The sequence below is a fragment of the Schistosoma mansoni genome, assembly GCF_000237925.1.
Source record: "Schistosoma mansoni, WGS project CABG00000000 data, supercontig 0080, strain Puerto Rico, whole genome shotgun sequence".
Classification (NCBI taxonomy): domain Eukaryota; kingdom Metazoa; phylum Platyhelminthes; class Trematoda; order Strigeidida; family Schistosomatidae; genus Schistosoma; species Schistosoma mansoni.
Window position 1 is genome coordinate 354,601 of NW_017386030.1, and position 144,179 is coordinate 498,779.

General features: G+C 36.4%; 3 protein-coding genes and 1 non-coding gene across 4 annotated transcripts; 1 reads left to right on the forward strand and 3 right to left on the reverse strand.

The window, feature by feature from the left end:
* Positions 1 to 5,284: 5,284 nt before the first annotated feature.
* Positions 5,285 to 68,418, reverse strand: Smp_133320 (ccr4-not transcription complex, putative; the record flags this gene model as incomplete). Its single annotated transcript, XM_018790493.1, has 32 exons — positions 5,285 to 5,495; positions 7,212 to 7,990; positions 8,115 to 8,601; positions 8,758 to 8,885; positions 9,537 to 9,911; positions 10,085 to 10,533; positions 13,465 to 13,813; positions 14,937 to 15,083; positions 15,225 to 15,928; positions 18,606 to 18,786; positions 19,852 to 20,178; positions 21,298 to 21,741; positions 21,908 to 21,979; positions 23,193 to 23,271; positions 23,400 to 23,531; positions 23,647 to 23,876; positions 26,503 to 26,688; positions 27,865 to 27,935; positions 29,291 to 29,424; positions 39,791 to 39,960; positions 41,726 to 42,340; positions 47,368 to 47,475; positions 48,715 to 48,844; positions 54,013 to 54,293; positions 56,960 to 57,057; positions 58,289 to 58,515; positions 60,117 to 60,423; positions 62,242 to 62,472; positions 65,252 to 65,441; positions 66,756 to 66,854; positions 66,895 to 66,999; positions 68,314 to 68,418. 32 exons carry the CDS (start codon positions 68,416 to 68,418, stop codon positions 5,285 to 5,287), a joined length of 8,151 nt encoding a protein of 2,716 aa, XP_018646224.1.
* Smp_190900 (hypothetical protein) lies at positions 16,324 to 16,740 on the reverse strand (the record flags this gene model as incomplete). Its single annotated transcript, XM_018790494.1, has 1 exon — positions 16,324 to 16,740. A coding segment is annotated over one exon (417 nt), but the record flags the coding sequence as incomplete, so codon positions are not given.
* Positions 68,419 to 76,263: 7,845 nt separating the features above from the next.
* Smp_133330 (hypothetical protein) lies at positions 76,264 to 101,051 on the forward strand (the record flags this gene model as incomplete). The annotated part of the gene is given in 10 exon segments (XM_018790495.1): positions 76,264 to 76,336; positions 78,751 to 78,922; positions 80,949 to 81,283; positions 94,622 to 94,815; positions 95,530 to 95,713; positions 98,671 to 99,420; positions 99,535 to 99,655; positions 99,962 to 100,647; positions 100,782 to 100,834; positions 100,839 to 101,051. Coding segments are annotated over 10 exon segments (2,781 nt in total).
* Smp_tRNA_00136_Pseudo_TTG.1.1 lies at positions 85,025 to 85,091 on the reverse strand. Its single transcript has one exon. It is a non-coding gene (tRNA).
* Positions 101,052 to 144,179: the final 43,128 nt, after the last annotated feature.

Here is a 144,179-nt window from a genome sequence, read left to right on the forward strand (position 1 = left end):
TGTAAGTAATTTCGTTATATGGCCTCATTTACAACATCAACACTAACTACAAGATCATTAAATAGTTTGTGTCTTCTTCCTACTGCCTTCTATGATGTTTCTAAATAGTATTAAACTACATGTAAATTTGGATGGTTTCATGCAAATGAAAAGCTACGAAAAATAAAGTGAATCCATTTTGTTTTAACTAACTGATCTCAACTCATATCATTCTGAATTACTATTAATTTGTATTCAACTAGTTTGTTATATAATCAATGAATTGTTTTTGGTTCAATGATCTGATGATCTAGAATCTTCTCTCACATATTGTATTCATTTACAACATCTTTCAATATCATTACTCGACTATGATGATACATATTGAATTTTTATCAAAAAGGAGTTTTTCTGGATATTATAGTAATTTAACAGTTGAATCCATGAGTTAGTTGAAGCTAAACAACCATGGAAAATCTGTAAACACTTAATGGCCATTTCGTACTGGTATGGGACTCTTCAGAAGTGCATATTCACAGTCCCACCTCGCGAGATTCGAACACAGGATCTATCGGTCTCACGTGCGGACGTTTAACGTTTAGACTACTGAGCCGGCATCCAGTGATGTCAATGTCTAACTTCAACCAATCCACAAAATTGCACCACCGTCTACCATTATTTTCAGTGAGTTACTATCTCACAACAGACCTGATTGAACTCCACTGGTCACGGCTTCTCATTAAAACTCCAGGAAATACCTCTTGGAGTCCCATACTACCAATAGTATCAGTAATGATAAGGAAGATTAGGCATCGAAGATACTACTCGAGAACAAAACGTATATCAGTGGATTACATACAAAAAATTATAGGGAATGTAAAACCTCAGGATTTGGGAGAAGGTGATGAACAGAAGCACCTGCACCATTGCAAACGATTTTGAGCCATGATACTCAGTCTCTAACCATTGGTTATTATAATCATAATGATTCCAACGAAGTAGTCTACACCTACCTACATGGCTCAGCTTAGTAGTCAGTGTCATCATGCACTAATACCACGTCTTGACCGCCCCTAACTTCCTTTCAACCTACTCCTACACCGAAAAAAACACCGTCCATCGATGTGAGCGCTGGTTGGGCATACATAACATAATATCTCAACCCCTCAATTGATGAAGGTTTACTACCACATGATGTAAGTCAATCCCTAAGTAATATTTTACATTTAGATGGAGGCAACCGCATCCTGAACATGCTTGCATTGTTACTCAAGTTGGTTAAAAGACTCTGCATTTATCACAAACTGATATCAGATGTAACACAAAGATAATGAATCATACATTTATCTTCTCTGTTTTCTAATTAGTTAAAAATGGGTTAATATTTCAAGTTCTTTCGGTGGCTTAGTACAGCTTTACCGATTCTACACTAAATTTGAAATTACCGCCTAATGATATCTGAAAGAAAAGTTTGATAAGTTACAAATAATCATAATGAGATCTGATTACGCAATTCAATGAAGTGAGTCTAATCAGTTTAAAATCAATAAATCAAAGTTGAATAGATTACGCAATCAGGATCAAGATATTGATTGTTGTGAAAACAAAAAAAGCTTAATCATTCAATCATATTTATTTGTATAGATAGGTCAACACGCACCCCATGCAAAAGCCAATAACTCACTATGTGAAGTGTAATAAACTGTTCATCGTAAACTTGCACAGTCCGGTACAGAAAGATTTTAGCCTTAAGTAACAGATATACTAATGAATATAAATTATATTCAAACCAATGATAGATTAAGTGACTAGATCCTTATATCTCAACTCCGAATGAACACATGAATCATTTGTGTTTTGAATAATATAAACTATGAATACGTTATGTCTACAAAAACTATGTCATAGGTGTATTCTAAGTCAACAAGTGAGCCTCCCGGTAAAAGTTCAGCTCCTGGAGATTGAGATGATGAAAGTGTTATCTCTGAAAGCATGTCAACGACAAAGTTAAACAAGAATGGAGAGAGCGGACAGCCCTGACAAACACCACTTGAGGTAATCAATTCTGATGACAGTTTGTCATAAGATCCAACTCGACCAGTTGTATTCGAGTAGAGAGCTTTTGAGGTTAATGTACTTTTTCGGTACTCCTTTCAGTGACAAACACTGCCATAGAACCTCACGATCAACAGAGTCAAACACCGCCTTAAGGTCAAGAAATACTACGATTGTCGGACGTCTGAATGTATGTCTATGTTCTAGGACCTGACGTAGAGTGAATATCTGGTCTATACAACCACGTCCAGGTCGAAAAACCAGCCTGGTTTTCTTTAGTCTGCTCTTCATGAGCTTTGATTAGGCGTCCAAGTATTATTGAGATAAAAACGAGTAAGAGAATGACACAAATTCTACCTTGAAAAAAGGAATAATAAAGGAAAGTAGCCGTTAGAAAACAGTCTACTTTACAAAATGATCCAATGTATCTATTTCAATCCATGTGTTATCACTAGCACCCACCTCCGGTTTAAACAAATGGTAAACCTCAAAATTATACACTTAGCTCTATACTATAAGAATATGAACTTTATTTTGAAAGAACAGTGTTGTTGGGACTCACAGATAGTAAACATAACAATTCTCCCCCCTACCCAATTGTTTATTATATATAAATAACAATGGTCACTTATTTTTTCTTCTAGAAAACAAAATTATATATATATTTATTTATATGAATGAGGTCAATAATTAAATTTTACAAAGAGGAGTGGGTATCAAATAGATAGTATTTTGTTTCCGGGCGGGGTGGAGATGAGGGGGGGAGGGGAAGTACTTTAAAATCCGAAATCGAAAGAAAACAATATATGTATAAACACAATATCATCATCATGATCATCATCATCTCTATCACAAACACAAACACAAACCGAAGAAGAAGAAGAAGAAGAAAATCAAAAGTACAAAAAATGAAGGTAAACATCATGTTAACAAGAATGAAATTACACAATCAATGATATTGAATGTGAAAGGATAGATAATTAACTAATGATTAGATACACATGTTAATTGATTTGAACAAACAGTTAAAAGACGAAGAACAAGAAGAACAAGAAGGAGAAGAAGAAGAAAAAGAAGAAAGTACAGATAAAATGATAATTTATTCACACAAATACACATACATACATACATACATACATAGTGTGTTATCATCATTCTAATGATGATTAATTAAACTGAACCTTGAGCGGTTCCCGATGATAATAAAGCATAACGTAGATTTGATGAAACCACACTAGAAGTTGTACAAATATCAGAAGAATTTACATTGGGAATTTGAAAATTTGGTATACAACTACGAGCAACAATAGTTACAATTCTGTTAGAGAGAGAGAGAGGGAAAAAAAGGAGATGAAGTGTTAAACTATTCATTCCATATAAACTGATGAAAAAACAAATGAGTCACTTTCTTCTATAGATACTACTAAATGAAATAACTTTTCATAAATGAGAATAAGTAATACACTCTCCTCCTTCAGGAGATTTATACAATTGTGCTAACCACAAATAACCATTATCGTATAATGAACAAGACGTTTTATATGAGATAGAGAAGGATAGTATGAAAGGAAACGGTATAGTAAATCAGTACTCTTAGCAATGTGTATATATATATCAAATGTTTTGATTCAGATCATAAATTGATCAATGTTAGGTCGTCATCATCATCATTGTCTAATGCAGAATATATCAACTTTCAAAGTACACCTCTTTATTAGTGGCTCTCTAGGTAGTAGTAATAATAAAAATAAACAGCGGTTGTGGCGATGGCGGTGGCGCCGATGTACAGATCTATCAAACAACATGATTTATATATATATATATATATATATATATATGACTCTCCTTATATCATGTTGTTATCTTATGATTTCATCTCTCTAATTATTAGAAGACTTTCTCAATGAGGACTTTATAGGGGATAAAGAACCCTCTTTTTTAATATTTGGATGAGTATGATTCTAATATCAACGATGAATCTTCAACTAGTATCACTAAGCTCTTATACATGTTTGATTACTTCTCCAATAAAGTTTTTTAAATATTTGACGGTTGAAATGTTTCTAAGTCTTATAGCTACATCGGATTATAGAATTACTACTATTATAAAGAGTTCGATGTATATAAAATGAAGTAGTTAACTAATCTGTAGTAAGGACATGATTGAAGTTTCAATCGTCTCATGACCTTATTTTATACACAAAATGATTCTGGCTAGACAGACATATAATGTGAATTTGTCATTAAACCTCACATATTTTTGGGGGGGTTTGAATGTTTAACCAGAAAGGTGGTACATCAGATAGTCGGAAGAAACATTGGAATGATTCAAGTTTCAATTTGTATAAAATGTTATTGAGAACAGTTTATCAGATAGATCATTCTAGTAGCAATGAGATTGAGAAAAATGTAATCGATCATTGATTACATCAATTACCTTAAGAACTTTCGCCAAGATATCAACACATCTCTCGCTCTCTAAATCACTAAAATAGCCAATATGACGTTATAGACTAGTTCTATCGTATCATTTACATACTTTTAGCCTTTGATGGAGTTTTGTTCTCTGAACTGCACGGTTTGGTAATGGGTCTTTCATCGTTCTTCTGAACGACATCATCAGCACAAACTTCAGGTAGAAGTGAAGTGTTCAAAATTTCTCCACATGTGGTTCACAGCTTATCCTGTACACCTCGATGTTCCATTGATTCTTGTTGACTTTAAATCTGTCATTGTTTACTTCTTTGTTTCGGTTGTATCTCCCAATAGGAGAAATTCAAACACTTCACTTTTACCTGAAGTTTGTGCTGACGATATCGTTCAGAAGAACGATGAAAGATCCACGACCAAGCCGTCCAGCTCAGAGAACAAATTCCATTAGGGTCATCCACGTGAGTTATAAATCTTCTCCACCATAAATTTATCTCAGCAAAAAAAATAGTTTCGCCGATTTTTGACATGAACGACAGATGACATAGATATGTTATTCTAAAAAGTTTCACAATGTCATTCGATCGATCCTTTTTTCCTTCTTCTTATCTAGATATTATTAATAACAACTGCTAGGAAATTCCACAATAGGACGAAACGGCCACCCATTGCTTCCAGGTTTACCCTAGTGATCTAGCTTCAATTGATTCACACTTTCAACTATGAAAAACACAACTCTCTGAAGAAATTAAAACTTGTTGCTGAACTTTAACAAACAAACAAACCAAACAAAAAAACACACGAGAAAAATACGAGATTTTTAAAAAACATACGCTTCAATTTCTGGATTACATCGTGCAAATTCATGTTCCCAAAATCGATAAGCTGGATTACGTAATAATTCTGCACTAGTCATTAATAAACCCCATGGATGTGGACGATTTACAATTAGTCTTTCCATTAGTACACGACTTATTTGTTCTTTAACTTGTTCTTTAGATTGTTCAGAGAATAAATATAATATTGTATAACTGAAATAATATGTATGCGAATTAGGATAACGTAATTGATTTGCCATACAATTAAGTAAGAGATAACGACCTGATAAGGAAAATTTTAGAAGAAAAAAAAACAAAAAGAAGAGGATAATCAATTCAATGTGACATGTATCATTTCGAATGGGCATTTTTCTATTGAGATGAATGAAATATTCATTTTATATTTTTCAACAGTATCCATGTCTATTTGATCGACTAGATATTGATATTTAAGGTAAGCAGTCAGTCATACTCATAATACAGCCCCTCAGGTGTATGGGGGGGGGGCGGACAGTCCTAGTTGCGAAAATATCATTCTTTTTAGAGTTTAGTTCATATCTCTTTAAGGGAATAAACAACACAGTTTTCTGTATACTGATGATGATGATGATGATAAAATAATGGGTAAATTCTGATTAGCTTAAAAGAATATTCTGGTCAGTTTGATCACTGATACAAGGTACAAGTATTTATGGATATCTTATGTTGTCTACATAAGATATTCAATATTCATTGACCGGATACAATCAGCAACAACCTACTGTGGGAGAGGACAAACCAGCTTCCAGTTGAAGAGGAAATTAGGAAAAGACGTTGGAAGTGGATAGGACATACATTAAGGAAATCGCCAAACTGCATCACGAGGCAGTCCCATGGTAGCCGGTGACCAACGATTGATTCATACACCGTTTGTTCCCTCACGATACATGACATTAACGTGACCAAACCTGTTTTTGATTGATCATGCCTAATATTCTTGCTTTGTACTTTTGCACTATTTAAACTAGGATTAATTTTGATTTGGGTATTTATTCTTTGAAGAAGTAACTTATATTGAGTCATGAAACGTCAGAAAATCTAAAAAAAAAATTACTCATTGGGATATTGAGAATATGAGTCAATTGAAGCTAGACCATCATGGAAAACCTGGATGCACTGGACGACCGTTTCGTCCTATTGTGGGACTTCTCAGCAGTGTGCATCCATGACCTCGCCTCGCGAGATTCGAACCCAGGACCTACCAGTCTCGGCCGTCTAGTGGTTCCAGGTTTTCCTTGGTGGTCTAGCTTCAATTGACCCATGCTTTCAACTATGAAAATACTAAATCTCCACAAAACCCCTTCTGATTATTACAAATATAATACTTTTATACACTAAGAGTTTTGCTTGAGAAGAAAAAATGAAGAAAAAAAAGTATAAAGGAACTGAAGGAGTGAATGCATTTCTACATTTGTGACCAGTTTTAAGTCATACTACTCAACCGTTTTAACGACTGATCGTAGTTATCGTGTAGACATCTCGATCAGATAGTCTACACGTATCAACATATCTTAGACTAACAGTTAAGCATAAAAACCAATGCTACCCATTTTTTGGTTTGTTCACTTTCGACTTATTCTTACTACAGCTGATATTGTACATCAAGGTAAACGGTGGTTGGGCATACGTAATGCATGTCTCTTAACCATTTCAGTCAGTGAAGGTTCCATTGGTATGGTTCAAATATAAGATATTAAGGTTCTGGAAACTCTTGATACATCTATGACTCAAAACCAATGAATGGAAAAACGAAAGTAACTTTTATGACTATCCACAACTAGAACTGACTTTAGAGTGAATCAACCAATTGAAAACAAACATTCAGTAACAATAAAAACAATAGAGATTAATCAATTAATGAATAACAAACCTAAATCAATAATAACACACATACCTTCATTGTCAAGATTTAAAACTAGACTTTGTATAATATCCATTTGTGGAGTATGAGCAATAGTGCTCATATTCAATGGCATACCTTTTTCGCGTAAGTTACGAATAGCAGTAATACAAACGTATAATGTTAAATTTGTCATTAATTCAATATTATAATGCATACTATCGGCTAGACCAAATGTAGCTAATTGTTGAGTAGCGCGTACACCCCATAATAAAGCAGCCAATGCTGCACCAGAACCACCACTGACGACAGAGTTGGGTATATTCATTGTTGTTCGTGAAGTTGTAGTATTGCTTGCAGATGATAAGGATATCTCATTGTTATTGTCCGAAACTGCTGCCGAGGACGACGACATATTACCACTATTCTCCCAAGATTCTGTTGTCCCAGATTTCCCAGATGTTTTGTTTACAGCCTGTGTGGAAGTGGAACTAGGTGGAAAATGATCGTCAATAGGCTTGTCTTCATTCTTTACTGAAGAACCTGGACCAACATCATTAGCAGCTAAAGCAACTGCGTATGCTGCTAGGGCTTGTTGATGTCTAGCTTGTTGTTGAGGATTATAGGAAAACTGAAGAGGTGGTATGGGCGGAATGATATCATCAGCACGTCTTAACATTGTAACTAATTCACTAAGTAGTTTAACAGGTGCTCGAGTGGTTAGATATGCATCGAGCTCACATCTCATCGGCTCTGGCAGTCGTGAGCCAGCTTCCATACAATAACCAGTAGGATCTTCAAGAGAAGCTAATTGATCAACTGGAGGAGCCTATTGAATAAGAAATAACAGACAGAAAATTACATATGGTATAAACACATGGAGGTTTAAATTGTCAAAACACTAAAACCAGAAAAATAATTTTACAGGTTCATATAACTGAATTCTTTCTTACTTGTAATGGGTCCGCTGAGGGTATGCCTCGTTTAGGTAGTGCAGATAAAATTATATTACGCATTTGAATAGAATTAGATGGAACAACATCACAAAACAATGCATAGTAATCAGAAACAAATTCAGGGAAATCATGAATTAACACCAGCAACAGCCGTAATGTAGCTTTATATAAACACTGGATTGGTTTTGGCATAAGAGCATTTTGAAGGAAATAACCTAGAAATTTCAATAAATCTGCTAACAATTGTGCATACATTGCTTGATACGCCGCTCGAAGTTTTGGAGGACCAGGAGCCGATAGGATACATCCAACAAACCAACGATGGGTTAACATTTCCAACCAAGAAAATACAAATGCAGTAGCTTTTTCCGGTCTTAAACAATGCAATAAATGACAGAAGATAAGAGGAAGTTGTTGTTGAAAAGTCAATGGACCCAATGATTTTATTGAAGAGATGGGAATTCGAGGTTCACCACCACCAACACTGTCGGCATGTTTACCTGCACAAGCTTTATCCATCTCAGCATTCTGATGAACATCTGAATTCGCATTCTCAACACATCCTTCATCCGCATTGCCATCTGATCTTGGAGATGCGCCTACAGTAAACTGTGCTGCTGAAGGCATTGATAATGAGGACTGCAATTCAACAAATAGGATAACTAGGAGACGTTCAAAAGGCATAGGGTGGAATAAATCACGTCGTACTTCGTGCTCTTGAAGTAGCGTACCAGCGATAAGACCAAGGACCTTGTTTAATAATGCAACCTATACCAACAAAATGGGCAAAAACTCTTTAGTGACAAAAATGCAGAAAGCTAAAAGTTAAAATAGTAATTATATTAATGTTTACGTTTCTGATCGACAGATAGATGAACATTATGTTACTTCATGGGATGGAAAACCTACTACTCCTGGGCTAGTGATTTTTGTCTCTTTTGAGCATTCAGAGGTATACGTTAATAATTCGGTCTTGTAATAAGCTACCATTGTTCAATCATGGTAGGTATCATTGTACATCACACCAATCAACATTCTTTATTTTCGTTTTATCGACCAAGAATTGACTTATCATATCACTAAAATCCTACTTTATATACACAAATAATGCTATACTTTCTCTTTCTCTTCATATGCGTGTGTGGAGATACAAGTGAAAGGTATTATTAACTAGTGATGAAACCGTAATACTACTGCCACTACTTGTGCATCAAGTATAACATCGTCGGTAAGTATTGCCTTAAACTGACAGACATATTAGCGTTAGATTAACAGGATGGTTTGTCCAATGCAGAGACATATTTCGGATGTACGATTGTCGACTTGAATGTTGTTACTACAAATTTAACGTAAATTAACTTGTTTGAGAGGAAAGATTACTAGCATAAAATATAGGTAATTTAAGTTATGAGAGCTTACCTTAGCATTGGGGTATTCACCTTGAGGTGTTTCACCTAATTGATTAATTAATATACTAACTAGACGAGCATAAGCATCTAGTTCAACGTAAGCTGCAACACGATTAATCGCCGGATTCGAACTAAAACTTGGTCCCCCTCCTACTCCATTAGGAACTTGGGGTTGTTGTTGTTGTTCTTCCAACTTCAATTGTTTCAAGGCTCGCTCAATCACGAAAATTGTGGCTAAGCGTAAGAAACGAGTTGAATTATTAATATTTGGCAAGACACCGATTTGTGTGAGTTGACTAAGAAGTGCATCTATTGTAGCAGGATCACGTTGTTTAGGACTTTGATAGATTTCAACCCAATTACGCATAATCAACTCAACTTTTTCCTGTAAAGATCACAGAAATAAACAATTTGTTCGTTAGAATTCACAACAAAGATCAGGATTGGCGATTTCTTACTTCCAAAATTAGAAGTATTCCACTTGGAAACATGTAACCACAAGTCACATCAGTTTGTCATATGAAAAAAATAGAATCTCATTTCTACACAACTACTCACCTGTAGATTAGGCGGATCGTCAAATTCATGAGCTTGACTACATCCAGCATACAATGCTCCAATAGTACAAGATGGATTGTTGAACAATGGAGATTGTTCCATAAGTCCCAAATCCAATAAACCTCGGACACGTGCACAAGCTAAACGTAACCGTAAACCCAATGGATCGGTTAATGATGCTGATAGGTTAGTGTTATTAAGAAATGTTACACGATTTCTTAAAGCTTCTAAAGTAGACCATAAATCATATTCATTCAATACAGTAAACTCGCGTTTTGTTGAAAATGACACTGAAGTAGGACCTCCAACACCACCAACCGGATAGTTCACATTTACTCCAGAAACACTAACGTTAACAGATGAGGAGCCAGAATTAGCACCGTTAATACTGGAACCCACGGCAGTGCAAGGAATAGTCGATGATGAATTGGCACGAGCATAACTAGCAGCTGCTGCTGCTGCTGCTCCTAACGACGTGCCATTAGGACAAGGCAGTACAAAATGATCTAATAAATCAATAACAAAAGTGACTGCGCCTGGATGACCTTTGGCTACTTCTTGAGCTAAATAAGTATCGACCTTTCGGAAAAAAAGAAAACGGAGACAATGGAAAGAATTTTTTTTAAAAAGAAACAACATTAATTGTTTTATCAATACAATTAACAAGATCATTGAAAACCTGAAAGCAAGTGAGGGATCGTTGCGTCCTAGTATGGGACCTCCGATAACGGACATCTGTGATCCTGAAGGTGGAAGTTGAACTCAAGACCTTCAGTTTCTCAAGCAAACGCTTAACTTCTAAAACAATGAGTCAACAATGTTAATGTGTAAATTCATTCAATCCACGATATTGCGCGACTATCCTTCATACTCTACACGGATTAGCTCCACTGGTCAAAACTTCTCCCTAGAACTCTGAGAATTTCCTCTCGAAACTAGTCACTAGTGAGTACATAATAATTGTAAGTATAGTGTTCTCAACTAACAATACGTTGGACAATAAATCAATAAAATATCAATCAATCAATCAAAATTAAACGAACAAAAGAGAAAAAATATACTTGAGAGAAATAGATGACATGAACTCGAAGAAATTCAGCGAACGCTTCCCAATTCCATTTGACTGAAACAAGACGATTATCATGACCAGCAGGGATTTGACTGTTATTATTTTCAGTAAACTAGAAAATTAAAAAAGAGGTTATACTAAAAGTAACGATAGTACATAAACTTATAACACAGAATTTTTTTTAATTTGATGAGAAATCGACTCACATAGCTGAAGCATAGAGATTTAATAAGGTAAAGTCTGTACGGATGAACAGTGAGCTTGATTGTATTTTTATTTGAGTTATTATTGATCGACTCAGAGTTTATGACAGTGTCATCAGAATTGTTAACATCAGTTGGTAATCGTCAGGATTCCCCACTATCCCTCTTTTGTTAGTTTCATCATAGATGTTCTTCGAGAAACAACACTATCTTCACTTGATCTTTCGGAGGTCGATCTCCTATCAGGTAGTTCTCTTACCGACTAACAATACATAGAAGATATGGTTCTGTTCGGTGTACACGCTAACATGCAATCTTTTGACCTAATTGAGTAACAGTGCCAAGATATTTGCGATGAGTTTCTCTGTCTTTAAGTGCGAAATGTTACCTCAGAACTGTTCTACATCAACTCCTAAACTACTGTTAGGTAAAAAAAGTAGTTGATAATGGTTCACATGTCGCGGAAGTCCCATCAGCTCTGATGGGCTGGTGTCATTTTAAGTCATCTATAGCGTAGAAGAGATGTCAATCTGTAAAGGTGTGAAAACTGTGCACCAACACCGCTTTGTAAACTTAAAATATGGTGTATGAAATCAGAAGACATGAGTGAACTGAAAACTTGATTTTGAATGTCTTCCAAACATTGTTTGCATTTCGTGAAACGACTGAGTGAAGAATGTTGACGGGTTAGGTACAGGGTATTAGGCATAGGTGGCAATTAGGTTTATAAAACTGTGAATCTTCAATGATCGAGGTGGTTGGAACGAGTGTTACGCCTAACAACCGCAAACCTCAACGGGCGATGTTTGGTGACATAAGGGTAGGTTGTAAGGAGATTACAAATGGCAAGACTAGGATGTGGAGTCAGTCTATGAAGCCATTGAGTATTGGTCCAATGCAGGTTAATAGATGAGAACTAGCGGAAGCTGAGGTCAACAGAATAACCGCGATAAATGGTGACTTTGGATGACATGATTCTGAATAGCTCAAAACGGTGTACATGGATGTATTCCTCACCTCCCCTTAGGTCTTCGATTCAAGTATTTCGTCATACATACCATTCTACTCTGTTCAAACCAAATTCTCAATGTTTAATCATATTATTATTGCTGACAGATCCTGCGTCCGAATCTCGAGAGGATAGATCGTGGATGTGCACTGTTGAGGAGTCCCACAATAGGACGAAACGGCCGTCCAGTGCTTCCAGGTATTCCACGGTGATCTAGCTTCAATTGACTAATGATTTCAACTATAAAATTATTACTAAAACATTATTTCGATCTCTTTTTCTATACATACTGTTAAATTCATCTCGTCGTTCTAATGCTGTATGAGGACTTGGACTAATGCACATTTGCGTCAAGCACTAAGTTGATTATGACTACCTGACTATTTCAATAATGTCTAGAATTTTTAGACCCATGTTAGTACTCATTAGTCGAGTTTACATATGTAGCAGGTTCTACATTCTGTTTGACTGACTGACTATGAAGAGACAACTCTAAAAAGTTATGAAAGATCCGATCGCAGGTTGCTCAGAAGCACTCACTGACGAGATTTAACCTGCAAACACACGTTTGACAGCTCTGAGATTTCGGAACGATAAATAAATTGACACTTTATCAGTTCAATATATATTTTTAATAGATTTTTTAACTGTAGGGGGAACAGAACTATAGATTAGTCTATGAATAATTTACAGCCGGAAGAATTTTGTGCATATGCTCTTAAACTCGAAATTTGAACAAAAAAAACTCAACGTACCTGCTTCCAACTACCTCCTCCCACTGTCCAAGTACTAGTGGCAGTGGTGTCCACCATATCATCTAATGATGAGGTCTTAGTCTCAGTAGAAGCGATATTCAAGTCTAGTTCTTGATTTTGCAAATCATCAGCGGCATTTCCGCTACTGCTTGATAATGTCGTGACACCTGGATTGACACCACCACCACCGGAAACATTTCCACCGTCTAAATGAATCCATGTGTGAGTAACCTGTGAGAGAACCATACAAATAAAAGCGATAAAGAGTGATGAAATGAGGATGAAAGTGGGGACTAATATAGCACAAAACAATCCGATCACAGAGTAGTTAGTTCATAGATAACATACCTGTCGAGTAACCCATGCATATCCAAACGGAGTTTGTTCTAAAGATAACATGTGTCGAAGAGTGAGCATATGAGCCTCTTTTAAATGTTCCATTGTTTCTAAACCACGTGGTTGATCACGCCAAAAACTAGGTCGATAATGCTCCAGGAAACTTCGTACCATAACTGTAATAATATTGTTGGCAACATTTGGGTCACGACTTGTTTTAGCTAGGTGAACAGCATCAATTAAACAACGTAGAGATTGGCACATTGGATCATTGGCAGGACGTAATCGACCAGAAATAGCTATTAAATGACGTTCAATCTGTCCACTTATTTTGTCAAACAAACCAGATAGTGGGGCCTTTATAAAGTAAAATGACAAATACGGGAAAATAAATGTAGATAATAGCAGGATTCTCTTTTGAGGATTATAAACTTGAAAAGAGAAAAATCGACTCCATGACAAGTAGTGAGATGGATGCTATGTATGACTCATTAACTATCTGAAAGCAACATGTATTCATTTTCATCATATAACAAAGGTGTACACGGATATAAATAGGTTTCTCAGGGTTAAGTGGATACAAAGAAATTGTACACAATAGTGGAGCCGAAAGATTATTCTTTAATTACTGAACATAGAGCAGTACACTAGGTCGTCTTCGTACATTCCAGTCACGATGTGTTGAAGTGTATCAATAATTTATACCGAATCACTGACTAAAAGTCAGGATAGTAGATACCAGTAGAGTAGCAAACCCAAAGATAGAAAACGCAATGATAGACTATTATGTAATCGCGAGAATTTGCGGTTAGCGAAGCTGTTGCGGTTTTTGAACATGATCTATTATAGTAGACGGAAAAAATTCGAAGCGACAATCGTGAATAATTTCACTGAACTTCAACCAATTTTTATCTCCTTATGAATTATTAACAACTTTAGTGGGAACCTTTATATAATCTTCATTCTCAAAGAAGCTCAGATGTAGTAATTTACTTTGTACTGACTTATGGATGTATAACAGGCTGGTGAAGATAAACTACAGGTGCACACATACGCTGTCAATACGATTAGATCGATCAGGTATGATGAGACCACTGAATGAGAGGGTTGTTAAAGGCCAAATAAGTATAGAAAATAGAAATCAGGTAGATGTATGCTAAATTCTACGTTGTTTGAGAAAGATTGGAGGATTTCTTATCTTCCCTACATAATACAAAGAACAAATGATCTCATATTACTCAAATGCGATGGAAAATACATGACATTTCAAGCTCACTTGAAAGTTAGCTGATGGTTGACTGGCTGGAGTTGGATAACCTTGTGGTTTCAGAAATGACCCACTAGCAGTGCATATTGCAGGAGTAGTCTGTCGTTGAACGATACCAGTAGAAGAAAGTTGTTGTTTCTGTGATGCAGATAGCTGAAGATATGCAGCCATTGATGCTGCGGAATTTACAGTAGATGGAGAAATGTTTTGAACTGCAGTTAGTGGGTTCAAAGACACAGGAAGTAAGATGGATGATGAAGGCGTATTCACCATGGCTCCAGATGAGCTCGGGGCAAAGCCAGGAATAACGCGACCGAATTCTTCATAGACTGACATTTCTGTGGCAGTTGGACCGCCAGCCTAGAGAAAAAAAATATTTGAATGTTATACAACTAGATTAATGAAAATTTGGAAATGCATAGATTAGTTTGATTACAAAGAAAATATAATTAGAAAAATTTATGTAACACAAAAGTAGTGATATAATTAACAACAACGTACTGTAAGACGTAGTGATTCAGGCATATTAGATTGTTGTGATGCTAATTGGCTCACAGCCTGTTCCATGAAACGTATAGGACCAAGTTCAGTACGAAGTTTTATATCCGCTTCTAATTTTTTCTCAACATCTTTCACAGCTTTCTCAGCTACTGATTTTTGCATATACGCTAAACAAACATGCATACTTTTGCCAACAACTAAATAAGCCAATTGTTGTACAGCTTCTTTTTCTTGTACGGTGGCAGATTGAACTTCAGTAAGGATGATATTCTTTAAGCTTGTCACAAGTGACATGCCTAAAGCTTCTCTTGCAGTAATTAATGACATTCCAGCGGCAAGATGTCGAATCATTTGACAAGCTGCATACAACATACGTGAAGGATCTGGATCCAATGCAAAATCTTTTCGGACAATAGCGACAACAGTTGTAACTGTGATACGTGCACAACGTTCGAATACTGGAGTGGTTAATTCATTGATTGCGCGTAGAACAGCAGGTTCAATTAACCCACGTAGTCGAGGATTAGCTTGAAGCAATGCAAATGCGGCAGTAATTCCATTTGAATTAGTACCACCATTTCGACTATTGATTGCGGCATTTGTTAATAATTCATCAAGATTTAAACAAGCACGAATACTTCGAATGTTCACGTCTTCGTAGCGTAGCAAATGTCCAGTGAATAACGTACTACCACCAGTTAAATCTGCATCTACATTCCATGGAATAAAAAAAATCAAACAATTCAACATCTTTGAAATGGTCATGAACATGAAGATAATAATCTTGTTTGCAACTTAACTCATTTACCAGGTACAAATTCATGTGCTCTGAGCAAAAATTTAGATATGAAGGACTGGTGATACTATCCAGCTGGTTAAACTAAAGTAAATGAAGTTGGGTTCAAACATGAGACTTAGTAACTAAAAGTCGAATGCCATTACTCTACACAACACAAAGAAAGGTATATATTTTTCAGTTTTCTGATAATAGTCAGTGACTGGGAATGAAGATGGTAGATGGTAGTTTAATGTTTCACAATGAAATAGTTACTTTGTTATAAAAACTAACGTCCTAAATCAAAGTAAAAAGACTTAAGTCTTATTTCAATGAGTTTGAAGCAATAAACATATTCGATATGATAACAAACTTACTTAATCCACCACTGGTAATATTATTCGATTGTGTAACATTAGGTTGATTATGAATAGGTAAAATATTTTGAAGGGTCTGTGGTTGATGTGACTGTTGTTGATGAGATTGTGGTGGTGGTGGTTGAAAAGCCGCCATTGCAGTATTCAATTGTTGTTGATGTTGCTGTAATGCTAATGCAGAAGAAGTAGAAGATGGAGAAGAAGAAGGACCAGTTCCAGAAAGAGCAGGGCCAAACTGTTGCTGTTTTTTGATAGCAGCTACAGCAGCAGCAATTGCAGCGGCTGTTTGACGAGTTTGATTAGAACAATTATTAGAACTAGTAGAAGAGTTTTGAATTAAATTAGTTATATCTAAACCAGGGGTCTAAAATAATAGAAAAAAGACAAGTTGGGACTTGTTTATCAACAGAATAAATAAATCACATCTTATTATCGATAGTTATACCTAAAAAAGAAAAAGCACAACCACTTTCCTAACCGTTGAATCGTAAACTTGCTAAGGGTGTAAAAGAACCACAATTTTAATCTGTCCACTGCTATTTCTTATTACAAGAAATAATCACTTATTTCATACTCTTCAGTTTTAATAACGATACTTCAACTAATAATGCTAATTGATGGTAAGTACAGAACAAAATTAATCTCTGCAAGCTTTCCTAGTAAATATTAAAGATTTCCTAAGGGGAAAAAGTGATAACTTGGAAATGAGTTATAAAAACTGCCAGTGTGCAGCAAAATCTGATTCAAAGCCTCCACACATGGGGTTGCTGGGTAGCAAGAGCAACCTTGTTAGATAATTATGGCGGGCTGCGAAGATCTTACTAATTCACCACTATTATGCTGTACTTGAATTACTCGGAGTTTATTCTTCGAGGCTATAAAAATCGGGACGGGCTGTCCGATGTATATCCTTATGTAAATGAATTGCATAAATCTCAGTTTGTGAAGTTTATGTACGTAGGCATTTGCAAAGGGAACGTAAGCTGAAAAAAATATCTGTCTCATGTAGAACAAAACTAGGGGCCTAATCTTTCAGGTCGAAGATATAATAAAAAGATATGACAGCAAATACTAGAGAAAGGTGAACATTAACTGTCCCTGAGACTGTCAATGCCTATGTGTATGTCATGAGGAGCATGGATGAAAGTCTTTGTACCTGTGGTACGCATGTGATGCGTAGGAGATAGTCAGTTGTGGCAAATACGTTCGAAGGGATTACTGATCATCTACCATCCTAGGTGGGTGACTATACTTATATGTAAGCAATGGAATGGATGAGTGAAAACTTGTGTTACCGGTGCGTATGTAGACTATATTTGCCCCTGGTCCAACACCCACGTGCAAAGACGTGGATGTTTCAATAATTTACCTACGAAATCACATCCACGTGGTGGATTCCTGAGTCACAGAAAGAGGACTTCTAATCCAGATAAGCCCTATGGGCTTTATCGAGTGTTGCTTCATCACACTCAAACAGCTGGAACAGTGCGCCACCGTCACATATACACATAACATTCAGACGAAAATGACTAAATCACGGAGAGTCCATCTAGGGGAGTTAGAAAACTCTGATTCCAAACCAATAGTGAACATGAGCTCCAGTATTCTGAGGTAACAAATGGCGTATGACCCAGTTGTTGGTCAACGGCTACCATGTGACTGCATTTCCTTAGGTTTCTCACTGCCTTGTGGATCAGATCTTTAGGTCAAAGGCTCCGTGTGTGGCCCCCTAACAAAACCACCTGCTTGAGTTTGGTCACCTGGGCAGTATCCCAGCTTTTACACAAGTCAAATGATTTATGTGGTGCATATCTATTTGGGGGCTTTTGGAACCAATGTTTGTGTGTTTAAATAAATATATAAATAAAAGTAAGAATAAACAATTGAGTTGAGAACTAATGTCAAACTATAAAAGGTAACGTTATTAGCATACTGAATAGACTGATTGTTGTGTTGATATGCAATCGGTCGGAGAAATCTGTTGTTGATGTTTATGAAACAAAGCAAGCATGTTGGACAGCTGTTTCTGTTGTTCAGATGACGGTAAATTCGAGCCGGTGGTAGTAGCTCCAGCAGAAAAAGTAGTCACTGTTGTTGTTGCTGCCACCGCCACAGTTGTTATAACCGAAAAGTCAGGAGTAGTAAATGAAGAACAAATACCGGGATAAAATGATGAATCTATAGTGGTTATTACAGGTGCACTAGTAATATTTGATACTATAATTTGACCAGGTGTATTCATAGATCCAATGGTAGTAGTGGTAGTAGTAGTCGTAGTGATAGTGCCTGTAGTAGTTGCAACGAAACACAGTTCAATATCTAAATTAGATGAGTGTGTTAGGTCTCGAAGGAAATTTGCAGATGGTATATCATTGAGATTTAGGTCAAATGCACGATAAAGGATTTCAATCTAGAAAAACACAAATAGAGAATAATAACGTTATGATATTATAATGGCTTATGAAGATATTTTCTTCTTTATAGTTAGTTAACATCATGAAATGATCTTCAGGAAACAACCACTAAGATATTGATCCCTCGTGGTGGAGTAATGGTTGGGCACTGTTGAGGAATCCCATACTAAGACGAAACAGATATCTAAGGTTTCCTAATTTTCAGTAGTTATTTAAGTTATATTATCACGTGATGTAAACTATGAAATTATGATACAAATTCTACTAGTTCGAAGTGAAATGAAAAGTTTCGCTTACGTATATCTACGGAGACACAATATTCTACAAGCCAATTAAAACTATGCTTATAGATAGTAAGAATAAAAGCAAATAAATTCTTGGAAATATACACTAATCCTGTAGTGACTGCTACTCATGTTTGTAGATATAAGCAATATGTAACACCAATAGGTAGTGAAATGTCTGAGAGCAGGTTTATAAGATTGAAATAAAGAGAAGAGAGAAGGAAACTGAAAACAATCAAGATAACAACAGGAATAAGAGCATAATGAAGCTTGTAACAGACAATTCACGCGTGATTATAAGTAGAGATGGATAGTGGCTAGCAGTGGAATCCAGGATGCGCGTTTCGTCCTATTTGGGGCTCGTCAGCTGCGTGGTTGTTCATTAAACAATAAATTGGTCTCTCTCACCTGTGTTCGTTCATTACAACCAACAAGTGTATACAAACCCTAAAATTAAATATATTTTACTCTTTTATGATTGAATTCTAAAAATAGTAATATACCCTAACTTCGATGTAGGTTTGTTCTCTGAGCGGGACGGTTTGGTCGTGGAGCTTTCATCGTCCTTCTGAACGACATCATCAGCACATACCCTAATTTATTTACAAATGAGTTGATTGAGAACCTTTTTTAACTTTTCAAGCACAGTAAAAGCTTATAATGTAAAATAAGTCAAAGTGGATAGCTTATTATAAACGTTTAATACAACAATTCACCCATATAGGGAAAAAAAATCATAGATTTGGGATCTGAAATAAAACAAATACTGTTTCTTACTTCAAAACGTAACCAATCTTTTACATTATCCATATCATATAATTCACGTAAAACTTTTAATATTGCCATAGTCCATGGATTAGGTGGACGAAATACTAAACTTTCAGTTGCACCTCGAACTACTCGAGCAACAAATGGAACAACGTATTGAGTAGGAATAGGACCTTTATAATAAGCTTCATATATAAGATCTTTAATATTTAAATCATCATGTAGAACTGGTTTATTACGTGCCAATGTGATTAAACCAAGAAAACTGCCAAAATTCTTCAAGGTACTACGTGCTTGCATATCATCTTTGTCCAAACGCATATTACGTAGAATAAACTAATTGGGATAAAGATAAAAGAATGACAATAAAACAATATGTGCATGAAGTTACTCAATAAAGAGAAACCTACCTAAGCTTAGGTGTATCAAGTAAGCATAGTGAATATTGAAAAATATCGTCATGAGATTACTTAGACATTAAAATGGATAATCACAGATAGACAGTCTTAATTTGAGGACTGAATATTGTAATCAGTATCATGTTGAATAGCTTGCATTCACATACATATTGCAGAATCGATGAAATATTTGATTTATATTTACCTTTGCTAACCGACGCCACTAGATAGGCCTTGAAAGAAACATTGAACGCAGTAAATCTGCGTCTAAACTACAATAGTAGCCCTCCGATATGAAAGATAAATTGTCAAAACTGACCACTTAAATATGGATACACCAATTTACCTGCCCTTGTAAAGCTAAGTATGTAGGTCGCTCGTCAAGGCTACTATTCCTTTGTTGAAATCAGGGGCATCTCCCTGTATGGTTCAGTAAAGGTGAAAATAAGTCAATTACTTCATTGGCTCAGTAATATTAGGCTCATTAATTGCCAAGTGTGTAAAGAGTTATATTGAACTGTCGTATACATTTCGACTACGAAAGATCATCATCTGACAAAACACTAACAGGCAGCATTATGATTTAACAGAAAGGTGAGATAAGTAGTGATACGATCAATCACCTGAACAAGGACTCAAACAATGTAGTTTCGGGACTTGGAATTGTGATGATAAATGGAGAGTTAAATGGTTTAATTATTAAACCAGACAATAATTGAAATTATATACAATTCTCATGAAAATAATGTGCACTCTAAAGAGTCAGTTTCATATTTTCTTCAATAAACTAACTAATTGTGTGCACAGATTTGTGTAATAAGAATAATTAATATATGCACAATTTTTATCTATAAAGTCACATAAGAACAAATTGAGAATTCAAGTTTAAGTTACATGTGACTCATTTGTTATATGAACTATATATCTATAATCCCACAACGAAACTAACCATGATCAGTCATAAACTATTGAAGACAACAATCAATGAAGGAGACAACATAGAGACCAAAAACTTAAGCTGTAGTAACGCACACGCACGCACACATACGATACTTACCTTGATATGTCTGATAAGTTCGTACATAACTTTAGGTCTAACATTTGGTACTCTTTCTTGAATATGATCAAGTACCAAAGCGAAGAGATCGTGAAATGTTTGTTCAACCGGGATACGTTTACTGACAAGATAAAAGGCAAACCATGGTATAAGTCGATCTTCTGATAACAATGTGGCTAATTCATTTGATTTTTCTTTAGCATTCACTTTTGATACATTATTAAATAAGAAGTAGACACGATCGGAAATGCTTTCCTCTGGTGCATCAGGTGCCTTGATGCATGATGATGTATCAGCAGCAACACCACCGCTGCCGACAATATTTGAAGTAGGCATGGTTAAATTTAAGCTAGTCGATGGTGTCAACGAATCAGCAAGCTGATAATGTGAAGCAATCAATTGGTTTGAAGAACCACCTCCATTACTCCCGGTAGTTGTCAAATTCTGTGCATTCGTGTAAATCATAAGAGAAAGGAAAACAGATAGTAAGCGGTTTATGAAGATACAAGATATTCCTATTACAAAAGCAATAGAGACAAACAGTATGAAACTAATTTTCATTAAAATCATAATGATATAAAAAACAAAGTGTCATGGTAGAAAAAATTACCTTCGACAAGGATGCAGTAGTTTGTTGGGATAATGCGTAATTCTTGACGGCTAATTCAGAGTTTAAAATGTACTATGTTAAAAACAAAAAAACAGACAAAATATGTAATAAGATTATAGCATTTGTTGAAAAATAATAAGGATTATTTAAAATACATAGATAGTGGTTGTAGCGGACTTCAGAGTGTATATTTCGTCATATTCTGAGAATGAATAGTTGGACATACATACAGTCCAATATCTGATGTTAACCCAATAACTTTCGCTTTAGACACCTAGAACATTATTGCCTAAGCCTAGATAACGATGACTAACAGGATGAATATGTCCCAGCAAAGACTAATCGAAATTTAGTGCCCCCTTAATATCAACGAGATAATCCAAACGTTCAGTACTAATAATTTGAAAAGTTAATTCTCAAATGTTTACTTCTTTTGATGTTCTTGTTTCTTCGGAATATTTGAGTATGAGGAAAATTGCACTAGCTTGATTTGACCAAATTTACACAAATCATTTTTATAGGATACTTTCAATTTCTAATATGAACAGTGATCTTGAGTGCTGTTAGAGGTATGAGGGCAGTTATCACTTCCCGGTTTCCCACACCGTGGAAGGGTTCTTCTAGGGGTACCTGAAAAGGAAATTGGGTCAGAAGTGGTCTTAATGACCGGAGAGCGTGACCGTAGTGCTCAAGGGACAATTGCTTGAGGTCGGTCACATACGACCTTTTTGTGTTAGCTCCGTTCTTCAAAGGACCTTACCTCCGGAGACGGATATCCGTGGGATAAGGCGAGGTGTGCATTTTTAGGGTCGACATTTTCTAACCCCAGCCCTCCTTGTGGGAAGGCAGCATCGCTGTTATGCTGGTTGTCTGAAGGAAACACCTTACTGCTGTCACACCTCTGTACAGTCAGCAGTGCAACTTCGCCTTCGGACCTTGGGTTTGCTGCTTTTAGTCTTACCGCTCTTCAACCGACCTGTCTAGCGTGGTAGGACCTTTAGAAACGATTGTTCAAGCCAGTATAGCTCGATTGGTTCTAATATGAACGATGGACGTTAATCAACTAAATTAAATTATTGAATCTTTTTTCAATGGTTGAAGGTTTACAAAGTTTGGATATAGTTCAAGTGAAAAGACAAATAATAACAAGCATGAAACTAAAGTTACCAACTTAGTTAAATCTAGTTCAATTGTCCTTATTCACAGGAAAATGGTGTTTCATATGCAAATGAGATATTTAAAAAATTCACAAGGAAAGAATCAGTATAAAGTACACAATTCTTACTCCTTGAAGGTCATGTGGAAACGCTTTGAAGACTGGACAACTGGCTAAACAATTTGGAAGATTAGAAAAGTGCACAAACCTGGAAGATGAAGTAAACAGAGAAAAGATCAAGTGTAAGGTTTATATATATATATATATATATATATATATATATATATAGTTAGTAAATATAGAGGCCAATATAAAGACCAATAAAACAGTGCTTACGTGTTTTTAGCCTTCATTAGAATATGAATCATAGCACGAAACAACGTTGAATCCATATGTGTCTCTGGTGGTAGAGTGAATAATCGAGCTAACACGGAACGCCATAGCATTGAAAGAGCTCTCATAGAAAAGCTGTAAACAAATATATAAATGAGTTATTACTAAGACTTCACTGTACAATCAAAGCGCATTTTTAATCTCACAATTATTATCATTATTATTATTATTATTAATTGGATAAACTTACAGATGTGTACTAGCGGCAAGAACACTACCATACAAGTCAGCAAATAAAGGTAGCATCGTTTCAGGATAATCTTGTAAATGACGTGAAACTTCATCAGCTAACATACGTAAAATTCCATCTAATAGTTTACGTTGAGAAGGTGTACCTTGAGTTGCAAAATCGTATAGAGTTTTAAACATTTCATCAGGTGGATTAATACCCTCCAATAGTTTTTGAAAGAATGTATTAGCCTGAAAAACAACAAAATAGATAAGTACATATGAGAATGAAATGAGATAAATCAAAGGAAATGGGAGAGAGAGAAAAGAAAAAAGAAACAATATATCCTCTATCATCTTATTTATTTATCAAAGTCAGATTTTTTTTTTCAAGGAATCTTAATTTTTCCTCACATATCAGTGTGTATGTTAGTCAGTCAGCTAAAACGTAGGACCAGGCACATTTATGCATCGGTCAAAGTTGCCATACTTCGTTAGCACAACATGATGAACACTGGATTCACAGAAGTAGTTAATTTAGTCGTGGTAGTAGATAAAGGAAAGGTTGTATATAAGGATATAGTATAGAAAGGAAGAAAGTTATGAAGCAATTTTACCCTTAAGGTTTAAGGGAAGATAAAGAGTGTATACACCTACACCATTGTGATCGATTTTGAGTCATGTCACCTAGAGTCTCCAACCATTGGTTACGATAGTCACGCGGGTCCCAACCAGGTATGTATGTGTGTATGTACTTTAAGTTAGACGACGACCTTTAAATAAATTTGTTACTAAATATTTATGTGTATCGTAAGGAAATACAAGTATAATGACGACGATAATAATAATAATAACAACAACAACAGATGACCTGATCTTAAGAACGTATTGACATGTTTCCATGGGATTTATAATCAGGTGTAGCATATATGTACATATGGGCATACAAAATGAACTATCATTAAATCAAGCGCCAACCACGGTAACACAGCTGATCTACACTGATCAGAACACTCATTCCTTGAAGTTATGTACCAAAATGATAGGTTGGACAGTAATAAAACTAGAAGCAAAAAAGATCTAAGGCATAAAGGTGAATTCATACTATTTATTTATTTATTTAAACATAAAAACTGGTACAAGGAAGTACCAAATATATATGTGCCACACTAGTCATTCGATTTGTGTGAAGGTTTGAATACTGCCAGGACGCCTAAGCCGAATCAGGATTCATACTGTCAACAGCCTGAAATGAGATGAGAGTAGGATACTTCACTCACAATCAGTATTTCCAGCAACACTGCCTTCTCAGAATGCAAGGAAGAGGTTAGACAACATTGGCCTTCACTTCACCTTACCCCAAGGATTTCCGGTATCCAAAGTAAAGACTAAAACATGAAAAACTACTCGCAGAAAAGTCGTATGTCATTGAACCTTAGGAGTTATCTTTTAAGTTGCGTAGTCACGCACTCACATCATCAATTTCTATGCTAGTATCGAATATCCTCCTCAACTAGTTCAAACAGAAATATCCTTAAACAGTACGGGTAACTGGAAAGTAGAAATGGTCATGTGAGTTGGACAGACATCACTCCGTTTAAGCATGGGGTTTTAAAAGGTATTCAGTTAACACGCTTTAGTACCAAATTGTTTTATTCCGTATAAATTTAGACAAAACAAATATGATCACTGTAGAATACGGTTGATGAAAGGAATCAAAATCAACGGAGACATGATAATAGTGAACCGACGAGTGGTTAAGCAACGCAAATAAATATTAATGTTAACTAAATCACAATGTAAGAAATAGACTGGTTTACAAAGTAGTCCTATGATGTATTGATGCACAAATTTGCATACATTGCAAATCGGAATAATATTTATTATGTAAAGGGTGATATCATGATACCATCTATCTTAATGGAACTTACTGATTAAGGGTAGAGTGTACTGGATTGGTAAAATAGTAAAATGTAGTAATCAATGAATTCTTTACACTGCCACAGCTGTATTATTATTAATAATAATAATAATAACTCAAGGAAGTTGTATGAGCATAAATGATCAATTGAAGTAACTACTGTAAAGTGGTGATTGGATGTAGTTGACTAGAAACCCTAGATCTAGGCTTTTTGCTATTTAGTACTCGTTAGCAAGGTGTATTCGCAACCTTGGGGGAACTGTTGGTTCCTGAGGGATTAAATCTCGTGTTATCCAGCTTCACAATTAGAAACGTTATCACTAAGCTATTCGACCGCGAGCGACATAATACAGGACTGAGATTTACTTACAATTGATTGAAAACTGAATAGTGACCATGTCAAGTCAAGATCCACGATTTCCTGTAGACGACTTCCAACCACCACCTGACAGCACAATATAATGAATGCAGTGTCAATCTAATTAGGTTGGTGACTACATTATAGATTGATTTATGGTCAGTTCATTTCAACTGGTCGATAAAACCCAATCAACACTAAGGACTCGACATACATGGCACTGGTCACTGATCAATTAATTTTGAAGTCACCGACATTAGGGCGATATTCAAAGTGTATGTATACACAGTGAGACGTCTTCAGAGTCGTTTTACAGACCATATATTTATTTACTATTAAAGGTAATTACGAATGTATCGGAATAATGATATTCGTAGACAGTATGTGTATTACATATCTGAGTACACTCGTAATGTGTTATACTTGAGCAGTGCATTTCAAACTGTTTGATCAACAGTAGTTTGCACAATCGAATAATATCACCTAATCCCACCTAGGCAACCAGGGTAGTAGTATACCCAGTTTTTAAAGAAACTGGAAGTGTGACACTCAAAGAAGACTAAAGAAATCTGTAAAGAACAAATTACTGAATAACTCACCTCTGCTTCAGCTTCTTTGCTTAATTGAATTTTTATAGGTTCATTGACAAATGACAATTCCATAGGTGGATGTTCCATTGGAATAGAAATATTGAAATTATTATTTAATGCTTGTTGCATATGAGTATCTACTGTCATAGATGGACCGACTATACCAGAAGCTTGTGCTTTACGTCGGGCTGCAAGCTACAACATAGAACAAAATGAACAGAATGAATCTTGTGTTTTTTTTAGGGAGATTTGGATCAGTTTTTTTAATAAATTAATTTTAGAATAGAGATTTGCTTAGTTCAAATGCATGATAAATTATGATAAACGGACATTAGATTCAGATATACACAACAAGTGGATACACGATGAAGATCAAGTTGAGTAGAATATCACTAATATATATATATATATATATATATATATATATATATATATATATGCATATATGGAAGTAAAGGAATAGGAAAAATGAGTTAAGGATAGCGGTACACAGCCGCAGTCAATTCGCAGATGAAAGAAATTCAAAAGTGCAGCAGTGAAGGAAAATCTCATTCCCATTGCTATTTGACTGGTCTTCCCTGTCTCCCACATTGTCCGGACGTTCCATGTACCTATAAAGAGTGTTGCTCTTGATGGCGAGACTGTGGAAAAGGTGAAAACATTCACGTACATGGAAAGCATCATTGATAAGCAAGGAGGATCGGATGCAGATGTACAGGCGAGGATTGGCAAAGTAAGGACAGCATTCCTACAATTGAAAAACATATGCAACTCAAAACAACTGTCAACTAATTTCAAAGTGAGAATCCTCAATACGAACGTTAAAACAGTCAGTTCTACTGTACGGAGCTGAAATGTGGAGAAATACTAAATCCATCGTCAAGAAGGTACAAGTATTTTAAACAGTTGTCTACGCAAAAAACTCAGCATTCACTGGCCGGATACTATCAGCAAACAGCGTTTTATGGGAGAGGACAAACCAGCTACTAGGTGAACAGGAAATTAGGAAAAGACGTTGGAAGTGGATAGGACATACATTACATGCATTACAAGGCAATCCCTAACTTGGAATGGTGAAGGGAAGCGGAAAAGAGGAAGGCCAAAGAACACATTACGTCGGGAAATAGAAGCAGATATGAAAAGGATGAATTTTAACTGGAAAGAACTGGAAAGGAAGGCTCAGGACAGAGTTGGATGGAGAATGCTGGTGAGCGGCCTATGCTCCTCCACGAGGAGTAACAGGCGTAAGTAAGTGAGGGAAAATATCTCACAAGATGACAATTACGGCAATATGTCCATACAAGAAGTAGGACAACATTAGAATTTTAACATAGATATGTATACACACATATTTGAATGCAATTAACTAACCTGTAAAGTTAAGGGATTAGTAACATGTTGCATGACGCCGGGATTAAGTTTAGTGTTATTCAATGTAGTAACTAAAAGTGAAAATAATAATAATAATAAAGAACTAATAACTCAGGAAGGGATGATAAACTTAAATTGTAACGTCTGAACGACATATGCTTTCAGATACTTTTAAATAGAAATAATCGAATAGTAGCTAGATACCATAGATACGATTGAGAGTTAATCTATAAAGTATTTTATATATCTCTTCTTAAGATTTACTGATTACAGTCGAAAACAAAAATACTGGCAGATAGATTCAGGTTAAACCGAAGTGTCTAGAAAACACTTTCAGGAATAAGTTTCTATCTTAAATTCCATGTTAATATTTGAATATATTATTAATTAGCTACGATATTCAATCCAGCGTTCTATATAACAAGGTGACGGTAGAGCACAGAAACAAAAGTCAATACAGTTTCCAGATTACTGAAGAAAAATCGATTACGATAGTAATGAGAGGGACTAAACCAATATGTCATGACACATGACGGAACATGAAGTCACTGGCTATTGGTCTGAGCCAAGATGTTACATACACATTATTTAGTTAAACTTAGCCTAACAACTACGACCAGTGATTGGAAAGGTTAATTAACACGGCACGGAATCAGACACAATGGAGCAGATGCATTGGATCTATATCTTCCTTCAAGATCTAAGGTTTCAGTATTCATCCAAACATATTACCTATATTCCATCTTCTCGAATCACATTGGCAATGCTTGGACTGTCTTACAATTATTTCGACTTTTTTGTTATTCTACTTATTAATTTAACCTCGTCATACTAGTGTGGTATGGAAATCTGAGGTAACTCATATTTATACTAAGCTGAATATTGATTATGACTGATCAACTGATAGTAGTGATTATTTCTGCTTTTAGCTCTAACGAATCACGAATACATTTCTCGATTTATTTATTCTTTATTTAAACACATAAATATTGGTACAAGAAAGCACCAGATACATATGCGCCTCACAAATCTCATTTGATTTGTGTGAGGGATGTGATACTGCCCAGGTGCCCAGATTGAAGCAGGTGGTTTTCTTAGGGGGCCACACTCCGAGCCTTTGAACTAGAGGTCTAACCCACAAGGCAGTGGAACATCGTGAGGAGATGCAGTCCCATGGTAGCCGGTGACCAACGATTGATTCATGCGATAGTTATCTTCATATACCCATTCGATTTATTTAGAGCCTTATAGAAAGGTATGAGCAAATTGAAATGAAACACTATTAATCTACCGTAAAAAACATGTTCAAATGCTTCATAATGTACAAAATAGCCATGATTAATAACACGTTTGGAAAGAACAATCATTAAATGAAATTCATAATAAAAACATAAGTTATGGAAGTTGCAGCTACCAACTAACTTACCATTGGCAAGATTACGTGAAACACCAGTATTTGTATCAACATTTGAAGCAAATTTATTAGAAGTGGATAAACCAGAAATAGCAGATAAATTAGCAGTTGTTGGAAATCGAAGATTATTTGCAGAAATAGTAGAACTTGACGCCTAATATGAAAAATAAACCAACAAATAATAAACACATTGTTAGCACTAAACATTAGCATTGTAATAATAAATATATTTTGAACAGAAGGGGTTTTTTGTGGAGATTTAGTATTTTCATAGTTAAATGCGTGAGTCAATTGAAGCTAGACCACCAGGGAAAACCTGGAAGCACTGGACGGCTGTTTCGTCCTATTGTGGAACTCCTCAGAAGTGTGCATCCATGATCCCGTACTCGCGAGATTCGAACCCAGGAATTACCAGTCTCGCACCAGTGTACTTAACCGATAGACCACTGAGCCGGCATCCGATGGTGTTAATGTCTAACTTCAACCAATCGACGATTTTGAGCAACCGTTCACCAATTGTCTTCAGTGAGTTGATATCTCACAACAGACGTGGTTTGAACTTCACTGGTCACTGCTTCTCACGCATTCAACTATTTAATATTTTGAAAATTCAAGTGGACCTGCCGTTCAGTTACAGATTATGTGGGTTATAACCGGTCTACATTCAAAGAATGAACAGACTGTGCTACATTTAACTTGAATGTATGCCCTGTTTCTATTTTCAACTATACAATGTTCTTCCGATTGGAATGTTCTTGTTAATTACTTTAGTTATTATTCATTCTTTCATCCTCTTCAAAATGTTATCTCGCATATTTTGTATGATATATTTTCTTTTCTAGTGCTCTGTTGTATCAGATTTTGTATGATTAAATAGATAAAGAAATACATAGATATAAGTTGCTAATAAAAGGGGGGAATATGAAAAATATAGACCTATTCACATATGAACAATATTGTGTTATGATTGAGTCTTTCACGAAATTCTTATCTTTATAAAAGGGTTAAATAAAACAGCTTGGTATTATCATCATCTAAACACCACCATATGCAGATCATTTCTCTTTTCTCGACATTTGCTTAAACAAGAAAAATTTTTTTTTTCGAATAAAAATTTCTAACATATTTTCTTCATGATTTGATACCATATTTATCCATTTTGTTTGAATAAAGTGAAAATGAACAACTTAGAATGCAACGAGAGTCAGTCAGTCAGTCACAACGTAGAACTTCGTACGTAAGTACGTACATCAGTTCGAGTTGCTACACCACATTAACACAGAGATGCAGTTCTCGATTCAAATCCCATAGTGGTAGAAGTAGTAAGACTATAAGTATTATGTGAAAGATTAGGGTTTGAAGATGTTATTGAAGGAGTATAATCCAGTGAAATAAATTTGGAAAGAAAAAAAGGATACAGACATGAAGAATCCAGATTAGAATTTGATAGAACATAAAGAGTGGATGCACCTGAGCCATTGCAAACGATTTTGAGCCATGTCATTCAAGGTCTGAATACGACGAGAAGAAAAGGTGGAATATACAATTGAAAAGAAAAAAATCAATATAATCACTTACTCTAGTCGTTAATAAATGCGATTGAGTTGGCCCTGCAGGACTTGATTTCATAGCCGATCCACTATTGACAGATGATGTTGATGATGTAGACTGATTACAAGTACGATTGAGTGCTACAAGAAAGCATAATTGTTTTTAATGATTAACTAAAATCTTACCTGAATTGATTACTAGCTGTAAAAGAGCGTTAAGTGATTGATGTACTTCAATTAGAATTGGACGAGAAACAAGACACGAACCGGATCTATTCATATAATGAACATAGAAAACCATGAAACATGATTTGGGTTGAATGCAAATTTGGAAGATGTTAATGTAAAATAAAAAGATATAATTTCATAAATTAGTTTTTATCTTGCATCAAATATCACACATATTCTGCTCAAAGATATTTGTTTAGGATAAATTGAAAAAAGCTCTGATCGAACTGATTGCATTTCAACCTACATTGTTAAATACTGTTTATCCTTATTTTAATATCTCTTTTATCGACTTGTTTAGTCACGTACTAGAAAGGAAGGACTTGTCTAATCAGTATGTAAATGATCATAAATTGTAATTACTTCCCTATTGATATATACAGTAAATAAATATGATAGAATATTGACCTTAACATATTTCTCCAGTCGAAATGGTTTGTTGGGTATGTTACAAGCATACAAAAACAGGAAGTAGATAAAATAGATGTACTGGATACGCTACATTATTTATTGGGAATATGAACTGACACAATAAACTGACTACAGCAAAGAATGTTCAAGTTAACTTTAATTCTGGGACTGATGAATAATTATATGTTGATAACTTCCATTAGGAATGATGGGAAGAGGTACAAAATTTGCTTAGAATACATCAACCCAATATTCATTATAAAAGGAAATGAGGATAAGTTCTCTTTGATATAAAAAATAAAGGGACACACAAAAGAGATATATGTTATCGGGACGATGATATTCACAATCGATAGATCACAAATGAGAACGAATTCATGTTTATGTAATTAGAACCTATTCTGAGTTTACAACTAAGGTTTATCACAGTTTACTTCCTGCATGAAAAAACCAGATCCACATAATAATAATCCCCTCAATATTCTAAGCCAGAGGCCAATCACCTAGGCTTTGCAATAAGAATGAAATAAAATTATGAACATTGCTTAAATCTTTATATATATCACAAAAGATCTGTTTAGTGTATACATAAAAACCTATTTGTTAACTGTTATGAACGCATAAGAAATCTCCTGAGATAACACAGTATGGTTCAGAATGATGAACAACATCACAACACAGGAAATTTTAGTCACTGAAATCCTTGACCTTGATACTAATTACCTACATACGACAACATACATAAGCGAACCATATTTTTTTCAGTTAATCTTCGTCAGGCTTTGCTCTAATATACAATAATATTTATATGTATATATGGAATTATTAAACCAATCAAGACGATTAATGAGTTAGCGAAAGAATCTAAAAATTGGTATTTTATATCTGATCTACTTAACAAAGATGTTTCTATGAAATATGAACATAAGGCTTGGTAACAGCAATAATTTAGTTTGAATTATTTAGTTAAATAAACTAAGTTTTCCTATTTGTTGAGGTATATGACTGGATATACCTACAATTTGAAGTTTAGTGACAAAAGATTAGAGAAAATTCAAAACACAATCGATAAAGTCCTATATATACTACGAGGTGACATTAAGGAGAGAAACTAGAAACCAGCCAACCACTAGTCAAAAATAACTACTACTATGAATCCGGTGTTTATCTTGTTGTGCTAATGAGGTATGGCAACTTGGACCGATGCATATGTGTGCCTGGTCCTACGTTGCAGCTGACTGACTGAGTCAAAGATATGTATCTTAGAAATAATCAATAAACTTTATAAGTATTAATTTCAAGGTTGTAGTTGATAGTTTCAAATAAATTGAGCATCGGGGTAAAAACTTAATGATAAAAATATTCTTAAATATATCCTGAGTGCAAAAATCGTAATTCTGACGTTTCGTGACTTACATTGAGTCACGAAACTAATGCTGTTCCATAAGCACAGCAATTAAAACAGATCATTGACTTGAAAAAACAAAGACCGTGTATCCTAATTCATAAGTTTAGTAAACTTGATGAGTCATGGCTAATAAAAAATGGCATAATCCGATCAATTCAAATGGTAAATTTTTGTGTAAGCTAAGAAAAAGTGAATAATAGGCTAATCAGAAAACAAAGTTGGCAACGAATGTTGGATGAGGAGGAAGACTGAAATAAAACAACAATGGCAATAAATTTGTAACAAAATCGAAATCTATGACAATGTAAATCAATTTGTTCTATTCTGTGGTTATTAGGTTGAAATTTTGCATATCAATATTCAATGTACACAGTCAAAACGAACAATTTGAATAGAAAACATGCAAATATACAATTATTCTAGATAATAGACTATACGTTTAGATAGGACATTTTTGTCAGTTTATAAATGTTGTTAGTTTTAAGAAAAGAAACTAACTATACAGGGGAAACGTTCACTTTTACATTAGCTTTATAGATTAATATTACGTAAATAGTACTAAAAACATTCGATCAAGTGGACTGACGAATTATGTTTAACTAGATATTTTTATACATAATACTGAGGGTAAGGAAAACTATTATAAAGGTCATAATATCATCACAAACTACCAGGGTTTTTAGTCAGTTATGGGTAGCATAACCCTAGATATTTTAGTCAGATGTTACAGTGAACAACGTAAATTACCAGCAGGAACCTAACTTTAAGTTTACTTAAGATATAAGTATTAGGAAGGTTGTAGGAATTGATCAAAGGAAAATGTTTATAGAACAGGACAAAAACTCTACTGAAACTAACCATCAACAGTAAAGAATGGCTGAAGACATCACAAGCCTGAGAATAATGAATAATCAAGTAAGGTATTGAGTGATTCTGGAAATTTTAGTATAGCTCATCTATTTAGTTACGGATTCAGAAAAGTATCGATCAGTGACAGTATACAGAACTTGGCAATATCATCGACCGTATTACTACTTTAATCCCTGAATATGTTCCTCATGCTATGATAATAGAAATAGCAACTACACAGGTCGGAAAACATCTGAGATACTGTGAAAACATTGCGACTAATCACCTCCTTTTTGATTTTTTTTTCTTTCAATGGAATAACTGTGAATGCTAACAATATGTACTCACGTGGTATTTCAAAAAGTTATTAGGATGTAAAATACTGAAGAACTCAGACAGAAGCACTAGAGTTATTGCAATATTCTGATTCTTGTCTATCATCTGAGGAAATAACGAGAAACATATATTTTGAACTCGGATTATTATTAGTTCTACATACCATATTCAATTCACCTAGCTGTAAAAAAGTTAACGCCGTGCTTGTTGACTAGGTGGCTTAATTATCACATATTTACAGTAAATAGTTTATTATGGTCTTTTTATTATCACTTATGACTTTACACTCTCCTTCATATGGTTTCATTTCCACCATATAAATACAAATCGATCTTCACTAAGATATTATTTCTTCCTGTTTATCTATGTCGCTTTGAACTAAACTTTGGTGATTACGGTAACACTTTATAATAGCACTACTAGAGTAAATATGTTGTATATGGTGACAGCAAAACTAGTGGCGAACTTTAACTATTGAATCCCGATAGGAGAATGTGGAATACTAATTGCAATTTGAATGTACACAAACGAAGTATCTGCCGAATCATTGGGCAGTTCGTGATGAAAACTGTACACAACCAAAATCTACAACTGAATACAACTATTACTACCAAACAGGTCACCGAAGGGATCTTTGTTTGCCTATTTTCATTCACTCGTAACTCTACGTTAAAACTACAGTGTAAGGACGAACAAATCATCCATGTACTTACAGAGCAGTCTTGAATCGTAGCTAGTGCCAAAAACCTAAGACTTGTTCCATATGGACCGTAAAGCTAACTCCAATGCTTAATTCCCAGACCTATTTCAGCATAATAAGTGGTTAAGATTTTGCCGTCGTCTGCATGATGTAGTTCTATTAGTCCACCTATAGATTTTACGCTAATCTTAATTGATTTGAAAATTACAGAAGTGGAACTATTATTTTTACTTCCTACTTGTTTTTAGCAATTATTCTGTGAAAAAACAATGGAGAATATTCAACTGAGGCAAACATGGATTAGGACCCGCGACTGACGCAGTGGAAGATTAACGTGGAAAGAAAAGAAAGAACTCCAGTGTTTAGTATAATTGTGTTGACTTGATCATTTTAAAACCACAAAACATGTGCTGAGAAAGTAACTAACTCCAAGGATGAGATTATTCCAATTTAAAACCGCTCAACCAACTTATCAACCTAGACATGAACGGTAGTAGCACACACAGTGAGGTCCTTGATCAATCACTACATTTACTCATTTATGAGTTAAGAAAGGAATTCAATATGAGTCTGTAGATGAATCTTTAAAACGGTTTTCATTAAAATGTGAATTGAAATGAACAATAACATAAGACTAAATTATTCACCTTGTAATTTAATCGACTCCACATAGACTAGAAAATTTATATTCCGTAAGTTAAAAAATAATAAATCCACTAGAATATATCCGAAATCACAAATAATTGTTTTTCGAAATAATGGTAATAATAATAATAATAATCCACAGAGATCAAATCTATATCCGTCGTGAGACTACATAACGAACGAGCAAACGAACGAAATGAAGGAAGATACTATGACATCTGACCAGGGTCAACCCAAATCAAAAATATAAATACAACTAATTAACCAATCGAAATTTACAACAAAGGGGTGATTATCTCAACATCATACGATATATATATATATAGCTAACTAAATACGATGGATCACGTGTGTAGACACATCAAGGTCATCTAGGAGAAACTATAACAGACAAATAGATATACCATTATTATATAGAATCGGCAACAAAGAAGTGAAAGCTTATTGGTTAAAATTTGGTTAGTCGTATTATTTCATTGGCAAGTTTAACCAATCAAATAAGAGAAGAATGGACAACGAATTAAAAAATTTTATGAGAGGGCAGAGAGAATTTTTATCGATCGAGTTATTATTATTGCTATCACGTATATTTTGATGATCTCTCACTATCCACCCATTAATATTGAGGACTAACTAATATATATGACAATTAATCAATAAAATAGATCAAGTTGATTAATGGATAGATAGATAGATAGATGGATGGGTGGCAAATTTGCCATTTTAGTAATAATAGTAGTGAATGGATATTCCTTATTATTATTATTATTATCAGAAAGGGTTTTGTGGAGATTTAATATTTCATAGTTGACTCACGCTCTTAACTATCATCATATGCTGACTAGTGACTGACTTTGAGAGGTAAATCCTGGAGTTCTAGTGAGAAGCAGCGACCAGTGGAGTTCAAACCACGTCTGTTGTGAGATATCAACTCACTGAAGACAATTGGTGAACGGTTGCTCAAAATCGTCGATTGGTTGAAGTTAGACATTAACACCATCGGATGCCGGCCCAGTGGTCGATCGATTAAGTGCTCTGACGCGAGACTGGTAATTCCTGGGTTCGAATCTCGCGAGTACGGGATCATGGATGCGCACTGCCACTGAGGAGTTCCATAATAGGATGAAACGGCTGTCCAGTGTTTCCAGGTTTTCCATGGTGGTCTAGCTTCAATTGACTCGCTTTCAAATAGGATATTCCTTATATAATTATTCTTTGTTTTCGAAAATCTCATACATTCAATATGTGTCACAATCACTGGTCTCAGTTTGTTAGTAAGACATTTCTAGTTAGTAATAGTTCACAATCTTATGATAACAGGTAAATTGAATCAAAGTAACAAATGAGAAATTTAACCATTTAACGATTTACAATAAGTGAGCACGTTGAAAATGCATTTCAGCAGCTCATAATTCAATCTGTTTAATAACACTCTCTAATGCTTTGAATTGAAATCAAACTGAGACAATGATCTATAAATAAACATATATCTTCAGTGACGGTTTAGAAGAGATACTAACAATACAATGACAAATGGGAGTAAATTATCGATAGTTGTAACAAATGTTCTTCAATTTTAGATATGCTGCTCTTGCTTTACCGATCCGTGACTTCACATCTACATCAGATCCACCGTGCTCATCAATGATGCTGCCCAGATATGCAAAGGTTTTTACATCCTCCAAAGTTTCTCCGTCAAGTGTGATTCGATTGATGCATGTCGTGTGGTATCGAAGAGTATTGCTTTTTCCCTAGTGTAGGTTGAGATCTACTGCTGCTACACTGGATCGTCTTCTGAATTTGTTGTTGCGTGTGCGATAGAAGAGCTAGATTATCCGAGAAGTCTACACCGTCCAGCTGCATCCTAGCTGTCCTGTGCTTCCCCTTCCAGATGTTGACATCTTCATACTCCAATCGATCACCAGGAGAAAGAGAAAGGGTGAGAGTAAGCAACCTTGTCTGACACCGGTCTTTATTTCAAACGAGTCAATGAGTTGTCCTCCATGCACGATTTTGCAGCAATATATATATTAGCGCAATACGTTTCAAACAATCTCATCACACATATACCCGTAAATGACCTGGAACGGCCGAGAGCGGAGGGTCCACTCTCCCTCTCCAAATGCGTTCATATGGCCACGCATATATATCTGGTGCCCCTTTGTACCAATATTTATTTGTCTAAATAAATAAATAAGTAGTCGAACGAGTCGACAACTTCACTTATCTTCGAAGTCTGATCAGCCCTAATGGGTTGGTGTCTGACGAAATCTCAGCACGGATTCAGAAAGCTCGTTTGGCTTTTGCCAAATGACGTCACCTATGGTGAAGGCGAGATATCCCTCTATCAATTAGAGGACGACTATACTGAGCAGCAGTTCGTTCTATTTTATTTCACAACTGTGGAACGTGGCCGTTAAGGGCAGAGGATACTCGTAAGTTACCAGTGTTTGATCACAGATGTCTTAGAAATATCGCTCGTATCTGCTGGTATCACTGGGTAAGTAATAGTGAGATTAGACACAGGGTATTAGAGAATGATAGTAAATCAGTTAATGAGGTTGTGAATCTTCATCAATTGTGAGATGGTTGGATCATGTGTTACGTATACCTGAACACCGATTACCACGATGCACAATGCTGACAAGTGTTGGGGATGGTTGGAAGAGAGTTAGGGGCGGCCGAACCAATACGTGGCATCAGTCCTTGAAGTCACTAACTTCTGATTTGAACCATGTTGGTAGATACAGACTACTTGATTGGGATCTGTGTGACTATCGTGACCAATAGTTGGAGAATTTCACTGACATGGCTCAGAATCGATCACAATGGCATAGGTGTATACACTCTTTATCTTCTCTTAAACTGTGAGATTAAAATTACTTTATACCTTTTTTTTCTACGAAGTAATTCTTTCTTCCGATATCGTATCCTTATATGTAATCTTTTTTTGTTCATACATTACCACCATTGAAGTAAATACTTCTATAAATTTGGTGTTCATCTTGTTGTGCTAACGAGGTATGGCAACTTGGACTGATGCATATGTGTGCTTGATCCTACGTTGTAACTGACTGATTAACAAATCTTATGTAAACTATCTATGTTTAAATTTACACAATTTATTCAACAGTAATAAACATATTATACTTCAAAAGAGAGCACATTATTGATTTAAACAAAAATCACCATTCATATAAACACAATTCTAAGGTAAATTCATCAGTGGTGTGTAAATGTAACAAGAGATATACAATGAAAATTGTAAATAAAACATAATGAAATAGTTTCTATTTGATAATGATGATGATAATAATAAACATTTCGAAATGAGTTAAATAAATAATTATTTCAATCAATGAGAATATGATGCAATACTACATAATCACGGGGAACTAATATTGCATGGTGGAAGAAATGAATTGAGATAGAAGACATGCTTATATCATATTATCATCAACGAGTATATAGCCTCTGACAGGGAAGTCCTACTCATTACCTTCTCGTGGCATTAGTATTGTTTACGAAATTAAGAGGACGAAAAGCGAATGCAAGGCGCTTTAATCGGGCCGGTTGATACGGAGAGTCCACTTAGGGGAGTTGGAAAACCCTCATTCCAAACCAATGGTACACATAGGCTCCAGTATCCTGAGGGAACAAATAGCGTATGAGTCAATCGTTGGTCACCGCCTACCATGGAACTACATCTCTTTACTATGCTCCATTGCCTTGTGGATCTGATCATTAGGTCAAAGGCTTCGGGTGTGGCCCCCTAAGAAAACCATCTGCTTCAGTTTGGGCACCCATGCATTATCCCAGCATATGTATTTGGTGCCCCTTTGTACCAGTATTTATATGTTCAAATAAATAAATATATCATCATCAACATGGAGCCAGACGTTTCTTTAAGTTGCCATATCATATTGATATGACAAGATGAATAATAGTAGTGATAGTGACTAAAATTAAACTTTAAGAATTTGCTTCACAAAAACATAATGTAAGATGTAATGTATAATTCTTATATTGTACATACACATATGAAGCGCCGACAGTGACAATTATAAAACTGATGTTGCAGATAATCCACACACACACACCAGTGCTGTTTGAACTAGTTGAATACAGTAGCACTCGAAGTGGCCAATATCAATGGCCTGGTGATGAGGCGCATTCAGTGTTCACAAATCCAATCACAACAACTGGCTCCGCCTATTATGATTCTTTTTAAATAAGGGATTTAATATTACGACTAGCCTTTACAGTATAAGATGTAGCTTAAACCTAATGCACGGTTGTTCAGTTATTGTTCTAACTAGCTATAATACAAAAGAAATGAAATTGTACATTAAGAATACATTGTAAGTATTAGTTAGAAAACCTACCTAAGAGCTGCTTGTGCTGATTGTATAATATGAGTTAATAAACTAAGTGAAGGTGTACGAAGTTCCATAGGTAATGCTAATTTATTACGTAAGATGAAAGTTGTGTTAGCGGTTACATGTGATGAATAATGTGCACGTAAATAATCAACAACACCCATTGCAAATGAATCCTGTAATTAGCAATAATTAAAAGAAAAAAAGAGATTGTTGTAAATATGTGATAAGTAATTTAAGAAATAAATTTTTTGGTTAAAAATGAGTTCCTCCGCGGGGCTACTGCCGGTCCCAAGCCCGGGTAAAGGAGGAGGGTTGGGCATGGGGTTAGCGACCTCATCCCGTAGAAAACCAACTCGCTAAAGAAACACTAACCAAAAAAAATGCTGGTCGGCGGCCTATGCTCCATTGGGAGTAACAGGCACATCATCATCATCAAAAATGAGTTCATATGGTAACTTAAAATATGTACATAACATAGTTTTGTTTGGTGAAGACGTCTTCCGAACGCATTGAGCAACAATACAAGCATGTTTGGGATGAGGTTCTCTCTCTCTTCAGACCAGGTTAACCTTTAAATGCCATTTAAAACATTGAAGCAAAGTACTATGCTGATATTATTACACATTTGCGTAACTTCAAACTGAACCTCATCTGCATTGCTTTCGACAAAATCGCTCTGACTTCCTTTAATGACTTGCTTTCAGTTGAAAGTAGTGACCCTAATTCATGTGATAATAAGCAGAGATGGATGGCGGCTAGTGGTGGAATCCAGGATGTACATTTCGTCCTATTCTGAACTATTCAGCTCGGTGCACCTATATCCCAGAGATGATGTTCACTCCATGTCCTGGATTCCAGTGATAGACACCACCCCATTCTCTGCTTATAATGTTTGTGAATTGAGGCAATATCGAGGCAATCTGCACAGGATGCATATATATCAAATGAAGTCCTAAACATAAATGAGAAGATCCGAACAACCTTTATAAAAATGAATCATATGGTAACAGTTTTCTTCCACCTCTAGGTCAATGATGTAGGGATATATACGACTCCCATGACTGACTGACTACAATACCACAGAAAGCCCGGACAAAAAATGAATCATACACTTTATTGTGTCATGAGTCGCTTATTTATATGATGTTCACGTAGCTACCACACACTTAAGTGATCTAAATAGAAAGTTATCTGGATAGAAAAAGTGTTCAATAACAATCATGTGAGCAGATTTGTAAACCAGTGAGGTCAACACTTAATCCTATAATATAACACCGATAAAAAAGACAGATAATTAACGTCTTAGTGAATTACAACGAACATAATGGAGAGTAGAACAAACTGCTAGCGAGACGAGATATTTGCTAATAAGGGATAGGAGAAAATACTGAATAAATGCAATAAGTCATACACCAGTCAGTCAGTCAGTTAGTAGTAATCAATGGAGAATCTGGTATAAATGTGTGTTGGTCCAAGTTCCCATATTACACTATCATAAACAGATAAGGTCAGCAAAATGTATGACAAAAGAGAATGAAAATAATATGATAGTAATCTCAAAACATTGCGAACATGTTTTGAAGCGACAAACTGGAAAGATATGATGTATAAAGCAATACTAGAGTTGAAGATCTAGAGAAAAGAAGAAAAATGGATGGATGATTTGTACCACTATGATCGATTTTCAGCTATATCACCCAACGTCTTGAATTAATGATAAAGATCGTCGTGCAGACCTAAACCATATATAGTCTATATCTATCAAAGCAACACAGGCTACTACCACATATAAAGATCTTCAAGTCGTCATATAAAGACAAAGAACACCTACATCTCATAAATTCTTTCAATTGTTAGTATTCTTCTAAGTAAAGGATTAAAAAAAATATTCTAAAACATCATTAGACACAATCTACCATTTAACTAATCATCACCTACCGCTGTTACTTTATCATGAAAATGTTCAGTAAACCATTGTGATAAAAATGATTTGATTGAATTTTGTATAGATACTAATGAAGCAGATACACTAGTTGTTGTCTCTGATCCAGTAATCATTTGTGAACTATTCATAGTTGTTGTTTTATTATTTGAATGAATTACATTTGCCATACATACAATTAAAACTAAAGTTAAATCAATTGCATGATTAGGTGGTAATAATAAATGAATAGGTAAATGATCAGTTGTAGTAATCATTTTATCATTCATAGAATCTGATAGATTGTTTAAACTATTATCATGTAATAATGAAATATTGATTGGATGTAATAGATTGGTAACAGCAATTGATAAACATTCAGTTGTACCTAATAGGATAGGTAAGACAGTACATTCATGTGTATTAGAATCATGAATACTGATTAATAATTCAATGAATTGTGAAAAGTTTGCTGATACATGATGATTGTCAGAAACCTGAGTAGGTAATGGTAATGTACTGGGTTCCAATGATCCATCAGACATCATCATCAATTGAGCTGTATATTCTATACATGAAGCTATGAATAAATGACGTTGTTGTTGTAAATCTGTACCAGTGAGTAGATTTGACTAAAGAAAATAATAATAATGAAAGAAGGGAAAGATATGAAATCTAAAGACTGAATTTAAAAAAAACATGATATGAGTAGTACACTTACCACATCTACATATATGATTTGCAACATAGAACCTACCACAAGTGTATATCAGTTCAAGTTGTTATACTATATCAACACAACAAAATGAAATTATCAAGAAGTATACCAGAGTAGTAGAAGTAGTTTAATTAAATATGGATCCCTCGAATTCGGTTGCCTTAGGATATTTTCCAACTCAATCCTACACCAGACACCACATGTACTTCCAGCCGATAAATTCTAAATAGTAGGACAAAATACACATTCTGGTTTCTACTGCTAGATGATGTTATGGAGCTTTACTTTGTAGGTCATCAACATTGATAATCCATGTCGAATGGTTGGGAGCCTGTTTCATGTGAAGCGCTTCGAATTCACTAGTAGCGAACGAAACAAAAACTTGTGACCAGAGACCGATAAGTTAGCTATTCTGACGCGACCTAGACTCAGCTAACTAGAGTAAGAAGTCCAAGTTGGAAGCGGGGAAAATATATTCCGTAGCAGCCAGAAGCACAGCAATCATAAGGGGGAAAAATCAAACTTATATATACAGCAATGAATTGTCCTTGGGCAGTATTACAAAATAACACACTCAAAGAAACAATGGACCAATAGCGTTAAGATATTTTACAAGAGGGAAATTCGACCCAAAGGTGAAAAGAGCGCTTTTGGAGCGAAAACAATGAAATTCAAATTTTCAAAATTACGAAATTAAGCCATTTACCGAGTAAGTTCTGGGTATTTGACATCCCCAACAGAGCCTACTCGAGTTAGACGAGAATGTTATGACCAAAAGCAGTTAGCACCTAACATGGATTAATCTTTCGACGTATTAAAGTAACATGGATGCTTTGAAGACTGTACAACACAAAAGACATTATTACGGAAATATATTAGCAAGAATAAGTACAACTGACAGTTCAACCACTATCTCATGGGCGATTCCATGGAGTAAAATTAACTGATGAGTATTGGTTATCGTTGATAAGGGATCAATGATGTGTTCAATATTCAATGACCCAAATCCAAGATGATTAAACTACAACTCAATGACATATCATTGACCCCTATAACTTAATGAACTATCTCATGTTTAAATGAATAAGTAATTTGATTGACGTCTACAATAAATTATTTATTTATTTATTTAAACACATAAATATTGGTACAAGGAAGCACCAGATAAATATGCGCCACACAAATCTCATTTGATTTGTGTGAGGGCTGTGATAATGCACAGGTACCCAAACTGAAACAGGTGGTTTCCTTAGGGGGGCACACACCGAGCCTTTGACCTGAAGGTCTAGTCCACAAGGCAGTGGAGCATCGTAAGGAGATGCAGTCTCATGGTAGCCGGTGACCAACGATTGATTCATACGCCGTTTGTTCCCTCAGGATACTGGAGCCCATGTGTACCATTGGTTTGGAATCAGGGTTTTCCAACTCCTCCAGGTGAAGTTTCCGTGTCCACCAAACCGGTTAAAGCACCGGACATTTGCTTTTCGTCCTTTCAATTTTGTAAAGAACACCCCCGCCACGAGTAGGCAGTGAGTAGAACTTCCCTGGTAGAGGCTATAATAAGAGTTCATAACATCAACGTTAAAACGGAACAAATAGATAACACACTTCATTCCATTTACTCAACCTAGTCCATTAAAGATGTTCATCACATAGATATACATATATCAGCATATTTTTAGTCAACCTTTAAATAAAATCACATAAGTTCATCAATAAACTTTTGTTTGTTTGATTTCTCTCTCTTCCTTTATGTTTCTCTGTGTCTCTCTCTTTTAGACAAACCACAAGTGGAAGTGAAAAATAAAAACAAACTATACAACAATGAAGACTATAGAGTGAGTGAGTGAGTGAGAGAGAAAGAGAGAAAGAAAAAGACAGAAAGAAAGAATTTTCAGACAAATAAAATTAGTCAACATAAATAACCTTGATGAGTCAGTTTATGTTTAGTCTCTTCTTTCATTAACGACAAAAACAAAGATAAACAATATTATATTAGATATTAAAACACCATTGGATGCCAGCTTAATGGTCTAGTGGTTAAGTACTTGCGTGCGAAACTGATAGGTCCTAGGGTTCGAATCTCGTGAGGCGCGATCGTGGATGAGCACTGCCACTGAGGAGTCCCATATTAGGACGAAACAGTTGTCCAGTGCTTCCAGTCAATTGAAGCTGGATCATTATGAAAAACCTGGAAGAATTGGATGGCCGTTTCGTCTTAAGATAATTACTTTTTTATTAACTCTGAGCTATAGTTAAAGCGTAAAACGAAACTTGTATGAATCTAGTCTACACTATGAGTACATTATACAAATGTATATATTTAATTGTGAACAATCATTTATTTTGTTCTTTATACTTTATGGTCTACTAACCGATCCGGCACCCAAATACCCTGGTACGGCGGCGAGTAGTAGTAAGAATCAGCTCTCCCTTTCGAAATGCTTTCACATGGCGACGCGTATATAGCCTCTAACAGGCAAGTCATACTCACTAACTTCTCGTGGTATTACTGTTGTTTACGAAATTGAGAGGACGAAAAGCAAATGTCCGGAGCTTTAACCCGGTTGGTGGACACGGAAAGTCCACCTAAGGGAGTTGGAAAACCCTCATTTTAAACCAATGGTGCACATGGGCTGGCTCCAGTATCCTGAGGGAACAAATGGCGTATGGATCAATTGTTGGTCACCAGCTACTATGTGACTGTATCTCCTCACGATGCTCTATTGCCTTATGAATCAGATCTTTAGATCAAAGGCTCCGGGTGTGGCCCCTTTAACAAAACTACCTCCTTCAGTTTGGGCACCCGAGGAGTATCATAGCCCTCACATAAACCAAATGAGATTTGTGCAGTGCATATATATATAATACCATACAAATAAACTAATTACAAGATAAAATATCTCGTGGTTATATACATATTACGTAATCAAAAATTTAATGTGTAAATAAGTAGATTAGTAGCAGTGCGCACACACACACACACAATATAAAAAATACTCAACTTAATCTACATGGCAACATTATAGATTATACATTATAATGAATGAAATCGAGGTATACATATAGATTAATTCTTTTCTTTCTTAATGAAATAGAATCTATTCATGTCACGTTCCAAAAGGATATTCAATTTGTCATTCATTATGATGGTTGTATTGATGATATAGAAATCAATAAATTTTATTTGTTGAATATTATAGTGAAATAATTGGGGGGGGGTATGTGTTTGAATGATAATTTTAATATTCTACTTATAAGTAAGATAATAATAATAATCATGATTTATTACATAACTAATGTATAGAAATAGTCTTTGTAATGTTTGTTTGTTTTTTTAAGTAGAATGTGGTGTGGTCTACTTATATCCATATATAAGTAGTAGTATGGCGATGGTCAGATATAGAATATATTTTGGCAGAAGATCGATAAGGAAAGAACAGAAATGAAGCGCTATCGGTAAGAAAATGCATGAACAATGAAATCAGAGAAGATGAACTGATATTTACAGAAGGAATAGTGAAGATTGAGACAATTGATTGTTATTTTACAAATTAACTGTTCACTACTGTATTGTCCCCTACTCGTGTTCTTGTTCATTACAGAACGACGATGTGTTATATAGAATATAAGCTAAACAAAACTAAACTATTGAAATATTGGAAAAGAGTATAAACATGAAACATGATGGTAAGCAAAGATGGATAGTGGCTAGCAGTGGAATCCAGTTTGAAGCGCGTTTCGTCCTATTTGGGACTCGTCAACTGGGTGTACCTGAATCTCAGAGTTGATGTTCACTCTGGTACTCGAACCCAGTACCTTTCGCTTCAAACGCCATCGCGTTATACACTCGGCCACTTAGTCCTGATAGCCACTTGCTTGTGCAATGGGGTGAAGTTGAAATTCACTTAGTATGAAACATGATGATTTATTGTTAAGCATGATGAAGGGCCTCTCTTAAATCATGACAATTAATTAATAGACTTTTTTTGGAAACAGTCAGAGAAAATAAAAAGACAGGAAATCAAATAAAAAGTAACTGGGACTATGAGATTTCACGATCTGTACGACAGAACAAACTAGACTTCCTGAATATGTTTATAACAGCAGAATGGATCCAATAATTTCAAAAAAAAGTGATGGATAGTCATTGAAAGGGAATCTAAAATTTGGAGCGGGAAATAAATGGTTCAACAAACCTCTAAAACAGGCTTTAATTAAAGACTTTAGCTACTATTTGTGTAAGAGGCCAAATGATAGACTCTAACAGTGAAACCATCTGACAAACAAATCCTAGAACAAAGTAAAAATAGCGGTAATCTAGTTGTCTCCTGAGGAAAAGACGAATTTTCAAGATGAGAACAAAAAACACTCTTCTAAAAATCCAAAGTACGTTTCTTATGTTGTCAGTGTTCTCACTGAAGATGATGTTTTTTCATCTCATACTTTTAGAGATTGTATTACATTCAATTCGGATGACTATGTGGGGATTCTGAAGATCATAACCAAACATTGATTGGATAGTGTGCTTTATGGGATAAGGAATAAATAGTTGGCACCAAGATTAAAAGACCGATAATTTGTTGAAAAACATTTGGAAATGATTGAGTAAAAAGCTTTGCTTTATCAGTCCCGATGTTTATCCTCCTTCTGACTGTAAACCGTATTATGTTTTAGACACAATAGAGAGCGAATCGTGCGCAATATGAAAACCTGGTTGGTTGATAGAATTAAGGCGTTTCGAAGTTTTTTCCGGGACTACTATAGAAGCCACATGTACCAGATTAATGAGACAAATGGAGCCAGTGATGTGAATCCAATCAAAGGGAACGTATCATCACAACCACGAACAACATTACTACTTAATAATTATATATATAATGTTCACTTATTAGTAGTATTTACAAGTAGTAAATAACGATTCTTATTAATTAAACATACCTTTCCACCATTCCATGCAGTTTGAAGAAGAATTTGTGAATTTATCCGAGTTGTTAAAAAATAAACAAATGCATGACCAAGCATTACATTACGTAACGTACCAATATTCTGATCGATAAAACAAAATGATAGAAATGTTTAAAAGAAATAAGAATGAGTTACAGTCAAAATTATAAGGAACAAACGTTGGTCCTAACCCAGGGAAAACTAATAACAGGAACACTAGAGAAAGATACAAATGGATAATATTGGTAGTAACATTCTTGATCTATATTCGACGATTCGGGAGAGTTGATAGAGGTAAATAATGCCCTCAAATGAATAAATCAATACTGATGACAACCTTGTAATGTCTTAATAGACTTAACTAGCTGATGATGCTCATGAAAGATGCTCCACATACATCAACTCAATAGCTGATCTATCAACAGTATTACATCCGTCAAAGTCTGAGCATAATGAGGTATATTTTATTTCTTTAGATAATTATTATCTTCTTTCTTGTTAAGCTCATATTGGGTTGAAGCGTAACATTCAAACATGAAAGTTTGTAGGCGGCGGGTGTCATCCATATTGCTCGATTGATCGTACAAGTCCTACAACCACGTTAACGTAAAAACAAGACGCACAAACAGTGCTAACACTTTTTAAAATGTCATAAAACATCCATATAGTTAAAAATCTAAGAAAATATTTATCAATTTAACACAATACGACTTTTCTAGACATAATCTAATTTCGGAAGAACTGGACGGCCGTTTCGTCCTATTATGGGACTCCTCAGCAGTACGCATCCACGATCCCACACTCGCGAGATTCGAGACTGGTAGGTTTTGAGTTCGAATCTCGCGAGTGCGGGATCGTGGATGCGCACTGCTGAGGAGTCCCATAATCTAATCTGACAAATATGGATGGAATTAATATTATTTGTTAAGATTTGAATTATCCAGTTTTTAATATTGAAAACTAGATTTTAACCATTTGAAGTCAGGGATGCTAGATTCAAGTCTCAATAAGAACATCAACACTGGGACAAAGCTATGCTTATCTGATTAGTTTATAAACAGCATGAAAGGTGTACCCCGGGGATTCAATTCATTTATTCTATAAATAAATAAAATTTAATTCTGTGTAACTCCATATTGATTTTTTAGATTCATAAAGTAGAACAATGAATTTCTATACATCTCTAATTATATGCTCTAAACACAGTTAATCAGAATAGTGATGAGATAGTGACTTATTTTTGTTAATTTATTTAATCTACTCATTTCAAATTTAAGTAGTTAACAGAAATTAACACGAATTGTAATTGACAGAATATATATACAATCATAAGTGGCTTACTGTTTCAAGTAATGTAGCAGTCAAAATGTCTGGATATAGAAAAAATACTTGTTTAAATAATTTATATACATCAGAGTATAAACCTTTGTCAGATAGATTCAATAATGCTTGAACATAATCAATGTTCTTCCTGTAAAGAATATTAAAATGCAAAGAAAATTTGATAAACAATTCATTTGAGAAATGCATTTCATTTTGACCATAAACCTATGATGTGTACATGTATGAATTTACAAAAAGTGAATATTAACATTTAACTAATGAATAGTTTGACAGAACAAATCTCATTATACCATAACACAGAGGTATAATTGTCGATTATGTTACCATTATAGAGTCAAATAAACATTATGAAGGGGCACCAGATATATATGCACCACACAAATCTCATTTGGTTTGTGTGAGGGCTGTGATATTGCCCAGGTGCCTAAACTGAAACAGATGGTTTTCTTAGGGGGCCACACCCGGAGCCTTTGATCTAAAGATCTGATACACAAGGCAGTGGAGCATCGTGAGGAGATACAGTTTCATGGTAGCCGGTGACCAACGATTGATTCACACGCCATTTGTTCCCTCAGGATACTGGAGCCTATGTGCACCATTGGTTTGGAATGAGGGTTTTCCAACCCCCCTAGGTGTACTTTCCGTGTCCATCAACCCAGTTAAAGCGCCGGGTCCATAAATAGACTGATCATCATATTGACATTATTTCTTCGCTAAAATTCTTTTCAAGTCCTTAATAACTTCCAATTGAAATCAAAAGATATTGATTTGAAACAAACAAACAAAAAGTTGATTGATTATGAATTGGTGAGTTCTATTATGTAATGACCTGATTCTATCGATCAAATGTCTTGTGACAATAATGAATGTTATTAAGGTAATCTTTATTCTTAATAAGGTTAAATATATAAACTTAATTCAATTCATTGATAATACATATGATCAATGAATGAACTGTTTTGGTGAAGTTATACAGATTAAATATTCTTAATAAAATATGTAATAGATTTATTCATTATTACTACTGGTCAAAGTAATTGTAACTAAGTGACCGCTAAATCTTTCACAAAAGTATACGTCAAGCATTAAAGAGATAAAAGTTTAAATTAGAGTTGACATTAACACCGTTGGATGCTGGTTCAGTGGTCTAGAGGTTAATCGTTTACTCGCGAAACCGATAGGTTCTGGGTTCGAATCCCGAGAGCGGATTCGTGGATGCGTATTGCTGAGGAGTCTCATATTAAGACAGATTGGTCATCCATTGTTCCCACGTTTTCCATGATGGTCTAGCTTTAATTGACTTATGAATTCAACTATTAAATGACTAGAATCTAAACAAAACCCTTTTCTGATAAATTAGAATCATTAATCTAGTTAATTAGTATGATATCACTGTTGCTATGAAAATGGTCAACATTAATACTTCAAAGTTTGAAAAAGAAAATCTCCAATGATATTGTTGTGCATCAACAATTTGATTATTTTCACAGTTGAAATCATCACGAGTCAATCTAAGCTAAATCATCATTGAAAACCTGGAAGCATTGGACGGCCATTTCATCCTAGTATGGGACTACTTAACAATCTGCATTTACTATCCTGTAAGCGGAACTCGATTATTACTTATTCCTTTTTTTAAAATCAAAGATGACCTGTTCAAATTGAAAACTTATGTCCTTTACTGTAACACCTTCGTAGAGGAGACAGAAGAAGACTCTAATGATAACAATAATAATACTAATGCAGTTTTTAGTGATGTTTCACTCTTTCACTAAATTAAATAGTTCAAAAGGGATTTTTGTGGAGATTTAGTATTTTCATAGTTGAAAGCGTAAGTCCATTGAAGCTAGACCACCAGAGAAAACCTGATTGGAGTTAGACATAAACATCATCGGATGCCGGCTCAGTGGTCTATCGGTTAAGTGCTTTGGCGCGAGACTGGTAGGTCCTGGGTTCGAATCTCGTGAGGCGGGATCATGAATGCGCACTGCCATTGAGGAGTCCCACAATAGAACGAAACGGCCGTCCAGTGCTTCCAGGTTTTCCATGGTTGTCTAGCTTTAATTGACTCACTCCCTTAAACCTTGAGATTAAAATTGCTTCATAACTTTCTTCCTTTCTGTACTATATCCTTATATACAACCTATAATTTATATACTACTACCACCAATAAATTAACTACTATGAATCCTGTGTTCATCTTGTTGTGCTAACGAGGTATGGCAACTTGGACCGATGCATATATGTGCCTGGTCCTACGTTGTAACTGACTGACTGACACGCTTTCAACTATTAAACAGTTCAATTGAAGAGGTTTCATTGTCATTCTGGACAACATTGTTTGCTTATGATAAACATAAACTGTATTTTATAACAGTGAAATATATTGGTGATGTGTAGGTGAGAATGATAATGATTGGTTATCTGCTTAGTCAGCCACGTAGATAGTGCGACAAGTTTCAGATGTCTTATTATTGATTGATTATCCATTTGTTGTTGAATTGTGTTGGGTTTTGCTGTGGAAATATGATTACGTTCTAGTCAGGCTAATCATGTGTTCTTGATTTGAGGTGTGTGTTGAAGTCTTGTAGAATAGACACTAGAAAAGAATCTAGTGTAGATATTCGTCTAAGGTGTATTGTATTTAACCCTGACAAAAAATGACCTTGTTAATATAATCTATAAATAGTAATGGTGATCACATGATACAATCAATAAAACAACTTAACATTGTATTCTAGTTTCATACACTAACTCACACACACGCACACACGTGACTGATCAATACACATATACAACGATTAGAGTTAATCAAACAAATGCACATACATGTGCACGCAAAGACTGTTGTTCCATTTTTTTTTGGTGTTAGACAAATAAAACAGATGATTGTTTGTGTATAGTTGTTGCCAAGATCATGTATCAATTGCATGTAATAGATAAACATTGTCAAATCAGTGTCGATGTTTGCTTGTTTTTTTTTCTATAGGATTTAGTCATTACTGATCATTGATGTGTTTTCAATTCACTTTTATACAGAGATGTAATTGAACATGGAAATAGTACTTGATTTGAATAGTCGAGTTTAAATTCTATATTTTTTTAAAGATTAGAGATATACTACTATCTATCTAAATGAATAAACTGAAATAAATGAAGTTGGATTTAAAATTTATAACTAAAATGTTTTTACTAACTAAAGATAAAGAATGAATACATCTTTATTCTATAATAATCAATTGTAAGACGCCATGGAAAATCTGGACGACCGTTTTGTCCCATTGTGGGACTCCGTTGGATGCCAGTTCAGTGGTCTATCGGTTAAATGCTTTGGCGCGAGACTGCTAGGTCCTGGGTTTGAATCTCGCAAGGCGGGATCGTGGATGAGCACTGCTGAAGAGTCCCACAATAGGACGAAACGGTCGTCCAATGCTTCCAGGTTTTGCATGGTGGTCTAGCTTCAATCGACTCATGATCTCAATTATAAAATTACTAAAATCTCCACAAAACCCTCTTCTGAAAACATGTTTATAACAATATTATTGACACAGACGTGTAATATGAGACAGTAAATATTTGCATATAAAAGAATGGTTTCCTTCTTGTTACTGGATGTGATGGCCAAATCAAAATGTGAGATTAGATCATAAAGTCATTTACTATTAGACTGAGCCGTGTAGATAGATGGAGATCATAAAATTCTCTGGTACGGCCGAGAGTGATGAGAATCAACTCTCCCTTTCCAAATGCTCTCATATGGCCACATGCATACAACCATCGCCAGGGAAGTCCTAATCACTGACTGCTTGCGGCTCTGGTGTTCTTTACGAAATTGAAAGGACGAAAAGAGAATGCAAAGCGCTTTAACCGGGTTGGTGGATACTGTGAGTCTACCTAGGGGAGTTGGAAAACCCTCATTACAAACCAATGGTGCACATGGGCTCCAGTATCCTGAAGCAACAAATGGCTTACTGGCTACTATGGGACTGCATCTCCTTACGTTGCTCACTGCCTTGTGGATTAGACCTTTAGGTCAAAGGCTCCGGGTGTGGCCCCCTAAGAAAACCACCTGCTTCGGTTTTGGCATCCGGGAAGTATCTCAGCCTTCACACAAAACGAACGATTTATGTGGCTCATATCTGTTTCCTGCCTCTTTGTACCAATATTTATGTGTTTAAATAAACGTAGATATAGATTAGCTGACTGGAGTCAGAGAGATGATATCGTAAACAGTCTTTAGTACAAATTTTAAGTGAGATAGCTTAGAATTGATGACAATGATGCAAGTGCATTCATTCTTTGTCATCGCTTCTGTTCATTCGTTTATTGATTGCCTTTTAATTATTTGTTACATGAATTCATATTTTACTGTGAAATTACACTTTCCAAGTTTAATCTTTTTGATTATCGCTAAAACTATTAATGTTTATGCTATTCTAGCATCTTGTTATATTGATGTGGAATGACACATTGAATCAATGTGAATATGTGTGCTAGATTCTCAGTCAGTCAGTCAGTTAGTCACAAGGTAGAACTTCGTACGTACATAAATCAGTTCGAGTTGCCATACCACATCAGCACAGAGATGTAGTTTTCGATTCAAATGCCATAGTGGCAGAAGTAGTAATGCTAGTAGTAGTAGTAGTGCTAGATCTCTAAATTGCAAATGATTAACTGCACATGGTTGAGACCTGTTTCTTTCAACATACATTTCTTTAGAGTATTTTTAAACTGTCAGGTGTTAAGCTTGAATTAATTGTAAGATAAGAAGTTATTCTCATCATAGACTTGATGATATAACTATCTACTGATATATAGACGAAAGGCATTACGAAACAAAATTACACAAACCACATATTATATAATCAATGTATCTATTGTGACTTCTAAAATGTTTGAGTAAAGTTGAAGATTGTAAATATTTACTCTGTCTGTCGAAATGTTATCATACAACCGTGTATTTAAAAGCGTTTCAACCGAGTTACTCGATACGGAGATTCCACATAGATGAGTCAGACAATTTCAACTTCTAACTAATGGTACCATCCATGACCGAAATAAGGTAAGATCTTATACTAGTCATCTATGCTACCTTGGGATTACATTTCTTGACACCATTTCACTGTCTGATAGATTACATGCATAAGTAAAAGACTCGCGAAGTCCTGGTCCCTTAAAAAAAACCAGTCACCGTTTTCGGCAGTTGATCGGTCCCCAAATGCCCTGGTACGACTAAGAGTGAAGAGAGAGGATATAAATAATGAATAAAATGTAGAATTAAGATTCATCACTTACCATAATTGTACATTTATCTGTTCATCTTCATTAAATGATATTTGTAACATACTGATATCCACACAACGATGTGGCCAATCATCAAGACAAATTATATCAGGATATATAGAACAATATTGAAGTAAACTTAATTGACCAATTGAATGTATCCATGAATGATAGAAATAATCAGCTGATATATGAAACTGATTATTATTATTATTCAAAACAAACTGTTTAAATAAATGGAAAGACTGACGACTTGTTATCATAAATTCTGAACAATCTAATTCATTTAAAATCTGAAAAATGGAATTTGAAAAAAACAATCGTGGATACGTGTTAACATTAGAGATAAATAGTAGGAATAACAATAATTAAAAAAACACATGAAGAAATACTCTTCCTTTCAATGCCACCGAATGCCCTGGTACGGCCGAGAGTGAGGAGAGTACGCTCTCCCTCTCCAAATGCTCTTACACGGCCACAAGTATATAGCCTCTGACAGGGAAGTCCTACTCACTACCTTCTCGTGGCACCGGTGTTGTTTACGAAATCGAGAGGACGAAAAGCGAATACCCGGCGCTTTAATTGGGTTGGTGGACACGGAAAGTCCACCTAGGGGAGTTGGTAAACCCTCATTCTAAACTAATGGTGAACATGGACTCCAGTTTCCTGGGAGAACAAATGGCGTATGAACCAGTTGTTGGTCATCGGCTACCAGGCGACTGCATCTCCTCACGATGCTCCACTTGTGGTGTGGTCTACTTATATCCATATAAGTAGTATATGGTGTTGGTCAGACATAGAATGTATTTTGTCAGAAGACAGATGAGCAAAGAACTGAAATGAAGCGCAATCGTTTGGAAAATGCATGAGCAATGGAATTAGAGAAGAAACAGTGAAGATTAAAACAATTGGTTGTTAATTTGCAAATTGACTGTTCATTGTTTGGTTATCAGAATTTACTGAGATAGTCTGTAATCTTTGCTTAAATACATTCGATTGTACCCAGCCATGTTCTGTTCACTACACACTGACTTGTGGATCAGATTTTTAGGTCAAAGGCTCCGGGTGTGGCCCCCTAACAAAACCACCTCCTTCAGTTTGGGCATCTGAACAATATTACAGCCCTCACACAAAACAAATGAGATTTGTGAGGCGCATATGTATCTGGTGCTTTCTTGTACCAATATTTATGTGTTTAAAGAAATAAATAAAAGCTTCCTTTCAATCGATTTCCAACCGATGTATGAGGTTGGAGAGATTTTTGAATTTTATTGAGACCACAAACCAATGTAAGTTAGACAACTATTGAAAACTGGAAGTCATCGACGGCTATCTTGTATTAGTATGCGACTAATCAGTAGAATTGTGCAGTACTGGATCCCGGTTCATTGGTATAGAGGTTAGTCGGTAATGCCCGAAACTGAAGGCCCTCGGTTCGATTACCGGTCCCAAAACTGTAGATGCGCACTGATGAGGAGTCCCATGTTAGTACTGAACAACCGTCCAGTATTGCAAAGTCTTTGAAATTCGTTTAGATTAGATCACTTCGTGATGACAATCATTTCATGATAAAAAAGAACTAATCTCCAGCAGATAATTCAACTTGGCAATGTTGTTGTGATGAAAAACAGATTATATATTCATTTGGTTGTTGGCGACTAATTTCGCGAGGTGATTATTACCAGAGTTCTAATGAAAAGCTATGACTAGTGGAGTTCAATCATATCAGGAATAAAATTATGAGTGTTGACAATGCAATATCGTGAATTGATTTTAGTTAAAATAGTAAACCACTAGATATTAGCTTAGTCCTCCAAAGGTGATGAGCTTGCTGTAAAGTCTAAAGCTTCTGAGTTTCATACCTGATAAACTTGTGGATACAGACTGCTGATGATGAGTCACATACTAGAAAAAATGGCTATCATTCTGCTTCTTGATTTTCAAAGATGGTCTAACTAAAGTCAATTCGTGATGTAAATTACAAAGCTAAATGTTCTCTGCAAGCCTCTGTACTAAAATATATTTAGTGCAACTGTTGTACACAGGAAATTGGTTGATAACATAGTGTACATGGTGTAATTTATTTGATATTTAAAAACTACTTAGTTGGAATACCAAGTCCATCTAGGATGCAGATTGAATCTTAACAGTGAAGAATACCACGTATTCCAATTAACAATGTGGATTTTTTTCCATGTATTAAGTAGAAAGTTGCGAACACCGAATTTCCCGGTGCTAACATCATTAGTCAATAGGGGCATATCAATGTAATCGAATTCTACTTACACATATATCTTTAAGAATTTGTATACTGACGTGAGATATAGGTAGCGTGCATAGAAACGCTAAAAATAAAATTGTAAATCCTCCTGTTCAATAACAATGGTTAAACGCTACTTACCTATGTTTATCAGTAGTAACTAACACAAAGTAAACAAATTTCCACAAGTGCCGAATAACTCATCATCTTTGCGTATAATGTGTTTCGACTAAGTCGAGATCAGCCATATCAAGTGATTTAAAATACACAATCATCTACTAAAGTAACAAAATAGGCAATCGAAGCAGATAGGACGAACGAACAAATCTGGAACGACGTAATGATTGAAAGCCAAATGCTTCAACCATCATTGAGTAAGTTAATCTTCATCATAGCCTCATAGTGTTTTAGCCAATTGTGTAGTTTCATCATGAGAACAGTCTTATTCAATCATAACACAGAATACAAATCTTGTATATACAATCAATAACTTTTAATGTTATTAATTTTTATCGAAACCGGGTTTGAACCAAACTATATGAGAGGGGCTAATAAAGTAATAATAAATCCAAAGCTAGTCAAATCGAAGAAGACAATGCATTGGAGCACATACCAAGAAACTGTGCATCATATAAAGTCAACAAGGTTCTACACACACACACACGGTGTATACAGTGAAAATCAATTACTATCACTTACTATGGTTAATTGTAAATTTGGATTTAATTCATATAGAATAGTGAAAAAATTGTCTATATTCCATGACGATGACACTGATGACAAGGTAGTTAATTCATCTAGATATTGTAAAAACATTTAAGAAATGCAAAAAAAAATGAAAAAAGAATTAAGGACAATGAAGTCTCACGATCATAGTAACAATGAACTCAGTGCGTGGTTAAACAGCTTTTCTATTCAAATATACCTGAATGATTTTTTTCTGTACAGAGAAGGATAGAGAAGAAGTAATAAACTAGAGTAGTGGAAAAAAGTACTTGTGATAGTAAATACACAAGAAGGACTGAAAGAAAAAATATGTACAAAGTGATTTATGAGCATAGGGTATTAGGGAATGATGATAAATCAGTTGATGAAGTCATGAAACTTCATCAACTGAGATGGTTAGGCCACGTGTTTTGTATGCCTGAATACCGATTACCACAACGCGCAATGCTGACTAGTAATTCGGGGGATGGTTGGAAGAGAGTTAGGGGCAGCCAAACCAAAACGTGGCATCAGTCAACAAAGTCACTAACTTCTAGTCTGAGCCATGTTGGTAGATGCAGACTACTCAGTTGGGGTCCGCGTGACTATCGTAACCAATGGTTGGAAACTCTAGGTGACATGACTCAGAATCGATCACAATGGCGTAGGTGAATACACTCTTTATCTTCCCTTAAACCTTGAGATTAAAATTGTTTCATAACTTTCTTCCTTCCTATACTATATTCTTATATACAATCTTTCTTTTATATATTACCACCACTAAACTAACTAATTCTATGAGTTCGGTGTTCATCTTGTTGTGCTAACGAGGTATAGCAACTTGGACCGATGCATAAATGTGCCTGGTCCTACGTTGTAGCTGAATGACAGAGAGTACTATCCAGTTAAATCGCTAGACGCTTAATGCACAGTGGATTACACAAATAATTAACAAGTAATGAATTCCGTATTCTTCTGCTTTGAGGAGGCTATTGTCATCTAGTATTCTCTTGACTTTACCTTCAGCAAACAGAAAGTAGGATCCCAGCACACAATAAAATAAAATGTAACACTTTATCATATATATACATTCCATTTTAATTCTTGTTCTGGTGTGGGAAGAGTCGAATGGTGTATTATGTTCAAGGAATAACAGACGGTAGGATATAATGGTACACAATATACAGATAACGATATCAGTCAGTCAGCTACAACGTAGGACCAAGAACATATATTCATCGGTCCAAGTAGCCATACCTCGTTAGATGACGATATGGAAACTGTTTTTTAAAAAAAAGAGCAAAATTTACATCAATCACTCACCTGATTGTTTATCTTCAGAATCACATCGTTCATCATTATCATCATAATGGAATATTGCATTATTGTAAAATGTAATATTATCATAATTATCATTCAAGTTACTATTCTTTATTATATTCAATTGTCCATCAGTAGTTCGAAGAAATAAACATAAACACTTTGCAATAGCTATCGGATTCAATTCATCCACATCAAAACTAGACAATACTGAACGTGTTGACTCTAGACTATAAAAAAAGAAGAAATTTAAACTACACTTTCGGCGATTTATTGACAATATTTTTTAAGAAAAGCTTATTAAAACTGTTTGGTAATCAGAAAACAACATGAGATAAGGACATGTACAAACTGGTTCTAAGTGGTTGAAGGTTGTCGACAAGACCACCTTGAAACAAGGTTTCATGCTAAGGGGTACTTATCGGGCTTGAAAACCCTAATCATAGCGTTTCAGACTATGCAACTGAGTGACCTGGATTTGAATCCAACGGAGAGGATTAATCCTCTTAGGATTACATATTGAAGAATGTCAACTTGATTGAAATTTAGGTTGAACAAGCTTGTTTCCTGTTTACTACTTTCAACCACCTAATATCAGAATTTGGCGAACAGAATGTCGAGCCACCTAGACTAGTGATCATATTATTACTTAATCAACAGAATTCGAAGAGTATTAAAGAGGACTAAACAAATATGATATTGGTCAAACTACTACTTAAGGATAGATCAATAAATACTGATTCATACATCATTATTTTATTTGTTTAAACGCATAAATATTGGTACAAGGAAGCACCAGATACATATGCACCTCACAAATCTCATTTGATTTGTGTGAGGACTGTGATACTGCCCAGGTGCCTAAACTGAAACAGGTGGTTTTCTTAGGGGGCCACACTCCGAGCCTTTGACCTAAAGGTCTGATCCACAAGGCAGTGGAGCATCGTGAGGAGATGAAGTCCCATGGTAGCCGGTGACCAATGATTGGTTCATGCGCCATTTGTTCCTTCACGATACTGGAGCCCATGTGCACCATTGGTTTGGAATCAGGGACTTCCAACTCCCTTAGGTGGACCCTCCGTGTCCACCAAGACATCGGTGATCAAACACTGTTAACTTACGAGTATCCTCTACCATTAACGGTCACGTTCCGCAGATTTGAAACAAAATAGAACGAACTGCTGCTCAGTATACTCGTCCCTTAATTGATAGACGGATATCTCGCCTTTACCATAGGTGACGTCATTTGGCAAAAGCTAAACGAGCTTTCTGAATCCTTGCAGAAATTTCGTCAGACACCAACCCATTATGGCTGATCAGACTTCCAAGATAAGTGAAGTTGTCGACGCGTCCGACTACTTCACTCCCTATCCTTAATTCAGGTGTTGACGCAGGCCAGTCCTGAAGCATGACAAATAACATGATTTCTTTGGAAAAATCAATAAATAACTTGAATGACAAAGTATGTGTTTGTTGTTTTTACTCCCGATACTCCCATTCATCATTCCATCAAATAATAAAAGAGATACTGCGTTCGAGTCCCAGAGTAAACATCAACTCTGAGATGTAGGTACATCCAGCTGACGAGTCCCGAATAGGATGAAACACGCGTCAAACTGGATTCCACTGCTAGCCACTATCCATCTCTGCTTACAATGCTTGTGATTTCAGGCTATATCGAGGCAATACGCACAGTATGCACATATGCCAATTAGAGACTGACCAGTTGCAGTCCTAACACATCGATGGGAAGATTCAAACAAACAATACTAAGTGAATTTAAGAGAGATAAATATTTTTTGGACAAAAAAACATAAAACAAATGAATTACGTTTTTGTACACTCATAGCCCAATTCTTCTAAAAGATCCGCAATCAGATATGGATTATTTGATGACGATGATGATGACAGTCCACAACCACATATTGAAGATTTTGTGAAAACCGATGATGTTGTTGTTGTTGTTAATCCATTATTCACTGTAGAATTAGTTTTATTAGGGGAACAAAGTTGACCGATAACTTTATTTGGATTGTTTAGATTTAATTCCAACTGACAGGTTTTCACAAATGGATAACCGACAATATCTGGATATAATAAGGTGTTGAGCACCAATGACAAGCGACTACGTGAATATTCTATAAAGAAAAGAGTAAATGAATGGACACAGGTCATTTTTCTAACAAATAGGAAAGAAAAAACAGGCATATACTTAACAATCAAGTGGAGCTTAATCGGTCAGCTACAACGTAGGACCAGGCACATTTATGCATCGGTCAAAGTTGCCATACCTCGTTAGCACAACAAGATGAACACCGGATTCATAGAAGTAGTTAATTTAGTCGTGGTAGTGGATAAAGGAATGGTTGTATATAAGGATATAGTATAGGAAGGAAGAAAGATATGAAGCAATTTTAATCTCATAGTTTAAGGAAAGAATAAGAGTGTATACACCTATGCCATTGTGATCGATTCTGAGCCATGTCACCTAGAGTCTCCAACCATTGGTCACGATAGTCACGCGGACTAACTATTAAGTGGAGCTTAATAGTTAAAAGTATAGTTCTTAAACTAATCAATTAAATTTTCGTCTAAATAGGTTAGCAATTCACGAAGTATATATAAGTTAGATTAAGCAGGTCGATATGGGAAGACACATTGATAAAATATAACCAGGATAGATGTCCATTCGTCAACCAAACGGTGAGTATACTTAGCAGCTCTCCTCTCCTTATTACTCTATAGTTGTGAAAAGTAGTCCGAGAAAACAGAAATGAATAGAGTGCAGGTTTTAGATCATAGGTATCTTTAAAGCATCACTCACCCTTCGTGAAACGACCAAGTGAGAAACGGTGAGTTTAGGTATAGAGCAATAGGAAATATAGTTGAGATCATGAGTCAATTGAAGCTAGACCACCATGGAAAACCTGAAAGCACTGGAAGGCCGTTTCGTCCTATTGCGAGACTCTTCAGCAGTGAGCATCCACGATCCCGCCTTGCGAGGCTCAAACCCAGGACCTACGAGTCTCGCGCGCGAGCACTAAACCGATAGACCACTGAGCCGGCATCCAACTGTGTTAATGTATAACTTCAACCAATCCACGAAATTGAGCAACCATTCACTAATGTCTTCAGTGAGATGATAGCTCCTACAATAGGACGAAACAGCCGTCCAGTGCTTCCAGGTTTTCCATGGTGGTCTAGCTTCAATTGACTCATGATCTTAATTATATAAAATTATTAAAATCTCCACAAAACCCCCTTCTAATAGGAAATAGTTGGAAATCGGTTTATGACTGACAACCAAGCTATTCAATATTCATCAAGATAGTTTGATACATATTAACTAAATATCCACACAGGTTATACAGTTTGACGTAGACAAATTAAGTAATTACTGCTTACAATCATTTCATTTTTGATGACTTTGGTAGAAATCAGTACACCAGCAATGCGTCAGAAAGATGTGAAATAAACTTTAAATATGCTTATGTGTTTGATAAAAGAGATATGTACGACTCTATATGTGATCCGAGTTCTCCCCCTAAACAAGCTACGTTGATTGAGCAATTTACGCTGATTTGACAATATTGGTGTGAGTTAAAAGTAGTATACGTCAAAGGAACTGATATTTGTATTGTACAAACTATACAAGCTCCTCAAATTGCATTTAATCAGTAGGCAATCGGTGTTTATAAGATGAGAATAACAAGATAGAAATAACATAATAGCAATGATAAAAAGGAAAACTAAACTTTAGGAACATGATTTAATAAGAGAGTGAAAAGGTATGTATGGAGGAATACTCGAACTTAGAGAAAATAAAGAGTGAATGCATCTGTGCTATTGTAGACGACTGTAAGCCATGAAAATGCTACCAAAAGAAAATCACCACCAATAACACATCCCCAAGTAAATAAAAATGAATGCAGATAATGATAATAACAATAATATACCTTTGCGTAAAGAATCAATAAAATTGAGTAGTATATTATCTGAAAGGCCATAATGTTCAACATCCTCGTATAGATGACTCAAGATGAAATGTAATAAATATGTACTGATCTCATGTAAACTTCCAGTATTTAAAGGTTGTTCTTGAACAGGTTTTGATGTAGAAGTATTTGTTGTTTGTGACTCTGCATTGGATTGAAGATATTTTAACGAAGTTCCACTTGTAGCTTGAACTAAAATTAATTTGACAATAGAAACAACGTTAAGGTATAATTTGAACAAAACAATAATAAGAATGCTTGTCATGGAACAATTTTTACACAAGCTAATTAGAATTAGAATAGGGAATTTGTGAAGATTGTCTAATGTTCGTAATTTACATCACAGACTGATCTTGATTAGGTAACCTTTGAGTTGTAGTATGAGACTCTCCAGCAGTGTGCACCCATGACTCAACCATAGAGGATTGAACCTCACCCTCTGTTTAGCGCACGAATACAACTCCATCGTACACTCAACCCGTATCTCATCAATTTGTGATATTGCGCGATTATCTCCTATTGCCTACAGTGGACAACCGTCACACAGGTGAAATAGTTGAGTTGCATTAGCCACGGATTTTCAGTAGAACAGTAATAATAATGATAAATTCATTTTAGGGGTAATAGTAGTAAAAAATGCAGTTACCAGTGATAATTCTCGGAAGTTGAGCCTAAGATTTGAAGATTATGGAATTATCACGACCAAACTGTTTGTTTCACACAAAACGTAAAGATTTTAAGAAAATCCTATCCGAGCTACCCATAAACTGGTTAGAGGATGAAGGACAGACTTCTCATTTCATTATTAAGACATTGAGAAACCGAATGTTTACTTACAATCCATACTAGTTTATTTTAAGTCAAGTGAATAAAATTATCTATCCGAAAACAGCAATGACCTTATTTACCTATTTGAGCACATAAAAGTTGGTATAAGTGGATACCAAATACATATGCGCCACACAATAACAATGAAAATGTGAAGAGGCAAATAATGTAGTGTGCATAATAAAGGAAGAACAACAACGAATGGAATTTGTGTATGAGAGTGAAATGGCAATAATGGGAGCAGTTCAGTTAGCAAAAATACAACCAGGAAGAATCCTTCTAGTTAAATAAGTTACGTTCACTTCTATAAAGAAAGCAAAAGAAAGTCGTGAAGAAGCAACAGAACCCAGTCCTGTACATATTTCTTTCATACCACAACATGTCATACACTGACCACCTCTCCGCTTTTTCTAACCAGTCCCAGTGTTGGCAATAATGCACGATGTGGAATTCTCTGGGACGACATTCGAAGAACATGTACAAGCCACCGAAGTCGATGTTTCAAGATAGTAACACTAATTGAATTATCGTTGCTGCGCCCAAACACACGATGCCGAACCTGTGCATTACTAACATGGTGTTGCCATCGGATGTCAGTTATGCTTTGGAGACAACGATGATCGAACACAGAGAGTCGTCTAACATCCTTAACTCGGAGTGGTCAGGTTTCACAAGCATAGAGGGAAATTGCTCTCACTGACGCGTTGTAGATCCGATCTTTTACAGCCAGACTAACATCACGAAGGCGCCAAAAATGGCCCAGATTGGTGTAAGCCGCTCTGGCTTTTACTATACGTGAATTGATCTCATCACTCAAGCCACCACCAGCACTTATGTAGCTAACTAGATACATAAACTTCTCGACTACTTCTATCTGCTCATTATCCAGGGTGAGTACAGGATTAGAATCCTGCCAGTCTTGTAGGAGTACTTTGCACTTCGAAGGTGTATGTATGTATGCCGTTACTCTGCCTGAGGTGTTTGTATACAGGGCCTTTAAGATGTTAATAAACTTCTTAGGCACACCCTTCTTCAATAGACAATCCCAGAGAACAGTCCTGTCCAACGAATCGAAGGCGGCCCTGATATCAAGAAACCCTATAATTGTTGGTCTGTGATAAGTATAACGGTGTTCGAACATTTGGCGGAGGGTGAAGATATGATCAATACATTATCAACCAGACTGAAAACCAGCCTGCTCTTTGAGAGTCAATCTTTCTCGGGTCTTGAACAATCTACGAAGCCAATAGTTTGAACGCGATCGGAAGCAGAAATATTCCTCGATAGTTGTTACACGAATGACGTGAACCCTTTTTAAACGTAGGGACAACTATTGACCCATTTCATGATTTCGGAACACCCTAATTGCCAGACCTTTGTAAACAACTCAGTCAGTTCCTTAGCCAGAAAGTCACCGCCATCTTTGAAAAGGGCCGGAAGTAAGTCATCTAAACTTGATTTTGGGCACTTCAAAAGTTGGAGTCCTTTGCTGAATTCCACCTCGTTAGGTGGATCAGTTGTCAAAGACCATGATGGGCAGGACAGTTTAATAGATGTTACCGGGGCAGCAGACCAGTTAAACTTCTCCTCGATAAACTTTGCCCATGGTCCAAGACATCGGTAGATATTAGTGATTGGCATCTCGTCATCTTCACAGATTGCATCACTCACATCAGACTTCTTGTTGGCAGTGTCTCGGATGAGCTGAAAGAGCTTCTGGTAGTTATTAGATGCAGCTGCTGCTTCCAACTCATTATCACGTTTCGACCGCCAGGCTTCTCGGTCCTTACGCAAGCTTTGAAGTTTCATTGCGCAACAGCCCTCGTTTGTGGTCAAACTCACGGTTATTAGGAGTAGACTGATGGACTTCAATGAGTTGTAAGGAGCCTGAAAAATCCCAGTGCTTATAAGCGGGATGTTTCGTGAAACAGCAAGGGATTTTACTCGCCATTTTTATGGCGTCATGAAATTGCAACCAATACTCATCCATACTTTTCGGTGGGCTGGTAGATAGCCTTGAAGCGAGCTCGGTTTGATATTTAGTTGCAACAGAAGCTGCAACCAATATGCTGACATCGATTAGTTTAAGATGATGAATTTGTCGGCCACTGAAACGCAAGGTAAGGTTAGCGCAATGACTTACCATCATACACAGCAAGATGTGTAGCTACCAATTCTGGTAGTTTCTGATGAACCCATTGTTTTGCATGAGCACTAAGCTGTGGATCATTCGAATGCGTAAGTGAAAGACCAAGAACCACCTCTTGGAAACGATTAAGTGTTGAAATTTGAGTAATTTGAGAAAATAGTCTTGTCGACAATGATCTATTGTTCTGTGTATGAAGAAGTAAGATAAAGAAGTAAGTGGAACAAACTTTTAAGATATTAGAAATGATAATATATTGTAAAATCCTAATGAGTAGAAAAGTGAATTTCTGACTTTTAGCAACCTAGTGTAATTTGGTTCTGTGAAGAACAAATAACCAGATAAAATTAACGCATATTTAAAAAAGCCTACATAATGCTTAGTTTACATGAAACTATTAAGTCACTTTGATAGTGGAACTTAAAAGCTTTTCAGGTATTTTATTTACAAGGTACAATCGATGATGAACGGCTTTGGTGCAACGTATCAACTACAAGAGTGCGGATTTCAAGTCCTATCTTAACAAAACAGATGAGAAAAGGGAGTCGTCAGAAAATAACTAGGTTGAAATGGTAGATAAATTTTTTGTTATTGTCGTCTAATAAGATAGAGTATGTCGCTTAATCTCCCACCAGCTAGTAATTACTATTCATCAGCTTTAGCATCTACACTTTCCAAGGGGGAACTTTGATAGTGAGCACATTTAAACTGGTAAAATGATGCATACAGTGATGATCGATAGAAGATGTACAATAAGACAAGATAATTGTCGGACAACTGACTGGAAACTATTAATGAATGTCTTACTAAACTCTTCACGGTGTACCGTTTTTGACTCAAAAATCGACAACGTACTCCCCACAAAGAACTATTTTCAGTTAATTCTGAATAGAGTAGGACCTGACATCAAACAAGGTTCCTAAACCTTACGTCAAGACACTAGAAACATGAGTGAAAACAGGAATATAAATGACTATATCAATGAAAAGCTAAACCATGATCATAGACTGGGATATTTTGAATTGTTTCTAAAATCTATCTACGACTTCCTGTTATAACGGAGACAGTTAAAAAAACATTCAAACTATTTGTTAGTGTTCGTATAATCTCGATGTGGATATTTGAGACTGATTTTTCATCAGCCTTTTTTGACGCATGTGCATTCAAAGAGGATGGCTCAACGTTACCCTTCTATTAGTTGTTAGACTGATTAAAACTTAGTGGAATAGTACAAGTCTCTATTAATAAACATTATACCCGTTGAACAAGTTAGTAGCCATCTGAATTTAGTAGCCTAGTAGATATTACGTCCGTTTTTGGAGCAAAAGTTACCGGCTCCGAGTCTTATGGTGAACTTTAACACAGATCCAGGTACATCCAACTGACGAGCATCAAAGAAGAAGTGAGCGTCCCGGACTCTAGTGCTAGCCACAATTCAATCTGTTGCAAACTGATAATCCAAACGTGAAACAGAAAAATATGCATATAAGCTCCAGCCTACCTTGTGTGTTGGTAGAGGATTTTCTATAGAATAGCAAACAAGTGACACGAAATTCGACTTTGACAATAACTTGTTGAGTTCTTGACTGAAATACTGGGCCTATTACGAAGTATTTAGTGTTACAAAAGAAGTAACAAACCTGATAAATGTCTTTTGGGGATTTACTTTCATTTAAACAATTAACAGAAGAGAATAAACAGCGTACAAAGTGGCGTTCTGTTTCCAATGTGTGAAGTTTAATTATCTGAAACAGGAAAAATATCTTTGAAATTTAAACTATAGCTAAATTATAACGGGTTCAAAAAGCCGCAAATACGTTGATTCCTGGGTTTAAAAAGTTGTTGTGTGTCAAAAGGCTGGCTAAACTAAACTTATTTTTCTCATCATGCATAATGACTAAAGGTGATAACCAGCCCCCGAATTACTTGGTGGTAACTTTACATCTGATATATACTCACTTTTCTAGCTTCCTAGAACAGATCTACGAGGACACTCTGGAAAAGTGCATAAGCCCAGAACCAATAACTCACCAACTGACTACAAACCTTGCCATTGAATCACCAACCAGTAGTGCACTTAACTTCACGACAAGACCAGAACTCCATATGTAGATGCATTTAACAGAAAGCTGGATCGGCAGAGACCTTCATCATCAGGACTAACACAGGTCACCTAACATTAATTTCTTTCCAAAACGACTACTGGACTGATGCATTTACGTAGGTGCGGACTACGTGGTCAGAGTCCGCGTAATCACCGTAACCGATGGTCGGAAACTGGGTGAAATGCATAGAAATCGTCTGCAGTGTTGAAGTTGCTCCGATCCTTTGTTTTCCATTTGATTTTAAGCTATTAAACCCTTAACAAGTCATTTTATTCCACTAACTTATGTTTTCCCGGATTGTATCTTCTACACCTAATCTCTCCTATTACTACTATGAAATTTTGGGCTGACAATTTCATCTTGACGTTCTAATGGGGTATGAGAACTTGGACTTATGTACACATATGTTAGGTTCTATGTTCTGTTTGAATGACTGCAACCGGATTTTCTTGATAATTTTAGTTGAATTGTGTAACATGGATTAGTTTTACTACAGTTTGTAACAAATTGACATTACACAACTTCCAAGCCTGCACTGATAATTGGCTCCAGAGAATTCCTGTAACTTCATGTTACATAATTGTTGAATATGAATAGCTGATTTGCTTGATAGACACATGTTAACAACTATGTACAAGAACTGTCACAGACAAAAATCCGCAACGATAAAAACAGATTAACTGTAAACATTCATACCCAAAATTCTCTGATAAACTAGTACGTAACCAGACACTTATTGTAGTTAATATTACATCTACTTCTTGAGACTTCATAGCTTGCTATTACTTATTTTCTTCAATAAACCTTCATTACTACCACTAATGATTCCTACGAAGTAGAATATGGGAATCTTTAAATCTTAAACTGTGCTATAACACTTCGTACACATCGATCCAAAACAATGACCAGAAATTAACAATTGTCATATTGTAACACGAAGATTCCTGGACATACCTGATTAATCTCTGATTGGTTTGTCTTGTGATTCTTTTTGTTTCGAAAATAAACCAAAGACTCTATTTGAGAGAAGACTGTTGATATTAAGCTAGGAGACAACATTTCCCAACACAAGCATATTTAGACCTGTCTGAGAACAAGTGTCGGTCTTCAATATACAATATCAAGACGAAGTCAACCGTCCCGTAACACCAAACAGCCAACTGTGGCGGTTGATTTAAGCATGTCACAACGATTATTGAAATAGAAATCAATATTTTGATTGGTTAAATAACCTTCCTCATTTCAGTGCTGAGTGACAATTATAAATTTAGAAGGATAAACCCAGCAGCTTGGTTGTCATAATCAACGTGTGTCAAGCGGACGATTGTAAGTTTGTATTTCAGACTCTTCGAAGTGAGTTCGGAATGTCGATGATTGAATATTTTGTTTCTTTGCGAAATAATTGTCGGTTTAAGTAAAGATTTTTTCATGTCGTTGCCTTCTAGCATATCTCTTATTAAAAAATGACAGGTGAATACCACATGGATTATTGTTCAAATGCTTCAAATGGTTTCGGACGGAATAGAAGAAGCTTCCGCTTAACAAGCTTCCGTATCTAGCAGCAGTGGATCACCAATACCTCCAAGCAGGACCCTAAGTGTATTATTAATAAAAAGGAAAGAGAAAAGGGAAGGAGTGGAATCAAAAAAATGTCGACTCAGCAAACAATTCATTTTCTTTTATAAGAGGAAAACATTTGACAACAAAAAGCATTAGCACAAGCCTCAGATTAAGACAATCTTAAAAACGAAACAAGAAGCAGATAGTTTAACTTGCTACAACAATCTTGTTTTGCACCTGGAGCGGTAAATAAGGTCCTAAAATAGGCTGTGCTGTGGGCCTTTGACACTTGGGTGGACATTCCTTCTCTGAGCTGGATGGATTGGTCGCGAAGTTTTCATTGTTCTTCTGAACAATATCAACAGAATCTTCAGGCGGAGGTTAGGTATTTGAGTTTATCCCTATATGACTAACAGTTTGTCCTTTAGAGCACGATCTTGCTTGATTATCGTTGGTCTATATTAGCCTAAACTATTTCACATGAAGTCTGTGGTACGACTTTGCAGTGTAGTCCGTCCTATGAATTTCGGGTGGCGTTGGCGATCTTGCCCGTTACACTTTAGTGTTAAGGCAGGTTTCATAAGATACTCCTGTCCAGACTGTGGGACACCTTATCAGAGAAGTTGATTTATGGTGACGAATTCCATTCAACCGATTGCTCAATGAGGATTCTCAGAGCGACGATTTGGTCGATGGATGACCGATCATCAGGAAATACGGTTTTTATGCTATTGAAGTTGGATGTCTACTGAATATTCCATCTGCTTTGGGGACAATCCGTTGAAAGTGTTTAGTGGTACCGATAGTAGGGCGATGATTCTGTGGTTTTTATATTTACTCACATTTCCTTTCTTTGGTGTCTTGATGAGATATTCTTCTTTCCAGTCTGTCTGTGGCACTTGTTCTTCCTCCCGAATCCTCCTGAGTAGAACATAATATGTTTGCAGTTACTTCCATGTCTGACTTCAGTGCTTCAATTGGCATATTGTCAGTTCCCAATGCTTTCCCATTCTTGATTCGTCTGATCACCATCATGATATCTCCCATTGTTTGTGGAGTTACAACTATAGGAAAGCCTGTATTTGTGCTGATTCGATGTCTGGTGGGTTCAGTGGAGCTGGCCTATTCAAGAGCTCCTTGAAGTGCTCAATCCAACTGTTCCTCTATTCTTGAATTTCAGTGACTGGCTCGCCTACTTTTCCCTCGAACGGTCTCTGGTTCACTGTAGTTCCCTGCCAGTTTCTGATTTTGTCATATAGTTGTTTCATATTTCTTTCTCTCCTGGTTGTCACGTCTTCCATTGTCCTTCTGGATTTCCTATAGATGCAAAAGTGACCGATCTACTTCTCCGTAGTGTGGTTCCATGAGATCCATATAGCTGTGTGTAGGCGTCTGTGTGGGGTCATTGTGTCACCTATGGCCAAGTTGTTGAATGCATATACGTTTGCGAATCTTTCTCCAATGTCGTTTCTCTTTCTCAGTCTATGTCGTCCCATGATATCTTCACACCCAGTGTTCTCAATTCCGACTTCGGCGTTTAGGTCTCCATTCAGGATGGATGACTGATTGCAGCCTCTCATAGAACTTATCTTTATTGTCGTCGTTGCTATCATTGGTGGTGCACAACACTGGATAACATTCACTGTGACCTATTCCTTTGTTTTGAAAGATGATTTGACGATCATAGGTCCGTGAGACTCTCATCCTATAAGTGCTCTACGTGCTTGTATGGACAGCATCAGAACAACTCCCTGAGTATGTAGGGCGATTTTCTCTTCGTGACCAGAGTACAGCAACATCTCTCCTGAATGTAATCATTTCTGTCAAGATTGGGTCCAATGGTTCTCACTAATTCTGATAAACGTCAACTTCTATCTCTTCGTTTCAGTTTCCAGTCTCCCACGTTGTCTAGACATTCCATGTACGTATAAAAATTGTTGCTCTGGTTGTTAGTAGGAGCATCGGCCTCGTGACTTACGAAGAATAACGGCTCTCACCATGAGGTATCATAAGTCCTCCTTTTATTCCGAGGGCAGGATTTAAATGGTTTAATTTGTTGATTCATTCCGGTTAGAGTTGTTTTGGCAGGTTTATTTTCTACGGGATGGGGTTGCTGACTCCATGCCCAACCCTCCTCCTTTACGCGGTTTCGGAACCGGCCGTAACTCTAAAAGAGCTACTGGCGGAGTTTGTAGTGATCATATGTAGTTAATACTGATAAAAATGTAGTGATGAAAATAAATAACTGCGACGGTTTGTATCATTAAAAATTAAGAGAAATTTCGTTGTCTATTGTAGTAGACCATAAAGATCTAGAATTCATAAGATGTGATGGCTCTGGGCGTACGAGTAACTCTGAGGTCGTCGCTGTCAAAGAATTACGGGTCTTATGGATTATCCTATAGCCATTTCATCACTTTGACGAAGAAATATTTGGGATGGTATACCCGCCTTTTATGAGGTCGCATTTTGAATGTGTGGTTCGAGCAGAGAATCCTTGTCCCATGTTTGAAGCCGATATGCTAGAACAAGTGCAATGGAGAGGAACCAAGATGGTGCAAGTTTTCTCTGACCTGGCTTATGAAAACAGGTTGAGAAGCCTCAACCCATTTTCATTGCATTACCTCACGTTACGGAATAATTTGATATCGGCTTGCCGTGAGCTGAACGATGGTCTTGGTATTAATGTCTCATATTTTCCATCCAACTAGGATCGATTATCTGAGAGCAGATTCTGAAAAATTTCAATAACTGAGATCAAATCTTTTACGTCTGGGGTACCGTTCCTGGCATCACTAGAATTCTCTACACAATAACCCATAATGTCAGCACTTTCAGGTGATACATAAAGATTGATTGGATCTCCACGGAACTACAAATTGCAAAGATAAATATTGGTTGACTGAACTCATATCATTACTGCTAGGGACTAAAGACTGATCGTCGTGTCAAAAGGATTTTGCTCATAATTCAAAGGCTTTCTAACACTGCTATACTAGGGAGCAAGAGCAAGACTTAAAGTTTGGGAAATTTCATGCGTCATTGTACATTCACGCACATGCCAAACATTAACCACAACAGTGTGTGTATATAGACCAGTATGACCATCGCATTTATTCACTTCTAAACTTGACCTTCCCCCCTCATGACCTGTTTACGTAAATAAGAGTGGAAATGTAGCCTAATCTATGCAAATTTGGGTGTCAGAAGATATAAAGTCTATTTGTCAGCATGACATGACTTATAGATGGAGCAGAGGCTAACTAATATACGACTGTGACAAAAAGCAAGGAGGTGGTCCAAAAAAGAACCGAACATAATCAGAAACGTTTGCTCCTGCGCAGATTCCGAAGTAAAGGAGAGAACTTTCAACATAGTAATGTTCGGATGGACTAGTTGTAATTTAGAGTGAGTGGTCTTTACGAGAACCAAAAAATAGAGAACAACTTTGTCGTGTGCTCAGTCTCTCTTTGACTCAGTTTAGTTTATTACCAACAACTTTGCTAGCTTAAGCTGTTGTGTGGAAAAAATTCAGGGCGACAATACTACCAACATATGAAGTGTCTCAAAACGTAGGATTGGCGGCGTAGTGCTGTGAGGAATTTAAATGAAATAAGGGTACCAAGAAATAATATAATGCAAGCCTCAGAACCACCATGTCTTTAGATGTGTCACTTTACTGACTGTTCTAAGCTGGTTTACTATGTCGTAGTATATGGTTGTCATGAAGGCTTTTGCTAAGGGTGAAAAATTAAAACCACTGGCCACTGTTTCATCATATCGAGTTACTTGCGTTTACTCACACATGTTGACCTTCGTTGGAGCTTAAAAGCTGACACGCTCGTGGCAGATTAAAAGACAATGTGGGAGTTACAGAAAGTTGACTGAGATTTTTGGTGACAACTTTGTTATTTTCTAAATTTCATGGACAGCCTTTGGTGACCGATATTCTTATAAAAGACCGAGGATAGATAGACAGACATTATAGGAAGTCAAAATATCCTATTTCACTGATTAACAGAAGTGGACGTTAAAGATCTATCCCACAGTGATCAGTTTACTTTGTGCAAATTGTGATTCAGAATATTAAAATCATTAACTTTGAATGGACAATTCATTGACAATGTAACAGGCAGGTCTAATCAAAGGCCACTTGACCCTTTAATTATCTCTTCTTACACAAATTGCTTCAATTAATATTTTGGAAACATAAATTCCTGGTAAACAGTTCTACCAGTTGTGTTCATAGACATGCTAAGACTGCAGTTCGACGGTTTAGGAGATCGACTTGTAAAGCCTTCAGCTCTTGGAAGGAAACCGCAATGATAAATTATTAAGGAGATCTATAATCTCAGGTGTTACACGCAATGGTTTTGGGCTGTTAGTGTTTTATCAAAATACAACCATTTTTGTTAGGGTTAACATAATGTTTTATTCCTGTGGTGATTTGCAGGCTTTATGATTGTAGTTGGGGCAACTATCCAATACTACTGAAGCTATTTTCCCATTGATGCTATTTCTTAGACTTATGTTAGTAATCTTACGTTAAGTTCACCACTCTACAGAGACAACAAACCACATGAGAATTGAGACACTTACTCCACGACCAAAACGGTTGAGGCTTGATAAAAAAGAATGATACATGATAAAAAGTAATGATGATAAGGTTATATGTGTATTAAGATACTTAACATTTTCTTGTCACTCTTTTGAAATCAGAAAGACGTTTATGATATGCTTTACCCTAGCCTATATTTCATTGGTTTGGTCCCGTCCCACATCGTCTCATACCACTTCACACTGCACTTATTTTCTGTAATTTATCCGTATTTTTTTAATGAAAGATCATTTCAATGACGATAGTTTGTTTGAGTCCCACCTACTGACTAAAAGTACCTTGATTCGTTTCTCTGTAAACGATTGATCATCAAGGTGGTTATCGTCACAGTTATCAATTCAATAGACTCTTATCCTGTGCCAGATATTAAAACAAACCTCTCTGTATAATTATGGTCCAGGTCGGTATTAGTACATTTATCTATGGTATTAGAATAATGGATTGATTCCACGATTGCAGATTTGAAAATATCACCACACATCTCCAAACATATATAAAGCTCATTAAACCTGTCAGCAATGCATCAAAATACGACCTATGGCCAGAAAAACGTTTTTATGGTAACTACTGTTATATCACAAAAGCACTGGGGAGCGAGAGGCAAGTCCGAAGTCGAGAAAACTGGTGAGGCAGATCTCACTGCATGCAAAGGTCTTCTCAAACTGTTGGGGAAATGATAATGTACTATAACCTTCTTTTAAGTAACACAGACTGACTATCCAACTACAGAGGGGGCAACAGTCATAGCTATGATGCTCACAGAAGACTGCAGCATGAATCACCTGTGTAGCTATTTTCCAGCATTAAAAATAATGATGATAGATTTCCAACAAGCGTCAATCGGTGACATTATAGAACCAGAAGAACTGTGGTCAAAATTGCACATAAAGTATAGGAGCTAAATTGCGGTGTGAACTTGAGGTCAGAGATCCGGTGCTCGCCTGAGATTAAAGACCGAAGATGGTGGTGGACAGCTCATTTCCAGGCGAGTCTGAAGGAATTATGCTAATAAAATAGGGAAGTGGTGGTGATGCTAAATCCTCAAATAAACGTATGATAAAGGTAATGAATACCGATTAAAATGAATTTCCGTCACATCAAATTATTCAGTGACAACTGTTCATTCAGTGAAAAAGTCTCAGCTCGTAAATTTTAATAATCATAATCGATTGAATTAGATGTATTTTCAAGATATGATAAGTTGAAGTCATCGCTAATATGCTACGGTTATTAAACTGGTCTTTTTAATCTAGTTAGTGGGTCGAGAAAGAAAATGATAGAAGTAGTCATGTCCTCTGTCTCCTAAAGTTGGTGTTACCAAATATTATTCTAGCATATAAACATTTCCTTTAATAGACATAATAACCGGACGTAACATTTTTCGTCAGTAAATATGGTTAAATCTGAATACAAATATAAGAACTATTAAATAAAACAAGTCAAGTCGTAAAAAGATAATAACCGGAAACGTTTAAACTAGACTATTTCATTAAATTTAAAAGTTCTAGCAACTAAAAACCGGCTTCCAACATTTGAATACAAATCTCCTGTATGTATAAGTTGATTGAATATCGGACAAAATGGTATACAAGAACTTTTACTGAATAAATAGTATGTGAAATGTCTGAATAAAGTAATGGTACTCTCCTGTTTAGAAATTGTGGATGGTTCCATACACAGCAAAGAAGTATATGGATCTGAAGATACGTTAGAAATTTCATCAAGTAATAAACATTTGTGACAAAAAAAACATCCAACGTCGTTGATACGAACAATGGTTGTTCTTTAATTGTTCGAAACAAATTAGTAACATATGACACCGGAAAAACGCCTTTCCAATATACATCACGATCATTCATGGAAATGTGAGCGGACTGGAATATTGATAATCTTCGGATACTTGTCCAATCTAGTGGACTAACTATTTCATAATGAAAATGTCTAATTATCAGTTATATGTAAGGTTTTAAAAGCAGATCAGCGGTGAGACTATAGTTTATAAATGAGCCAGTCAGAAGCGTTTCGGGGATTTCAAAGTCATGACGCCAATATCAGTACCTGATGCTAACACACGACCGGTTTTTAGTAACCCTTTATCTGACTCCAGTGAAATCGGACAAATAATCGTTATTGAATGATCGCTATCGAAATATATATGTTGCCTATCCTCGTATATTTCATCTATTTAAATCGCGTTAAAGAATAACGAAATTAAACTAATCAAATACGAGAAAGGATTTTCGAATATATATATATATATATATATATTGACACAATCAAAAGGTCGATATATGTTACATCTAGCTTCTTACTAGAGTATGTTCGCTTAGTTATTTTCTGTAGTAAACCAGTCAGCGGTAGTGGAAGTATTTAAGAGGATTAGTCTCGGTTTTACTCCCCAATAATTTCTACCACTAATGTTTTCGCTCCTCATATTCAGGTAGAATATGACAGCTATCGTACCTTCCTGGTACCAATAACTCTCTCCTACATCTCAGGTCGATATTAGAGATGAAAGGTAGTCTACAACTTCCGTCTACTCAAGACTCTAGTTTGACGGTCATGTGACAGTTGTTCCTGTACATAAAGTTCGTTGAACATCACTGTCCGCAATGTTCCAAGGTAGCGCTACGGTACTATTTGAAAAAGCCTATGGAGTTCGTCGCTTATCTGGATTTTATATTTTATAAATTTCTGCTCACGCAGCAGAACAACATACTTTGGTTATGTTGCACCTGAGGATTGTGTCTATTGCGGTAATTTTATTTTTAACTGCTACCAGACAGGATGATGACATTGGTAAGTCCAATTGACCCCGTATTTTTCAACTTTCAAACAATTCAATGTCTTGCTATATTTATTCGCAAGCAGTTTCTTATAATGTGATGCAGCAGCAGTTAACCACCTCTCAACAGCATCATGAGCAACAGAAATCTAATGTTTCTTACAAGATCATCACTTGGTTTTTTACCCTTAAATTTAAAATAGATGTGACTTATTCCTTGTAAACGACAAAACCAAATTTAGAGTAACAGATCGCGGATTGGTTGGATGTTTGTAGAATAGTATTTATTCTGCATTATAATTACAGATATACTTGAATAGTCTATTATGTTGACAATGTAAAATAAAAATTGCTTGATGTCATTTGCTCTTTATTGAATACTGTTGAGCACTGACGTGTTTGTACAAGTTAATATTTTGGGTTCCACAAGTAAATGGTCAGGAATCAATCCTTAGTTTGAAACTGGTAAGGGCTGCAAGTCCATCTAAGTAGCTTAGTCTATATTATTCAGCAAAAGTTATTCAACGTGCGATTCCCTATTTCAAGGCGTATTTGTGTCGCCTTTTGCTATCACTAGCACTGTACATCTGGGACTTTCTTATTCTTCCCGACCAAGTAAGTTTTTGATTTAGAGTTGGCCACTGTCAGTAGTTGTCGCTAATATTAATTTCAGATAAGCTTACGATCAACGTATCTCAACCACTTAATACTGAGGTGTCATTCCGTGTGAAAAACGGCAACTCTGATTGAAATCCTAATTCTTCACATTAATTCACAACCCTACTTCGGCCCTAAGGTCTAGATTAATGCTTATGTGCTGTTTTTAAGCATTGGTAAAATCTGTATGGATGATTATATCAAGGGAGGTGTTCTACTCCCCCTGGTCTCAGTCTAATTTGTCGCTCTTGTAAACTACTATTTAGCTAACATGGTCTCTTGATCACTTCATGTCTGACTAGTGCTGGAGAACTGTCAACCCAGAACAGTCAAAGAGCCTTCCGCTTGTTGGTGAAGATATTCATCAAATCTCACCTTGCTGACAGGTCTCAAAATACAGAAATACATATGGGTTCAACTAGTCGTGTTTTCTCACTTAAAGGAGATGTTTAACTCCATTGACTGGCATGTTTCGCGCCTTTTTTTTACTGAAAATCAGCAAAGAAATTCGTATACTTACTAAAGACCCTTAATTCACATGCTATTAGTCAAGTCAGAGATTGTGGTATTCACTTCATCATACCACTTCCTATTTCTACCTAGCTATGCTTAATGTTCTTTTTAGATGTGAATTTCTTTATTAGACTTTTCAAACACTGATCCCACATGTATTCCAAGTAAAATATCGCCCAGTCTTTCAGAGCTATTATAATGCTCAACTGTTTGCCGTTTACTACTGCATGACTTGGTAAACATGGTTTTTGAAAATTAATTCTATACTTCGGATGCTAGTATTTGACCATAAATGTTTCCAAAGCACCACTCGAATATAGTGTAACTGTTACGTTAGTAATGTTAAAATGTGGTTTGTGTTGCTAATTAATACTTATTTTCTATTTTCATCCAAATCTTGGTTTGTGTTTTTTTCAGCTTTTAATTATTCGGTCTCATTTGCTTCCTCAAATACAGAATTTCTGATGTTTGAATTTGATGTTAAGTAGCTAAGACTTATCGCCAGAAGGCTCTGGATCTAGATTTCATACAATCTCAAGGGGACTGGTGCTTCACATGGAGTTCGGACTCGCGTGACCAAGCTTCACAGACTGAGATATTATCACTGAATTATTCAGGTCAAAAAAGACCTCTAGGATTGAGATGCTTATACTAACCGATTATTGAGTAATAAACAATATTGTTTGTCTTGTTTTTGTACTGATCAGATCCTCTTGATTAAGTTGCAGTGTGATTATTATTCTATGTAACTCAACATACCGTAGCCTGTTTTGATGTGAGGCGGTTGCAGGTATTTTCCTCGCAAATTCAAACTTCAGTTCTTTAAATGTTGGCATCTGTTAGCATGTGAGACACTTGGAATCTTGAGGGATCTAATGCTCGTTGTGGAATTCGAACTCAGTCAAACTGCAGTTGGTAGTTTTTAATCCTGTCTTTTTCATCTCACTGATTTCCCTAACTACGCTAACATGTGTGGCAACTTAGAAATACTCAGTAGTGCCAGTTCTTATGTTGATGTTGACTGACTAAAGATTCAAGCTAGTAACCCACTAATTAAAATATGAGTGCCTTAACTAACAGCATCATATATTCACTTTCAGTCAATTAACTATCAGATGATACGCCGAAATGGAATAATGTTTAATCGTCACTTTTTCATCTTTAACTATTCAATATTTGTGTTATTCTAATTAGATACTGTTTGTTATAAAAATGATAGAGAAAAGCATAAAAATGGTATCTTTCTTACTGATTTTAGGTTACTTCTGGCATTTAAGTGATATTCATTGTGATTTAAAATATGTAAATAAATCATGTAATCTTCCATATGGTAATTATTCTTGTGATTCTTCATTCAAACTTGCTTTAAATGCAATCAATTCAACTAGAATGTTATTTGCTAAAACACCGGATTTTGTTATTTGGAGCGGGTAAGTCCTTTTTTCTATGTTGGTTATACAATTCTTATATTCTGACTATTATTTGTTTATGATATTGATATTTATTCTTATGAAAATTATTTTTTGTATTGAGTGCCGCCGACTGAAGTTCAATGCAAGAAATTGTACTATCGGTCTTTTTTTATACGACTCCTTAAGAGCTTTTCCCAACTTCAGTTTATCGGATACATATTTCGATTAATTACAGGTGTCGTATGATCAAAGCATATTATTATTATTATTATTATTATTATTATTAATGGCCTTATTCAATATATGTTTGGTAGAATATAGAATTCTCAGCACAAAGTGTTTCAATAAGTTTAACATAAGTGAATACGATAACGGTATACATATATACATAAACTAGGTAAACAAACTACCTGAGATTAAGTGAAATGTTTTTTTCCAATACAATTAGAATCTGCAGAGTTTGTGTTTTGGTATAATTTCATACGAATCACTTAAAAACACTTCGTACGCTATACAGAAGAACGTAGTTTGGTCTAATCGAATAAATTTTGTTTCTTTTATTCTACATTCAAACCGAATATTGGTATTTCGATTGTTACAACCACTTTATACCTATTGATATATGAGTAGATCGGTGTATAATGCTTAGGATCAACTAAATAAACAGACAGATTTAGTTCATGGTATCATTGATTGACTGAACTAGAGTCTGTCAGAAACTGAATACTAATTGATAGCAATCTTCAAGTATAGTGTAATGTACTGTTTCGATTAAGAGCTAATGAATGTGTTATGTAGAACGTATTAGATAATCTTACTTATGTGAGATCGTGTCGATCTCAACCAGAGACCGAAGAAAAATCAAAAGACGTGGATTTCTCTACTATAGAACTATCTTCCTGAACTTTATTTAAGTAAGAAAACGAAATCCATGTATTTCCTATTTGGTCTGTAAATAAATTTCGTGTCTCAAACAAAATGGTGGTTTGTTTCTTGAACTGTAAATGTTGGTCCTAATTTTTTGAACCATTATATCTTTTACTATTCACTTCTAATTCTTGTTCTGATTTCTAAGAAATCAATTGAAGCAGTGTCCAAGGTATACTACTAGGCAGTAGAATCATAATAAGATTCATTTAATTTTGCTTTATGTACCATTTAAACTTTCTATTATTGCTCGTATCATTAATCTTGATCTTATCACTTCTTCTCTTGTGAAGTCTAACACCTTGGATTGTTATGTAAATTTATATCAAGTCTGGTTATTGAAAAGTCGGCGTCAGTCAGTGAGTCAACCACAACGTAGGACCAGGCATATTTATGCATCGGTCCGAGTTGCCATACCTCGTTAGCACAACAAGATGAACACCGGATTCATAGAAATAGTTAATTTAGTGGTGGTAATATATAAAAGAAAGGTTGTATATAAGGATATAGTATAGGAAGGAAGACAGATATGAAGCAATTTTAATCTCATAGTTTAAGAGAAGATAAAGAGTGTATACACCTATGCCATTGTGATCGATTCTGAGCCATGTCACCCAAAGTCTCCAACCATTGGTTACGTTAGTCACACGGACCTCAACCAAGTAGTCTGCATCTACCAACATGGCTCAGACTAGAAGTTAGTGACTTTGTTGACTGATGCCACGTTTTGGTTTGGCTGCCCCTAACTCTCTTCCAACCATCCCCCGAATTACTAGTCAGCATTGCGCGTTGTGGTAATCGGTGTTCAGGCATACGTAACACGTGGCCTAACCATCTCAGTCGATGAAGATTCATGACCTCATCAACTGATTAACCATCATTCCCTAATACCCTGTGTCTAACCTCACTAAAACAATTAAACCTGTCTGTGAAAACCCTATAGTATCTGATACATTTCCCACCATATATTCTGTTGTTTTCAATGATTCTGAAATTGACTATAACTCAATTTAAAAAAAACGTTTTTCTTGTAACACTTTAAAAGTAACCAAAGTTTGTGGTTATTTTCATATCAGAAATCGCTTTTTCTTCATTTTCTGATTTATTTCCTCCTTAGTGATAATGGACCACATGATGACAGTTTGACATCCGATCAACTTTTGAATGGTATCCGGTTAATAAGTAAAGCATTGAAACAATCATTTCCAGTGGATGAAGTTTATATTCTACCTGTATTAGGTAATCATGATGTTGTGCCTGCAAATAATATGGAAATTACACCACAAAGTCGTTCACGTTTTGACTGGTGTCACAAACTTGGTAATGATAAAGATTTATGGGGTGAATGGATTAATCACCGACAAAAGAAACATTCATCATCATCACGTCCTTCTTTCTCTTCCTTCACATCAGAAAATTCGTCGGACTTTCCAATGTCTAATTTCTCACAAAGTAAGTTTTAATTTATTAAATTATATCAGTGAATACTGTTCATTATCTGAGTTAGCGGTAGACTGGAGAAGAGTTAAGAATAGGGTAAAGATAAACAAAAACATTACTCCACAGTATTATCGACTGTTGAAGTGAGTCATGTTACCGGGTGTAAACTTCCTTAGTGAGGTTCATACGATTATCGTGGCAAGTTGTTTGAGATGCTGAATAACATGACTTAGAAAATATCCCATGATCTCAGATGGATTCACTTTCAGTCTTGTAATATTTACACTCTCTATTCTGCAAGTTCATTCCTTCTTGAATCATATTATCTATGCTTAATGCCTACTACAGCCACTGACATTTGTCTTGCTAATTTTATCTGGTTGTGATTGCTATTTCTAGTTGGTGTTTTTTTAGCAAGGTTGTTTTCTACGGGATGGGGTTGCTTACCGCACGCCCAATCCTCCTCCTTTATCCGGCTTGGGACTGGCAGTAACTATAGAAGAGCTATAGGCAGAGTTATTAATTCATTAGATATCTCTCAACAACAGGTTCCAAGCCTTACAAGATCTACTGGAAGAAGATGAAACCTTAACCTTCATATCGAGAATTGTAACTCATTGTCTATACTTGTTAAATGGCTTACTGCTTAGTGCGTTGTTTTTAAAGTGATAAATTAATTTGAACTTGATTATTAAAGTAGGAGTAGGTTGGAAGAAGGCTAGGAGCAGCCAGACCAAAACGTGGCACAAATCCATGAAGTCACTGACAATTGGACTGAGCCATGTTGGTAGGTGTAGACTACCTGGTTGGGATTCGCGAGATGATAGCAATCGATGGTTAGAGACCTTGAATGACATGGCTCAAAATCGTTTGCAATGGCGAAGGTGCATCCACTATTTGTGTTCTACCAAATTCTAATCTTCTGAATTCTTCATGTCTCTATCTTTTTTCTCTTTCCAAAATTATTTCATTGGATTATACTTCTTGAATAGCATCTTCAAACCCTAATCTTTCACATTATTGCTTATACTCTTACCACTCCTACCACTATGGGATTTGATACGACAACTGCATCTCTGTACTAACGTGGTATAGCAACTCGAACTGACGTACGTACGTACGAAGTTCTAAGTTGTGACTGACTGACTGATTAAAGCGACTTCTTATAGTTTATGTACTTCACTCAGCTTTTTTCTTGTTTGATTTAAAAAATTTATTCGTTCGATATGTTTTTTTAATTATTTAATATCGAACTCAAAGTGTATGTTTCGTTGCTTGTTTATTTACTCATTTGTTTATTTGAACACACAAATATTGGTACAAATAGGCACTGAATACATATGCACCACACAAGTCACTTAATTTCTGTATGCACTGTGATACTGCCTAGGTGGTCAGACCAAAACAGGTGGTTTTCTTAGTCACACCTGGAGTCTTCGACATAAAGGTCTAATCCATCAGACAGTGAAGCGACGTAAGGAGATGCAGTCCCATGGTAGTCGGTGACCAACAATGGGTTCATCTACCATTTCCCCCGTCAGTATCTTGGTGCCCATGTGCATCATTAGTTAGTTTGGAATTAGGGTTTTTCCAATTGCCGTATATGAATCCTCCATATCCACCCACCAAGTTGGTTAAAGTGTGGAACATCTACTTTTCGTCCTCTCAGTTTGGTAAAGAAATACCTCGACCACGAGAAGGCTGTGAGTAGGACTTTTGTGTGACAGTGTCTGTACACACGTGTCCGTTTGAGAGAATTTCGGGAAGGGAGAGTGTTAGAACTATTGAATTTCAATTGATCGGTTGAACTTTCAAATCCTGTCCCCTATCTTCTCTTTGAGCTTTCATAATTAAAGTGTATAACCTAAAGGAGAAACATTATGAAATCATACTTGATAACTAGGCTATAAATCATATCTTCAGTTAAAATCGATAACTCCTTATCATTGGTGCCACAGTGACGTGGTGGTTGGACTTTCATAATGTGATGACTTAATCGAGCTGTATTGATTGAAACATTCGTTAATTTAGATCCTACAGCGACAGTCAGTTCTGTTGGGCAGCAATAAGGCTAAAGTCACCTGAAGTTCGAGAGCGAAGCTGTGCTGCCGACTGTATAAGCGTGTGACGACAGTAATGTGTTTCCCTCATACAGTCAGCGTCTGCGGAGATACTCTCTCTCACAATGGAAGGGAATCGAAAATGGTACATTTGCTTCACAGATTTCTGTTACCGGCGGTAAGACCTTCAAATTACGGGGCCAATACAACAATAATTATTCACTATAGTGTTATGTCCCACTGTCCACAAGTAGTTGTCACTTTACCTCTGTAGTCACGCTCTTAGGATGTTAAAACCACTACTAAACCAGTTTGTTTTTCAGGCGCCTTAAGAAAAAATATCTTAAAACAGTATATCTGATTGAGGATTGACAGCCACCTTCATATCTTTAAAAACATTCGTTGAAATCAAATTCCATATTAACCTACACTTAGAAAATGAACTATAAATTGTAATTAAAACAAGAATATCACATCTCTCTTATGAATATTGTACTGTATTTATGATTAATGGTTTTGTTAAGGTTCACATTAGAAATAATTTGATTTCGGATTGTTTATTTATTTATTTAAACACATAAATATTGGTACAAAAAAGCACCAGATATATATGCGCCACACAAATCTTATTTGATTTGTGTGAGGGCTGGGATATTGCCCAGGTGCCCAGACTGAAGCAGGTGGTTTACTTAGGAGGCCACACCCGGAGCCTTTGAGCTGAAGATCTGATCCACAAGGTAGTGGAGCATCGTAAGGAGATGCAGTTCCATGGTAGACGGTGACCAACGATTGATTCATACGCCATTTGTTCCCTCAGGATACTGGAGCCCATATGCACCATTGGTTTGGAATGAGGGTTTTCCAACTCCCCTAGATAGACTCGCCGTGTCCACCAACCCGGTCAAAAGCGCCGGACATTCACTTTTCGTCCTCTCAATTTCGTAAACAACAGTAATGCCACTGTGAGAAGGCAATGAGTAGGACTTCCCTGTCAGAGGCTATATATTCGCGTGGCTATATGAGAGTATTTCGAGAGGGATAGCGTACTCTTCCCACTCTCGGCCATACCAAGGCATTTGGAGGCATTAAACTATCTAATATTATCCAAGACTTGGAAGTCACAGATTCTATCTGATATACAATTGTGGATATCATATTATGAGTATAAGTTATAAACTAGAATAAAATCAACATCTACTACTCCTTGACTTCACAACCATTTTTTTTTTCAATTCATGTTAGTCTTTTAATGTACAACATTTAATATAAAAAAACTCCCTTGAACTAATATAATTTGATCATAAATAAATAACCGTTTGTTGTCAGCTATATATGTATGTAGTTGTATTAAAATGTGATCATCTTGTGATAACCGATTTTTTAATATAGAAAATGAACTTTATCCAACTTTTATTGATATATATATCTATCTCATAATGAATTAATCATATGACTAGTCACAATAAAAGTACTAATCTAATACAAAAATGATAAGGGAGATAGCAACAGCAGATTAAAAAAAAGAAGAAATGGTTTTCTATTTTTCTTTCCTTTTAAATGTTTTTTTTTTAAAAACTAATATATGTATGGTAAGCAAAGATGGATAGTGGCTAGCAGCGGAATCCAGTTTGACGCGCGTGTCGTCCTATTTGGGACTCGTCAGCTGGATGTATCTTCATCTCAGAGTGGATGTTCACTCTGAGACTCGAACCCAGTACCTTTCGCTTCAAAGGCTATCACGTTATCCACTCAGCTATTGAGTCCTGATAGCCACTTCCTTGTGCAATGGGGTGAAGTTTAAATTCACTTAGTATTTTCATAGTTGAAAGCGTGAGTCAATTGAAGCTAGACCACCATGGAAAACCTGGAAGCACTGGACGGCCGCTTCGTCATATTACGGGACTCCTCAGCAGTGCGCATCCACGATCCCGACTCGCAAAATCCGAACCCAGGACCTACCGGTCTCGAGCCAGAGCCCTTAACCGATAGACCACTGAGCCGGCATCCAACGGTGTTAATGTCAGTTGAAGTTAGATATCAGTTGCAGCCCTAAACATCAATCGGAAGATTCAAACAAACAATACTAATTGAATGGTTGTCATCAATTTGGATTTATCCATGGTTGTTTTAGCCATGAATTAGTTGGTTTCAAGATTTTTTTTTCTATTCAAATTGGTTATTTCTTATCGCAGTATATTGATTACTTTGTACTTGATCACTCTTTGTACATGTACATTCACATTGGGTCAGATGTTGTTTACTGTATATGACAATATTGACCTTATTCTTGAAATTAGAATATCTTTTCTCTCACTCATCACTTAATCACTGGATCCATATAGACATGTGATTTGTTGATGTAAGTAATTTATGTAAAAATATTCTATCTCTCTCTCTGTCTTTATTTGTGTGTCTTAGTTTAACTTTTTGTTGATAAGTGTACAGTGATGTCAATATGACCTGTATGTTGTTATTGTTTCACTTTTGTTGTTGTGGCTGCTAAATTATTATTATTATTATCACTATTGTATTGGCAATGTGTAACCACGAGAACTATGGTCAAATGAAATAATACTTTAATTAGTCTATTGGATGATATAATTGTAGGTTATAATGTATTATGTAAACTACCAAATTCACCAGTTTCCACAAAACCCTCGTAATAATAATCATGATAATCATAACAATAATACAGTTAAGTGCTCTGGCGCGAGACTCGTAGGTCATTGGTTCGAATCTCGCGAGGCTAGGTCGTGGATGCGCACTGTTGAGGAGTTTCACAATAGGACAAAACGGCCATCTAGTGCTTCCAGGTTTTCCCTGATGGTCTAGCTTCAATCGACTCACGCTTTCAACTATGAAAATAAACAGATTGATGACTAATTTCGAGAAATAATTTCCAGAATTCTAGCAGATGTAACTTTAACCAGGTATTTTCAACCATATTAAGCATAAAGTAATTATTCACCAATAACACTACAAGATTCACATAATAACACAAATTGATTAAAGTTTAAACTATAAACTACTTGATTATAACTTAGTGGTCTGAAATTTTGAGTGTTCACTGCAATATGACTTGAAGATCTTGGATTAGATCTTTGGATAATTTGTCAATGAGTGTTTCGGTTTAGTTTCCATACTAGGATGAAATAATTTTTTCAAGGCTTTCTACTGGTGTATCTGATATGAACTATTGAAATTATTACCACATTTATAAATGAATTCAGTTCATTTACTAATCATTTCTATTCTTAGATCTAATCTGATTAATGTTATGAAGGGGTATCTCTATTTAATAATCTTAAGTATTGAAGTGTTTTTGTTGTCATGTATAAACAATTAGTTGGTTATTGGTAGATTCTATGCACTCTGATGTACTTAGTTATATAGTAGTGTGCAAGAACACTAGTGGGCGCAATCGAATGTATTTAAGCACAAAATTACAGACTATCTCATTAAAATCTGATAACCATTCGTAAAATTCCGCCTGTAGCTCCTCCAGGGGCTACTGCCGGTCCCAAGCCTGGGTAAAGGAAGAGGGTTGGGCATGGGGTTAGCAACCCCATTCCGTAGAAAACCAACTCGCTAAAAAAAACGCTAACCAGAAAAAATTATTCAAACCATACATTAGTAAACAGTTAATTTGCACACTATCAATCAATTGTCTTAATCTTGATTGTTCCTTCTGCAAATATCTATCCATTTTCTCTGATTTCATTGTTTATGCATTTTCATACCGATTGCACTTCGTTCTTATTCTTTCCTTATCGATCTTCTGCCAAATTACATTCTATGCCTGACCATCATCATATACTACTTATATGGATATAAGTAGACCACACTACAATATTACTATTGTATTTGTTTTAATTGTCATTATCCTCGTTATACCGTTCTAGAGTTAATGTTTTTTTTTCGAGAGAGAGAAAAAAACAAAACAAACACAAATGAATTGCCCACATTTGAATTGATATAGTTCATTGTTTAATCCTATTCAGTAATTGTAAATGAACATAATTTAGAATAGTTTCTAAAGAGATATACTTTTAAAGAATTAGTAGTCATGTATAGAAATGATCTATGTTTTTTTTTAAAAAAAAATGTTCTATAGGAAATAAATTATATTTTGAATAGTAGAAATAGTAGAGGGGGGGTGCACTAAATATATACGTGCCACACTTCATCACTTAGTTTATATGAGGGTTTGGAATAATGTCCTAATCGAATCAGGTGGTTTTGTTTGAAGGTCACATTCCGAGCATTTGATCTACAGGTCTAATCGACAAGATAGTAGAGCAACGTAAGGAGATGCAGCCCCATGGTAGTCGGTGACTAACAATGGGTTCATTTACCATTTTCCACCTCAGGACACTGAAGCCAATGTGCATCATTATTTAGTTTGGAATTAGGGTTTTCCAATTGCCATATGTGGATGCTCCATATCCACCCACCAAGTTGGTTAAGGCGTGGGACATTTGCTTTTCGTCTTGTCAATTTGGTGAAATACAACCCCTGTCACTAGAAGGCAATGAGTAGGACTTCTATGGCAGCGTCTATCTGAGTGTTGTTAGGGGGGTGTTCAGACAATTTTCACTTCGCAGTCACCCACACTGAATAGATTCTTCTTTTTGAGAGATCTTAAACAATGATAGTCGTTGTCATAACAAGATGTTAACGTGATCATGGAGACTAGGAAGCGACTAGTTGAGGCTGATCAAACATGGCTTTTTTGTGAATATTTTTTGAGGCATTGGCTTCATACTTTTCAAACCTTACTTCTACATGGCAAAACCAAGTGTATTGTTTTCAGAGGCGACCTTTGCTAACTTCCTTCCATTATGGGAAGTTAGCGCCACTACAGATTTTGATTATCTGAATGTAACACGTTATTGCTATCATCAACAAGTACAGTCAGAAGCACAACTTTGTCATCAAACGTACTTGGCATGGTAGGACCTAAAAAACAAGTATCCCAGTCAACAATGCTTGATTATGTCATAACGATGTGTAAATTCGACCACCACTTCTAGTTAGCAACTTCACTTGGTATTTGAATACTGTTACTCTTCGTGGAGCATGGGCCACCCACCCTGATTCTCAAATCAACTCTGTCCTGTGCTGTTCTTCCCAGTTGTTGCTGATCGTTATTCATTCTTTTGATGTCTGCCTTGGTCTTCCTCTTTTCCTTTCCCACTGAGGATTCTAAGTTGCTGCATGCTTCGTGATGCAGTTTGATGATTTCCTCAATATATATCCTATCCAGCTCCAGAGTGTTTTCTTAACTTCCTCTTCAGATGGAAGCCGGTTTGCTCTCCCGCAGTGTGTTGTTGCTGATGATATTCGACCAACGGATCTGGTAGTTTGACGCCTCTGTTATTCTCACACTTGCTCAGCTCTCCTTTTTTTAGTATATCGATGAGGTATCCTTTCCAGTCTCTTGCCACTTGTTCTTCCTCCCAAATCTGACTGGATAGAACACGGAGCATCTTTGCAGTTACCTATATGAATGATTTCAGTATCTCCGCTGATATACTATGTGGTCCCACTGCTTTAGTTTTCTTGCTCTGTCTGATGGTCATGCTGCTATTTTTTTTGAGGTGACAGCTATGAAGATGTCTGTGTATGCTGCTTCGATGTCCGGTGAGTTCAGTGAGACTAGTCTATTGAAGGGTTTCTCGAAGTATTTTACCCATCTTTTCCTTTGTTCTAGAATCTCAGTGATTGGCTTTCTTTCTTTATCCTTGACCGGTCTCTCTGGTTTACTATATTCCCTGCTAGTTTCATCGTTGTGTCATGTAGCTCTCTCATATTTCCTTGTCATGCATCTTTTTCCGCTGTCATTGCTCGCTCTTCTATGTATTTCTGCTTGTCAGCTCTAACGCTCCTCTTCACTCTCCTGTTTGCTTCTGTGTATTCAAGCTTGTACCTTAACTTTCTCTGCTCTTGTTTAACTGTTGTTAATTTCTGTTACCTTGTTTTGTTTTTCTTAAATCCTACCACTGTCATTAACACCTCTCTTGTTTTGGTAATAAGTAAAGAGGTGCAAATTATTTAGATGTAATACGTTCAGGGATATTGAGAATTTGTTTCCTTATGATAACTCTACTGTTGTGTAAATTGATGGATAATAATTAAACAGGGTCGTATTTACATGTAATATGTTACTTGTTTCAAATGTAATGAATCGTTTGAAATTTTGTTCGTATCTCTATCGGTTAATTACATTGACTTATAATTTCTTTTTTTGGAATATACTATGATACAAATTATATCTTATTACTTCTATTCAGATTAAATTCACTTAGTGTTACTTGTTTGAATCTTCCCATTGATGTTTTAGGACTGCAACTAGTCAGTCTCTTATTAGCATATGTGTATACTGTCCGTATTGCCTCTATATAGCCTTAATTCACAAGCATTATAAGCAAAGATGGATAGTATCTAGCAGTGGAATACAGGACGCGCGTTTCGTCTTATTTGGGACTCATCAGCTGGATGTATCTGCGTGTAGAACTCAGTACCGTCCGCTACAAACGCCATCGCGTCATCCACCCAGCTACTGAGTTCCAGAGTGAACATCAACTCTGAGATGCAGGTACATCCAGCTGACGAGTCCCGAATAAGACGAAACGTGCGTCAAACTGGATCCCACTGCTAGCCACTATCCATCTTTGCTTATAATCTATCCAGATTGATCAAAATAAGAATTTTCCTTTTCTTGAGTTTTCAAAACTTTCTCATACCATTAAATCACATGGTCTATAATACTTTCATTTTAAAAGAGTGATAGTCAAAGATACTATGAACCACTCATATATATTCACTTTCTTTTCCCATGCATCACTGTCGGTTAGAGTGTGAAATAAATTTGAGACATATTTTGCTTTCTTAGTAGCTTGGATGATGAATGGAAAGTTGTTGGTACAAATTTGTTTGAATGATTTTCTAGTTTCTTTCACTATTCTGCACTGATATGATAATTTACATCATTAAAAGACTTTTGTTAATTATTTCAGTCTGTTTTTGGTTACCTACATCCTTATGCCTGTTACTTCCAATGGAGCATAGGCCGCTGACCATCATTCTCCAACCTACTCTGTCCTGAACTTTCCTTGTGTTTTGATTAGTTAAATAAATTCTTCAAAAAAAGTAGCTATCACTACAAATTAACATTACCATTTGTTCAAATCAGAGAAAATTCAGGGATTTCGAATTAGTGATTTAAAGATATTTTTTTATTAATTTTATAGTTGAATTCATAAGTCAATCAAAGCTAAATCACCATGAAAATCTTGGAAGCATTAGACAGCTGTTTCGTCCCTCAAGCGGGATCGTAGATACGCACTGCTGAGGGGTCCCATACTAAGATGAAACAGTTGTCCAGTGCTTCCACGTTTTCCATGGTGATCTAGCTTTAATTGACTCATGATCTTAACTATTAAATAACTAATATCTCCGGAAGATCCCCTTGTGACATTTTTTATTCTGTTTATGACACCTGAATATTGTCGATTCGATTCATTATAAAGTAATGTATAGCTCTTTGAATAGTGGTCTTGAGTGGTGTTAGAGGTGTGAGGGCAGTTATCACTTCCCGTTTGCCCACACCGTGGAAGTTTTCTTCTAGAGGTACCTGAAAAGGAAATTGGGTCGGAAGTGGTCTTAATGACCGGAGAGCGTGACCGTAGTGCTCAAGGGACAATTGCTTGAGGTCGGTCACATACGACCTTTTTGTGCGTAGTTTTTGTGTTAGCTCTGTACTTGTTGGGACCTTACCGTCGGAGACGGAAATCCATGGGATAAGGTGAGGTGTGCATTTTTAGGGTCGACCTTTTCTAACCCCACCCCTCCTTGTGGGAAGGCAGCGTCGCTGTTATGCTGGTTGTCTGAAGGAAACACCTTACTGCTGTCACACCTCTGTACAGTCAGTAGTACGACTTCGCCTTCGGACCTTGGGTTTGCCGCTTATAGTCTTACTGCTCTTCAACCGACCTGTCTGGCATGGTAGGACCTTGAGCAACGATTGTTCCAGCTAGTATAGCTCGATTGGTTCATCACGATAGGCAAGCCCGACTACCACGTCAAGGTAGCAGCAACGGTCAGGTCCTACATTGTAGCTGACTGACTGACTGAGCTCTTTGACTATATACTGTGTTCACTTTTCAGAAATAGATAACTAACAATAGTACTCACATTTATAATGTACCAAACACAAATGATCAAATAAAATTTTTAGTCTTTTTTGTAGTATTAGTTACTATGTTAATCTCATATCATTTATTCTATCTACTACTACTACTACTACTAAACAGGTTAATTTATCCATTCTTCTTAAGTAGTCACGTTTTAACCTTGTTAATATTATTCACTTATTAATCCTGAGTGTTTTTTATATGAGCATGTGTGTATGTGTGTGAGTGTGAGTGTGTACACTTCTTATCCTATTCATCACATATCTGTAATTTATTTTTATTTAGCTATAAATATTGATTAACGCTTGATGAAATGAAGTTGGGTCACTTACTTTCTCCACTAGGTGTTATTTCGCTTCTCTCTCTCTCTCTTGTCTTTGCTTCATCCCTCTGATATCCTGTGAAGATGAATAAATGTACAAAATATATGCATTCAAAAGAAATCCATTCACGTATTTGACCTAGTTTTAATTTCGTTATTCACCTCACCAACGTAAATGAAGTCATGTATTACATTTGAGGATAACCGACATGTATATTATTCAATGATAAACAGTTAACATACAATTCAATTACTATCAGATATAAGTCATTAGCAGAGGGGTTTTTTGTGGAGATTTAGTATTTTCATAGTTAAAAGCGTGAGTCAATTGAAGCTAGACCACTAGGGAAAACCTGGAAGCACTGAACGGCCGTTTCGTTCTATTGTGGGACTCCTCAACAGTGCTCATCCACGACCTCGCTTAGCGAGATTCGAACCCAGGACCTACCAGTCTCGCACCAGAGCAGTTAACCGATAGACCACTGATTCGGCCGGTGTTAATGTCTAACTTCAACCAATCCACGAAGCTGAACAACCGTTCACCAATTGTCTTCAGTGAGTTGATATCTCACAACAGATGTGGTTTGAACCTCACTTCTATTCTTTCATTGTTATTGTTGTTGTTGTTTAGCTAGCCTAACAATAATAATAATTTAATTGTATGTAGGTGTTTGTTTCTCACCTATCTACCTACCTACCTACCTACCTATCAAATTGGTTTATTTTTTAATCATATAATGAATCATTTTGTTCTCTCATCATTGAAATAGTAATGTGCCAAATTTTTTTTGTTTTTTGTTTTTTTTTACTAAGATAATTTGAGATTATGTCATAGATTTAATAAGATTATTATTACCATTATTATTCCATGTTCATTGATTGATGGAATAGTTCCAAATACAAAACTCAGAATAAATATATATATTTTTTCAAATAAAAAAACATATGCTCACTAGTGATTGACTTCAAGAGGTATTTCTTGGAGTTGTAGTGAGAAGCAGTGACCAGCGGAATTCAACCGGGTCTTTTGTAGGGTAGTAACTCATTGAAGACAATGGTGAACGGTGGCTCAGTTTCGTGGATTGGTTGAAATTAGATATTAACACAGTTGGATGTCAGCCAACTCAGTGGTCTAGAGGTTAAGTGTTCGCGTGCGAGACTGATAAGTCCTGGGTTCGAATCTCGTGAGGTGGGATCGTGGATGCGCACTGCCACTGAGGAGTTCCATACTAGGAAGAAAGGGCCGTCTAGTGCTTCCAGGTTTTCCATGGTGCTCTAGCTTTAATTGACTCATGATTTCAACTATATAAAAAAATTATTAAAATCTCCACAAAACCCCCTTCTGATAAGATTAGTAGTGATTACTCCATGTTTGTTACGTAATATACAAAACACCAATGGACTACATAATTTCTGATCTTTGTTAAACTTCAAATTTTCTGGAAAAAAAATAAAGTAATTTTATTAACTTATAATGTAAATTATGAAATTCAACAAATTGTACAACATTCAATAATAAGAAATATTATATATTGAATAGACACTACTTGGTTGGGGGTCCACGTGACTATGGTAACCAATGGTTGAAGACTCTAGGTGACATGGCTCAGAATTGATCACAATAGCGTAGGTGTATACACTCTTTATCTTCCCTTAAACCTTGAGATTGCAATCGCTTCATATCTGTCTTTCTTCCTGTACTATATCCTTATATACAACCTATCTTTTATATACTACCACCACTAAATTAACTATTTCTATGAATCCGGTGTTCATCTTGTTGTGCTAACGAGGTATGGCAACTTGGACTAATGCATAAATGTGCCTGGTCCTACATTGTAGCTGACTGACTGAGACACTAGTTTCAAGAGTTAATTCTTGGAATCCATAGTGAGTAGATATGAAATGTGAAATTTACAATCATTCAATATGAGATAAATATGTGACGAATGACAAATGATGAAAGTTGTACATTGGAAATTTATCGAAATGATTTAGATATTAAATAATCGTTACAGAATAAGATTTAGCCCCCAAATGCCCTGGTACGGCCGAGAGTGGGGAGAGTCTGCTCTCCCTCTCGAAATGCTCTCACATGGCCAGCGAATATATAGCCTCTGCCAGGGAAGTCCTCACTGTCTTCTCGTGGCGGGGGTGTTGTTCACAAAAGTGAGAGGACGAAAAGCGAATGTCCGGCGCTATAACCGGGTTGGTGGACAAGGCGAGTCCACCTAGGGGAGTTGGAAAACCCTGATTCCAAACCAGTGGTGCACATGGGCTCCAGTATCCTGATGGAACGAATGGCGAACGAACCTGTTGTTGGTCACCGGCTACCATGGGACTGCATCTCATCACGATGCTCGACTGCCTTGTGGATCAGAGCTTTAGGTCAAAAACTGCGACTGTGGTCCCCTAACAAAACCATCTGCTTCGATCTGGGCACCTGGGTAGTATCCCAGCCCTCACACAAATCAAATAAGATTTGTGTGGCGTATATGTATATGTTGCCCGTTTGTACCAATATTTATGTGTTTAAAGAAATAAATAAATAGCATAAGATTTACGTTCGATTCCTGGTAGGGTTGTTTGTATTCATTACTAAAAAGTTACGTATTGTGATGAAACAACTGTATAGTACTTCCTGGTTTTTAACTTCTGTTTAACTAAGATTACTTCGCTACGTGATTTTTGACCCCCTTTTTTCAGTATTATTATTGTTATTATTATCGTTGTAGATATATTCTTTGATGTCTTTTTCTTTTGTCTTTTTTAGCTTGTTTCTTCTCACATTATCTTGTATATAATACGGATTCATATAATCATCAATCTAATTTAATTCTAATTAGTTTAAATGGTCTAATCTGGTATCAAGGCAATATATTAGCTGGTACTAATGATCCAGATCCATTGGGTCAATTTAATTGGCTTAGACAAACATTTCAATGGGCAAGAAAACGAAAGGATAAAGTAAGTTTTCTTTTAATTATTGCATGTATGTATATATATAATGATCTAATTGGTTGTATAAATTATATTTTCAACTCAATAATAGAGCAACCCAAATACTTTTCAATCAAACAACAAGAAGCGTACTACGCTCATATGATTTTAAGACGTTGGAGATTTATAACTCAGGTGGATGATTTTGATGAAGTTTTGTTCTCTGAGCTAGATGGTTTGGTCGTGGAGCTATCATCGTCCTTCTGATAGACATCATTAACGAAAACGTCGGGTAGAAGTGAAGTGTTTGTGCTGACGATGTCAGAATTCGTATAGTTTTACTACTACTGTAGTGAACAAAAACACGAGTGGGGACAATCGAATGTATTTGAGCACAATATTAAAGGAAACTCCACTAAATTCTGATAACCATACAGTAGTAAACGGTTAATTTGCAAAATCACAATCAGTTGTCTCAATTTTGACTGTTCCTTTTGTAAATATCAGTCCATCTTCCGTGATTTCATTATTTATGCATTTTCATACCGATTGCGCTTCATTTCTGTTCGTTCCTTATCGATCTTCTGCCAAAATGAATTCTTTGTCTGACCATCACCATATACTACTTATGTGTATATAAGTAGACCACACCACACTATCTCTAACTTTTTTTCTTGACTTACCTATTACTCGATAACTTTTTATTTATTGACTAAATGAAGTTCTTTTTCTCTTTTAAAGGTTTTACTTGTTAGTCATTTCCCTCCGGGTGCTTCAGAAAATTCTCCACAATGGTATCAATTTCTTCATCCACAAATGAATGATCAATTAGTGAATATATTAATTGAAAATGCAGATTTATTAATGACTGGATTATTTGCCCATGAACATGTTGATAGTTTTCGATTGTTAGTTTCTAAATCAAGTTAGTATTTATTTTATTTTATTTAAACACATAAATATTGGTACAAGGAAGCACCAGATACATATGCGCCGCACAAATCTCATTTGATTTGTGTTACGGTTGTGATACTGTCCAGGTGCCCAAACCCAAGCAGGTGGTTTTGTTAGGGGGCCACACCCAGAGCCTTTGACCTGAGGTCTAATCCACAAGGCAGTGGAGCATCTTAAGGAGATGCAGCCCCATGGTAGCCGGTGATCAACGATTGATTCATACGCCATTTGTTCCCTCAAGATACTGGAGCCAGCCCATGTGTACCATTGGTTTAGAATCAGAGTTTTCCGACTCCCCTATGTGGACTCTCCGTGTCCACCAAACCGGTCAAAGCGTGGGACATTCGCTTTTCGTCCTCTCAATTTCGTAAACAACAGTAATGCCACTGTGAGAAGGCAATGAGTAGGACTTTCCTGGTAGAGGCTATATACTCGTGGTCATGTGAGAGTATTTCGAGAGGGATAGCGGACTCTCCCCACTCTCGGTCGTACTAGGGCATTTGGTGGCAAGCTAATATTAATAATACAGATTATTCAATAATATAATGTATTCTATTTTGTTTTGTATAAGCCATTTATTTCATTAGTTTGTTTAATCAACTATTCTCAAGTTACTGTCAATGTGAAATAGGTTAGTATTAATGGTTGTAATAGTCTTAAGAGAGTATGATATTGTATGTGTTCTTTCTGTGTATACATACATACTTGATTGACAAAACATCATATTAGTAATGAATTACATATGTAAACAATGATTCTAGACATTGTATATGTAACAAATCATTCCGTTTATTCATTGAGAACAATGTGGATCACATAAATATAGTTTTCATACAGACTTTGTATATACTTGTGTGTGTGTGTGTAACCTTAGACTTCTTATCTTACGCTATAACGGGTTGTATGTGGAGATTTTTAGTAATTTTTTATATATGTAGTTGAAATCATGAGTCAACGTCGTGGATTGGTTGTAGTTAGACGGATAAGTGCTCGCTCGCGAGACTAATAGGTCCTAGGTTCGAATCTTGCGAGTCGGGATCATGGATGCGCACTGCCACTGAGGAGTCCGACAATGGTACGAAACGGCCAACTAGTGTTTCCAGGTTTTCCATGGTGATCTAGTTTCAATTGACTCATGATTTTAACTTTATATAAAAAATGATGTTATAACGGTTAGATATATTGGCTTCTATTCACCATAGATCATGAATCATAGTGAAAAGTTCTTTAATTGTTTAATCCACAAAATATCTCAGAAAGTTGTAATGCTTATTCTAAATGGGATAAGAATACCTTTTCATTTTATAAAGTGTAATGAATAACACTGTATTACTTTTGCTCAGTGATGAAGGTGAAATTGAGATGTGACTCATAGTTATATGTTTTCTAACTCTAAGTCTATAAACTATTCTCTGAAAGTGAAATGTGTGTCACCGTTCGAGCATGATAATCATTCCACGGTAAAATGTTTAGTTTATATTTTATTGGGTTTATTATCGATAGAAAGTAAACAAAAACATCCTTCAAAATCAGTTGTAAGTGTTGTAATGTTCTCGTTGTTAGTGTTAAGAACTACAATTGATTGATCCCTGTTATCATATGAAGATTTTTGCTTAGATATTCTTGTGGCCGATGAAAGTAATATAGACAATCGTCTCATGAATGCATGCATGTCAAAATAAACTGACAAATAACAATCCTTAACATGAATAACGGAAATCCTTACAACTGGATTACAATTCATCCATATTGTTAGTGGAATGTACTGTACTTAGAAGCTAAGTGGATAACGCGTTGACGCTTTAAGTGAGAGATACTAGATTCAAGTCCTATAGTCAGCATTAACATCCGGATACAAATTTTCATTTACAGCAAATAGAAATATCCTTCTTTTACAGTTTAGACAACTGAGAAGTATCATCCAGTCATATATACTTACTAACACTGGAATTCATATTGATGACTGAGTAAAAGATGTTCAAATAGGTTGTTGAACATGATGGAATCTGTGATCAGTCTTGCAGATCATAATTGTTTATTCTGTTTAGAATTTATTTACTTACAATTGATAGACATGTGAATAAAACATTACATCTCATATTTGTAATAGCTCGAGCTTGAAATTACTTCAGTCAGTCAGTCAGCTACAACGTAGGACCAGGCACATTTATGCATCGGTCCAGGTTGCCATATCTCATTAGCACAGCAAGATGAACACCGGATTCATAGAAATAATTAGTTAAGTGGTGGTAATATATAAAACAAAGGTTGTATATAAGGATATAGTATAGGAAGGAAGAAAGTTATGAAGCAGTTTTAATCTTATAGTTTAAGGGAAGACATAGAGTGTATATATCTATGCCATTGTGATCGATTCTGAGCCATATCACTCAGAGTCTCCAACCATTGGTTACGATAGTTATGCGGACCTCAACCAAGTAGTCTGCATCTACCAACATGGCTCAGACTAGAAGTTAGTGACTTTGTTGACTGATGCCACGTTTTGATTTGGTCGCCCTTAACTTTCTTCCAACCATTGCCAATGCTAGTCAGTATAGCGCGTCGTGGTAATTGGTGTTCAGGCATACGTAACACGTGGCCTAACCATCTCAGTCGATGAAGATTCATCACCTCATCAACTGATTTACCATCATTCCTTAATACCCTGCATCTAAACTCACTATTACTTACCCAGTGATCCCAACAGATGCAAGCAATATTTCTAAAACATCTGTGGTCTAATACTAATAGCTTACGAGTATCTTCTACTCGTAATGGTCATGTTCTTCATTCAGCATATGTTTTAACCCTAGTCAAATTCATCAATCAGATTTTATGACTTCATCGTCTATCTTATAAACTTTCAACATTCATCTTATGATCACCTTCTTACTGAATATTTCCATATATATTTCTATTTTTTTTTAGATATACCGGTGGCATCTTTATTTCTTATGCCTTCTATATCTCCATTAATGTTGCATGGTTTAGGTGATTTTAATCCACGTATACGTTTATATAGATTTCAACGTTCAACAATGACTCTATTAGGTTATTCCCAATATTATTTTAATTTACAAAATCAATCATTCAATGATACGAATCCGTTGAATCATTGGCAATTAGAATATGATACTATGACAACTTATCATTTACCGGATTTATCATCAAATTCATTACATCTATTATGGAATAACTTTTTAAAAGAAGATAATGGTTATTGGACAAATTATTGGAATTATGAATTAGGTGGTAGATCCCATGCTTTAAAACCAAATTATCTTACAGTAGATGGTTTATGTCCTTTAGCAAAATCCCAATGTCGATGTGATCATTTATGTGCTATGCGTTTTCTGATCTTATCAGATTTGAATAAATGTCTTCAATTATGTAAAGATATAAAGTATATTCAAGTGAATGATGATCATGGTCTTCAACATCCAATGTTTACTCCTATTCATAACAATAAAAGTAGTATATCATTGAATGATTCAATAATGAATGAGTCAAGCAATGTAAATTCTAATGAACGTAGTAGTTTACCATATATCATTGGTGTAATTGTTGCATTTTTAGTTGTATTAGTTGGTATTGTTTTAATTGTTAATCGTGAAGTATGTCATCGACATCGTGTTGTTTATCATCAGCATACATCATCATTATTAGCTAATGTTATTGGTATGAATGGAACTAATCCTGGCGGCGGTGGTTTTGGTGGTCGTGGTGGTGGTGGTGGAAATGGTGCATTACCTATTTCTTCATTTCTTTATGGATCTCGTTCAATGATTAAAGGTAATAATCATTGTACTGGTGGTTCATGTATTGAATTACGTACAGCTTTTCATCCATCTTATGATGACTTCTATCCGGAATATTTTAATAAATCTGTTACATCTTTAAATGCAATTGCATTGTCCAACGATATGACTACTACTACTACTACTACTACTAAACATAAAGAATCAGATCGAATGATGAATGGAGTTGTGGAGAGTTCGTTTGTTCCATTAGAACATAATGACATAACAACCCTATCACCATCTTATATGATTTCCTATTATGAAAATCCTAGTGATCATAGTAGTAGTAACAGTAATAATAATAATAATGATAATAATAATAATAATAATAATAATAATAACCCAATTATAAAGCAAAACTATATTGGTAAACGATATTCTCTACCGAATTATGCTTATTTTAAAAAATATCTTTGTAGTTATATTAATCCAACTGGTCGTATGGTTTATGTAGTAAATCAACTGTTTGATCGTTGTGGTCAAACTAGTAGTCGGATAAGTCATATTCAGAATAATGATACTATTACTACTACTAATAACAATGCAAATACTACTCATACTAACCTTAGTCATTGTAATGATCCTCAACAATATCTGTTCAATAAGACTTCATCAACAGATGAGAAAAGTTATACAACATCTGAAAGATCATCCAATTGTCATCATCATCACCAACATCATCAAAAAGAGGATCTTCAAAACAATAATAGTTGCTTACCTGAAGATTATTATGCTGATGATGAAGCATTCGGTGATGAAGATTGTAGTGATCTACATCATAATAATACATCTGTTCATAGTGGTAAGAAAGATTTATCAATCTCATCACAAATTGGTTATCATCAATTTACTACTGATAAAAGGTTGAAATTAAATCAAATGAAGAAACAATTAAATTCTCATCGTACTCATCATCGTCATCATCATAATAATGATCCTTGTAGAAGTGGTGCAACTGATGATGATAGAGATTCAATGAATGATCATATGTTTCATTATGATCAAGAATCACAACTTCTTAATCATTGTCATATAAACAATACTAAAGAGAATCATAATGTTGGAAATCATAGAAAGAAACATCATACTACTAATCATTTAAGTAGTATATTAACATCTTCACTTATATGTTTACCAAATGAATTCAATAATCATATAAAGAATAAAAATGGAATAATTCAACAACAACAACAACAATCATATTCAACTTATACATCACCATTTAAATATCGATCACAGTTGCCAACCTCAACACCACCACCCCCTTTGTTGATAACAGGATCAAAAAATCATGATCAATCGGATTTGGATCAACATCTACTTATGTCATTTTCATTACCAACTCAAACTCATCAAATAGCATCATCTAAATTGAATAACAATCATGTACAACATTGTGATTCAATTAAGACTAACCCTAACTCTTATCATTCTTATCATCCTTCAACAACAAGAAATAGATCGATTATAAAAATGCCTAAATGTGATTATGTTCGAATGTCAAGTTGATAATTGCTCTTTTTTTATTTATTTTCTTGGCCTATTTGTATTTGTTACTATGTAAATATGTTTATTGTCTTATCCCTTCGTACTTCTTGTTCTTCTTTTCCTTACATATTGACGAGTAATTTGGGGAGAAAAACAAACATACACACACACACATACATTTAAACATAATTTTTTGGTGGGGGGGATAGGGTTGAGGGTGTTATGTTGAAATCAAATGTTAATCTTGTCGTCAAGAGATTATTGGAATATATAACCTTTCTATGTTATACATGGATGCATATGCACAATGTTTCTTCTCATTGGATTTCCCACCATGACAACTATATATTTGGGTACTGTTCTCTCTCTCTTTTTTTTTAAATACCATTTTGTTTTAATCCTATTTAAAGAAAACGAGCATAGATGCCGCTCTATCTAGTCTATTGATAGATGTTTTTTTAAAGAATGTATTCATGGTAATAATGATTATATTTAAATCTGAACTACTTTAATCCCCATATAGATCAAAGGAAACGATTTATCATTATTATTATTATTAATATTATTATTATTATTATCAATAATACTTTAATTTAATCTTGTTTATTGTTGTAACTGGTTGCTCATTGTATAGATCATTACTCCTTTCTCCTTTCTTTCTCTTACTTCAAATCTAATCAGTGTATGTGTATATTCTAGGTGTTTGGTAATCTTACTTCTTCTTCTTCTTCTTCTTCTTCTTCTTCTTCTTCTGATGATGATTTCATTTGATCCTCTTTATTGGTATCCTTCTTCCTTGTGCGTGTGTGTGTGTTTTGATCTGATTCTCTTCCATTTCTATTGTATGTGTAATTTATATTAGGCAATGGGATAATGTTTAAATAATATAAACAAATAGAATAAAACAATCTATTTGTACATACATATATTTAGTGTTCATTTTTATGTTTCTAGTAGTGAATAATGTTGTTTTACACTATGGTTAATGAATTCATATAGAGATCTGTTGTAGCTGCTGCTTTGATGTAGTGGTCGGGCTTGCCTGTCGTGATGATCCAACGGAGGTATATTAACTGGAACGTATGTTCCTGTAGGTTCTATCATGCTAAGTAGGTCGATTGGAGAATGATAAGACTAAAAGCAGCAATTGAAGGTTTGAGGGCGAAGTCGTACTGGTGAGGGGTGTTTCCCTCGGACAACCAGCATCTACAGCGATGCTATTTTCCCACAAGGAAGGAAAGGGGTTAGAAAAGGTTGACCCTAGAAATGTCATGCCTCACCTTATCTCACGGATTTCCATCTCCGGAGGCAAGGCCATTTCAAGAACGGAGCTAACATGTCAAAAATCCCCCACAAAAAGGCCGTGTGTGACCGACCTCAAGCAGTTGTCCTTTGAACTCTGTGGTCACGCTCCCAGGTCGTTAAGACCAACATTAATCCAACTTCTTTTTCAGGTCCCTCAAGAAATACCTTTCCACGGTGTGGGCAGCCGGGAAGTGATATTAGCCCTCATACCTGTAACAGCACATGAGATCAAGTTGGTCACATTCAAATCCTACTTACACCTCTATTCAAATGTAAAGACATGAATGACTAGGGAGTTGTAATTGAATAATCTATACACAAATTATAATTATGTAAATACCTATCTATTCTGATCTAAACAAGGAAATATGATCTCTAAGACGTTGATTGGGTGCGTAATCGTCTTTGTTCACTGATGTCAGTCAGTCAGTCAGTCAGCTACAACGTAGGACCAGGCACATTTATGCATCGGTCCAAGTTGCCATACCTCGTTAGCACAACAAGATGAACACCGGATTCATAGAAATAGTTAATTTAGTGGTGGTAGTATATAAAGAAAGGTTGTATATAAGGATATAGTACAGGAAGAGAGATATGAAGCAATTTTAATCTCATAGTTTAAGGGAAGATAAAGAGTGTATACACCTACGCCATTGTGATCGATTCTGAGCCATGTCACCCAAAGTCTCCAACCATTGGTTACGACAGTCACGTGGACCCCAACCAGGTAGTCTGCATCTGCCAACATGGCTCAGACTAGAAGTTAGTGACTTTGTTGACTGATGCCATGTTTTGGTTTGGCCGCCCCTAACTCTCTTCCAACCATCCCCAATACTAGTCATCATAGCGCGTCGTGGTAATCGGTGTTCAGGCATACGTAACACATGGCCCAACCATCTCAGTCGATGAAGATTCATCACCTCATCAACTGATTTACCATCGTTCCCTAATACCCTATGTCTAACCTCACTATTACTTACCCGGTGATACCAGCAGATGCGAGCAATATTTCTAAGACATCTGTGGTCAAATACTAGTAACCTACGAGTATCTCCTACTCTTAATGGCCATGTTTCACAGCCGTAAAGTAGAACAGAGCGAACTGCTGAGCAGTATACTCGTCCCTTAATTGATAGACGGATATCTCGTCTTCGCCATAGGTGACGTAAGTTGTCAAAAGCCAAACGAGCTTTTTGAATCCGTGCTGAGATTTCGTCAGACACCGACCCATTAGGGCTGATCAGACTTCCAAGATAAGTGAAGTTGTCCACGCGTTCGACTACTTCACTCCCTATCCTTAGTTCGGGTGTTGACTCAGGCCAGTCCTGGAGTAACAATTTACATTTGGATGGGGAGAAACGCATCCCAAACATCCTGGCATTATTACTGAGTTCCAACAGAAGACTCTGCATTTTGTCAGCGTCTTCACCAAACAGGACTATGTCATCTGCGTATTCTAAGTCGCTTAGTGGTCCCCCTGGTAGGAGATCAATTCCTGTAAAATTAGTCGACGAGAGTGTTATTTCCAGCAACAGGTCTATAATGAAGTTAAACAAAAAAGGGGATAGTGGACAGCCTTGACGGACACCACTTGAGGTTGTAAAATCATATGACAGTTCGCCATAAGCTCTCACTCGACTAATAGTGTTCGAGCAAAGAGCCTTTGCAAGGTTTATGTACTTCTCAGGTACACCTTTCAATGACAGACACTGCCACAGAACCTCTCGGTCTACAGAGTCAAATGCTGCTTTCAAGTCAAGAAAAACTATCATTGTCGGACGCCGATAAACGTGTCTGTGCTCTAAAACTTGACGAATGGTGAATATGTGGTCGATACAGCCACGACCAGGTCTGAAGCCAGCCTGATTTTCTTGTGTTTGCAGTTCACGAGTTTTAGTTAGGCGCCTGATAATTATTGAGGCTAGTATTTTAGATACTATGTTAGTCAGACTAATTCCTCTATGGTTATCGCAGGATGATTTTGACCCCTTTTTATATATTGGGACAATAAGTGATTGTGACCAGTCGGATGGGATTACATCCGTCTCCCAGATTTTAGCCAGAATATTAGTCAACCTAATCGCTAAAATTGGACCACCATATTTAAAGACATCTGGAGCCAATCCATCTGGACCAGCTGCTCTTCCTCGTTTCAGATTACCTATAGCCTTTTGAACTTCAAGTAGGGTCGGGGGGCCTACTTCAATGTTCCATTCAGGTTTTCTGGGAATAGTGGGTAGTTGTGCAGTAACTGAAGGCCAGCTAAACTGTTCCTTAAAGTGTTCCGCCCATCGTTCTAAACGTTTGGGTTGAGAGCAGATAAGGGTTCCATCTTTTTCCGAGATCGTCTCACTTAAACTTGACTTCTTAGTCCCGGTTTCTTTTATTAGTCTGAATAGTTGCCTGGTGTTGCCTACAGCCGCTGCCTTTTCCATCCCTTTTGCTTTCGTTGCCCACCACTGCTCACGATCGTTCCTTAGACTTTTAGTTAACCTAGATCTAATTTGTTTACGCTCTTCGTCATGTTCAGAGCCTGATGGGATGAGTTTACGCGAATCCATCAGTGAAATAGACTTAAAAGGAATCCATTGGTTTTTTGGAGCCCTATGGTTTAAATGACTAATAGATGTTACTGCTGTTTCCACAGCTGTTCGTGTGTCTTTCCAAGCAGTATCTGGGTCAGTCTTGTTTACAGAACTGCGTAGATGTGAACTCAGTTGTTTCTGGAATTCGCATTTGGCTTTTTCGTCCTCCAGTTCAATCCTAATGGGTCTTCTTAGTGTACTTTTCCTGCGTCCATTGAGGCGCAGACAAATGCGCGCTCGTATTAAAGCGTGATCAGAGTCTAAACAAGTATTCCAATACGAGCGACAATCTTCTATTGAGCCTCTCCAACGATGACTGGTGACAATATGGTCTATTTGAGTCCATCGTTGGTTTGGTGAAGGTGGTCGCCATGTTAGACGATGTCTCTCCTTATGTTTAAAATTAGTGCTTGCCAAAAATAAACGATTGTCTGAGCATAGTTGCAACAGACGATCACCATTATCGGTTCGTTGAGCCGGAATACTAAAACACCCACCTAAATGTCTTTCTGTTTGATTTAAGCTGCCTACCTGGGCATTAAAGTCACCCGCTACGACTACTATGTCTGAGCGCTTAGCTTTCTGTAAAAGTCATCTTTCACCTCATCATGGCTGCAGTCAGTGGGAGCATAGGCAGAAACGACGAAAAGGCAACGACATGTGTCCCGATCCTTCCGAGTTCTTACGGAGCCATTTAGCCGGACAGCACACAGGCGACTGTTAACAGGGATCCATTCTAGTAGTGCCTGTTCTGCCCTTGTACTTAGTGCTATGCCTACACCTGCAAGTCCACGAGAACTAGCCGACGGGTCGCCAGATACACGGAGGGTGTATTTCGTTGGCTGTCCATTTTGGCGAGGTGAGGTCAAGTGAATGACCACACTGGGATCCTGTATGCGTGTTTCGGAGACACAGCATACATCAATGGTACGAGATTCTAGGGTTTTAGCTAAGGAGGCCTGTTGACCGATTTGACTTAGGGTACGTACGTTGAAGGCTCCAATGTGTAGTTTGGAGCGAGGTTTTAGTAGACCTGGGACAGTGTTTCGCGCACTAGAATCGTTGGCCATGGTGACACTTGAGGAGGAAACCGGAACAGGAAGTTTAGTGTTGAAAGTCAAGGTAGAAGGAATAGTAGGAATTGAAGAAGGAGATTGATTATGAATACAGTGGTCTTGAGTGTTGTTAGAGGTATGAGGGTAGTTATCACTTCCCGGTTGCCCACACCGTGGAAGGATTCTTCTAGAGGTACCTGAAAAGGAAATTGGGTTAGAATTGGTCTTAATGACCGGAGAGCGTGACCGTAGTGCCCAAGGGACAACTGCTTGAGGTCGGTCATACACGACCGTTTTGTGGGTAGTTTTTGTGTTAGCTCTGTACTTGTTGGGACCTTACCGTCGGAGACGGAAATCCATGGGATAAGGTGAGGTGTGCATTTTTAGGGTCGACCTTTTCTAAAACCACCCCTCCTTGTGGGAAGGCAGCGTCGCTGTTATGCTGGTTGTCTGAAGGAAACACCTTACTGCTGTCACACCTCTGTACAGTCAGCAGTACGACTTCGCCTTCGGACCTTGGGTTTGCTGCTTTTAGTCTCACCGCTCTTCAACCGACCTGTCTGGCATGGTAGGACCTCGAGGAACGGTTTTTCCAGCCAGCATAGCTCGATTGGTTCATCACGATAGGCAAGCCCGACCACCTCGTCAAGGTAGCAGCAACGGTCGGGGAGTGGATAACACGATGGCGTTTGAAGCGAAAGGTACTGGGTTCGTGTCCAAGGGTGAACATCAACTCTGAGATGCAGGTACATCCAGCTGACGAGTCTCGTGCAGGACGAAACGTGCGTCAAACTGGATTCCACTGCTAGGCATTATCAATCTTTGCTTAAATTCATATCTCATTTTATGGCCTATCAAGAAATCTATGTCTGAGTAGTGATAGAATCATTTCACTTTTCCAATACACCTACAATGTAATAACTTCAGAATATAAATCGTAGAAGAGTCAATGTGATGTTGACAATGAAATGACAACAGCTGACATATTCAAGATTAATTAATTTTTGTTTCTTTTCTATACTATAGAATAAACTAAACATTATGGTCATGTGTTCTATATAGCAGATGAAGTGGTGATTACATAGTTTCATAAATATTGTTACATTATTTTTGATTGAAATCATCATTCGATCACTGTTAAATCATCATTGGAAACCTGAAATTGTTGAACAACTGTTTCGTTCTATTATGATGAACAGCCATGTGCATCCATGATCCTGCATTCAGGATTCGAACCTATTCATGCATTGAATACATGAACTGAAATGTATACATGTAGGTTAACTAAACAATGTTCACTGATTGTTCATTGAATAAAAAATTTCACATTGAATTTAAGATGCCATAAGTATCTGTAGTTTGATAACACTTTAACCAGTAACACCTATAATTGAATCGTGCCCATATAGTGAAATTAAAAGTCAGAAGTGAGGAGGTTAAAAGATATATTTGATAAGTTGGACGATTTAGACTTCACAGATGATCTGGCTCTTCTATCACACACACGCAACAACAAATGCAGGAGAAGATGACCAGTGTAGCAACAGCCTCAGCAGCAGTAGGTCTCAATATAAACAAAGGGAAAAGCAAGACTCTTCGATACAATACAACATGCGCCAATCGAATCATACTTGACGGAGAAGCTTTTGAGGATGTGAAAACCTTTACTTATTTGAGCAGCATCATTGATGAACACAGTGGATCTGATGCAAATGTGAAGGTGCAGATCGGCAAATCAAGAGCAGCATATTTACAACTGAAGAACATCTGGAACTCAAAACAACTGTCTGTCAACTAGCACCAAGATCAGAATTTTTAATACAAATGTTAAGACAGTTCTACTGTATGGGGCGGAGACGTGGAGAACTACGAAAACCATCATCCAGAAGATACAAGTGTTTATTAACAGTTGTCTACGCATGATACTTCGGATTCGTTGACCAGACACTATCAGCAACAAGTTACTGTGAGAGAAAACAAACCAGATATCATTGGAGGAAGAAATCAGGAAGAAATGCTGGAAGTGGATAGGACACACATTGAGGAAATCATCCAATTGCGTCGCAAGACAAGCCCTTACATGGAATCCTGAAGGCCAAAGGAGAAGAGGAAGACCAAAGAACACATTACGCCGAGAAATAAACAGACATGAGAAGAATGAACAAAAATTGGATAGAACTAGAAAGGAAGGTGGAGGACAGAGTGGGTTGGAGAATGCTGGTCAGCCGCCTATGCTCCATTGGGAGTAACAGGTGTAAGTAAGTAATCAATATATCGACAAGTGATTGATTTAAACTAGCTAGCGATTGCAAGAGAAATTTAGCACGGCGTTCTCACTCATGATCTGGTGAGGATACGTAACCGAGCGCCTTCAGCTAGGAGAGTGCATTAAAACTAATGTGGTCAGAATCAAATGTCGAAGACTTACAGAGTTATTGATTTTCGGAGATTTATTTACCACTACAGGACATTTTTATTTCAGAAAATCATCATAGTTGTAAAATTCTTGGTTTGTTTATTCAAAACTTATTACTTGTCAATGGACTCAGTTGAAAACTATTTGTAGATAGGTGTTCTTATATTGGTCCACCAGGGTGTTTGGTACCTGAGTGGTTGCGCCACAGGATTGGGCTATGCTGTTCGGATTGTAGCGTTGAAGCCTGTATAGTGTCTGGTTCTCCTATAGGGCGGGATTGAGCTTTACTGCTTGGGTTAGGCCTGGGCATTGTCTGGCTCTCCTGTTAAACGGGATTGAGCTGTACTGTTTGGGTTGCCTCGTGAAAATCTGGATGGTATCTGGTTCTCCTGAAAACCAGTTCAAGATTACCCTGACCCACAAGGTTTTATAATATAATAACTGTTCTCATCTTGTTGTTGAAATTCATTTCTAGGCCCTAAAATGATCTTTCTTGACCAAAATATATTTATATTTTAAGATCGATTTTCAACGCTAACACTGACTGAAGAACAAAAAAAACATCAAAGGAGATTCAGCAATCGTCTGTTGTTTTGTCCCAGTCCCAAGAGATCTCAGTCTTATGAATTAAAAAAACAACTGAATAGGCATCAGTAAGGGGTTTTATGGAGATATTAGTTATTCAATAGTTGAATTCATGAGTCACTTAAAGCTAGACCACCATGGAAAACCTGGAAGTACTAGACGTCCATTTCGTTCTGATATTGAACTCCTTAGTAGTGTGTATCCACTATACTACCCCATGTGATTCGAACCTATGACCTATCAGTCTCACACACGAACGCTCAACCTGTAGACCACTGAGTTGACATCCAATGGTGTTAATGTCTAACTTCAACCAATTCATGAAATTCAACCACCGTCCATCATTGTCTTCAGTGAGTTTATTTATTTATTTAAACACGTAAATATTGGTACAAAGGGGCACCAAATATATATGCGCCACACAAATCTCATTTGATGTGTGTGAGGGCTGCAATACTGCCCAGGTGCCCGAGTTGAAGCAGGTGGTTTCTTAGGGAACCACACCCGGAACCTTTGACCTATAGGTCTGATCCACAAGGCAGTGGAGCAGTCCCATGGTAGCTGATGACCAACGATTGATTCATACGCCATTTGTTCCTTCAGGATATTGGAGTCGATGTGCATCATTGGTTTGGAATGAGGGTTTTCCTACTCCCCTAGGTGGACTTTCCGTGTCCACCAACCCGGTTAAAGCGCCGGACATTCTCTTTTCGTCTTTCGTAAACAACAGTAATGCCACGAGAAGGCAGTGAGTAGGACTCCCCTGGCAGTGTTACAATCTCACAACAGACCTAGTCGAACTCTTCTGGTCACTGTTTCTCACTAGAACTCCAGGAAATATCTCTTAAAACTAGTCACTAGTGAACATTTATCAACAAAAAGAAAGAAACACTTAGCAACAACATGAAGTTAATGTAAATAGAACAAATTATAATAAGAATATTACTGAGTGAACACATACATCATTCATTGAACTCTATCTATCTATCTATCTATCTATCTATCTATCTATCCACTTATATACCTAGTCATGTTCAGACATGTAATGAATGGATAAGAGTAATCAGTCCATTTATTGATTCATTTTTGTTTTACATATACAAACATTTAAACCTGATATACATCATGGTAACATCTTGATGTTTATTAGTTATTATTAAAACAACAAAAAAAAGAAACTTTTTATTCACAAGTAGATAGTTACATTACTTGCCTGGAAAGTAGAGATAACCTTTGGTATAGGCTTGTTCAATATTGTCTGATTGTTTTTTTTTAACTTGTAAGTAAAGTATCTCTATAGAAAGATTGTTACATTTGTTTTATGTCAGTTACATACATACATACTTACTTACTTACTTACGCCTGTTACCCTTCGTGGAGGAGTATAGGCCATCCACCAGTATTCTCCATTCAACCCTGTCCTCTGCAATTATTTCCAGTTCTTTCCAGTTAACATTCATCCTTTTCATAACTGCTTCTAGTTCCCGACGTAATGTGTTCTTTGGCCTTTCTCCTTTCCACTTCCCTTCACCATTCCAAGTTAGGGCTCGCCTCGTGATGCAGTTTGGTGATTTTCCTAATGTTTGTCCTATCCACTTCCAACGTCTTTTCCTAAATTCCTCTTCAGCTGGAAGCTGGTTTGTCCTCTCCCATAAAACGCTGTTGTTGATAGTATCCGACCGGTGAATGTTGAATATTCTACGTAAACAACTGTTTATAAATACTTGTACCTTCATGATGATGGATGTAGTAGTTCTCCACATTTCAGCTCCATATAGTAGGACTGTCTTGACATTGAAGATTCTCACTTTGAAGTTAGTTGACAGTTGTTTTGAGTTCTATATGTTCTTCAATTGTAAAAATGTTGTCCTTGCTTTGCTAATCCTCGCCTTTATATCTGCATCAGATCCTTTTTGTTGATCAATGATACTTCCCAGGTACGTGATTGTTTCCACCTCTTCCAGAGTTTTGACATCAAGTGTGATTGGGTTGGTTTTCTTCGTGTTGTATTTGAGAATCTTGCTTTTTCCCTTGTATATGTTGAGGCTTATTGATGCAGAGGCTGCTGCTACATATGTTGTCTTCATCTGTATTTGTTCGTGTGTATGAGATAAGAGGTAAGATGGTGGTTGGAGGTGGTCAACAGGAAACCCTGAACCCGGGTTTCGTGCTACTTGGTACTCGGGTCTCAGACTTGATTGTTCCTTCATTTCCTCACCAACCACTTTCTGTTTTTTTATTTTCTGTTCTACGATCTTCTTAACTTCCTGTTACCAGGGATTTCAAATTCTATTGATTATATATACTACTTATATCTGTCAATATCAATAACATACACCATAATGCATCTTAGTTTAAGATAAACTAACAGTATGTAATCATGACTACAACAGATAAGTTTGAAGCTGATATGTTAAGCTTTAACAGTTGTCATGATATACATTTAGTAAAACAAAAATAGTCTTCACACTTGTTAACTATATGTCATTCGAAATCCTTTTCTGATAATTAATTAGTGTCATCGATAAGCATCCACTTCGGCAGCCTATGATCCATTGGGAGTAACAGGCGTAAGTAAGTAATTAAGTAATAAGCATCCACTTAAACTTCCAATTTGGTTATTTATTTATTTGGACACATAAACATTGGTACAAGGAGACATCATTCGACTTATGTGAAAGTTAGGATACTCCCTGGATATCCAAACCAAAGCAGGTGGCTTTCTTAGGGGACCACTCCTTAAACGTTTGATGTAAAGGTCTGATCCACCAGTAGTTGACAAACATAAGGAGATGTAGTCACATGGTGGCCGGTGACCAACAATAGGTTCGTATGCTCTTTGTTCCTTCAGGACACTGAAGCCTATGTGCATCATTAGTTAGTTTAGAATTAGGGTCTCCCGACTGCCGTATGTGGATCCTCTATATCCACTAAGTAAGCTGGTTAAAACATGGAACATTTGCTTTTCATCCTCTCAGTTTGGTAAAGAACACCCCTGTCACTAGGAAGCAGTGAGTAGTACTTCTCTAGCAGTAGCTGTACACACGTGGCTGTTTGAAAGCATTTTAAAAAAGAAAGTTGACCCTCCCCACTCTCGGAAGTACCAGGGCATTACTAATAAACATTACGTAATTATTTTGAAATCTTTTCAATCATTAATTCATCCATAGAATCCTTTTTCATATAAATTCAATTAGGTAATTATATATTGAATGCCAGAAAAGTCTACGTAGTATAATGAATCATGTTAAAAGTACATTCAATTGAATAAAACAAAAAATCTAAGAAACTTCATATAAATGATCATTGATTGTTACATTTTTGATTGACCATCTAGTTATTATGATTCTAATCATTATGATAATCACATGATCTTGATTGAATAATCGTTTTTATTATCAGAAAGTGGGTTTTGTGGAGATTGTTTAGTAATTTTAATAGTTGGAATCATGAGTCAATTGAAGTTGGATCACCATAGAAAATCTGGAAACACTGGACTCCTCACTCACTGAAGACATCGGTGGATGTGTCGCTCAATTTCGTGGATTGGTTGAAGTTAGACATTAACACCGTTAGATGCCGGTTGAATCAGTGGTCCACAGGTTAAGCGCTCGCACGCGAGACTGACAGGTCGTGGGTTCGAATCTCGTGAGGCGGGATGGTGGATGCGCACTGCTGAGGAGTCCCACAATAGGACGAAACGGCCATCCAGTGTTTCCAGGTTTTCCTTGGTAGTCTAGCTTCAATTGACTCATATGGACAATATATATTTGCTTTCTAATAGTCAATCAATTGGGTTTATATTTTAGTTGCCATGTCTCTGATTCTATTGAGATTATATAATGATCGTTACATTCTGGCAACTCTCATTATATAATCATCAACTTAAATCACGTTAGTGTATAACAGAATTAAATAAGTCAAATAATACTCTGTCGAGTAGATACATTACGTAATAATTATATAATGATATATCGATTATAATCTAAAAACACTTAATAAAGACAGATTGCCTGAATTCGTCATATCCATGTATATTTACCAATTCAACTGTTCCTGTGGAGTCAGTTATATAAAGCGTACAATTTGGCAATTTTGTCATCGTATAACAGAACACTATCCGTCATGGTTGAGCAAAGGACAGATAAAAGTGAATAACGGTTCTATTCTCGCTCACTTGATGGACACAGGTCATCAAGTTGAACTAAATAAAGCTTTTAAGGTGATCTACCATATTCCATCCAATTTACCGCATGGTTTACGAACTTGTCTTTTGCACATTGCTGAAGTCATCGCAATCCATGTTCACAAGCCGAACTTTTGTATCCAAAAGAAGTTTGTACAACCACTTTCCCTACCTTCGTCATCGGTATAGGAGAGTTTATGGCAAAACTTTGGTGAACTATTTTGGTATTCTTCCCATTTTCGTATTTTACTTCTTCTCATCATTTATCTCTTCATCCTTACATAACTACTATACTACTAATCATTTTTTCTTCACCATTTTCATATTATGCAACGTAGCAACAGCTTGATGTTCGAATAATAACTTTGATTATTATTAATCCTCTTCCAATAACTTCAATGTTAGTTTATAATCTATATGACTTTGTATAATTATTACGTAACATAACCGATTCGATGAGTATTATTTTATTGTTGAAATCATGAGTCAATTGAAGCTAGACTACCATGGAAAACCTCGAAGTATTGGACGACCTTTTAGTCCTATTGTGGGACTCCTCAACAGTGCGCATCCACGATCCCGACTCTCGAGATTCCAACCCACGCCCTATCAGTCACGCACGCTAGCGCTTAACCTTCAGACCACTGATTTGACCGGCATCCAATAGTGTTAATGTCTAAAGTCAACCAATCTACGAGATTAAACAACCATCCACCATTGTCTTCAGTAAGTTGTCATCTGAGAACAGACCTGGTTGAACTCCACTGGTTACTGCTTCTCACTAGAACTCCTGGAGTTCTGATATTATATTATTAATGTACATCATATATATCTATCAGTGTAGAATTAAATAAGTCAAATATGAGAATGAATTTCGAATACGTGTATTTCATACAATCATTGATCCAGACAAATGATCAAACAAACAAAGCGAAAGAAACGAAGTAAAGAGAATGAATGGAAATGATACACAATGAAGACGGTGAGTTAGCTAACTTAATTTAATCAAACGTAACTAAATATTTCTAGTCAAACACAAAAATAAGTTACAGATATATAATGAATAGAATAAATAATTAACACAAACACGATCAACCATTCACCAATATCTTCAGTGAGTTGATATCTCACAACAGACCTGGATGAACTCCACTGGTCACTGTTTCTCACTAGAACTCTAGGAAATACCTCATGGAGTCAGTCACTAGTGAGCATATGTTGGTCCATGGTGGTCTAGTTTCAATTGACTCATGCTTTCAACTATGTAAAGATACTAAAATCTCCGCAAGACCCCCTTTTAATAACAAACACGATCATATAAAAACAGTTATAATCAATAAGTGATAGGATAAAAATGTGTCTAGAGATGAATGAATAGATTAGTTTGTCCATAGGCTAGAATAATCTATGTGGGTTCGATATAGTACCAGCCCCTACAGTACGAGGGATTCGTCCTGTGAACAAATTATCAATTCTGTCATCATCTGTCATATAAGTATTGCATCATATTACTGTTATGTCCCGATAAGAATATGGAATGGTGACTTTGGGATCCATTTATGAACCAATTTGTATCCTATTTTTTTTAAACAACTGAACTGTTCATATTCATGTCCATCTTATGATAAGCTTTATTTTGACCCATAGACTATTACTGTGCGATTTACCATTCCTGAGTTATCTCCAGTCTATTAATTACCGTTTCCCTTATTCACAGCCATATTTGGCTAAATCTTGTACGAATGTTGTTTACTTATTTATGGTACAATTTGGTCTGTCCGATTAGTATATAAACCCCAGCGCTTCCAGGTTTTCCATGGTGGTCTACCTTCAATCGACTCATGATTTCAACTACATAAACTCCAGTATGTTTGAAATAAATTATTCATATTGCAGAGGCTGTTATTGATGTTCTGAAATTCACTGGCTGGGTTAGTCAGATAGCAGGACCGATAAGTACTCTAGACTACTCGTACGAGTTTTATGTATCATTGGTCCGATCGATAATTCACTGCTCTCTAATTGGTAGTGTTATCACGTTATACATTAACAGGGCATCCAGGCGGCCACAAGATATAACAATTACTTACTCCATAATAACGAAAGTATATATTAATGAAATAAATAGTGACATAATATATTTTCATAGTTGAAAGTGTGAGTCTATTGAAGCTAGACCACCAAGAAAACCCTGGAAGCTCTGGACGACCGTCTCGTCCTATTGCAGGACTCCTCAGCAGTGCGCATCCGCGACCTCGCCTCACGAGATTCGAACCCAGGACCTACCAGTCTCACGCCAGAGCACTTAACCACTAGGCCACTGAGCCGGATGAGAAGTCCCACAATAGGACGAAACGGCCGTCCAGTGCTTCTGGGGTTTCCTTGGTGGTCTAGCTTCCATTGACTCATGCTTTCAACTGTGAAAATACCAAATCTCCACAAAACCCCTTCTGATATAATATATTGTTTAAGATTTATAGATTATTTCCATGCTTTCTTTATTTCATTACTGATAAAGTCAGTTTAAAATCAATCAAATCATTAATATGACATGATGAATTACCACTCCTCTATCACATAATGGAAAGGAATTCAATTAGACAATGGTTCTCTATCAAGTATTTATCCTGGTGAAATACAGTTTTATGTCTTAATAATACTATGCTCATATCGAGTATCTGAAAATTCTTAGGTCTAGCCTCTTAACCTTGTCTGTTGAAAACTTTTCCTAGTAGTGACAGTAGTGTGATATCTCTCTGTAATTCTCACATTTTCTCTGACCTTCTTTGTTTAGTATCTTGATGAGGTATCCTTCTTTTCAGTCTGTTGGTGGCACTTGTTCTTCTTCCTAACTGTAGAACCATCATAAGACTCAAAATATTGAATATTTTTGTCGGGTAATTAAAACCATCGAAATTGTTTTTGGAAACGACATTCATATTAGAAAAAATGATGGATTCAAAGTGTAAATGAAGGTCAGCAAAACAACCAATCATCATTCAGTAATATGGATCATGACCTATACATGTAATGTGTGTCTTTTCATATCACATTCAATATATGTGATAAACTAGGTCATGTTTCAAACTGTTCTTCATTTTCATCACAATAAGTCAAGGTTCAGAATCTACTGTCATTTAACGTTTAAGAATTAGAGTTAAGGAGGATTTGTGGAGATTGTAGTAGTTTAATCGTTGAATTCATAAATCGATTAAAGCTAGACCAATCTTGGATAGCGGCTCAGCGGTCTACAGGTTAAGTGTTTGCTCGCGAAACCGGAAATCGTAGGTCCGGATTGTACGAGCGAGATCGTAGATATGTACTCCTGAGGAGTCTCATACTAGGACGAAACGGCCATCTAGTGCTTTCAGGTTTTCCTTGATAATCTAGCTTTAATTGATTCATGAATTCAATTATTAAATTAGAGGTAAGCAGGACTTCGAATCACTATTTCAATTTTGCGTGTGTGTGTGTGACTCAATGAAGAATCACTGATAACATTAGATAAAAATGAGTCATTATTAGGTATCGACTAAAGTTTCCAACTGTGAATAATTAAATTCCAATTCAGTGGCATAAAAAATGTCATGGGTATCTTAAGTTTATTTTCTTGTAAGTTGCACATATACCAACAAGAGACCGATCAATTGTAGACCTAAACAATAATGAGAAGATATAAGCAAACAATATTAAGTGAATTTCAACTTCAACAAGCGCTATGCTGACAAGTAATGGCGATGGTTGGAAGAAAGTTAAGGGCGATCAAGCCAAAACGTGGTATCATTCCTTGTAGTCACTAACTTGTAGTCTTAGACATGTTGGAAGATGCAGACTACTTGATTGGGGTCCGCGTGACTATGGTAACCAATGGTTGGAGACTGTGGGTGACATGGCTGAGAATTGGTCACAATGGCCCAGGTGTATAAACTCTTTATCTTCCCTTAAACTATGAGATTAAAATTGCTTCATATCTGTTTTCCTTCTTGTATATACTTATATACAATCTTTCTTTTATATATTACCACCATTAAATTAACTACTTCTATGAATTCGGTGTTCATCTTGTTGTGCTAATGAGGTATAGCAACTTGGACTGATGCATATATGTGCCTGGTCCTATGTTGTAGATGACTGATTACTCAAACAGGTGGTTTTCAGGACTCATTAGTTATGTGGATAACGCGATGGAGTTTGAAGCGAACAGTACAGGGTTCGAGTTCCGGGGTGAGTATCAACTTTGAGATACAGGTACATGTAGCTGATGAGTCCCAAATAGGAAAAAACGGGCATCTTGGACTTCACTGTTAACCACCATACATCTTTGTTTATAACAGATATAGTTTGACTAACTAACTAACTTGCACTCTTTGCATTTCAGCTCTTATTCAAGGTTTTATTGAGTAAATATTACTTATGGTAACTATATATTATACAAACATTTTATTCAATCATAATGTAATTTCCAGTATTTAGTGCACAATTGAAATGATTGATCGATTTAATTGATTGAATAAGTTCCCGAAAAATTTCTTTCTTCAAAGATCATTCTTTTGTTGTGTAAGTTAATGACATGTGTGATAGAAGATTCAGATCATCTGCGAATTCTAGGTCATCCAGCTGCATCCTAGCTGTCCACTGTATCCCGTGCTTCCCTCCAGATTTTGACGTCTTCATGATCCAGTCGATCACCAGGAGAAAGAGAAAGGATAAGAGTAAACAACCTTGCCTGACACTGGTCTTTACTTCAAACGAGTCAGTGAGCTGTCCCCCATGCACGATTTGGCAGTTTAATCCATTATGGGAATTCCGTATGATATTGACTATCTTCTCAGGCACGTCGTAGTGTCGAAGAAGCCTCCATAGTGTTGCCTTGTCCACGCTATCAAATGCTTTCACGTAGTCAATGAAGTTGATGTAGAGTGATGAATTCTATTCAATTGATTGTTCCACAATGATTCGTAGAGTTGCGATTTGGTTGGTATACGATCGATCCTTGAGGAATCCGGCCTGTTGATCTCGAAGTTGCATTAAACAACACCTTGTTGAAGACTTTTCTTGGTATTGAGAGAAGAGTGATGCTTCTGTAGTTAGATTGTATATTATTATTCATGATATTTCATTATTGAATTAAATGTTATTTTCATTAAAGCCTAGTTGAACTTCATGATATCTGTATTGGCTCATTATACAAATGTATCAGGAATATTCATATTAAGTCTCATAACTAAATCATCAATCTCAGAGAATTGGACAACTTCAACACCTTCCATCTATCAAACCAGTAATAAATTGTAATTACTTGACAAAATTGATAAATCTCCACAAAACCCCTTCTGATTATAATCATATGCTCACTAGTGACGGACTTTGAGAGGTAAATCCAGGAGTTCTAGTGAGAAGCAGTGACCAGTGGAGTTCAAGCCACATCTGTTGTGAGATAGGAACTCACTGAAGACAATTGGTGAACGATTGCTCAACTTCGTGGATTGGTTGAAGTTAGACATTAACACCATTGGATTGTTGTTATGATTATGAAATGAATTTCTGTTAGCTAATTATTTACTAGTACATTATTAAGATGGCTCAATGGAATCAAGAAAGAAGAACTTTCAGATAAAGAAAGATGTATTGATACACAAAAGAATGATTTCTTCAATAGTAAATCTCAATTATCTGATCTTCGAAGAAATAAGGACTTAGTGTTATGTCACCCAGACAAGGGTACAGGAATTATCCTTATGGATCATCTTGAGTATATTCCCAAAATATCTTCCATATTATCTGATCCTTTCGAATTCTCCAAAGAAACTGTTTAAAATGACACAACTGAAAAAAAGCCGAATAGTTTATTTATTTATTTAAACATATAAATATTGGTACAAAGGGGCACCAGATACATATGCGCTACACAAATCTCATTTGATTTGTATATGGGCTGTGATACTGACCAGGTGCCCAAACTGAAGCAGATGGTTTACTTAGGGGCCACACCCCGAACCTTTGACCTAAAGATGTGATCCACAAGGAAGTGGAGCATCGTGATGAGATGCAGTCCCATGGTAGCCGATGACCAATAATTGGTTCATACACCATTTGTTCCTTCAAGATACTGGAGCTCATGTGCACCATTGGTTTGTAATCAGGGTTTTCCAACTCCCCTAGGTGGACATGGAGAGTGTCTACCAACCCGATTAAAGCGCCGGACATTCGCTTTTCGTCCTCTCTAGTTCGTAAACAACAACTAAATAAAAAACATCTAACTATTATTCAACTCTATGAATATATACAAGCTTTTTTCGGTCAAACTCCAAGTAAATGAAATGAAATGATCATTAAGGTCATTGAATTATTATCTAATTTATTTCCAATTTACTTAGTTCATTCCATTACTCTTTCTCCCTCCCTCTCTCTCTCCCTGTGTGTGTGTGAGGTATATCAACATTCTCTTTATGTACTTTAATTTATAATGATAATTAGTTTTATTTATTTATGTCGTCATGTTTCCCTTTTTCCCATAACAAGTAAATGTGTCAAGGTGAAAGTTATTCATTATATTTACTGTTAACAAATTGTACTTTATAGATAGATAGATAGTTTGTATTTCATCAGTGTAAACCTCTAATTGCTCTGTTGTGGTGGACGATAGGGGAGAGTCCGCTCCCTCTGGAAATGCTCTTACATAGTTACGTGCATATAACTACTGTCAAGGAAGTCCTGCTCACTACCTTCTCGTGGCCCTGATGTTGTTTACGAAATTGAGAGAGCGAAGAGCTAATGTTCGGCTCTTTACTTGGATTGGTGAACACAGAGAGTCCACCTAAGGGAGTTGGAAAACCCTGATTCCAAACTAATGGTAAACATTGACTCCAGGATTCTGAGGGAACAAATGGCGATGAACCTATTATCGGATACCGGCTACCATGAGACTGCATCTCGTGATGTCGCTTCACGGACTTGTGGATTTGACCTTTAGGTCGAGGGCCTCGGACGAGGCCCCCTAAGCAAACCATCTGTTTCGGTGAAGGCACTTGGGAAGTATCACAGACCACACACAAATCAAGTGACTTGTGTGGCACATATATATTCGGCACCCCTTTGTACCAATTTTTATGTGTTCAAATAGGTAATAAATACTTGTTGACATGTGGAAATGCCTTACACTTATATAATAAGAGTTTACGCTTAAACGTCTTGATAAAAATCTGTCCTTTGATTTATGAAAAAATCTAAAGAACGATAGCAGATAGTAATAAAAATGTTAAAATTGAATTATAATTATTTGGATAACGCTATGACGTTTGAAGCGAACGGTACTGGGTTCGAGTCCCAAAGTGAACATCAAATCTGAGATGCAGGTACATTCAGCTGACGAGCCCCAAATAGGACGAAATGCGCGTCCTGGATTTCACTGCTAGCCACTAACCATCGTTGCTTATAATGGTGTATACTAAGGTTTACTGAAGCCTTAGCCATACCGAAAATGCAAACCACCTTTGTGTATTCAAAAACAGTTTGTTCTCACATTAAACCTACCCTGGTAATATTAGCTTATTATCCAGAGTGATTAGATTTCAAATTGTTTTCACATTATTTTCTTTATTTTTGATGGAGTTTTGTTCTCTGACCAAACCATCCAACTCAGACAACAAAACTCCATCAAAATCATTCACCTGAGCTACAAAGCTTCTTCACCATTTCTTTATTTCTCTTGTCCCCTCTCCCCCATTTCTGGTCTAATTGAACTTTTATTTTGTATATAAATGTTCTTAACATGTATATGTGTGATCAGATTGTTCGAAAAGATAGAGACACACGTCGTTGCCCTTTCGTTGTCTCTGCATACTCTCCTATTGACTGTAGTTCGGATGACGTTAAAGAAGAATTCTACAGGATGCTATTCAACCTCCTTCAAAAAGCTGGACGTTCCGATGTAGTAATGGTAACAGGTGATTTTAATGATTAATTAAGTAGACTAAACAAAACCGAAAGTCACTTAGACAGATGTTTCATTGTTGTAGCTCAGCAGACAGATAATGATGACCATCTGCTGAAACTAGGAAGCCTGTTTGAATATCTGAACTACCTAATCCTGTCATTTATATATTTCAACAAGTTATCTATCTTTTGTTTGTTTCGACAGATCATTATGTCAATTAATTGCTCAATGTACTTAGATGCGTTTTCGAAAAGTTCACGATCTTTCTCTGTACAAGTTAGGAAAGAGCATAATCAGAGACATTGTGGTTGCTGGAAATATACATAGAAAAGAATGTACATTATTCAGATGTCGATACCTAAACTGCTAACATGTAATCGGGGATCATTCAATATTTATCGCCAGGATCAATCAAGAAGTAAGAAACGGAAGCTTGTTGAAATACTTTGTACTGTGAATTCTATTTTGCACCAAAAATATGATATTGGATAAAGCCACCAATAGTAATGATAGATGTGTGATCAGATTGTTTGAAATGTATAGTGCTAATATGTCACGTAGTTCTGATAAACGAGACTTGATAGATATTAGATAGTGGCTAGCAGTGGAATCCAGGACGCGCATTTCGTCCTATTTGGGACTCGTCAGATGGATATACCTGCATCTCAGAGTTGATGTTCACTCTGGGACTCGAAGGCAGTACCGTTAGCTTCAAACGCCATCGCGTTATGTACTTAGCTACTGAGTCCTGATAGCCATTCGCTAGTTCAATAGGGTGAAGTTTTAATTCACTTGGTATTGTTTAGTTGAATCTTCCCATTGACATTTAGGACGAAATGCGCGTCCTGGATTCCACTGCTAGCCACTATCCATCTTTGCTGATAATACTTGATAGGTATTCATTAAAGTATCTATTTATACACCTATGATAAATATAAATTATCTATAGAAAGAGGTTTTGTGAAGATTGTAGTGATTTTTAATAGTTCAATTCATGAGTCAATTAAAACTAGATCACTATTGGATGTCGTTTCAGCAGTCTAGAGGTTAAGCGTTTGCGTGCAAGACCGGTAGATCTTGTGTTCGATTCCCGCTAGCGAGATCATGGTTGTATACTGCTGAAGATTCCCATAGTAGGACGGAATGATTATCTAGTAATTCTAGATTTTCAATGGTGGTCTAACTTTAATTGACTCATGAATTGAACTATTAAATTGCAAGTTATCTATTTGGAAAACTATTACATAATGGGGATTTAATCAGTTAGAAATTACTTTACATGACTTATTGGGTAAGAATTATGTACATATCATATTGGTTCATAGACAGTTCTCGAAGTTAACATTTATAAATCTCCACGGGATATAACACTATAGACGAATCAATCAGATTTACGATAACAGCTATCGAATTTTGGCGCTAAATTTCTTCATTCATTTGGCTAAATAAAGTTTTGGCATTATAATTGATGTTAGCTGGTCATGTAAACCTGATACCCAATTCCAAACCATAACTATCAGCTGTATATATTAATCGTAATTTTTCACACTGGTTTACAATTTTCATTTAGCCTTACTATGTAAGTGGACATTCTCAAGGTCTTTTTAGCTTTGCTCATAGGTTGTCTATAAATTATAGTGTCACCAAATTTGCGATTGTACAGAAAAAAGGTTCTGTTGCATGGAATCTATTTAAAGTTAAGTAGTTGTCAGTTTCGTCTGAAGGTATATTGCCTTTAGATGGATTTCTTTGAAAAGGCTCTGGTAAGAGAATCTGTTTTTATATAGTTGAGATCATGAGTCAATTGAAACTAGATCACCATGGAAAACATAAAAGCATTGGACGTCCGTTTCGTCCTATTGTGAGATTCCTCAACAGTGCGCATCCACGATCCTGCCCCACGAGATTCGAACCCAGGACCTACCAGTCTCGCACCAGAACACTTAACCGATAGACCACTGAGCCGGCTTCCAATGGTGTTCATTTCTAATCTATGTCAGGTAGAGACAGGTATCTACCTCAGTACAATGGAAGATGGTTGAGGTTAGACATGAACACCATTGGAAGCCGGATCAGTGGTCTATCTGTTAAGTGTTCTGGTGCGAGACTGGTAGATCCTGGGTTCGAATCTCGTGGGGCAGGATCGTGGATGCGCACTGCCACTGAGGAGTCCCACAATAGGACGAAACGGCCGTCGAGTACTCCCAAGTTTTCCATGGTGACCTAACTTCAATTGACTCATGATCTCAACTATATAAAATCTCCACGAAACCCCCTTCTGATAATCTGTTTCTAGTATTAATACATTTTAAGAATATTTAATAGTAATTTAATGACCCGATATCTGACCCCAATGTTATTGAAATATACATATCGTCAGTCTACCTATACAAACCATCGATTTAAGTCACATTAAGGAATAACAGAGTTAAATAAGTTAAATATGAGAATGGATTTTTTCTGAATACATTGATTTGTCCATAAGCTAGAATAAGTCAAATGGATTTAACAATAGTAATCAACATTATGGTAAACTTTCATTCTTAGATACATGCCAGTGAATGGTGAGCATTTTGCATAGATAACTATTTATGAATACTTGTACCTTCTTGACGATGGATGTAGTAGTTCTCCACATTTCAGCTTCGTACAGTAGAACTGACTGTCTTGATGTTTATATTGAAGATTTTCACTTTTGAAGTTAGTTGAGAGATCCGAGATCTTTCGAATCCTATGATAACATTAAATTGAATCATTCTATTTTAAGATTCAATAGAATATATATCTCTCCTTTCAAATATTAATTACAAATGGATCATCATCTCTCAGTGATCAAACTTCAAATTCTTTATGCTTTGAACTAATCATAATGAAGTCCATTAGAATCTCCATTAACATCATGGTTATTTGCTTTTCATCAAGTTTTATCCTCTTCATTTTTGTAGGTTTATAATCAGGTATAGTTTGCCCTAACAAATTTATCCAGCTAAACACATTCAACACAGAACAACTTACTTACTTACTTACTTACTTACTTACTTACGTCTGTTACCCGTCGTCGAGGAGCATAGGCCACCCACCAGTATTCTCCATTCAACATTGTCCTGGGTAATTATTTCCAGTTCTTTCCAGTTAACATTCATCGTTTTCATATCTTCTTCTATTTCTCGACGTGATGTGTTCTTTGGCCTTCCTCTTTTCCGCTTCCCTTCAAGATTCCAAGTTAGGGAACGGAATGGCTACATTTTAATAACCAAAAAGCATTCTCAATCCAACTCTGTCCTGGGCATTCCTTTTCAGTTGTTACTTAGGGTCAAGGAAAGGAAAACTAGAAGGTTTTACAACAGCAACAGTGCATCACACACGTAGAATCTGGTAGATATAAATGTGTAGGTTCAGCTTGCCACATCATATCAGTACCAGTTACTTATTCTTCTTTCACCTCGTGGAGGAGCATAGGCCACCCAACACAATTCTCCAACCAAATATGTCCTACGCTTTTCTTTCCAGTTGTTTCCGACTGTTATTCATTCTTTTCATATTTATCTCCGATTCTCGACGCAGTGTCCCTTGGTCTTCTTCTCTTCATTTTTCCCTTAGGACTCCAAGTTACTGTTTGCTTCGTGATGCATTTTAATTATTTCCGTAATGTATGTCATATCCACCAACTCCAACGTCCTTCCTTCTTTCCAATCTGTCGGTGCACTTGTTCTTCCTATCAAATTCTCCTGAATCAAACATGTAAGATGTTTGCAGTTTCTTCTATGTCTGACTTCAGTGCCTCAGCTTATATTGAGCAATCGCAATGCTGTCTCTCCATTTTTACAGTGCTTCCCCAGCTTCACTTTTATTTAGCTAACCACCAGATGGTGATCTAAAGCTGTCTGTGCTCCTCTCCTGGTTCTCACGTCTCCCATTGGTATTCCGAATAATTAGTGATACAAACATGATCTATCTGGTTCTCTGTAGTCTATGCAGATTTGTGCATGTGTTTGTGCAGACATTTTGTGCCACCTGTAACCATTTTGTTGAATGCACATAAATTTACAAATTTGTAACCATTCTCTTTTGTTTCTCTCAGTCAGTCCATGTCTTACCATGATATCTCCATATCCGGTGTTGTCCATTCCGACTTTAGAGATTACATCTCCAATCAGGATGGTCAGCTCCTTTCCTGAGCACTACTCTATGATTGATTGTAGTCTCGAGTAAAACTCATAATTATCGTCGTTGTTACTATCATTGGTGGGTGTATAACATTGGATAACAATCAATGTGATCCCCTCCTTCTTTGTTTTGTATAATGCTTTGATTATCCTGGGTCCGTTAGATTCCTACCCAAAAAGTGTTTTACGTGCTTCTTTGGAAAGCATCAGAGCAACTCTTTGAGTATGTGGAGCATTTTCCTCTTCATAACCAGAGTATATCTGCATCTCAACCGAATATATCCTCTTCTGTTCAGATTGTGTCTGCTGATTTTCACTGATTCAGAGAACCACCAAGTTGTATCTCCTCATTTCCGTAGTTATTGAACTGGTCCTACAGTTCTCCCTCATTGTCCGAACATTCCATGTATCTATCACAATTGCCGCTCTGTTTGTTAGAAGAGAAATCGGCCTCGTGAATCCTGAAGATACCATGAGGCGTCATAATCTTTCTGAATGAAGATCGTTCAATTCGGAGGACGGAGTTTAAATGTTTTAAATTGTTTATTCTAATTAAAGTTCTTTTATCAAGCTTGTTTTCTACGAGATGGGGTTGCTAAACCCATAATCAATCATACTACTTAACGCGGTCTTGGCATCGGATGTATCACTTGAAGAGCTACTGTTAGGATTTGACTTCATTAGGAATTACTTTAAAAAAAAGGAATCTAAAGAATTTTAATTACTTTATGTACATTCAAACATAATAACCATCGACGTTGGAAGCCACATAAATGTGACTAACGAATCAATTTAAAATCATTTACCATTGGATTGATTTGAAATTTTCTCAATACAGTTTTGAAGTAATCAGCTGTTCTGTCGTAATTCCACAAATTCAAAGCGTTTCTTTGAAACTATTGTCTTCAATAACTTCATCATTGAGCTCTATAGTTATCATATTTATATATATAGTTAAAATCATGAGTCAATTGAAGCTAGACCACTATGGAAAACCTGGAAGCATTGGAAGGCCATTTCGTCCCATCGTGGGACTCCTCACCAGTGCTCATCCACGATCCCGCCTCACGAGATTCGAACCCACGACCTACCAGTCTCGTGCCATAGCACTTAACCGATAGACCACTGAGCCGGCATCCAATGGTGTTAATATCTAACTTCAACCAATCCAATGATATTTTATAAAGGCCACAATTCAGCATGTATTAATGATTTTCACAATGTTATATGTTATAAAAAGATGATGAACTTTTACATCCGTTTAGATATAAATACTTCAAAATTGTGTTATTTGTATATTGAAAAGGTCATTTATAAAAGGTCAGAATGATTCGTAATAAAGTGTCAAGTTTTAATCAATGTAATAGTAATACAAAACAACCATGGTATTAACAATAATCCATATGAATTGGATAGGCTGATTATGTAGATTAAAACTCCTTCTGGAGCTTCTGTAAGTCTACTGCCGGTCCTAAGCCCATACAAAGGAGGAGGGTTGGTCATGGGGTTAGAGATCCCATCTAGTAGAAAACTAACTTGCTAAAAGAATTCTGACCAGAAAAAATTATTCAAACCATTTAAACTCTGGCCTAGGAGTTAGAGGGTTTTCATTAAGAAGAGTTATTACGTCTCCTGATGAGAGCCGAGTTCCTTCGGAAGTCACAAGGCTGATGCCCCTCCCGACAACCAGATCAACCATTTATCTAGGTACATAGGAAGTTCGTACAATGTGGGAGATGGAGAGAGACCTTCAAATTGCTGCAGAAATGAAAAGATACAATCTGGAAGTGCTTGGAATCAGTGAAAGACATTGGACGCAGGTTGGACAACAAACACTAGTTTCAGGAGAGCTACTGTTATACTCCTGCCATAAATAAGGAAATACTCCACATACACAAGCAGTTACACTGACACTATTCAAACAAGCATAAAACGCACTTATAAGATGGGAATGTCATGTATCCAGGATCATCAAAGCCTTCCTCAAAACAAAGAGAGAGGGCATTACAATAAACATCGCCTACCAACTACTACAATGAAGACGTTAAAGATCAATCCCACGATAGGCTGCAGTCAATCCTTGAGAAATGCTCAACAAAGGACTTGACCATTCTTATTTGAGACGTAAATGCTGAGGTTGGAATGGACAACACCGGATATGAAGACATCATGGAACGACATAGACTGGGAGAAAGGAATGAAAATGGTGAGAGATTTGCGAACCAAACCGACCATATCTATATCAATAAAAAGTTCAGAAAGACGATGGAGGATGTGTAAACCAGGAAAGGAGCTGACATAGCATTAGATCATCACTTGCTGGTCACCAAGATGCAATTAAAACTTAAGAAGCACTGGACAACGGGGCGGACAACATCACAAAAGGTTAATACGGCTTTTCTTCGGGATACTGACAAACTCAACAAATTCAACATAGCCCTCATCAACAGATTCCAGGCCTTTGTTGATCCACTCACTGAAGAGTAAACTGCCATGCAGAGCAGCTGGAAAAAGATCAAGGAGACAATCACTTTAACATGTCAGGAGGTTCTGGACAACATAAAGCACCACCACAAGGAATGGATCACTATTGATACAGTGGATAAAAATTCAAGAAAGCAGGAACAAGAAGGCAGCAACCAATACCAGCCGAAAAAAAGCACAAAAAGCCAAGGCACAAGCCGAATACACAGAAGTAAACAAGCAAGTGAAGAGGAGCATCAGAACCGACAAACGTAAATATGTTGAAAATTTGGCAATGACATCGAAAAAGGCTGCAAGAGAAGTAAACATGAGACAATTGTATGATACAACAAAGACGCTCGATGGAAATTACCGTAAACCAAAACGACCGGTGAAAAGCAAGGGATGCAAGATAATCATCAACATTGAGGAACAACGAAACAGGTGGGTAGAACACTTTAGGGAACTCTTGGATCGACCAGCCCCAATGAACCCACCCAACATCGAAGCAGCGCCCATGCACCACTCAATCGATGTTGGCCCACCAACAATTGAAGAGATCAACATGGCCATCAGACAAATCATGAGCGGCAAAGCAGCGGGACCAAACAACATTCCAGCAGAGGCACTGAAGTCAGATTTAGCAGTAACTGCCAAGATACTCCACATTCTCTTCAGTAATATTTGGGATGAAGAACAAGTACCAACAGACTGAAAAGGCGGACACCTGATCAAAATACTAAAGAAAGGAGATCTCAGCAAGTGCGATAATTACAAATGCATCACTCTTCTCTCAATACCAGGAAAATTCTTCAACAAGGTATTTTTAAACAGAATGAAGGACTTCAAGATCAACAGACTGGATTCTGTAAGGATCGATCGTATACCTATCAAATTGCAACTCAACGAATCATTGTGGAACAATCAATTGAATAGAATTCATCACGCTACATCAACTTCATTGACTACGAGAAAGTATTTGATTAGGTGGACAGGACAACATTATGGAGGCTTTTTCTACACTACGAAATGCCTAAGAAGATATTCAACATCATACAGAATTTTTATGATGGCTTACACATTAAACCGAGAAATGGAGATAGATATGAGAAGAATGAGCAACAATTGGATATAAGTAGAAAGGATGTCCGAGGACAGAGTGAGCTGTAGAATGCTGGTCGGTGACCTATGCCCCATTGTGGGTAACAGGTGTAAGTAAGTAAGTAAGTTAGTAAGTAAGTCATAAACGTACACTTCAACAAAAGAATGATCTTTGAAGAAAGAAATTTTTCGGGAACTTATTCAATCAATTAAATCGATCAATCATTTCAATTGTGCACTAAATACTGGAAATTACATTATGATTGAATAAAATGTTTGTATAATATATAGTTACCATAAGTAATATTTACTCAATAAAACCTTGAATAAGAGTTGAAATGCAAAGAGTGCAAGTTAGTTAGTTAGTTAAACTATATCTGTTATAACACAAATATGGATAATAGTTAACAGTGACGTCGACGATGAACGTTTCTTCCTTCTTGGGACTCATCAGCTACATGTACCTGTATCTCAAAGTTGATACTCACCCCGGAACTCGAACACAGTACCGTTCACTTCAAACTCCGCGTTATCCATATAACTAATGAGTCCTGAAAACCACCTGTTTGAGTAATCAGTCATCTACAACATAGGACCAGGCACATATATGCATCAGTCCAAGTTGCTATACCTCATTAGTACAACAAGATGAACACCGAATTCATAGAAGTAGTTAATTTAATGGTGGTAATATATAAAAGAAAGATTGTATATAAGGATATAGTACAGGAAGAAAGACATATGAGGTAATTTCAAACTCAAGGTTCAAGGGAAGTTAAAGAGTGTATACACCTACGCCATTGTGATGGATTCTGAATCATGTCACCTAGAGTGTCCAACTACTGGTTACGATATTCACGTTGACCCCAACTCAGTAGTCTGCATCTACCAACATGGCTCAGACTAGAAGGTAGGGACTTCAAGCACTGATACCACGTTTTGGTCTGGCATCTCCTAACTTTTTTCCAACCATCGCCAATACTAGTCAGCATAGAGCTTGTGTAATGGAGTGAAGTTTAAATTCACTTGGTATTATTTGCTTATATCTTCTAATTATTGTTTAGGTCTGCAACTGGTCAGTCTCTTATTGGACATATGTACATATTGTGCGTATTGCCTCGATATCGCCTTAAGAGACTGACCAGTTGTAGTCCTAAAACATCAATTGGAAGATTCAAACAAACAATACTAAGTTGAATCTAATACCGATAACTTTCAAATTACCCAATTATTCTTCAAATTAACCTTCTATTTATAATGTTCAGTTTACATGTTAAATATTCAATAAAATTTCTTTTTGGATTTATTATCTGATTTTTATATCTTCTATTGTTAATTCATATTCAATGTTATTTACACCTAAAGGTCAACCAATGATAATCGTTTTATTCTTGTATAGTTACCCTACCGTCCTTGAAATATCAAGGTCAAACGAAGTACTAATTACTTAATTAAGTTAAACAACAGATGATAGTTATATGAATAGTATATGTACAATTCAAATGGATTAATTATACGAATTCCAATATTTGATTAGATTGTTACATAATCAGGTTACTTATAACTAATCATTCGTTACGTAACATGATTGTTTCACGAATTAATGAATGTTTTTCCATAGTTAACAATACTACTGGTAGGTCCTGAGTTCGAATCTCGCTCGCAAGGCTGGATCGTAGATGTGCACTGCTGAGGAGTCCTACAATAGGATGAAATAGCCGTTCAGTGCTTCCAGGTTTTTTGTGGTGGTCTAGCTTCAATTGACTCATCATCTCATCTATATTCCGTTTTTACTAAAAAAAACTATATACACCTTAGAGTTTGTATCATATTTGACACTATTTGGAACAATATTCCTTCTTACTTGTCTTCTGTCTTCTCATTTGGGACTTGGAGGCTTCTCATGTTCGAATGCTCAAATTATACGCAGTATATTAACAATCTAATTCAATGGATAATTAGTTCATCCGGAAATTGAAGAGTTTGACTTGCAAGAGGTATCTTTCCTCTATGATTTCATTCTTTCATCAGTAAAATCTTGAAGAGTTCCAGATTTTAAATGAGAATGTTTAATAATAGGGACTATTCATTCATTAAGATCACAAAATTTCAGCTTTTTTAGAATCAGATCAATCATCAAGTATGAAAATATGGATCTGTACTTTTTTAAAATGTTTTGAACTAGGTCAAATGAGTCCTTCAGTCCTTGTTATTCTTCGGTTTTTCCTGATCGAGGTCAATTTTTTGAAAAATAAAATGTTTTGTACTTTTACTTTGATTACTGTTTATTCGGTTTAAGTTATTCTTAGTATAGATACTAAACAGTTTTGTTCAGTCGAATGTTAGTCTTTAACATTGTCCTTGACCTTATTGGTCTGAGGTTTTCTCCATTTGAATGTAAAGAACTATGAGTGAATTATTGAATAATGATTAACATAAAAGTAGATCAGATTGTGTAGCGCAGTCATTTGTCAAAGTTGCTGTTCCTTTCAAAGTTGTTCGGTAATTCATTGAATGTGGTAATGGTTCAGGGTTCCGTATGTGAAATTTGCTCGAAACACAATTATATTCAATGAGATTAATTACTGCAGTCCTATAAACATCAATAGGAAGATCCAAACAAACAATACTAAGTAAATTTCACCTTCACCCTATTGCACAAGCATGTGGCTATCAGGACTCAGTGGCCAAGTGAATAACGTGATGGCGTTTGAAGCTAAAGGTACTGGGTTCGAGTCACAGAATGAACATCCACTCTGAGATTCAGGTACATCCAACTGACGAGTCCCAAATAGGACGAAACGCGCGTCAAACTGGATTCCACTGCTAACCACTATCCATATTTGCTTATGAAATGCTTGTGAAATAAGGCTATATCGAGGCAATACGCACAGTATGCACATATGCCAATAAGAGACTGACCAGTTGCAGTCCTAACACATCGATGGGAAGATTTAAACAAGTAATACTGAGTGAATTTTACTGGTTATCTGTTTCATTACTTATCAGAATATCCGGTAATTCTATTCATAATCACATACCATTTTCAACATTTGACAGGATTAAATTGCTAATGATGATTATAAGGCAACAATAATTACTATCTAATAAATTCACTTGACATTGTGTGTTTGTACTTTCCCATTGTTGTTTAGGACTGTAGTTGATCATTCTGTTATTGGCATATGTGCATCCTTTGTGAACTGCCTCAATATTGCTTCAAGTCATAAGCTTTATAAGCAACAATAAGAAGATATAAACAAACACTACCAAATGAATTGAAACTTTATTCCATTACACAAGTGAGTGAATATCATGACTCAGTAGCCAAATGGACAATGCGATGGCATTTGAAGCGAACAGTACTGGGTTTCGAGTCCCGGAGGTACATCCAACTGACGAGTCCCAAATAGTGTTATTTATTATAACAACTATAATGAAGTTTACCTTGGTTACATCATATTCCCGTTAATTCATACAGTATACAAAAAATACTGTTATTATAGGACTAAACTTTTTTCTATTATATGAATTCATAATATTTCCATATTTGAAGGGGTTTTGTGTTGATATTATAGTAATTTCAATAGTTGAGATCCTGAGTCAATTGAAGCTAGACCACTATGGAAAACCTGGAAGCATTGGACAGTCGTTTCGTTCTATTGTGTGACTCCTCAGTAGTACGCATCCACGATCCCACCTCGCAAGATTCCAACCCACGATCTATCAGGCTAGCGCACGAGCGCCTAACCTCTAGACCACTTATTCGGCTGGCATCCAACGGTGTTAATGTCTAACTTCAACTAATCCACGAAATTGAGCAACCATCCACCATTGTCTTCAGTGAGTTACTATCTCCCAACAGACCTGGTTGAACTCCACTTGTTACTGTTTCCCACAATAGGACGAAACGGCCGTCCAAGGCTTCTAGGTTTTCCATGGTGGTCTAGCTTTAATTGAGCACGCTTTCAACTATTGAAATTTCCATATTTACCATAATATAATGAACTCATTACATCTCGATATATATCATCCGTTACAAATTGCCTAAAGGTACTATAAGTAAATTAACCTATAAATTTGACATTGAAATCAGGCAGAAATGAAGGAAAAGTAAAAGCAAAAGTAAACCATTTTGATCTTATTAGGAACTATGTTAGAATTCAGTAAATGTAACAAATATTTCACTACTCAAACATTGAAATATAATATGGTTAAAGAATAGGAACATACGTGAATGACTGTTTCTATGACGACAAACAAGTCATAGAGTTTCCAGGGGAAATTAGTAGGGAAGAATGATATCTAAATCATATTAACATAAATAAAGGTGGATAGTGGCTAGCAGTGAAATCCAGGACGTGCGATTCGTCCTATTTAGGACTCGTCAACTGGATGTGCCTGAGTCTCAGAGTTGATGTTCACTCTGTGACTCGAACCCAGTATCTTTCGCTTCAAACGCCATGACGTTATCCACTTAGCTACTGAGTCCTGATAGCCACTTGCTTGTGCAATGGGGTTCAAACAAATAATACCAAGTGAATCATATTAACATATTTTATGCATTTTAAGAAGGTACTTTGAAACTTCCAAGATCTAAGTGCAAAGAACTGTCTGAATAAATATTCATCATCAGAAAAACAAGGTGTTCACCCAGTCTAATCATACATCTAACACTTACTCTTCATTTGTAAGTCTTAAACCATTAATTCTTAAAAATAATCATTTCTCGTCTACCATGAGTAATAATCAATTCCGCCTGTAGCTCCTCCCGCGGCTATTGCCGGTCCCAAGCCTGGATAAAGGAGGAGGGTTGGGCATGGGTTTAGCGACTCCATCCCGTAGAAAACTAACTCACTAAAAAAACGCTAACCAGAAAAACTCTATAAGTAAGGATTCAATGAGGTAAAGTTAGACATCCATGTCATTTGATGTTGTCTCAACGGTTTTAAAGATTGTAAGTTCTCGATAACATCTGAAAGTTTTGTGTACTATCATCATAGGATCGTGGATGAACATTAGGGAAGGACCTCATACCACGACTAAACAAAAGTCTAGTGCTTTCTGCTTTCAAATCGTTGTCTAAACAAAATCATTCAATTGTTTAGACTATGAAACCTCAACTATATTTATCGTTCCAAGATTGAGATTTTGCCACAACTTTATTACAAATAAATACTGTTCTCTGATTACCTTATAAGCCATTGAATGTTTAAGGTATAGTGTATTTCTTTCAATTTAGTAGTGAATGTCAATACCAAGAAGAAATGTACCTTCAAGTAGATGATGCTGTTGGCTGCTGACGATGTCCTTTTTATTCTGAACTCGTATTTAATATGAAAATTAGTCTCATTTTCAATGGCCATCCCAGATAATAAAAGAGGAAGAAGTTTTTGTTCTCATGAACGGTAACTCGTTCGACAAACTCTTCTTTTGCTGTAAATTCAACTACACATCACTCGAAATATATTCTCGACCTTGCCGTTAGATATAAACATATGAAATGACATGAATACGTTAAAAATATAATTCTGTAACGAGAAGATGAACAAGGAATAAACATTATGATGTAATAGAAAGATTATAACACTTGATCACGTAATATGAACAATAACAATGAAAGATTGTGTGTGTGTGTGTGTACAAAAAGGGCCTTGTAAAATTAGTAAATTAGCAAAGGATTATAAGGTACATGAAGTAAGATTATTAGGACATTTTTATCAGTATAAGGGTTGTGGAGATTTCTAAGTATTAGTTGTGAACATGACCTGATCGATATTAGGCCACTATGGAAAACCTGGAAACACTGGACAACCATTTCATTGTGATGGGGGACTTCTCAAAGGTTCGTATTTGCAATCCCACACGCTAGATTCGCACCAAGGAAATTCGGTCTCGCACACGAACACTTAGCTTATCGATTACTTAACCGACATGCAAGGGCATTAATGTCTCACGTTCGTGCTCGAATTCGAAACGTGACCAATAAAAGTAGAAGATACTCGTGAGCTACTAGTATTTGACCACAGGTGCCTTAGAAATATTGCTCGCATCTGCTGGGATCACTGGGTAAGGAATGGTGAGGTTACACACAGGGTATTAGGGAATGATAGTAAATCAGTTGGTGGGGTCATGAATCTTCATCGATTTAGATAGTTGGGCCACGTGTTACGTATGCCTGAACACTGATTACCAGGACGCGCTATGCTGACTAGTATTGGCGATGGTTGGAAGAAAGTTAGGGGGGCGGTCAAACCAAAACGTGGCATCAGTTCACAAAGTCACTAACTTCTACTCTAAGTCATGTTGGGAGATGCAGATTACTTGGTTGGGGTCCACAGGACTATCGTAACCAGTGGTTGGAGACTATGTGACATGGCTCAGAATCGATCACAATGGCGTAGGTGTATACACTATTTATCTTCCTTTAAACTTTGAGATTAAAATTGCTTCATGTCTGTCTTTCTTCCTACACTATATCCTTATATATTTATTTAAACATATAAATATTGGTACAAAAAAGCACCAGATAAATATGCGACTCACAAATCTCATTTGATTTGTGTGAGGGCTGTGATACTGCCCATGTGCCCAGACTGAAGCAGGTGGTTTTGTTAGGGGGTCACACCCGGAGCATTCGACCTAAAGGTCTGATCCACAAGGCAGTTGAGCATCGTAAGAAGATGCACTCTCATGGTAGCCGGTGATCAATGATTGATTCATACGCCATTCGTTCCCTCAGAATACTGGAGACCATGTGCACCATTGATTTTTAATGAGGGTTTTCCAACTCCGCTAGGTGGATCCTCCACATACACCAACCTGATTAAAGCGCCGGACATTCGCTTTTCGTCCTCTTAATTTCGTAAACAACACCGGTGCTGAGAGAAGGCAGTGAGTAGGACTTCCGTGGCAGAGGCTATATATTCACGTGTCCATGTGAGAGCATTTGGAGAGGGAGAGCGGACTCTCCCCACTCTCGGCCATACCAGGGCATTTGGGGGCATATCCTTATATACAGCCTATCTTTTATATATTGTCACTACTAAATTAACTACTTCTATGAATTCTGTGTTCATCTTGTTGTACTAATGACGTATGGCAACTTGGACTGATGCATATATGTGCCTGGTTCTACGTTGTAGCTGACTGAATGAATGACTTGATTACTACTCAATCATCATTTAGTAGTATAATTCTAATTCGTTAAAATAATCTACTCAAATCTACTGAAACACTAATTAAATTAAACATGAAGTTGTGTGGTGTATTTTACAGAACCTATCTGATCACTATGTATGATATTACTCATTAAGTCTACTTGATCATTCCATAGTTTGTATAAAGAATGTTCAATTTTGAAAAGTCAATTATTCACTTCTTCATAAGTCATTAATCATGATAACAAAACTCGGTGGAACTTTATTTTCAGAAGGGGTTTTGTGGTTATTATAGTAATTTCAGTAGTTGAGATCATGAATCAATTGAAGCTAGACCACCATCGAAAAACCTGGAAACACTGGACGGGCGTTTCGTTCTACTGTGGGACTCCTCAATGGCAGTGCACATCCACGAAGGTCGCTTCAGTTTATGATTCTCTTTTCTTCTTCTTTATAAACCATTTCAATACAAATTGACATACTCTTCATTGTATGATTTGGATTATTGAAGCATATACTATGAAAATCTAATATGGAATAAATGAGGTTTGCCGTAGATGATTTTCTACATCACTCTGAATGCTTAGAATCCTTAAAATAATTTGATTGTTAACTTCTAGAAAACATTCTTCAGTCCTGAATTCACTTCGTATTGTTTGTTTGAATCTTCCCATTGATGTTTTTAGGACTGAAACCGATCAGTCTCTAATTGGCATATGTGCATACTGTGCGTATTGCCTCGATATGGTCTTAATTCGCAAGCATTATAAGCAAAGATCGATAGTGGAAAGATGACGAGTCCCAAATAGGACGAAACGCGCGTCCTGGATTCCACTGTTAACCACCATCCATCTCTGCTTACCAGGATTTTGATTGTCGTCAGATCTATATTCGTTAATTCGCCTAATGATTCAAAAGCTTTTAAATTGTGTGCATGTAGGAATGAGATTTGAAAAAATTGTGAATTCTACCCGATTTACCCTCCTCCTTTACCCGGGCTTGGGACTGGCAGTAGCCCCCGGGGGAGCTACAGGCGTTTATTAACAGTTGTCTAAGCAAGATACTTCGGATCCGTTGGCCAGATACTATCAGCAACAAGCTACTATGGGAGACAACAAACCAGATTCCAGAGGAGAAAGAAATCAGGAGGAAGTGCTGGAAGTGGATAGGACACACATTGAGGAAATCACCTAACTACGTCACAAGACAAGCCCTGAAGGTCAAAGGAAAAGAGGAAGACCAAAGAACACATTAAGTCGAGAAATGGAGACAGACATGAGAAGAATGAACAAAAGTTGGATAGAACTAGAAAGGAAGAGGTAGGACAGAGTGGGTTGGAGAATGCTGGTCGGCGGCCTATTCTCCATCAGGAGTAACAGGCGTATGTAAGTAAGTAAGTACTAGAAAATCTTAAAAGTAAAATTTCTTATTCTTCAATCTCCGTGTAATTTATTTGAATGTTAACTTAGCAGACATATTTGTGTTGACCTCAGTTATTCATAGAAACCGCTTCATTCCATCTCATTAATTTCAATGATCAGGTATTCTCTATTCTTTATTCTGTATAATAAGCATCATAAGAATCTTAGTTAGCTTTCTAACAATAAATTGTGTTTATTAGACTGATAATCACCTACTTACACTCACACACACATAGAAGGAAGATGAATGGAATTCTCATTTTACAAAAAGAGAACCACTTTTCTAAAAACAAAATGAAGTGAAATCAATCTTTTAGGTTGTTAATTCATAGAAGATGTAACTCTATCTATGAATCAACACTATGATCATTTTCATAGTTGAAATCATGAGTCAATTGAAGCTAAACCACCATTGAAAACCTAGAAGCACTGGACGGCCGTTTCGTCCTATTATGGGACTCATCAGTAGTGCGCATCCACGATCCCGTATCGCGACCGAGATTCGAACCCAGGACCTGCCAGTCTTGCACCAGAGCACTTAGCAGACAGACCACTGATTCGGCAGCCATCCAACGGTGTTAATGTCTAACTTCAACCAATCCACGTTGTTTGAGCAACCATTCACCACTTGTCTTCAGTGAGTTGATATCTCTACAACAGACTTGGTTGAACTCCACTGGTTACTGCTTCCCACTAGAACTCAAGGAAACATCCCTTGAAGTCAGTCACAAGTGAGCATATGATTATAAATCATCATCATGATTATCATCATTTATCATCTAACTTCAAATGAGTTTAATGGTCGTATGTTTTCATAGATCTATCTAGATCCCACGTTCTTGATTTATCGATATATGGAAAGCACACTAATTATCTTGATTCTTTGAGACTCAATTAGTTATTACTTTCTGTTTATATTGGTCAGTGAGACTTTGGTGAATCATCCTGATGATATAATCCATATCACCTTCTGTGTATTGTTTTATAGCAACTATTGTGATGGATATACTTATCCTTACCCAATATTTTGGATAAACACATTTGACTGTTGACCAAATGTATGCTTTCATTGAATATTGATTGAGGTTGGTTATCATTTCTCGGTAGATGTGATCATATGATACATGAGGTTGAATAATTTTTCGTATATCATTTGGATTGAGATTTATCTTGATTTTTCAACAGAATTGAAATGCATATTTTGTTACGAATCATTCTTACTTAGTTACTTACTTACACCTGTCACCCTTCATGGAGGAGTATAGGCCACCCACCAGCATTCTCCATCCAACCCTGTCCTCCGCAATCCTTTTCATATCTGCTTCTATTTCCCGACGTAATGTGTTCTTTGGTCTTACTCTTTCCCGCTTCCCTTCACCATCCCAAGTCAGGGCTTGCCTCGTGATGCAGTTTGGTGATTTTCCTAATGTTTGTCCTACCCACTTCAAACGTCTTTTCCTAATTTCCTCTTCAGATGGAAGCTGGTTTGTCTACTCCCATAAAACGCTGTTGCTGATAATATCCGGCCAGTGAATGTTGAGTATTTCGCGTAAACAACTGTTTATAAATACTTGTACCTTCTTGACGATGGATGTAGTAGTTCTCCATGTTTCAGCTCTATACAGTAGGACTGCCTTGACGTTCATATTGAAGGTTCTCACTTTGAAGTTATTTGACAGTTGTTTTGAGTTTCATAAGTTCTTCAATTGTAGGAATGCTGTCCTTGCTTTGCCAATCCTAGCCTTTACATCTGCATCAGATCCTCTTTGTTCATCAATGATGCTTTCCAGATATGTGAACTGTTACGTCCTTGAATCTGTCTACCCACTTTAGTGCCGAGTATGACTTGTCTAATGTAGATTAAGACCTTCACTCGATAGGCTGACTGGCTTAACCTTGAGGTTAGTATGCGTGAGTTCGAAGTGGGAGTAGAGAGACGAAATCTATTCTATCCCTGATTGGCTGGCAAGCACGCGCGAGAGAGATAGAAGACAATGACAGCTGGAACACTAATCACTCTATGCCAACCCCGATCTAGCACTCGAATTCCCAATTCAGATTAGCGTGCAAAGATACATGGATAAATAGATGAATAAGCTGACCACAACGTACAATAATTAGGAAAATACAATTATGCCTAAAACTGGGGGATTATAGTAGAAAATAGAGTACAAAAGATTACGTCTAAATGACAATAGCTTTAGAAGAGAAAATGCTATGGCAGTGAATTATACATCAAACGAAAGCTCATGATCTGTAGAATAGAATAGGGGCAAAAGTAAATGTTACAATTTTACAAGCTTTGAATTAAATGAAATAATATCCTCAAAAATAGCTTCCGTAATTTGTTAAGTCTTCTTGTTTCGCGGTTCACATCATGAATGTTTCCACCTCTTCCAGAGTTTCTCCATCAAGTGTGACTGGGTTAGTGTTCTCCGTGTGACGTTTGAGAACAGGAAGCATTCGCAGTTGAATTTTTAAATAGCATGTCAGGTATACTCTGTCTTGACAATTTCAATTTAATATTTTTGGATGATTTTATTGAAGAGATATTTTAATTGAGTTAGACAATGTTTAGTGTTTATACGCTGTTGGTATCTGTTGTAAAACATTTGACTGTCTCTGTAAGATACGTCCATCCATCCGTTTTTCCATACTTTTGAAGGCGCCAGCACACTGAGGAATCTAAACGTCTCTTAGAGAACGACCGACTTATAGTGCGGGACCTTTATCCTGAAAATTATTGCGGCCTGTCATTCTGCTACGACATTTTCAAACTGTGACATAAAAAATTATTCGAAGAAAAATAACCACATACACAGTAAGGATACTGATCTCCTCAGTTCCTTTAAAAATATGCTCCATCTAGTCTACATGGATATTCTGATCCACTACGCCTGCCAACCTCACTGAAGTAAGATGAAAGATCTATCTATCACGGAATAAGGCGATACGTTAAGAGATGAATATCTACATTCGTTGATAGAAATGTGACTGTGAATAACTTCATTGTTCCTGCATGTGAATTTGTTGTGATGTAGTGAAATTGTGTTGATGTGCTCATTTTCATCCAGTACCATTCATTTGTCAAATGAATTCATTCCATAATATGTCCTGATTACCTCGAACCAATCAAAACCAATTCAGTTGAACTCACATGAAACCTTTCATCTCACTAGACCTTTCCAGTTATCCAACATCTATTATGTTTGAAAACGAGTGAAATATCAAACATTAATAATCAAGCAACTACACACTGTCCTCAAATGCCCTGGTACGGCCGAGAGTGGGGAGAGTCCGCTCTCCCTCTCCAAATGCTCTCACATGGACACGTGAATATATAGCCTCTGCCACGGAAGTCCTACTCACTGCCTTCTCTCAGCACCGGTGTTGTTTACGAAATTAAGAGGACGAAAAGCGAATGTCCGGCGCTTTAATCAGGTTGGTGTATGTGGAGGGTCCACCTAGCGGAGTTGGAAAACCCTCATTAAAAATCAATGGTGCATATGGTCTCCAGTATCCTGATGGAACGAATGGCGTATGAATCAATTGTTGGTCAACGGCTACCATGGGACTGCATCTCCTTAGGTTTCTCACTCCCTTGTGGATTAGACCTTTAGGTCGAATGCTCCGGATGTGGCCCACTAACAAAACCGCCTGCTTCAGTCTGGGCACATGGGCAGTATCACAGCCCTCACACAAATCAAATGAGATTTGTGAGTCGCATATTTATCTGGTGCTTTTCTGTACCAATATTTATATGTTTAAATAAATAAATAAAAAACACACTCAGAAGGGGTTTTGTGGAGATTTAGTATTTTTCATAGTAGAAAGCATGAGTCAATTGAAGCTAGACCACCATGGAAAACCTGGAAACACTGGACGGCCGTTCCGTCCTATTATGGGACCAGTGGAGTTCAAAACCACGTCTGTTGTGAGATAGGAACTCACTGAAGACAATTGGTGAATGGTTGCTCAACTTCGTGGATCAGTTGAAGTGAGACATTAACACCGTTGGATGCCAGCTCAGTGGTCTATCGGTTAAGGGCTTCGGCTTCAGACTGGTAGGTCCTGGGTTCGAGTCTCGCTCGCGAGAGCGGGTTCGTGGATGCGCACTGCTGAGGAGTCCCATAATAGGACGAAACGGCCGTCCAGGTTTTCCATGGTGGTCTGGCTTCAATTGACTCATGCTTTCTACTATGAAGAAAACACACTGCCAACTGGTTGGTATTTTCATCACTGAGTTACTTTCGAATCCGTTTGCATCTCTCAAGATGTTGGCCTCTTTCCATCGTTTAAAATCCAATTTGTAAACAAGTGTTTTACTCAAATTCCTTTCTATGCCTGTTATTGCATTCACTTCACTATATCTTCTGATTTAGTTTGATTCGGAAAATAAATATCTTCACATTAGTGGAATTATCAACTCGTGAATCGATGACTGATCTCTCAACTCTAACTGACCTTCATGTAATTCGACTCAAGAACAAGGGGAAGCGTATTCGACAAATGACAGTCCATCTCATTATCCACAAATGACCAATACAACTATTCAATTCACCGTGGTTTTAGTAACGCACTTCATTTAACAATTTGTAAATACCACTCATTGTTCTCTCCTACATCTTTTCATCATTCATGATGTATACAGTCACCTCAAATAAGTCTACTTTATGGGAAAATACATTGCGAAGCACAACTATGAAAGCGGTTTCATACACAATAGGAAGTGAAATTTTTCAACAAGAACACATACTTCATTCGATTGATCTTCTCTAATGCAACCGATGATTCAAAGGTCATGTGATAATTTGAAGTTGTTCGATTATTATTTTAACTAGGAATCCGTGAAATAACGCGATTTAGACCAAACACAACTAGATGAGCACAGACGAGTTTAATGTATTTGGAATTACGAGATCAGATAGATATCAAATAGAAACGCCACAATCTCCACAGCTTTATTTGTAATCTAAGTTACTGTAATCCAACGAACGTATTCAATTTAGGATTATTATATTTATGTCAGAATGTGAATTGAACACAGACTCAGTATGATCTAGAATATGTTCATTAGAATTAGAAATAACGCCGGAAATTGGAACAGACTCACTTAGGTCCTGGAATTGTATATAATCAACTTGTCCATAATATACTGAAATCAATCATATCCAGCATTTGAACATCGTAGATTTTAAACTGTGAACATCAAGGAACAAGATTTGAAAAATTGTGAATTCTGTTCAATTTACTTCATTAAATATAACAGAACGTCAAGTTCTATCATTTCTGTTACTTACTAGAAAATCTTGGTTTGAATAATTTTTTTCTGGCTAGCGTTTCTTTAGCTAGTTGGTTTTTTATGGGATAGAGTCGCTAACCCCATGCCCAACCCTCCTCCTTTACCCGGTCTTGGGACTGGCAGTAGCCCTCGGAGGAGCTACAGGCGTTTATTAACAGTTGTCTACGCAAGATATTGCAGATCCGTTGGCCAGCAACAAGCTACTATGGGAGACAACAAACCAGATTCCATCCAGTGGAGGAAGAAATCAGGAAGAAGTGCTGGAAGTGGATAGGACACACTTTGAAGAAGTCACCCAACTGCGTTACAAAAAAAGCCCTCACATAGAATCCTGAAGGTCAAAGGAAAAGAGGAAGACCAAAGAACACATTAAGTCGAGAAATGGAGACAGACATGAGAAGAATGAACAAAAGTTGGATAGAACTAGAAAGGAAGAGGTAGGACAGAGTGGGTTGGAGAATGCTGGTCGGCGGCCTATTCTCCATCAGGAGTAACAGGCGTATGTAAGTAAGTAAGTACTAGAAAATCTTAAAAGTAAAATTTCTTATTCTTCAATCTCCGTGTAATTTATTTGAATGTTAACTTAGCAGACATATTTGTGTTGACCTCAGTTATTTATAGAAACCTCAATGATTATACTTTGTTGTCATCGATCACCTCATTCCATCTCATTAATCCAATGATCAGGTATTCACTATACTCTATTCTATATAGTGGGAGTAAGATGAATCTTAGAATAGAAAACATAGATTTCTAATAATAAATTTTTTATAAGAATGGAAATCACCCAAATTCATAGAACAGAGATGCGTGAAGCTGGGTGATACAGGATCAAATCCGTCAGGGAGCATCATATCCCTCAAAAATACAGCTACATCTTGCTAACGAGTACCAAATAACACGAAATTTGAATCCAGGGATTCTTGTTGACTACCTTCAACCGTTATCTTGTCTCAGTGTAGTGCACACATTGTAGAGTAGAATATATAACCATAAATGCATAGTATTTGCCGGGAAAATAACCACAATAGTCTGGACGAAATCTCTCCTAGATTTCAGATGATACTGGTCATTGAGTCCATTTTGAAAAATGGTTTTTGACTTCTGATGATTCACAATTATTCTCTGTGTGATCTATATATAAGAGTGTATCTCCAGTCAGGAATATGTGAGCGTTGCCAAAAGTTCCATTTTTTCAAAATTAACAGAATTAACATGATTACACTTATTCTTCGGTATCTACACCTTCGTGCTCTATGAAATCATCCCACAATCTATGCAATATGAAAAATATTCTATAGATTTCGAGAACCTACAAGAACTTACGCCAGAATTTTTTCGTTATTCGCTACTCAACTATGTGGAACAGACTACCAGAGAACCTCCATTGCAGTGAAACTATGACCCGGTTCAGAAGTCCCCTTGATGATTCTCCTTTCGAAAGTGGATTGTGTCACCTATTGAATAT